Source organism: Gymnoscopelus braueri (genome assembly GCF_963280865.1).
Source record: "Gymnoscopelus braueri genome assembly, chromosome: 15".
Taxonomy (NCBI): Eukaryota; Metazoa; Chordata; class Actinopteri; order Myctophiformes; family Myctophidae; genus Gymnoscopelus; species Gymnoscopelus braueri.
In genome coordinates, this window is record NC_137620.1 from 21,812,888 (window position 1) to 21,956,025 (window position 143,138).

Sequence of the window (143,138 nt, forward strand, 5' to 3'; positions counted from 1 at the left end):
AATTGGGTTGGCGGATCTTCCTAAATTAACCATCTTTGACGTTAGTCAGGAGCCTAGCTTGCTCGCCTGCCCTGGTCTGATACACAAATTAGCCACAGGATTGTTTCTCATTTGACCATGACATAACATCTCCCCTTAATTAAATAGTGACATTAGGATTAGAACGTTACAGTACACTACACTACATATTTATCTTAATCTCTGTTGACTGAATTATTGTTTATAGTCAATATTGCTCATCAGCAGATTACACTGAATGTTGACCTGGAGTAGCCCATATTAAACAGCTGATTCAAAAGAAACTGGATAAAACAGTTTAAAAAGCATACATTATCTGATGAATTATTCATGACAAAGTTGGGTACACATCCAAAGTGACTTTTAAGAAAAGTTTTTTTCCCCCCAGTTAGAGCATCAGTGAATTTAATATCAGTTGGCCAAATTGATTTTAGGCCTTTCCCCCTCCTTACAATGCATTATAAGCAATATCAGAAAGTGTTGATTCAGCAGATCCGTGAAGTGGTACCGCAGCCACCTGCCTTGAACAGTGGAAATAGACCCCCGCCCCCTGCTCTGCGTTACCCTGCCACTCAGGGATAATCCACTGGGAGTCAGTCAGTTATGAAAAAATAAGTGGGGTGCTACAGCCCTCGGTTTTGTGCGAGTGACTTTGCTACTTAAGAAACTCCCCATGTCAAACATGCGAATGGCTTCGTATTGGGTCAGCTGAGGAGACACTGGCGTTCATCAAAGAAGCCAAAACACAGCCTGTGTTCATTCATTTAATATGTATGTACTCTCTCCGTCTCTCATAGAGGCAAGTTGTCGCATCATGCAAAAATAGAGTAGATCTACAAGCTATCAACCTACGTCAACAGAGATAATTTTTAGCTTGCAGATCAGTTCTTTTTAGCACGCAGCCTGCGCACAGTTATGACAGCCAGGAAAACTGTATACTAACAAAGGCGAGGCGAGCCAGCAACACACCTTGTTCTGAGCCAACTCTCTCCTCACACTGTTGAAAAATCCAAGAAGAACTATACCATTTAATTCACTTGGGCAGTTCTGTGTGAGTAGTGTTGAAATATTTTGTCAAAGTGTTGACAAATGCTATTTTCTCATTGTCACTGTGAATAATTAAGGCTATGGTGGGTACAGTATGTGATACGCAAATGCCCAGGTGGTAAACAGACTCTCTCTCCCTCTCTCTCTCTCTCTCTCTCTCTCTACACGCAAGCTGTTGGAAAATCTAAGAAGGACTATACCATTTAATTCACTTGGGCAGTTCTTTGTGAACAGTGTTGAAATATTTTGTCAAAGTGTTGATCAAATGCTATTTTCTGTGAATAATTAAGGCTATAGTGGTAACACTCTCTCTCTATGCACACACACACACACACACACACACACACACACACACACACACACACACACACACACACACACACACACACACACACACACACACACACACACACACACACACACACACACACACACACACACACACACACACACACACACACACACACACACACACACACACACACTAAAGACACCACCAGGTGCAGGAGCTCAGTTTATTATGGGATTGAATGCCAGTCTTAGTCACGATCAAAGGTACAAAACCTCCACCACTGCCCTCACACTGTCTGCCTGAGTAGGGTCCTGGGGCATCTATTCTTGTTCAATTTCCCCCCACTGAGAATAAGCCCATGTCTGCTACGCTCTCTCCCACTTGATGCCTGATAAATTGCACCCGGCTGCCACAAAGGACAGAGGAGTATAGCCCTAAAAGGCTCAGAATGCCCTCAAAGAGGGTGATTGGACACACTTTCACATGGCTTGGCTTTATTTTAAAGCTGATTTTAGAGGCAAAGCTTTTTTACTTGGAATAAGGACGTGTTCTTTTAGACCTTTTTGAGAATGTGCGAGGTATCTTTATGACAGTCAGTCTTTCAGGGACAGCTTTCTTCCACATAAACGGTCTGTCTGACATTGTTAATGCATTTTCAAATGCTGTTTGAGGTGTTTTTGTTTATAAGCTCCATACTGGTACATGAACGATTTATTTGTGCCGCTCTCTTTTTTCATGCTAGATCTAAATTTTTTATTGTTGCGAAAGTATGATATAAAAAACAACCACTCTGTAACATTCAGCCTTTTGGCTTGATCTTTGCATGCCTGTCTATTTTTGGGAAGAATTAGGACATGCCAACCCAGGCCCAGCGCCAGGATGAAGTGACTGAGGGGCTGTTAAAAATGGCGTGGGGGGCAAATCTTTATATAGTAAAACATAGGTAGGTTGTCTACCTACCCACATATAAGTAGGTTATTATCCTGATTTGTTTCATCCTGCAGGGGGAAATATAGTTGACACATTTTCATAACCTGTTGGTTCCTTTGTTCCGTCCAGCTTCAAGGTGTACGAGATATCCCCCATTTCAACTATTCCTGGTATTTGTGATCAAAACTGTATCATCAGTAAACCTGACGATGGAGTTCGATGCCTGAGAGGCTACACAGTCATGTGTATACAGGGAATATAGCAGTGGGCTCAGTACACAGCCTCGTGGCGGTCCTGTGTCGAGGATGGTGGTTGATGAGGTGTGACTTCCGACTTTCACCGCCTGTGGTCTGCCCGTCAGGAAGTCATGAATCTGCCTGCACAGTGCACTGCTGAGTCCAAAGTCCTTGAGTTTACTGATGAGCCTGGATGGGATTGTTGTATTGAAAACAGAACTGTAGTCAATGAAAAGTAGCCTCACATAGCTCACTTCCGAGTAGGGTAGGATTGTAGAGGCACCTGGGCTGGCTCCTCTGTCCCAAGATCGATAGAAGCAGTCAGAACCAGGGGGGAGGGGAGGGGGTGGGCCCATTCTGACCTTGCTTGCCGCGGGGGTAATTTTGGGCCCAGCGATATCATTACTGCTGCTGGGGCTACTGGCCTGGCCTTGGCTCGGGTCTCAAAGATGTTTTGTTTTTATGGTGTGGCACCGAAGGGGCCAGCTGTCTAGATCATGTTTGCCTGTATTTTTTCATCTCTGTCCGCGCAAAAATAGACCAAGTACAGAGCAGCCCACGCTGACAACATGCATACAGCTTACCAATTACAGCTCAGCTCACCCATTAACACACAAAGGTCACCTATTATTGGTGATGTGTAGGCATGGTTCAAGATGTATGCATATCAATGTAGTGAATGTACACCAATGTACATTGGATGAATTAAAAGCAATTCTCCTACTCCAGTAAGACTGAAGAAATTGTTTTCCTACAAAGCCACGTTCTGATATCCATCCTTATTCCTGAACTGCCTTTTGGCTAAGCAAACAGACCAAGTAAAACAATGGCAAAATTTGAACTAAGTGTTTAGTAAGTAAACTAGCTCAAGTGTGAACGGTTTAAAACTTTCACATCACATACAGCACTGTGAGGTTCAAATATAATAAATATATCTGTTGACATCACGTAACAAATTATGCTGTCCATGGTTCTGAAATAACAGCTCTATGTTTCTCAGAACCATGTTTGAATGCTGTTTATACAGTGGGAAACGAGACTGGAGTCGAGAACAGGCTTCAAAGAAGGGGGAAAACTTCAAAGAAGGTGTATCATTACGGTCGTCTCTGTGGCAGCCAATATTTCCGTTGCTTTTGCAATTTACTAGGTACTATATACAAATAGTAATCCAACTTAAACTGGAGAGGGGCAGAAAACTCCTCTTTCCAACTTGTGGTGCTGTGCACCTTAGATTAAGACAGTCAGTGTAAGCATAGGCATGTAATTATCTACCTTGCCTGCAGCCTCCTCCATTTTACAGGGCCTTGATTCAGTGTACCATGTACTGTATCTCTACGTTCTATTAAAAATGCAATCTCCCTTTATGATTTGGTGGGTTGGACATCATTGACCACTGGCTGACACATCAGAACTGGTTTATTTTGATCTATAAAGTGACCCTCTCACACATTCTAATTAGCCTGTCTATTTCCAGGTTTGCATTCTCGCATTAATCCATCCTCTCTGACACAGAGGTAAACAGAGACCTCAGCCACACAAGACATGCACAACAGAACGTCCCATTGAGATTTTAACAAAAAAGAAGAGAGACCTGGCCAAGGTAGCAGCTGTATAAAGTCATAACATATGAAAATACAACATATATACTGTACAAAAATCCACAATAAAACAAGAGCAGCTATTTAAACACAATCATAAAAAAAGTGTGACTCCTTACTCTCCTTCAAAACCGCTCTAAAAGAGCACTTACAGGTGGCTGCAATTCGGAACTGGCCCAGTGAAAAGTCTAAACATATCACCAGAAATGACCCCCGCCCAAACTGTTTACTGTACATATTTTTATTTTGGATTACTACTCGTTACTAATCATATGATGTTTTTGCATAGTATTGAATATTATTGTTTGTCATGTGTTTCGATGAATTGAATACACAATGCGCTTTGGGTTTAATCCTTTTTAGCATCCTTTTGTACAGAACTGTACTTTCTGTGCTTTATTTGCAAACTGTTAATACAGTATTCAATCAAGAAAAACATCCATCACCACATCCCATCCCAGTACTATAATCAAAAAGGCGCTCTGTGTGTGTGTGTGTGTGTGTGTGTGTGTGTTTGGATCCCCACAGCAGAACAGTGGTCCAACTGCCTCCAAACTTAGCACACATATTGCTCAGGGCTCTGGCCTTTGGACAGGCTACCTTCCCGCTTTCAATTTGCATACACTTTGCATAAACAGTCACGATTTTGGCCACTAGCGCAGCCGCCCTACTGCGTGCATGCATATAAATGATATTTATATAAAAATATTATATGAGAAATAATGTAAGTACGAAAGGAATGTGCCCAAGTTACAAAAAAACGAATACAAAACATGAAATCCACAATAAAAAATAGCATACAATTACAATCCACGGTCCATAAAATAAACGAAGAGTTAAGCTAGTCATGGCTGATAAAGCAATCTTAGCTGTTAGTGAGGAAGGGAGTAAACGGGTACAAACCATAGAGTTATATATTTCTAGAGAGGTAACCGGAAATCCCGCCAATTCGCTTTTATGGAGTTGCTCACCCAGCGCATAATCCCTTTTTACCCCTTCTTCCGGGTTGGGGAAGATGACGGGCGGGGCCTATATGAGGCCTTTACATTGTCTTGCATGCGCTTTAGTGTAACCTCCGTGAGAAACCCTGTGCGCAAGCTCGTGAGTTGAGCCCATTGGTCGAAACCGTTTTTGCTCGTTCATGTGTGTGGTCACAGCTGTAGTAAGCTGCAGTACCAGAATCGGCCACCTTGACTGTGGCGCTTCACTTCTCCCTCTCGGTTCTGGGGGCTTGGTACAAACCCAAGGGTTATTACACAATAGAGTTGCTCCTAATATACAGACTCAATCAGGTTCCGAGGGGGTCTGGAGCACAAGATTGTCAACGTGCGATAGAAAAGGCTGCCCGGCTTTATAGAATTTTGAGTGGGAACCACACTAGGTGTATTTCATTTTCTCAAACTTCAGAAGGTATAATATATTACTAATCCATCTGGAATGGGACGGTGTACGTTTTCTTCCAATATACTAGTATAAGGCCTCTCGCCAGAAGAGTCACAAAAGCAACAAAATCGGATTCATATTTAGGTCGAGAAATTGTCACAAGGAGAACGCCAAAGAGAGGGGGAGGGATCTATATGGACACCTGCGGCACATCTGAAATAGTGTCAAATATGGATGGCCAATAACACCGTAAGCAAGGAGAGGTCCAAAACGTATGAAAAAGAGTAACTTTTCAGGCCATTACAGTTGAGGCATTACATTTTGGTTCCACAGATAAATAGTGAAAATAGTCGAACTACAAGCTGACGCCTTGCATTGTGAGGCCTTGTGTGCTTGTACTGTATATCGGCCATTTTCAGTATAGTATAGTTTGTTGATTTTAGAGGCATTAAAAAGGTCTTAAATTGTGACTTTAGAAAGGTGCAGATATCCTGTATACACTTATACTGTATGTTGGTTTGTCTACTGTTGAGTGAGAAAACAATGTTGTACATTAAGCAAATCATCTGGGGACCCCCCACAATAATTTGGGGACCCCCCCTGGAACCATTGGTCTACAGAGGGTGGTTAAAACAGCACAGCATATCACCAGGACTGAGCTGACAACCATGCAGGACCTTTACACTCAGACGGTGTGAACAATTTAGGTATTTAGTCTACGCTCTTACCCAGAGCGACTTAATAAGCAAGATAATCACATACATAGATAAGAATGCAGAGAGACAGCGTAGTGCTTCAAGAAACTAGGATCCCAGGTAAACCAAGAACCTACAATAGCATCTGTCTAAACAATATGCTATCAAAACAACAATCTGTACATTGAAATTATGTACAGATTGTGAAGATTGTGTTATGCTGGTGTTCTTAATCACCATCAACAAAAGGTCATAGGCTTTGAGGTAAGAACGGGGAAAACACCTGACGGGTGCTTTTCTCTAGTCCTTCATGATGGTCATAAATTCATCAATCTAATTTTAGATTGTAGATTATTCCATGGCAAAGTGCATAGTAGGAAAATTGTTTCCCCCAGATCTGTCAAAAAAAAACAGGGTACGTTAAAAGCATCCACTTGGTGGATTGTAGCTGGTAAATACCAGAGCTGGGACAGTAGAAGGTATAGTGCATGCACATGCAAATGCACACAAAAAGAGAGAAAACACACACATGGACCAAACTCTAAAAGTGCATGCATCAGCACTCTTATATAGGCCTACATGCATTGAAATACGAAAGGCTTGAGAAGTTGTAAAGAGCGATGACGGCGGGAGGGAGGAGGCGAGAGCGGAGATGCAGTGTGTTCACATGAGAACACGTGAGGCGGCGGGTTGGATGGCGAGGTGCCCGTAGAAAAAGCACACTCCAAAAAGAGAGAGAAGAGAGAGGTGAAAAGAGACAGACGTGAAGGAGTGGGAGGGGGTGAAAATCGTGCTTTCACGCCATTAAAAGACTGCCAGCATACAGAGATAGCAGGACGAGAGGAGATGGGAAAGGGAAGGAGGATGAGAACTATAAGCTAGCTTCTACAATAGCCGGAAACATAGAGGATGGAGGGAGAGAGAGAAAAGAGGAAAAGATAAGAGACAGAGGGAGAGAGCAGTGGTGGAAGAAGTGCTCTCATTTTTTACTTGAGTAAAAGTATCAATACCACAATGTAGAAATACTCCATTACAAGTAAAAGTCTGGTATTCAGAATTTACATGAGTAAAAGTACAAAAGTATTCACATTAAAATATACTTAAGTACTGAAAGTAAAAGTACTCATTGGGCAAAATGTCCCATTTGACAAGTTTCCAAATGCATAAAATGCTTTTTGAAGCTTGCAGATCGGCTATTTTCAAATATTCCAAGTATACATAGGGCTGAAGTGGTTAATGTATATGTTTTGTAATAATAATCAAAATCTACAAAGTAACTAGTAACTAATGTTTTCCCATAACTGTAGTGGAGTAAAAAGTACCAGTACAGTAAAAGTACCTGAAAAGTGTACTTAAGTACAGTACTTGAGTATATGCACTTAAGTTACTTTACACCACTGGGAGAGAGTGGGTAATAACAGCTAAACGGACAACAAGAAAGAGAGTGTGTGTGTGTGTGTGTGTGTGTGTGTGTGGGGGGGGGGGGGGGGGGTTGTAAAGCAGAGCAAAGTGCTGCTGCAAGCAGACTGCGTACTCCCAACACATTACGGCTGCTATTATTAGAGAGACAGATCGGAGAGGCCTGATGAAGGAGTGTAGGGGAGAAGAAAGTAGCGGAGGGGGGAGAGAGAGAGAGGGAGAGATATAATAGAATTGGATAGAGAGGGGAGAAAGGGGGGGGGGGCTGGCTCCAACCTAGGGAGGGATAGGAGATGAGAGAGAGAGAGAGAAGGGGGGGGGGGGGGGTGCAACGATGGCGGTAAGTGACAAAGGCGGGGTGACAAAGCAAAGGGGGGTGGGATTCCTGTAAGTCACAGGATAGGTAGACATATGGGTAAAAGGGGAGAGAGAGGGAGAGAGAGAGCGAGAGCGAGCAAGAAACTCGACTGTGTCGTTTTAGAGGAATACAGTCATGTATTTTCAGATGCTACAGTATATGTATTCCTCTCCTCACTCCATATGATCATTCGCTCCATTGCCTTTAGCCTGAAGCAGTAAGACCTCAACATGCTACTCGTGTGTGTGTGTGTGTGTGTGTGTGTGTGTGTGTGTGTGTGTGTGTGTGTGTGTGTGTGTGTGTGTGTGTGTGTGTGTGTGTGTGTGTGTGTGTGTGTGTGTGAGCGTGTCTTCCTCCACATCGGCATTCACCTTCTTTCCCATGATACCTTGATCCCATGATTTCCTTCATCTTTTCCCTCTCCAGGTTTATCCATTCGGCTCCAACAAGGTGCTTCACTGCAACTTAAAAGTTGCAATTTCAAGGTAACAATATGCCAGGATTTGATGACGACAAACTGAATACAGTCAGGGACAAATGTAACAAAAATAAGTAAATATCCCAAGAAGTCAAATCTGTATATTGTACTGCAATGACATGTTACTCGTTGGACTCAAGGCACTCTATAGCTCCCAATCCAATGGTTTCAACAGGACAGTATAAGCAGGATGCTCTCGATATTGAATGATCTTTTCTTAAATTAATGCCCTAATTCAGGGGTCTTCAGCGTTTTTCAGGCCAAGGACCCCTTAGCGGAGAGTGAGATGAAGCAGGGACCCCCACTTCATAGACTTGTTTGACAGCACTAGCATCAGTGTACAGTATGTTGTTGGATTTATGTTAATGTGCATTTTCAGACATTTAACCACTTAAACCCTCAATACTTAGTATAATTGACCATTCACAGTCTGTACTTGGTCTGCTCTTTTTTCCCCTCTACACAAAACATCTTTGCCGAAAATAGCCGATCTACAAGCTAGATCAGCTATTTTTGGCTAAAAGTTCTCCTCAAAATAGGGGTACTATGAGCACCGAGTGCCGCGCTATGAGCTTGTAGATCTGCTATTTTAAAAAAAATCTTAGAATATATATTCTACAAATGTCTTCTAAAACTGTTTTTTTTTTTTTAAACGTATGTTGCTACTTGCTATATCAGTGGTGCTCCAACTTCTCCACGTCAAGGACCCCCAAAATTATTTGGCCGGAGATTTGGATCCCCATCTCAAAATATGTTGTTCCAGGGACCCCCGAGAAGCACATATCGGAGTTAACATTTTTCGCTTTAAAACATACATATATTTGAAAGATTTGCACACATTTTCAAGATTAAAAAAAAAAAGCAGATCTACAAGCTCATAGCGTGACACTCGGTGCCGCGCTATGAGCTTGCATATCTTCTATTTTTGAATAGACAAAGAAATCTAAAATGACAAAGATGTGTTCCCGCCCGGTCTTAAAGGGTTAATGAAATGCCCAAAATACAGACACCAGGTTGAAAGTGGTTAAGTCTGTCTGAGAGTTGTACTGTATAACCAATGGAAAGTATTAACAAGAGCTTGAGGCTAAATAATAACTACATTGGATCCAATTAATGGAAGACTGATTATTTTTTCCATTTACTGAAAAGTACAACATATTAGGTTTCTGCCTGACAGTGACATATGCTTCTCAAACTCATTCATGTCAAGGACCCCCAAAATGATATGCATTTCGCTGCGGACCCCCTTCTCAAAAAATATCCAAAAGCATTGGAGTTAAAAATGTTCGCTTAAAATAATTATATTCAAAGATTTGCAAATATTTAAGATTTTTCTAAAACAGCAGATCTACAAGCTCATAGCGCTGCACAAAGTGACGCGCTCTATCAATTGATATCAGTTTTGTTCCCCCTAGAAAATCGTAAAACATGTACTACAGAACTGTGAATTTAAATTGCTGTCTGAGGTTCCGCATTGAGTTTCAATGTAGCTAATAATCTCACACACACACACACACACACACACACACACACACACACACACACACACACACACACACACACACACACACACACACACACACACACACACACACACACACAATTCTATTCTCCCAAGCCCTGTCTAATGCTATAAATTATAGCCTACTTATGACAGACATACAGTGTAGCTCAAGGGTTTCACACACTTCCTCCCTGTCTCATGCACTCAGTAAGTGGTGCTAAGGAACCCAAGTCTGTAAAAGAGGCTTAATTTTCTTCCAAATACCAATTATAAGTGAGCATCATTCAAACTAACTTACAGATTTCTGCTCATATGTTTTGTCTTGTGGGGATATCTGAGAGGGGCTAGATTGTTGCTCCATTATGCTCCATTCAAAGTCTTTGGTGTTGCCAGACTTTAGTTTAATGTTGCAGGATCATGGCGCCACCAAGTGGCATTGCTAGACAAAGACATGTTCACACAAGCTACTGTAGGAAGACTTCAGAAAGGAAAATGACAACTATAATGGAATATAGAAGTCCATACATTATGCTGTAGTAAGCCAATACAAAGTATAAGCATGACCTTGGTGAAGCCACACAGATAGTTAGCTTATTTATAAGCACAGCAAATTATTAACTGAAACAATAGGCACTTAAAGGATGACTTTACCCATTTTCAACCTATCTTCAAATAATTGGTCCTCATTAATGCTCATGATAATATGGAACCATTTTTGTCTACCGCGTCTGTGTCTCAGAGCTTTCACCCACCGTTTTACACCTACAAACCGGTGATGTGACGATAAAGTTGATTCTGATTATAGTGTGAAACTTTAATGTATGTAGGACATTCAAGTATGAAAGCATAGTACATTCAAAAGTGTTTTTTAGTTGTGTGCCTGGTGGCTTGGCTGGTTGGTGCACTGACCTTATGCTCCTTGGCTTTTGCTGCGCTGCAGTCCATCCATGCCAGCGTGATCCTTGGACCCAGCACAGGGACAGGGACAGCGGTGATAATGCAGCATGAGCTCCACCACTGAATGGTACAGCTGCTGGTACTCTGCCACACTGCCTGCAGCCATGGAAGAGCAGGGGCTGTTCTGCACATTCTGAGCCAACAGGCGTCAAGTGTCGCTGGTCCTAGGGATGAGAGCCAGGGGTCAGGGGTGCTTCTGGCATGACAGAAGCATTCTGGACAAATCGGTTGTCCAGGGGCTCCGGCTGGAAGGCCCTCTGGCTCTCCTGCTCTGCCCCGCTCTTGCTCTTTTCCTGCTGTCAACCTACCCTGTATAAATGGGTTTAAAGGTTAAAAAAAAAAAAAGCAGGTGGAAGATGAAGACAGGTCAACAGTAGTAGGATAAAAGTGGCTAGTTGAAGTCTGGACAAGCTAGATGGCCATAACTGTACCTCAGCCCTGCAGCTGAAGTCTTCCAGGTCGAGGAAGAACATGGAAGCTCTCCAGGCTCTCCGTTCTCTCCAGGGGGTTTTCTCAGGAGCTTGGAGGGAGCCAGCATGGTGACCAGCAGCACTTTCACAATGTCCTGAAGGGAGGCCAGGGGATCCAATCATAACCAAGTGTATTGTATGTTTTATTGCTATTTTATTATTTAACTTAATTGTATTTGTGTTGTGGAGTGTCTCTATGGGGCCGCTCTGACCAGCGTCATGTAGGATGTGTGCTCTGGTTGAGTTACAGCACTGCAGACCACGATTGGCCCTAGGCAGAGTTATTGAGGGGCGGTACCTACCTGCATTCCTCCTCAATCAGATCGAAATGATTACTGCTGAGTCTAATCACTGGTGATTAGACACAGTCAAGTGATGACACCTGGGTTCTGATCAGCCTGGGCCCTACAATCGGAAGATTGGCTTCCAAAGTTTGCAGGAGTGCTTCGTATTGAACAAAATGCCTCAAATCATGAACACACAGCGTGCGATTTCCGTGAAATTTTGCACACACATTTTCACTAGGCAGAGGCAGAAATGCCACTTAACATTTTTCATGGTGGTGCTATAACAGGCCGATTCGTATTTTTACCTATAACTGCACTGATCTGTGTAAAACTTTGTAAGCGCACTCCCTAGAGGCCAAGGAAAAACCTTTGCCCTGCATTTTTCACATCTACCGTTTATAGCACCACCAGGAGGCCGACTTATGTAAAACACATTTTTGGATGTTACTCCTTCAGATTTGATCCAAATTTCACGCACACATGATCTCTATAGTCATGTGATCAAGACGGATCTGTTTGATTTTTCATATTCCATCCTGATTGACAGATTGACATCTAAAGTTTGCAGGAGTGGCCCATTTTGAACAAAAGGACGCAAATCATGAACGCAGCGTCCAATTGCGGTGAAACTTTGCACACACACCTACCTGACCGGGCGGAGACCTGTGCTCCGAGGAGCACTTTTTCTAGTTGCTTCTGCAACCAGCAGGAGGGAAATCATGGGGAAAATAGCGAAACTAGCGGCCATTCATATGAACTGTAAACTATGAACTTCCTCAATTTAGAAAAAGGATGCTAGAAGCCCCTTGCTCAGCACAGAGAAGGCTCACTCTTCCTCTGCATGGGACACTGTCGGCGGTAACTCCACTGTTCAAGTTTGGTTGATGGAATTGAACTTATTTCTAATGGAATGTTTTTTCTGTTTTTAAGCAACATATGGGGAGTTCTACTAAAAGACTGTATTGAAAATACCCCCAGGGAAGACAATGTATGTTTGTCTGCATTAATTTCCCCATCCCTAATTTGTAGGGATACAACAATTCACACCCCACAAAGTGGACCATGGATGATGGTCAAATTGATCTGGTAAATGCAAATAAAAAAGTGCAATCCTCAAGCAATTAAAGAGTACAGTGATTTTACACATGTTGTATATGGTGCTAAGAAACCTGACAGGATATGGGGGTAGCAATACTCGCAAAAGGAGATGGATGTCAGTAAAACTTTCTGTGGGTTCCAGGGGGAATGAGAGTGTGGATGAGTTGGCAAAGAGGCCGTTAGAGAAAGGAAATATAGGAATGTTAACTAGTATCAGTAAAGCAGGGGATAGACTAGTAATTTGGGGGGGGGGGGGACAATTGTGCCAAGAAAGGTGGAACAGGGAGGGAAAAGGAAGCATCTTTATCAAATTCAAAAGATTATCAAAGTCACTGAAAATGGTAAGGTAAAACCACACCGGGCTGTGTGAGGGGTGTCAGGAAGAGGAGTTAGTGGAGCAGGTTGTGTAGACGGTATGGGACAGAGAGAGAGAGAGACCATGAGGAATAATCTGAGGGAAATATACAAATGCAGGATTACTGAGCATGATGGTAAGAAAGCCCAGGTCAGGGTACCGTTACATTTCTTAATTGATCTGTTTTTCTTTCTTATAGTATATCATTATATATAGGGTGTGTGAGTCAAAGTGATTTACAATGTAAGTTTTGTCTGATCCACACTCCGGAGCAGAAGATAGCAGTAAAGCATCAATAATCTGGATGATAGATGCTGTTTATATGCTATGATACAGTTGGATTGGTTGCTATGATACGGCGGTATCATACACGCTATGATATGTTAGTATCATAGCAACCAAAGTGTCTTAGCATGAAAAAACTTGGTGCCTCCAAAGCACATGTTAGTATCATAGCAACCAAAGTGTCTTAGCATGAAAAAACTTGGTGCCTCCAAAGCACCCCAAGGCGCTCTCAGATGGGTGCCTGAGGGACAACCAGGAAACCACACTGCTTTTCTCTCCAGTCTCTTCAGAGAAAACATAACAGTTGTGTCTTTTCTCTGCCAGTGTGAGAGTGGTGCTCAGTATGCATGGCACAGCATGCAGGTAGCAGGCAGTTGTTCTGTCTAGACTTTCTAAAATATCCTTTGGCTCTATACCTGGTGGATACAGTCAATGTAGAAGCTGTATTGAGGGTTGCTGGGACCAGTATGAGGAGACTGGAGTCTAGAGACTGTCCACAGTGTCGCTTCAGTCCAAGACCTGTTCTGAGGAACAACAACATGCTGGCTGAGGTACGGGATTCAAATGAATAAGAACAATATAGTATTGAAGGTGGTTTACTTTCAACAGCTACATGTGTGATTTCAGAGCAAAGCTTTTAATTTACTTTAAAAAGCAAATAAATAAACAAACAAATGAAACGCAGAACCACCGATGGAGCATCTCTACTCTCAAATGGACAGGCGGAAAAGACTTTGACACTGAGAAGCTGAGAAAAGAAACCTGTGACTGTAAAAGAACAAATAGGCTACCAAAGATAAAGGACAGAAATCACCACATCATCGCAACAGCAATTCCTGATATAATCAAGCAGAGATTTTATTGATATCCGTTATGACAACCATCACCACCACCATTTTTTTGTATAACCACTGCCACCATCTTTATAAACGTCAATACAATCATTATCGTTACCATCAACCATCATCAGCTGTAAAGATAAAATGACATTATCTTTCACAGATCAATGGCCACAGAGCTATTCTTCCGTAATGCATGTGGCAATAACATCCTGTGTAACTTAACACTGTGGAGATTTTGTGTGACCATGGCTGAACAGAAAACCCATTCCCGGCTTTGGTGTAAATCAATGAATGACACATTGCATGGATATATAGTGCAGTGGTTCTCAACCCTTTTAGTTTCAAAGACCCCCATAACTTTGAGTGTACAAATGGAACCAAATAGTAACATAAGGGTCCATTTGGTTCCATTTGCACACTCTCGGAGATACAGACCTGTAAGGGTGCATTTGGAACCCCCTCAAGGAACCCTTGAGGGTCCCTGGACCCCACTTTGAGAACGACTGATGTGGGCTTATCATTTATAACTTCACATGTAGGCTACATAATAACTACATTGTACTGACATTTCATTGGTTCTGAAAGCTCACTAGTAATCCAGCTTCAGTGAATGAATAATTTAAAGGGAGATTCCAGTGTAAAATAAAATTAACAAGCAAGGCCTAAAATGTTTGATGAATGTTTGAACTTCATACGCTCTCCTGCAAAGCTGGAATTCAGAGCACCACAGCTCTAAGGATGTCACAACAAGGAGGAGACACTTCATGGACATTGTTGCCAGGACATAGAGGTTTGTGTATTCATCATAGTTAAAGGCATAGTGCCCTGTGTTTACCTAACAAAACAATATATACTACATGTTTTAGCCATCATTTTCCTCCATACCAGCAGCCATCAGCCACTGGAGTAGTGGGGTGGTGTTTACCCGCAGAAAGACATTGCCTTCTCGTTGTTATTTTTGGTGTTTTCAATGTTGTTTTGGTAGACTGGACGTTTTTGGGCAATACCAAACTATTCCAGTGGCTGATAACTGCTGGTGTAGAGGGAAATGATTGGCAAAAAAGAAAAGAAAAGAAGAAAAAGGTACTTATTGTTTTGTTATGTAAACTAAACACAGCAAAGTTACATACTATGCCTTTGACATTACAACTAATATAGAGTTCTAATATAACTATGGTAAATAGAGTTGTTTGACTGACAAAATGTGAACTTAATTTGTTAATAGTGCTTAACTGCTCTGAACCAGAATAAGTATTCATATTCCAGAAAACTGCAAGTATGGCGACACTTTCCACAAAGTGGGACTCTTATTTTTTGGGCTCAATGAAATCTGCTTAATATAAGTGTCTGTTTATGACAGGACAAAGACAATAATCTTGTTTCTTTTGCTGCCAAGAAACTTGGCAGTATGAGGATTAGTGTTCATGCACACAAATCTACACGGTTCACTTGGATAACAGATGAAGTTCCCTGGAAACTGAAGTTTAAATTGAATAATAAAACAAACAACTGGAGCTTATGTGATAAGCCAAACCAATTCTATATACAGTATATTTTTACTGTGCCACAATCTTGCTATGATGAGTAAACCCATCCACACTATTGTGCCATCACTGAGTGATCATGAGGGTAGCAATATCAGTATTGATAACAATACATCAATCATAAACAATAGATACATTTTTTAAAACATATACAGTACAGTATTGACAAGATGATAATCTATTGAAGAATGTAGTGTTGATGACAGGGTTAGTTTTGCTTTAAACAAAAAGAAAAGCTACAGCATGTATATACAGTATGTGGCAATGTAATAGATATATGAAAGTTCTCTCAGTATTTGAGTGCTATATTTCAAAAATATAAAATTGTTGATCTCAAAAGCCAAACATTGCTTTCCTGCATCTAATTAACCCAGTTTATACTGAGAATTTACAGACCCCACGGAACACGATAGTTATTCCAAAACAGAATGCCACGAGAAGCCATTGATAAAAGTCCTTCCACGTTTGTATGAGGTCTGTCCCTGAAACCACTAAAGATGTCATAGCTCCCAATTTTTCAATTTGGAATGTAAAATAAGCTAATCTTGCTTAGTGACAATTAGAATTAGTGCCAGTAATGAAAACGTATGGGTAATATTGCTTAATAACTTCCAGCTTCCAAGAAGTAACAAACAGATCTGTGGTGAATTTCAAGTATTCCTGTGCCTCATTGCCACAACTCTTTCTTATACAAGACCCTGCTTTCATCTTGTCAATGCCGCAACTCTGTGAATATAAGGCTTTGCTGCCACCTACTGCGTGAAAATCCCTATTGCCAAACTAAACAATCGACAGATGGGACTTACACAAAGAACAATCCATCACTTCATAAATCATGAAAAATGAGATGCAACAAAATTCTCTCATCATTTATAGACCTGCTTCACAATGAATCAAGTATAATTATACTTTGTTTCTACAGTTAATCATAGAAGAATATGGCATATTAACAATGCTAAAGCATTTCATTTAAAAGCTTGCTGCCCTTGGAAATGTTTACTTCGATGATATAAGACACCAAAAGTGCAGTAAAAGTTCACCAATTAAATCAAGACTTTTTTTTTTATACCAATATAATCTGGCTCATCGTTTCTTTTAGTCGCATGTCCTGCGTTCAAATAACTTTGTTCTTGAGAAAATCCACCACTGTTGTATCTCTTGGAACAATTTCTGAATGCACGCACATGCTAGTCACTAGCGAGTGCGTGCAATAAAGTACTTGTTCATTCGTGTGCGTGTGTGTGTGTGTACTTGTATTACTATACTTGTGAGGGCCAAATGTCCCCAGATGTATACCGGTAGTTTTTTATAGAATTTGAGAATTTAACATTGTGAGGACTACTTTCCTGGTCCTCACAAGAGAAATGGCATACAAATATGAAATCATTCATAGATTCAGGTTAGGTTTAGGATTAGGCATTTAGAGAGGGTAGGTTTAGGGGTTGGGATTAGAGTTATGCCTGATTCATACTTAGTTACGTGCCGGTGCAGCTTGTAGATCTGCTATTTTCAGGTTTAAGGGTTAAGATAAAGAAAATGGCGAAATAAATGTGCATTCATAAAATCATCGTCCTAAAATGTGGATGTCCTCATATGTATAGTAATACAAACGTGTGTGTGTGTGTGTGTGTGTGTGTGTGTGTGTGTGTGTGTGTGTGTGTGTGTGTGTGTGTGTGTGTGTGTGTGTGCGTGTGCGTGTGCGTGTGTGTGTGTGTGTGTGCGTGTGCGTGTGCGTGTGCGCGTATGAGTGTGGTGGTGAGTGGCTTTGAATGATTATACTTATTCCTTTTTTTGCTTTGGCATGTCAATGGCTGTTGTTCAGCATATTTCTCTATGTTTGTGTGTGAGTGAGACAGAGACAGTATGCTGATACACAAATGCAGCATCAACTAAAATCCTGAGTAAAAAAAGTTGGCAACATCAGATCGCAAAGGCAATATAGCGGAATTGTAGCGCGTTAGTGTGTGTGTGTGTGTGTGTGTGTGTGCGTGCGTGTGCGCGTGTGTGGCTATATGAGTTTGTACTGTATGGGGGAGGCTATTGCATGCATTGGATTAATGATTATGTCACTAAGTTAAGCCGTTGTAATGTCTGCCATAATGCTGCGACTAAACATGCAAAGCGTGTGTTGTGATTATTATGTGTGCGTGTAAATGTACTGTGTGTGTGGGTGTGAGAGATAAGGTGTGACATCGCTGGCACAAAGCGGTGTTTCTCTGGGCACTCCCAAAGAGGCTGAGGTGATGAGAGACACGCACGTGGAAAATATAATAGCGTAAAAAACACACACATTTATCACAAATACCTCCAGGGTTGGGAAGGAACACCCATCTTGATTGTGAGTTCATAATAAATAATAATTCATATCTAGAATAATGAACGGTTAATCATTATGGGCAGGTAAAAAAAATAACGCATCAGAATGCAACGCGTTGTGAAACCTTCCAGATCGGCTATCTTCAGCACACAACACCATCGTATGACAAAGTATAAATCAAACCTAAAGGAGGCCGACACCCATTTTCAACCTTAACTCTTCAATTGGTACTCAATGATGCTCATTATAAGATGGCACCATTTCCGACTACTCACTCAGTGATGGGCTATGGACAGTTCAGGAACCTGCCTACCAATGACATCATCGACGGGGGTTTCCAAGCCAACAGAAATTACAGCCTTTTCTCTTCCTGGAAAGTTAACACGCTGAAATAGAAGCCATTGTTCTTGCATTAATAGAAAATAAAGGTTGAAATCCTGTTTGAGATGACCAAACCTGCCTACCGATGCTGTGACTGGTACGCTCTAAGACACAGAGTGACTAAACAGAAATGGCGGCATCTTATAATGAGCATTGGAGAGGAACAATTACCTTTATATGAAAATAGTTTGAAAATGGGTGGAGAGGTGCTTTGAAGTGGTTAAACGTTTCCCAGATTTTCTGTACCGTTTGTGGGCAAAGTAATAGAAGTAAAAAAAATAACGAAGTAATGAGATTATTATTGCAGATTACAAATAGACGCAGTCTGTATTCTCTCAGCCCTCCCAACCCTGTCAACCAGACAACCAACAACCAAAAACGAATTGTTGGGACCACATGTGAAACCAACATGATAGTGCAAAAAACCGACACAGAAGTGTGTTCAGTGCTTTTGAGTCGAAGGGGCAGGTCAAAGGTTCAGTCGTCAGTCAGGAGGTTGTGATAATGATGATGTCCTTATTGTTCTCAAGATTAATATGAACTGTCCTTCTGTCCATTCTCTCTCATTTGGTTCTCCTTGCTTTCTTTTTTCTTTTTTTCACTCATTAATTATTTTGTCCAACAGTCTGTGTCTTACTCCGTCGCCCCTTTTCCAAGTAGTGGATTATGATGTAGTTGATGTTGTTCAAGTCATGAGTTGTATCAGGATATTTATTCACTGCTGCTGCCTAATAGAAGCATAATGTCCCCCAAAGCTACCGAAGGTCACAATGTCACAGTACTGTCTCTGTGCATGTGTGTGTTCATTTGTGTGTGTCACACACACACACACACATCACTTGTGTTAGTATTCCTTTTCCAGAATGTTCCGTAGGGAGAATTTGCCCACCATCTCTCTGTCAAATGCTGATTGGACGACGTCCTTAAAAGCATATCCGAGTGTGTACTTTCTCATTGTGTGCATGCTCATTTAATCACTGATTAATTATATGAAGCCATGTTGTTTTCTCCTCACGTTTCCAGAAGGCTTCTCCTGTGTGAGATCGGGGGAGAATCTGAGGAGAACCTGTTCTTTGTTCTGTGCTTTAATCTTCAACACTGCGTCCAAAGTGATCGGACAGAGAGAGAGGGAGTCACCGTTGCGCTAAACAAAAATCTGCCACAGAGGGGGGGGTGGGTCTGTGAAGGGCAATACTTGAGGGGCTATAGCTTAAGAATTCTCACCAAGCTACGATAACTGGCTTCTAAGTAGCAGATAAGTGTGCTTTCTAAAGTTCTATAATATGCGTCAAGAAGAAGCACTGGCATTTGTCTTACAGTAGATGTGCCAGCTCTCTGTGCAGGGATTCCATTAAAATACACCCAGTCACATAACGTAGGGCATCATAGGCGTAGTCCCTTCTGATTGAAAAAACAACGAGAGAGCCATTTTCCAACCCTTGTCTGCAAGGAGCTATAAATTCTAAGTCTGAGTGGGATGACTTTGAATCGTAATGTTCCTGCCATAGCAGTTGGTTATCGGTTACTGTATCAGTGCCAGCCAAGTTTGCTCTATACTGTGATCCTGATCCGTAGGTGTTACTAGGTGACATGCATGCCAGCTGACTTTTCTTTTATTTATTTTTTTATTGTGTATACAGTATGTTGTAGAGGGCTGTGTTACTAATCCTCAAGCATAATTATGTTCCATCCATAGTACAACCTGGCCAACGTCCTTCCATGAGTGGTTCTGCTACAGTAAACAGACTAAATGAGGTTACACCTGATCAGCTTCTACTCTTGGGAGTGTATTCGATACCCTCCAGGCAAGTGCTGGGCTATTTTATGATCTTAATGTGATATTTATGGACCAAACTTATATTATTGGATGTCTCCGAATTGTGTTGTTTCTGTCACTAATCATGCAACTCAGCAAAGGACCTCCATTGTGTGACTTAACACATTGATTGCCAAGATCGCATTGATGCGTTCTTGAATTTTTTGGGGAAAATTCCACAAGGGGCGACCTAACACAGCTTTGGAATGATCGATCGTCACTCAGAGAAGTAGAATGTGTATGTGACGTCGTTCCAAAAAAACAGGAAGCCGTCCGCTTCCTGTTTGGGATTTTCAGAAAAACAGCTGTAACTCAGTTTCTTTTTTTTTTGCATTGAAAACCACTAGTTTTCAGCGGGCCGAAGCCCCAAAATGGCGGATCGCGGTTGGAACGTGTTCCTATGGACACACAGATCCCTCCGCTAACCCACGGGGACTATTTTGTTTGTGTTTTTGGAACACAATGTCGGTTCCACGGCGTTTCAAATATCATCGGATTGAGGTAATTATACGCTGGCAAGGGGATAGAAAACTATGTTTAATATCTTGGCAATCAATGTGTTAAGTTACAGAGATGAGACCTCTGATTCACACAGGTTAAAGAGGAAGAGGTGGGGAATTTGTCCCCCTCACATTGCTTAATATATCAGAGAATATATGAGAGAAATTGGTATATTGCCCAGAAAAAGGCTACCACTGCTCTCTCAGTTGGGGGGGGGGGGGGTGTGTCTGCTCAGAAAATGTCAGCTACCTCAGCCAGAAGTCATCATGTAGGATAATGGGGATAATGGAGCATATATATCACTCACTGTATTCATGTGAGATCTTGAGCCAAAAGATGTTTTCTGTGTCGACCCTAACACGAGTCACGAGGCATCCCAAATGCTCGGACGGTTTGAAAATAAATGGACAGAAAAACGGACATCGGTTGGAAAAAAAAAGGTAGCGAGGGCCGTTTTCATTATGGAGCCGTGTTAATTACTTGATTGGATTTGTGATTATGTTGAAATCTGCCTTGAGAGTCGCGAGAGGTGAAACCTGATTCCGAGGCCAGCGTTTCCAGGAGCAGGGAGAGAGGGAGGGTGTATCAGATAACCACCACCCACTTCTATCTGTCTGGTTACAGAGGGGGATTCAAAGGGAGGAGGAGGAGGAGGAGGTACTGGAGGAGAAGAGGAGAGATGAGAGAGATGGAGGATGGATTCAAGTGTATTTTGGTGCGACGCCCCTCGCTTTGCGTTGCGGCAGCACGACCTCCACTAGAAGAGCATCGCGTATGAGCATGTTTCTGGTGATGAGATGAGATGCCTGCATTCAAAATCACAGTCACTGACCACGACATGCACCAGGAGTTTACAGAGACACCGGGGAGGAAGCGGAGATGATGGAGAAGGAGAGACAGTAGTAGGGAGGGATAGAAAGATGGGGAGGTGAGAGGTGGGGAAAGCAATCACTCTCTTCTATCGAAGTTCTTATCATGTGCTTATCACCGATGACAGAGTGGAATAAATGGTGAGGGGAGGGGTTGGGGGGGGGGGGGGGGCTTTGATTTGAAAATGTAGGGAACAAAAACGAAGGGAAACATTTCTCATGCGACTGCATGGCATTAGTTGCACGAATATGAATTCAGAAGCAAGTGGAGAGGGGAGCTGGGGCGTAAATCAAGCTGGGCTCATCTCAGGTGGTGACTGGCGGGTGGAACCATTTGGAAAATGTGATTTGAGGCTCTAAAAAGAAAACGGCTTTTTTGAAATTAGATTTGATAGATCTCAAGCGAGGTTTGGCTCCGATGACTTCCACGTCTGTTGTTCAACGTCCTACTGAGCTGAAGGTGTGGCATCACAATCCCCAGCTCAAAGGAAGACATTGAGCAAATGATTCAGGGCGATCTTGTCTTGTCCTTCATTGTGTTAGTGCGTTCTTCCCCCTCGGCCCCCTCTTCGTCCCCATTGCATCTGGAGAATCATTGACTTTGAGGACAACCTGTTATTAATAGCCCTCTATAGACTATTTTAGTCTCCCTTTCCTCCACCCTTTATGAGTTTTAGAGTCACTGATCTGAGTTGTACTATCCTCCCCCATCAGTTTTATTTTCTGTTTTTAACAAGACACCTGTTTTGTTTTTTAGTTTTTTGTTTCAAAAGTATCACCATTTCCACTCCTCCACTGCTTCCTCTCCATCTTGATCAGTGTGACTTGAAAGAAATCCAATATCGCTGCCGCATCAGCGTCTCTTTGCCGCTTGAAGAGCTCGCCAAATGGCTATCTTTAGACCCGTCTCTCCTCCCTCGCCTGTTCTTGCATAGATAGATATCTGGAACTAAGACATTCCTGGCTTGTCAGTCTTCTGGCCTCCCGCTAGCATCCTATCCTCTCTCTCTCTTTTCTTCTTTAACTCTCCCTTGTTATCTCTCACTCTCTCTCAGGGACACGCCTGGAAAAAGAGAGATACTTCTAAGTTCTTCAGGATTCCTATTTCTGCGTTCCCATCTTTTAAGTCACATTCCCCCATTCTCTCACACACACACACTGGCCCTCCCTCACTCACGTACCCACACATACTTTCTCTTTGACATCTGTTTATTATTTTTTCGTACGTTTTTGATCAATCGTCTTTTAATGTTAGTGTTGCTCAGCTCTTTATTTAAACACAGACTCCAGTCACTTTTCATTTCACTACCAGCGCTCTCTCTCTCTCTCCCTTTCTTCTACACTCTTATATCAGTCTTGTTGCTCTCCTGTTTCACTCCTCCACTCGCTGTCCTTTCCTTCCCCCCTCTCTTCCTTGTTTACTTGCTTCTCATCCTCTCTTCTCTTTCCCCGCTCCACACTTCTATACTTGTTCTGCATGATCCCACCACCTTGTTTTCTTCCTCTCTCTCAACCACATCCACTGTTTTTGTTTTTAAGTCACACTGTTCCAGTTCTTTTTTTTTTCTTTTTTTGCCTATTGTCTCTTTTCTTTTTTTTCCCATCATCAGTGACGTTCTCTCCTGTGATCCTGCTCTGTCCTTTCTCTCCATTCTCCCTTCCATCCTCTGTACACACTTTGTTCCCTTCTTGTCCTTTTTACTTGTTTTTTATGTTGGTTTATCTTTTGTAACTGTCCATCACATGTCGTCTCCGCCGTGGCAGCTCTCCTCTCCGTGCACGATCAACACAGGGAAGAAGAAGGCGTCCTGGTAGGGCGGAGGCCTCTCTACGTCCCTCCCCTCGCTGGTGTCCCCACTCCCACCCCCTCCGTCCTGCTCAGAAGCCTCGTCCCTCTCCTCCCGCCCTCCTCCTCCTCCACTGTCGTCCCTCCTCCTCGCCCCCTCCTCCTCCTGTCCGTCCTCGTCCTCGTCTCCGTCTCCCTCCAGCACTCCTCTGCTCTCCTCATCGTCCGCTCTCGACCCTAACCCTAGGAACCCGCCCCCGCCTCCTCCACCGCCACTACCTCCACTTCCGCCGCCTCCCGTGCCGCCGCCTCCCGTGCCGCCGCCTCCTCCGTCCTCTGCTCTCCCTCCCAGCCCTCCCCCCATGCTCCGGGAGTGAAATAGGCTAGTGGGGCGCCCGCCTCCGAGCCTCCCCAGTGAGAACCCGCTTCGGCTCAGCACCAGCCGTCCGCCTCCTACTACCCCTACCCCTCCTCCTCCTGCTCCTCCTCCCCCCGTTACGGGTCCTACACCTCCATGCCCCGCCGCCACTGCCGCCGCCCGCATCCCGGCCACGGTGGCGTTCAGCAGCGCCGTGGTCCCGGATGGCGCCCGCAGCCTGGTGGGCAGGCTGGAGCTCGACGTGGTCCTCCGGCACCGCGGGCAGCTCTGGAGGAGGTACGCCGAGTTGAAGACCACGGGCAGGGTCAGCGAAGGCACGGGGTTGCCGACACCCGTGCCGGGGGGTCCGGAGATGGGGGTGGTGGTGGCGGTGGCGTTGGACCCCACGCCGCCGTTCGAATCCAAGTCCATGAGGAGCGCCTCCGAGTAGCTGGGGACCATCTGCTGGTTGCAGCGGATGTGCCACTCCAGCTCCGTCATGTCCACCGTGTTGACCCGCGAGATGGCGCGGTAGCTCGTCGACCCGTTCGCTCCGACCCCGACGCTGTGGAGCCCGTTCTCCGTACCTCCGTCCGTCCCGCTTCCTCTCCCTCCTCCTCCTGTCCCCCCGCCACCTCCGCCGCCTCCGCCGCCGCCGCTCTCCTCGTCCTCCCCGAACAGCTTCTCCACGTGGTAGTGGACGTAGGCCGTGCGGTACTCCGCCACGACACGCAGCGGCCAGGACAGCAGGAAGGCAGAGGCCAGCCAGAACACCCTGTGCCGGGAATACCAGGGCTGGCGGGCGGGGTCTGGGAATGCCAGGATGTGCTCCCGGAAGTCCACGTTCTTCAGGTGCATGCCTTCCCGCGCCTCCATGTAGTCGTCCAGCCCCTCGTTCTCGCCAAAGAAACGCGCCCGCTGTGGGGGAGAGAGAGAGAGAGAGAGCACAAATAGCAGAAGTGAGTAAAACAACAAGTCATCTGATGAGAGGACAGGAGAGGGAAGAGGAGGGGAAGGGAGAAGAAGTTGCAGAAATAATAGAGTAGAACAAAGTTACAGACTTTGTCTACATGTTACACTTTGCATGTGCCAGCACTTTTGTTGTTATTGTTGAAGTATTTATTAACGTCACATACAGTACCTATAATATAGTTACTGTATTACTAACGATAGCTAACCCATTAAAGAGTCAGTAAGACTATGTCTGAGCCTTATTTTGGGGAAACGAGTGCAATGGGGAAACATTGACTGAGCTTCTTAGGCTAAATATATTATCAGTGGGTGTGTTTCAAGTGGATTCAATCATGATCGATCAAATGGCCACTGAAACTGATAGCTCCAGTCCTTGATTATGATTGGCTGGGCCACATTCGAAGCTGTTGACTATAAACACACTGACCATGTCATCAAATTACTGCGGCAAAAACGTTTTTTTTTTTTTTGCTTTTACTTTTATGTGGATTTTTATTTACAAAAACATTTTCGGATAACATTTTCGGCAGGAAATCAGCCATGCAGTTGCTTAATATTGATTTACAGCAGCTAGTTTGAGTCTGTCTGAATGTAAACATTGCATAGCAACTTCCTTGTTTGTGCAGGCAGTCAGGGACTACTTTCTTGTCAAATGTATCCCTGTAGTGAAATAGTTTAGGATATGTCTATTCCATGTTTGGTAACCATTTTATAAAAGCAATATAAGCCACACAAGGCTGTGGTTTACACTGATTTTAGAATAGCTAAGGGGGTTTTAGAGTGGCCACACTCTAGCCTGCATCTAATATCACAAGACATGCCCTGTTCTAGAATCCACAAGGGTAAGGGCTGACCAAGAAACACCTGCCAGCGTGACCTGGATGCAGATGACGAGATCCAGCCACACAGAAACTGGCCCAGGACCGGGATGCCTGGAGAGCACTTGTTCGTGGCCTTGAGCTACAGGCGTAAGTAAGTTAAGTAAGTAAGGGGGCTTAGGCACTGCATGTTGTGTCTAACAAGACCCTTAGCAGTTCTAAATTCACTGTAAACCAAGGCCTCTTGGGCAGTGTTGCCATGTCTGCTTATTATAAGCGACTTTGGGCTTGTTTTTCTGTAAAGTTGCTTGTAAATATTGGTAGTAATATTGGGCTCGTTTCTAAAGTGTAGTTGCTTAATTGGACTTCCTTCCAAATGTTTTAAATATTGTTTAAGCAATAATTAATTAACCCCAAAATGAATATGTATTTGTTCATAGCGCAGACCCCCCATCTGAAAATAATGTGTGCCTTTTTTCCTTTTTTTTTTTGTAAAAATGAGTTTTAAATATCTCTATATTCTGATAGCAATCATTGCTAGTGTTTGTTAAGTAACAGGAGTCTCTCCATCTCTCCACCTCTTTAGCGAACAGAAAATACATTTTCATGTTGGGACACCCATGTTATTCGATCAGAAGAGAGAACTCATACAGGATACTACTCAGCTGCTCCTCGGCTGTGGAATGCCCTCCCTGACCATCTGAGAGCACCACAGTCCCGTTGACGGGACTAAAAACCTTTCCCTTTTGTCTCCACCAGGCCGTAGGCATGGGGAGACTGTGTGTGTGTGTGTGTGTGTGTGTGTGTGTGTGTGTGTGTGTGTGTGTGTGTGTGTGTGTGTGTGCGTGTGTGTGTGTGTGTGTGTGAGAACAGCTAATCTCACCATTGGCTTGATCAAAGCGAAACTCACTGGATACCAGAGCAGAACCTCTTTCCCAAATGTTTCACATGGACCTGTTATAGCGCCATCAGGAGGCTGTTTTTTGCAAAATACATTTTTTAACAGTACTCCTACAGATTTTGTGCAAACATCATGTAAATCGGTACACAGTATCTCTATAGTCATTAAACGAAACAGGTCTTTCCGATTTTTCATATTCCATCCTGATTGGCTAAGATTGGCTTCCAAAGTTTGCAGGAGTGCTCCGTTTTGAACAAAATGCCTCAAATCATGAACGCAGCGTGTGATTTCCGTGAAATTTGGCGCACACATTCCCACTAGGCCAAAGAAGAAATGCCACTTGAAAATGTTCTAATCAGCCTCATGGTGGTGCTATAACAGGACGATTCTCATTTTTACCTATAACTGCACGTGTAAAACTTTGTATTCGCACTCCCTAGAGGCCAAAGAAGAACATTTGCCCTGCATTTTTCACATCTGCATTTTATAGCGCCATATAAAACACAGTTTTTGATATTACTCCTTCAGATGTTATCCAAATTTCATGCAAATCGGTACACATTATCTCTATAGTCAAGTGATCAAGTCGGATCCGTCCGATTTTTCATATTCCATTCTGATTGGTGAATTCCGAACATTGCTGGCCCACAATAACCTACCTGACCTGGCGGAGACCTGTGCTCCGAGGGGCACTTTTTCTAGTTAACAAGGCATTTGCCTTTGACCATTGATCTGAATTTTATTCATTTCATTGTTTTCAATCTTTTTTTTCTTGACTTTAATGCAATGTAGCACTTTAAGATTTGTGTCAAATATAAAGTGTGTTACAAATAAGATGTATTATTATTAGTATTATTATTATACAGGATAAAAAAGTGAAATTCGAAGTGATGACATGAAATGAGCACTATACAATTGAAGCTCATAAATGGGTACGCTCTCCTGATTAGTTGAAATTGGCAACCCACCGGAAAATGTATTTTCTGATTATTAAAGACCTGGAGAGACAGGGAGACCCCTAGAAACACTCTGTAGCAAGGATTGATATGAGAGTATAGTATACAACCTTTTGTTTTAACCCAAAAATACACTTCCAGGTCCAGGTTAATAAACTGCATTGCATAGCTGATTTGTAAACAATACACTTCACTATACCTCTTCCTCCCACACCGGCACATGACGAATTCCCCAAAATAACAAACAGCATGCAGGCGGTGAAAATCACGCCACTTTGCATCTGGAAATTGTCAAAAAGAATAATAATAATACTAATAATGGAACTTGTCCTTATGTCTTACCTGGGTGAGGTATGCAGCCTCAGCACGTGCACTGGAAAAGCTGAAGAAGAGAGAACATCAATTATTAACGTATTATTATTATTATTATTAATAACTATTTTATACTCCCTTGTCTTGCTGTGCACTCACTAACTACACACATGCATGCACGTCAGTGGTGGAAAGTAACTAAGTACATGTACTCAAGTACTGTACTAAAGTAGGTATTTTTACTTTCTTCAGTATTTACAATTTTCAATACTTTTACTTCTATTCCACTACATCTCAGAGGCAAATATTGCACTTTTACTCTACTACAATTACATGAAAACTTTAGTTACTAGTTATTTTGTAGATTTTGATTATCAATGCAAAACATACATTAACCATTTCAGCCCTATATATATTTCGGCCATTTGAAAATAGCCGATCTACAAGCTCACAATGCTTGTAGATCTGCTATTTCCAAAAGATTTTCATGCATTTTGAACTTGTGAAATGGGACATTCTGCAGCAGTACATTTACTTAATTAAAACTTTTACTTAATTAAAACATATAAGTACTTCTTCCATCACTGCACGTACTTACGTACGTACGTACTTACGTGCGCGTGCACTCACTCACGCACGCATGCACGCACGCACGCACGCACGCTAACTGGACATCCACAGAGGCTGAACTGTCATCTACATTACAACATTTATATCGTTAACTACATTCTGAGGACGAGGTCCCTAATCATCATCATCATCATCATCATCATAGAGGTCCAGTGGGTGCAGTTTTCCATTGCAGCCTATCTGATCTCACTATTCCCCACACCTTCTGCTGGAAGGCAAATTAATTCTGATGGAGACCTCTCCTACAAGCAAAGCAACAGCACAGACAGCAAACAAGGCAGCAGCAGAAACAGCAAGCAAGGCATGAACAAGAACAATGCAAACTTCTAAATAGGATGCTCTAATAGTAGAGAATTGTCACAATTATTACAAAATGGCCTAATAATAATAATATAATAATAATGGATTTTATTTATAACGCACTTTACAGTACTCAAAATTATTTGAGATAATCACAATTGTTTTTGCATAATCGACATATGCATGTGTGACAATTAATCGTCATGTAAAATGTCACAATCGTGACAGCCCTAATGAGAATGTGATTGGCTGAGAACAGAAGCATAGAGCCGACAACTGCACTGAGTGTCCTGACTGAACTCATTTCTCTAACCTGAAACACTTGGTGAAGCGGAGGCGCACAGCGGGGTGCCGCTGCAGGTCCAGCAGCTCCTTGGACACGTCTTTGACACCGTAACGGGCGTAGTCGAACTCTGAGCTGGAGGCGTGGGTGTTGACCCGCTCGTGGTAGACCTGTGGACCAAACGGGGAAGGAAGGGGGGTACAACAATGAAAGAGGGGTAAAGAAACAGAGAGGTAAAGTTAAAGAGATCCGTGCGAACAATCGACTTCAAACTCGGCATGAGTGTTGCCAAGGACTTGAGGGAGTGCAGGTGAGCAACTTCATTGAAAAGAATGGAAGGGGATTCCCGGTCCCCACTCTAGATAATATGCAACTATATGGTATGCACAAAGTACTCTGGTACAATGACTATTGCATAACTGAGGTTCTGGTGTGACCAATGGGTATTGCCCATGCATTTCTAATTTTGGAGACATTGACAATGCCTCTCTGCCAATCACAATGCGAGGTGACGTCACTGCCAATAGAGTATAAGAGTGAGCGAAAGAGTTTCAGTATTGCAGTTTGTAGAGTTTGTTGCAGGTACCAGTATCTCAGTAGAAGAATATACAGATACTTTTGAAGAATACTGATATTTTTACTGTTTACAGTAGCAACTCAAAGTACGCAAACATGCAGATTTTTGTCAAGACCCTCACTGGCAAGACCATCACCCTTGAGGTTGAGCCAAGTGACAACATTGAGAATGTCAAAGCCAAGATCCAAGACAAGGAAGGCATTCCCCCTGACCAGCAGAGACTGATCTTTGCTGGCAAGCAACTGGAAGATGGACGCACCCTTTCTGACTACAACATCCAGAAAGAATCCACCCTCCATCTTGTGCTGCGTCTGAGGGGAGGAATGCAGATCTTCGTCAAGACCCTCACTGGCAAGACCATCACCCTTGAGGTTGAGCCAAGTGACAACATTGAGAATGTCAAAGCCAAGATCCAAGACAAGGAAGGCATTCCCCCTGACCAGCAGAGACTGATCTTTGCTGGCAAGCAACTGGAAGATGGACGCACCCTTTCTGACTACAACATCCAGAAAGAATCCACCCTCCATCTTGTGCTGCGTCTGAGGGGAGGAATGCAGATCTTCGTCAAGACCCTCACTGGCAAGACCATCACCCTGGAAGTTGAGCCAAGTGACAACATTGAGAATGTCAAAGCCAAGATCCAAGACAAGGAAGGCATTCCCCCGGACCAGCAGAGGCTGATCTTCGCTGGCAAGCAACTGGAAGATGGACGCACCCTTTCTGACTACAACATCCAGAAAGAATCCACCCTCCATCTTGTGCTGCGTCTGAGGGGAGGAATGCAGATCTTCGTCAAGACCCTCACTGGCAAGACCATCACCCTGGAGGTTGAGCCAAGTGACAACATTGAGAATGTCAAAGCCAAGATCCAAGACAAGGAAGGCATTCCCCCGGACCAGCAGAGGCTGATCTTCGCTGGCAAGCAACTGGAAGATGGACGCACCCTTTCTGACTACAACATCCAGAAAGAATCCACCCTCCATCTCGTCCTGCGTCTGAGGGGAGGAATGCAGATCTTCGTCAAGACCCTCACTGGCAAGACCATCACCCTGGAGGTTGAGCCAAGTGACAACATTGAGAATGTCAAAGCCAAGATCCAAGACAAGGAAGGCATTCCCCCTGACCAGCAGAGGCTGATCTTCGCTGGCAAGCAACTGGAAGATGGACGCACCCTTTCTGACTACAACATCCAGAAAGAATCCACCCTCCATCTTGTTCTGCGTCTGAGGGGAGGGCAGTAAATGATTCCATAATTTTAAAGTTTGTCCATTCTCCAACTTGTCCTGCGTCTGAGCAGAGGACAATCTTATGATTCCAAGATTTCTTCCCCTTTTATTTTCTGTAGCTTACTCAAAGGTTTAATAATGCACATGACATGAGGTGTTATGAATCCAACATGACAGGAGGGCCTGGGGAAAGATGTCAGGACAAACCTGATAATCAATTACAATAACAAAAATAAATGTAAGTTTACAGTCATTGGCTAAATAACTTTTTAAATTTTTAAACAGCTGGCCAGATTTATAAAAAAATATTAATAATATAAAAAGAGGTGGGTGGGGTGGCTCACCAAGTAAGAGTGCATACCATGATGACATACAGTAACATGTCTTGGGTCTGATTCAAACTGAGGTCAGCTTCAGGAATAAGAAAGGACTAGAGGCTGGTATATCCGCTCTTACTTTGTGACTCATGAGGCGCCCGCCAAAAAAACAATGTGTGCCTCTCAAAATCCAACCCTACGTCCTCGTCGTGAGAGGTGGAAGCAGGTAATGCTGACTAACAGGGCTCTGGTAGAACTGCATAGACACTAATCACCTGTGCAGTGGAGACAAATGAAGATTACAAAGACATTGACAACAAGACCAGATCTAATGGACATGAACAACAAGACGGAAGACAAGACAACATTATCTAATAGATAATGACAATGTCCAATAATGGACCTGGATGTGGATCTCAGACTTGTGTCAGTCTTTGTCGTTGGTCATCTATGACAGTGGGTCGGGATCCATTTGTGGGTATGAGTAAATACCCCTTGTCTTCGTTTCCAACAATTGTTTTAATGATTTCAAAAGAAAAAAGAAAAACACAAAAATCTATCAGAAATAAAAACAAATTAATTCTAATATTTAATATTAAATATTAATACTAAATACTAAAAATACAATTAAATACTAAATAATCAAAGGAATTCCATAACAAAAATATAAATAAACTTGTAAGAAGTAGTGAAAATAGTAGATCTACAAGCTCGTGTAGCTTGTAGATCTGCTATTTTCACTATTTTGGGTCTCGGGGGGCATCTAATTTCTCTTTTGGGTCTCAAGCTAAAAAGTCTGGGAATCACTGATCTATGATGTATTTGTATATTACGTTTGGCTTCAACTTTGGGCAAGGTTTCAGCACGATCCGAGCCCATTGACTTTCAATATTATGACTTGAAGCCCATTGGGAACCGGCCCACTAGGGAACAATACAAGTTTCTAATGCATGCCCCAACCGCTTATGCAATACCTGTTGTACCCATTGTCAGAGTAGCTGTTGTGCTCGTCTGTCTGTGTCCCTTTGATGCCCATATATGGACATCTCTGTATCTGTCTGGCCTTGTCACTTTTATGTCCTATTTATGTTATCAGTATACTAGACGGTCGGTGAAGTGTGCAGGCGAAAGTAGTTGGGGTTATTGCGCTTCCTGTCGTGCGTCCCCCCCCCTCGCGTCCTGTCGGGTCTTTCAAATTAAAAAGTTTGAGCGAGTCTAACGTAACAATGTGTTGTTGTGCTTTCACCACAAATAAAGTTACTGCTCTCTGGCACTCTTCTTACTGGAGGTGCTAGCAAAATTCTAACGTTGCTAGCACTGGCACAAGACATCACACTCATCTTTCAGATTGACACAGTGCCCCCCCCCCCCCCCCCATTATTCTAACCACCATCGAGGGTGTTGAAAGGTGCAGTAATGTGTAAATAAGTAAGCCCTAAAAGCATTGTTCCCCATCCTGGTGAAATCCTGATGGGGGACTTCATAACCTTCGAATAATCAAATAATCAAAATAATCATATTTGAATTTAGTTTGACTCGGTTCCACAGATAAATATTGTGAAAATAGCAGATCTACAAGCTCACAACGCCTCGCGTTGCAAGGCGTTGTGAGCTTGTAGATTGGCTATTTTCAAAATGTCTGCCTCTTATATTATTTGACATATGGCCAATGTTTGACCAGTTTATATAGTATAGTTTGTTGATTACTTTTGATGCAGTAATGGTCTTTTTTCTTTTCTTTCTTTTTTAAATGAAATTGTCACTTCACTGTCATCTGGGTGTCCCCCCAAAATCATGTAGGGAACCCCTAGGGGGTCCCGGCCCACAGGCTGAGAACCACTGTCATAGACTGGCCTCCAAGTACTCTGACAATGGGTACTGATGTCATACAGCAGAAAACTGATGTCATCATAGACTGGTCTCCAAGCACGCTGACAACGGGCACTGCACTATCTATCTAATTTATCTATAAATTATGCAAGTATCTGCTTCTGTACTGTAGGTGTGTGTGCTTATCTATCTTGAATATCTCGATAACCGTTCGAACAATCGACTTCAAACTCGGCATGAGTGTTGCCAAGGACTTGAGGGAGTGCAGGTGAGCAACTTCATTGAAAAGAATGGAAGGGGATTCCCGGTCCCCACTCTAGATAATATGCAACTATATGGTATGCACAAAGTACTCTGGTACAATGACTATTGCATAACTGAGGTTCTGGTGTGACCAATGGGTATTGCCCATGCATTTCTAATTTTGGAGACATTGACAATGCCTCTCTGCCAATCACAATGCGAGGTGACGTCACTGCCAATAGAGTATAAGAGTGAGCGAAAGAGTTTCAGTATTGCAGTTTGTAGAGTTTGTTGCAGGTACCAGTATCTCAGTAGAAGAATATACAGATACTTTTGAAGAATACTGATATTTTTACTGTTTACAGTAGCAACTCAAAGTACGCAAACATGCAGATTTTTGTCAAGACCCTCACTGGCAAGACCATCACCCTTGAGGTTGAGCCAAGTGACAACATTGAGAATGTCAAAGCCAAGATCCAAGACAAGGAAGGCATTCCCCCTGACCAGCAGAGACTGATCTTTGCTGGCAAGCAACTGGAAGATGGACGCACCCTTTCTGACTACAACATCCAGAAAGAATCCACCCTCCATCTTGTGCTGCGTCTGAGAGGAGGAATGCAGATCTTCGTCAAGACCCTCACTGGCAAGACCATCACCCTGGAAGTTGAGCCAAGTGACAACATTGAGAATGTCAAAGCCAAGATCCAAGACAAGGAAGGCATTCCCCCGGACCAGCAGAGGCTGATCTTCGCTGGCAAGCAACTGGAAGATGGACGCACCCTTTCTGACTACAACATCCAGAAAGAATCCACCCTCCATCTTGTGCTGCGTCTGAGGGGAGGAATGCAGATCTTCGTCAAGACCCTCACTGGCAAGACCATCACCCTGGAGGTTGAGCCAAGTGACAACATTGAGAATGTCAAAGCCAAGATCCAAGACAAGGAAGGCATTCCCCCGGACCAGCAGAGGCTGATCTTCGCTGGCAAGCAACTGGAAGATGGACGCACCCTTTCTGACTACAACATCCAGAAAGAATCCACCCTCCATCTTGTTCTGCGTCTGAGGGGAGGGCAGTAAATGATTCCATAATTTTAAAGTTTGTCCATTCTCCAACTTGTCCTGCGTCTGAGCAGAGGACAATCTTATGATTCCAAGATTTCTTCCCCTTTTATTTTCTGTAGCTTACTCAAAGGTTTAATAATGCACATGACATGAGGTGTTATGAATCCAACATGACAGGAGGGCCTGGGGAAAGATGTCAGGACAAACCTGATAATCAATTACAATAACAAAAATAAATGTAAGTTTACAGTCATTGGCTAAATAACTTTTTTAATTTTTAAACAGCTGGCCAGATTTATAAAAAAATATTAATAATATAAAAAGAGGTGGGTGGGGTGGCTCACCAAGTAAGAGTGCATACCATGATGACATACAGTAACATTGGGTCTGATTCAAACTGAGGTCAGCTTCAGGAATAAGAAAGGACTAGAGGCTGGTATATCCGCTCTTACTTTGTGACTCATGAGGCGCCCGCCAAAAAAACAATGTGTGCCTCTCAAAATCCAACCCTACGTCCTCGTCGTGAGAGGTGGAAGCAGGTAATGCTGACTAACAGGGCTCTGGTAGAACTGCATAGACACTAATCACCTGTGCAGTGGAGACAAATGAAGATTACAAAGACATTGACAACAAGACCAGATCTAATGGACATGAACAACAAGACGGAAGACAAGACAACATTATCTAATAGATAATGACAATGTCCAATAATGGACCTGGATGTGGATCTCAGACTTGTGTCAGTCTTTGTCGTTGGTCATCTATGACAGTGGGTCGGGATCCATTTGTGGGTATGAGTAAATACCCCTTGTCTTCGTTTCCAACAATTGTTTTAATGATTTCAAAAGAAAAAAGAAAAACACAAAAATCTTTCAGAAATAAAAACAAATTAATTCTAATAATTAATATTAAATATTAATACTAAATACTAAAAATACAATTAAATACTAAATAATCAAAGGAATTCCATAACAAAAATATAAATAAACTTGTAAGAAGTAGTGAAAATAGTAGATCTACAAGCTCGTGTAGCTTGTAGATCTGCTATTTTCACTATTTTGGGTCTCGGGGGGCATCTAATTTCTCTTTTGGGTCTCAAGCTAAAAAGTCTGGGAATCACTGATCTATGATGTATTTGTATATTACGTTTGGCTTCAACTTTGGGCAAGGTTTCAGCACGATCCGAGCCCATTGACTTTCAATATTATGACTTGAAGCCCATTGGGAACCGGCCCACTAGGGAACAATACAAGTTTCTAATGCATGCCCCAACCGCTTATGCAATACCTGTTGTACCCATTGTCAGAGTAGCTGTTGTGCTCGTCTGTCTGTGTCCCTTTGATGCCCATATATGGACATCTCTGTATCTGTCTGGCCTTGTCACTTTTATGTCCTATTTATGTTATCAGTATACTAGACGGTCGGTGAAGTGTGCAGGCGAAAGTAGTTGGGGTTATTGCGCTTCCTGTCGTGCGTCCCCCCCCGCGCGTCCTGTCGCGGCGCACCCCCCGCCCCCCACTTCCGTCCTGTCCCCCCCACGCACGCACATACGCAGAGATTTATTATTTCAGAAAATAATAAAACGTGAGACAATAGTTCACATACTGGTCTCTATGAAATCGGGTCTTTCAAATTTAGTTTGTGAGTTTGAGTTTGCTAGCACTCTTTACTGGAGGTGCAAGCAATATTCTAACTAGCATTGCTAGTGCTGGCTGATGTGTTTTGCTCTCTAAGACCACAAGACACCACACTCATCTTTCAGATTGACGCAGTGCCCACTCATTATTCTAACCAGCATCAAGGGTGTTGAAAGGTGCAGTAAGGTGTAAAGAAGTAAGCCCTGAAAGAATTATCCCCCATCCTGATGCAGGGACTTCATAACCTTAGACCCTCCAGGCTATGGGGTCAGATCAGAATATTGTCCGTCTGTGTCCCTGACTAATCAATGATCAGCATCACATTTCTTGTGCATTCTACCAGTAGGCCAAGAAAATCAATCCCTGTATATATTTCACATTTTGTGAATATCTTTACGGTGTACCTTCTAGGGGGCTGAGGTGGCTAGAAGAGGGTCTGTGTGTGTGTGTGTGTGTGTGTGTGTGTGTGTGTGTGTGTGTGTGTGTGTGTGTGTGTGTGTGTGTGTGTGTGTGTGTGTGTGTGTGTGTGTGTGTGTGTGTGTGTGTGTGTGTGTGTCTGAGACTAATCTTTCAAACTACTGGATCAATCAGCGCCAAATGTGTTGTGCACACCACCAGTAAGATCATGGAAGTAAATCCCAGAATACTTTTCACGTGTTGCAAATATCATTTTTTGTATGCGTGAATATTCTTCACATTTTGTGAATTAATAATCTCAGATCTATGGTCCCTCCATACACGCAAATGAATTTAACGAAAACACTGATTTAGGAAGCCTGATCGTTCCAGAGCTGAGGGGCGCTGCCGCTGACACCAAAGGCAATATGAGTTTCTCGCATCCACTAGGGTAGACTAAGGCCCCGTTTAGACGACAACGGTCTCTAAAGAAAACGGCAAATTAAAATATCAGATGTGCCTTCCGTTTAGACGGCAACAGCGTTATCGGGGGTCAAAACAACAACAACGCAACAAACGGAAACCCCCTTCCAGAGTGGAAATCTTTGAAAACTCTCCGCCTCGCGTCACGGGGGAATCCGCAAAATGGCTCACGTCGGCTCACGCCACGTATGCTATTACATTGGTGCAGAGCCATAGAACCACACTGCATTGGTGTAAACAAACAGCTGTGATAGGAAGTAGAACAGAAGTGGTTCTACGCATGCGTGACTGGTCTATCTAGCGTGTCTCACCGCCACCTGGCATGCACACTACAGTGCTTTCAATCACTGTTGCATCTCTGTGTAATCGCAAAATAAAAAGTGAGAACGCAACAGCACTTCGTCGTTTTCTATTCTGATCGTTGCTGTGTAAACGTGTTCTAAAGACATAGGTACCGTAACTCCTTACCTGTGTGGTGGTGTATGCATCTCCATTGCGGTATCTGGTCACCTGTCTGGTCCTCCTCACATAGTGATAGCTGATGGCCTTCCACCAGATACAGGGCGTTGCCTGCTGGAGCCTCTGCACACGCTCCAACACTTCCTGTGTCAAACATTTAGTCAATCAGTCAGTCAGTATGTACTGTATATCTTTCTCTGACGCCTGGAGGCAGGCTTTATGTTGCGAAGGTGCACACTGTGTTATGATTTCTACCTTATATACATGTAATACGGGGGAAATATGGATCCTTGCGCACTTCAGGAAGTTGAAAAGCCATGATGGATGTGACAGTGATGGTATTTTCATTTCAAAACATTGTCTTTTTGCAGAATCTCCATGCAGCTATAACCAGGTGTCTTCTCCTCTTTACAAGTACTACAGGCATGTGCACACATACAGTAGACATGAAAGGGGGCTTGAGCCCCTGCCCTTAAAACGCAAATGCCCCCTCTCCATGCTGTACTACTCGAAGGCAGCATTCAAGACTACGAGAATTGCCCCTTTCTTACTCCTCGAACTTGAATGCAGCATTTTATGTTGAAAGAATTGCCCTCTGTAGAAATCCATGCCGTAGGCCGCATTATACTTAATTGAGCGCGATATCGCACACAGAATTATAGCCGATCTACAAGCGCACAGCTTGTGAGCTTGTAGGTCGGCTATTTTCGGTACGCGATACCGCGCAAAGACGGGCAGACGTCTTAAATTGAGACAGATAGGTATGTGTGGAGAAAAAAAAAATAGTATTATACTTATACTGTTTTCCTCTCTCTCTCCCTCCCTCCATTCCTCCCTCTCTCTCTCGCTCTCTGTCAGTAAATTCACAATTTGCTAATTGCATTTAGATCGATCACAAAATTGCTGACTGACAGACACTTCTAGTCAAGCAAATGCTTAAAATACTTAATAACTGCAAATGATAATTTTACTTTGATAACCAGTAATTCAAGGCTACTGGATTGTTAGGGCAGGCTGGGTAGTTGTTGTGGCTCTTCTTGCAAAGATTGTTTTTGTTTATGTTCCTCATGATCAGGGCTGTTGTGACCCACTTGTAGAGTAATACATGCTGAATTGCTATATAGATAATCAGTGACAGTAACTTTTGTATGAATATTGTTCATGTTTGTGGAGTTATTTTTTCAGTATAATCCTAGATTCCTAGTGTTAATTTAAAATGAGATAATCTTGGTAGAAATGCCCTTTTTAAATTCCTCTGCACGTCCCTGAAGTACAATGGAGGATGGCAATCTCTCCCCAGAGCATGAACGAAATGTATTCTTCCTAAAGTGCCGGATGGTCTCCATAATTCACCCAAAGACTACATTTGCTCGCATTTGGCTAGACTGGGTTCCTGTAACACTTTCATAACTGCAAATGCATTCCTGGCCGGTGTTAATTTGGGACCCTGAGTGAGTCACAGAAACTATCTGTACCATTCTAAATTATACATTCTAATCTTAGTCACTTGAACACCCAAAAATAGCAGATCGACAAGCTCACAATGCGGGAGCAAGTACAAACCTTAGAATGCCTCTCTTGCAACTGGCTGGTCAGACAAAGGCCTGAATTACGTTAGAGGTCATATAATGTGTGTGTAAGTAGTTTATTTGGCATTTGGTTTTAGTGCATACAAATGCACATCACATTAAATTAAAAAATGATTATCCCATACCCCCACCTCCAAGGGAATCTGCAGTGCAGTCATCTCATTTCAAGCTGAAATCTCTGTTTACACACATATACAGTATAAACACACACACACACACACACACACACACACACACACCCATGTACTTCTATCCTTGCAACTTAAGTACTTTTGGCTGATTTCCATCCAAAAAGTCTTGACTGGACTACATTAATTCCTTAATGCAAAAAAAAAAAACTCCAAATTATTTGGCAACCCCTCGGGGGGGGGGGGGGGGGGGGGTCGCGGCCCCCATGGTTGAGATCCAGTGATGTCACAGCCGAACCGACGTTAAACGGTGATCTTTCACAGCGGTTCAGAAAAATCCTTACCGCCCCAGGCCTACATGTGACAATGGCCGTCAAACTGGGTTTTGATCTCCAAAAGCATGTTCACTTCTGCCCATAGGGGGCACCACAAATGCACCGTATCTCGTAGAGATGTTATTCCTTCCCACAGCTTCCTCTTGTCCTGACAGCTGTGTCCCACAACTAAGCCTGGTGGAGATTTGCGCTTTATCTTCTGAAGTGTTTTTTTTTGTACCTGTACTATTGGCAACTAAATTTTTTATTGTTATTCTTTAAAAAATAATTATTATTTAGCATTACATCCAGTGTTATCATCGTTATTCATCATCTTGTTGTTATATTGTATTGTTACTTGTAGACTTGCGGAACATGCCGCACCAACATTTTGCTGCTTCTACCTGTATGAGTGAGTGAAATAAAACTCTCGAATCTTTTATCACGCATTCAGCAAACTGTTCATTTAGCCGAGTGTAAAAATGGACCATGGGTCAATTGTTCACACCTGGAACTCGGCGTTGGCCAGAGTGGCGGTCTTGGAAAAGCAGTGCCAGCACTCCACCAGGTAGACGACGTACAGCATGGCGAGGAAGGCCAGCGGGATGTAGACGTAGCCGCTGGAGCACGGACTCTCAAAGTGCAGGATGTCCCTGTAGAACGCCGCCGAGGTGGCGCCGTCGTCGTCGCCGATGCCGAGGGCGACGGAGGAGGCGGCGCCGAGGACGGGCACGCGGCAGAGCGCGCACCAGGCCAGCGTGGCGAAGCAGCCGTACATCAGCAGCGTCAGCAGCAGGCACTTCCAGTGGGACTCCCGACACAGAGAGGAGGCCAGGGACTGCTGCACCGGACGCTGCTATTGGTGGAGATTTGGGAAGGATAGGATAGGAGGGAGGAAAGGCAAAGATGGGAGACGAGAGGAAGAGGAGAAAGTTTGAGTAAGGAGAGAGAGCGAAGGGTGCAAGAGGATTGGGGTAGGAGACAGAGAAAGATGGGTGACAAGGCGGAGGGGACAGAGTAAAAAGAGGAAAGGGTGGAGGAGAAAGACAGGGGGAAATGGGAGAGGGGGAGGAGATAGAGTAAAACAAGGAGAGGAGAGAGGGAGGAAAGAGAGTGGAAGATGAAGAGCAAAGAGAAGAGATGAAAGGGGGGAGTTGAATGAAAGAGAAGAACAGAGGGAGAACGGGGAACAAAGTACAGGTCAAGACACTGGGTTGATATTAGTTAGGGAAGTCAACACCAAATATTGCTATTGGACAGAATAGGATGGGGAGAGAGACAGAGTACGATGAAGAGATGAGGAACGGAGGAGAGGAGAGGAGAGGAGAGGAGAGGAGAGGAGAGGAGAGGAGAGGAGAGGAGAGGAGAGGAGAGGAGAGGACGGCTGAGAAAGAGAGGGGAAAAGAGGTGATCTATGACAGAGAGAAAGGAGAAGAGATGATAGCAGAGAGGAGACGAAGTAGTGAATTAGAGATCGAGATAATGTGAATGGCCTTGGAGGTAATGACCATTAAAAACAGACGTTGGCCCTTAAAAACCTTTTTAATTAAACCTGCTGCTCAGTAAGTTACAACAAGAAATAAATGACTAAAGGGAGCAGACAAAACAAATTACATGAGTACGTAAACTTGAATTAAAACTATTCAAACGAATGACAATCATAAGCTGATGCAAGATAAGGAGAGAGAGAGCAAGAGAGAGAGCAAGAGAGAGAGCGAGAGCGAGGGTAAAAGGAGGAAAGAGGTAGGCAGTGAGAAATGGTGTTATAGAGAGATATCAACACCGGCAGGGCTTCCACTTTCATCTCCTTAGGTATAAGGTGTTCCATAATTTGGGAGCATAATTGAAGAAAGCTTCGTTCATCTCAAATGTTCTTTTGGGTGGGGTTATACATATCTAGCAAGCCTGCAGTAGAGGATCTAATGGCTCATGAAGGGCAACATAAAAACAACAGGGAGTCTGTGATAAAGGCCGGCCCTAACCCGCTGAGAGCTTGGTAAACAAGAAGAAGGACTTTAAAACCCAATTCTGGAAGACACAGGGAGCCAGCGTAGACTAGCTAAAACCTGGAGTGATGATGTGATGTGTTCTCTCTCTCTTTCTGGTTTGTTTTTGTTAGCGGCCTAGCTAGCAGCATCACAGTAAACAGAGGAAAGGAAAGGAGAGTAGGAGATTAGGACACAAAGATGAGAGTCAGGAGAGAATGCAGCACTGGTTAGTTCATGTTGGAAGGCACTGTTGCATGATTCTGCAAGAGAAATAAGCAGCAGGTCTATGAAAACAATCCCTGATACGGGGGTCCCTGGTAGGGCACATTAACAGAATAATCGAATATTCGACTATCAAACCACTATTCGACCACTGTACATCAAAGTCGATTATTTAAGAGGCTTTTTCTACAGCTTTTTCCTAATCCATTCATGGTTGAATGTTGTCAAATCATGTCATACTGGCCCTCATTTATCAACGAGGTGCAGCCCAAATAATGGGCGTAGGGCGAGATCACCGCACCTTTCGGCATTTATCAATATATCCTGACGTGGGCTTCATCCTACCATACGCTGAGATCTCACGTCTGGTCGAGACCAGTTGTTGACGTTGGCTGCGCCCGTTTATTCCATTCTAGACCTGCGGAGCAGCATTGTCTGACTGTCTGACAGGCATCTGGACACATAATCCACTCCTAAATGTATATCTACACACTAATAATTAATCCCTGTGAAAATATAACATTTAATAAAGTAATTTAAACAAACTGCTTTAACAGTCATTCAGTTGCATTGGCTATTTTAAAATAGCAGATCTGCAAGCTCAAAAACGGGTCGCATCGCGACACGTTCTGAGCTTGTAGATCTGCTATTTTCAAAATATACGAGCGCTTTTGCGTCGGGACTCGGGAGTCCCGCGGTCGGGACTGCCGACGATCTTTTCATGGACAGTGAGGTGTACAAACTTACAGTAGCTTGTCCTATGTTATGGAGTTATGTCATAGAGAGTTTTGAAAACTACAACCTGGCTGGGTTAAGGATATAAACCCAATCTCTTATTAACGTGGCGGACCGAAACCACTGCCGCCCGTCCGAGTCTCACGGGGAATATCCTACATGACTGCTTGTGCACTGCTCGGTATGGGTTAAATAAATTAATATACAAACGTATTCCATTCATGGCGATGTGATTGGTATCATAATATGTCATTCATGTAGGCTACAAGCCTACGTGACAAAGATTGTACCGCTACGGTACGGATTACAATACATGAAAAACACAGCTGGGCGGGCGTGTGTGTGTGTGTGTGTGTGTGTGTGTGTGAGAGAGAGAGAGAGAGAGAGAGAGGGGGGGGGCGTGTGCGTGTGTGGCGAGGCAGGCGGGGGAAACACTTTCTCATTGGCTTTTGATGTCTTTGGTCGTATTCTGGTCCTTCTTCATGTCGTAAAATCGGGGCGTTTTGAGAATATTTAAGGGCGTGTTATTTAAATGACGCTAGGTTCCAGCCGTGACATTTATCAAGCCTGGGACCAAATGTAGGCTCGGATCAGCTGTGTAGGATTCGTTGATAAATGTGACTTCGACGTTGGTGTACGGCCGAATATATGGAAAAATATACGCCGGTTTATACGCTGCGTTGATAAATGAGGGCCACTGTATGTGAGGTTGTGCCTAGGGCTTTCGCCTAAAAGTCGACGCGTCTGGCGAGGAGCCTGACGTCGACTTGCATTCCTTGAGTCGACTCGTCAATGGCATTTTTATTTTTTATTTTTTTAATAATCAAATCGATTAATCGAATATTCGAATACTTATAGGTCGAATAAGTCGAATGCTAAAAATCACTATTCGTGAATGCCCTAGTCCCGAGCACAAATTATAATTTCCGAATGGGTCCGTGGACAAATATACATTCATTTGGGGCTCCTTAATTCATGAAACAGTTTGAGAACCACTGGTTTTAAACAATAACCAACAAACAAAGCAACCAACAAAATAAGCAACTGCACTTTAGAAACAAGCCCCAAAAAAATGCAAAACGCAACCACCAATATTTACAACAAGCAACTTTACAGAAAAACTAGCCCAAAGTCGCAGATCTGGCAACACTGTTGGAAGGTGATGTTTGAGCATTATGACAGGATGATTGTGTGACTGCACACCGGCTTCGAATGCTATCAATGCATTGAATGGGAAATTATCACGTTTTATCAGACCATTGAATGGGTGAGTAGGCGACGAGTAGGCGATATACTGACCTACCCGCGATTTGTCAGACCATTCATTGGGCGTAATCAGGAGCTACTGACCTACTTGGAGGCGGAGCAGTCCCCACAACAAGATTTACGATTCTGTGCCTATCGGTACATAACTCCAACGGCGCTGAGTAGGCTCAGGCGAACGTCACACCGTTCAGGACGGCAACTCGGTCGCTTTAGCTCCCTTGTGGTCCTTCACAGGGTTCCAGTTCGCCTGAGACTGAGCGCCTCCGTCATGGTCCGAAACCAAAACCAAAACCGAAACTGAACTATTTAAGTCATCTCCGTTGGTAGGTCAGTATGTCTTGATAACACCCAATGAATGGTCTGATAAATTGCGGGTAGGTCAGTATGTCGCCTACTTCGCCCATTCAATGGTCTAATAAAAGGTGATAATGTCCTAGCCCTGAACTGTCATACCATGACAGTCATGTTTCAGGAGTCCAGGAGTCCCCCTGGTCTAAAGTTGTGTTCGATTTTTTCACATTGCCATCTCTCACATAAACATAAACGTTCAGATTTCAAATATAAAGTGCTTACCACCGAGCCACGGATTTTACAAGGCGATGCGGACCGCGATGAGTACCCGTATCTCCCGTATTGTTCAATAAAAAGCATTTTAATCCCATCACCGGCCATTTTCTTTTTTTGTTTTTTTTTGTTTTGTAATGTATCAGAGTGCAATACACCTCCCAACCATTAGTGTTGCATGGTTGAAAGTATCGGAGACAATTTGGAGAAAATGGCCGGCGATGGGATTAAAATGCTTTTTATTGAACAATACGGGAGATACGGGTACTCATCGCGGTCCGCATCGCCTTGTAACATCCGTGGCTTGGTGGTAAGCACTTTATATTTGAAATCTGAACGTTTATGTTTATGTGAGAGATGGCAATGTGAAAAAATCGAACACAACTTTAGACCAGGGGGACTCGGCACCATGACGCTTGTATACAAGCGTCATGTGAACCATGGCTAATAATGTCCCATTCAATGCATTGATAGCATCCGAATCAGGTGGACTTCATGTTGATGGTGTCAACGTAAGGCAAAGCTTTCATATGCCAGGACCCCCTGTGAAGGTGATTGTTGTTCTCTATCATCATAATCATCATCATCATCATCAACATCATCCTGTTTTGTAAAGGGTGTCGTATTTCCATGCTGTCTAAGTGTGTATGCAGAGGGCTTGACCATAGGAATGCATTACCATCCTACCACTCATCACGCCATCATAGGATAAGTGCAGCACACAACACACACAACACACACACACACACACACACACACACACACACACACACACACACACACACACACACACACACACACACACACACACACACACACACACACACACACACACACACACAAACACACACACACACACACACACACACACAGTCTCTCTCTCTCTCTCATCACCTTCTGTCTCTCCCTCTCCCCCTAAGTGCATCATTTGAGAGAGCCTTGCGTTCATAATGAAGACATCACAGAACAATACACATGTGCACACATACACACACATAAGCTCATTCTTCAAACAATCCTGTACTCTGTCTTCAACAAACGTTTCACGTATGTCAGACAATGACATAAGCACGTTCTAATAATACACAGTCTTCAAGAACAAACGTGCACGCAGAAACATCAGACATGTGTTAAGCACATTCTTCACTGTGTCTCTGCCAAATATGCACTCACACACACACACACTCACACACACACACACACACACACACACACACACACACACACACACACACACACACACACACACACACACACACACACACACAGAGTTGACGGCGTCGTGACGCTTGCAAGCAGTGTCTGTGTGTGAATAATTTAGATGAGAACGATGCTTCCAGACCATTCAACCCAGAGCCATCAGTTGCATACAGGATCACTACTGCTGCTGCAGTGACGTTGTGTGTGTGTGTGTGTGTGTGTGTGTGTGTATATGTGTGTGTGTGTGTGTGTGTGTGTGTGTGTGTGTGTGTGTGTGTGTGTGTGTGTGTGTGTGTGTGTGTGTGTGTGTGTGTGTGTGTGTGTGTGTGTGTGTGTGTATGTGTGTGTGTGTGTGTGTGTGTGTGTGCGCTTGCGTTTGCGTCTATGCAGGTGTGTCAGGTAAAGGGTAAGAAAGAGAGACACTGACAGAACCTTGTATATGTCTTGTGTGTGTACGTACATGTGTGGCTGTGCATGCTATAGAGAGAGAGAGAGAGAGAGAGAGAGAGAGAGAGAGAGAGAGAGAGCTTAAGGTGCACGTGTACAGTGTGTATGTACGTTTCTGCATGTGAGACAGAAATGCAGAGAGGGAAAGAGTGTTTAAGGTATGCGTGTGTGTACGTCTCTGCTTGTGGGAAAGAAATACATGAGCATGAGCTGGAATCTCATGATTGCACGTACTGTACGCGTATCCAGTAAGTATGGGTGTATATGAGAGAGAGAGAGAGAGAGAGAGAGACACAGACAGATTCAGAGAAAGACAGGGCATATGCCGAACATTCTTTTGACTAATGGGTGTGTGTGTCCATGTACTGTGTGTGTGTGTGTGTGTGTGTGTGTGTGTGTGTGTGTGTGTGTGTGTGTGTGTGTGTGTGTGTGTGTGTGTGTGTGTGACTGAGAAACATAATAGTCGGATGGATTGACAATGTGTGTATATGTGTGTGTAATGCAGGACGGGAAAGAAAGGTGAGGCTGTTCATATTCATGCATGCTGAATGCAGAGAGAGAGAGAGAGAGAGGACAAGATGGGATGACACCGCTCGAGGACGCGTCCTCTCTTCCTCCCGGCCAAGTCCCCCTGTCCTGTCAGCACATCGCTATCTCCCTCCATCTCTCCATCCTTCCCTCCCTCCATCTCTCTCTTTCTCTCGATAATTCTGTCCATTTTGACCCCCGCCGCACATCTCTTTTTCACCCGCTCACGCTCCTCTATCCATCTCTATCTCTCCCCTTTCCGTCGTTTTCAAGTTCATGCACCCTTCTCCCTCCCTCCCGTCGTCCGTCCATCTGTCCGTCTGCATCCTTCTCTCCTTTTCACTCACGACCTGTCTCTCTCTCTCTCTCTCTCTCTCTCTCTCTCTCTCTCTCTCTCTCTCTCTCTCTCACCCTTCTGTCGCTCTTGCTCCCTCCATCCCTGTCGGACACAGCCATACATTTAGAACACAAGCAAGAACACAAGAATCCCCTCTTCTCTCACTCTCTCTCTCTCTTTCTCTTTCTCTCCCTCATGCACACACACTCCTCTCTCTTCATCCCTCTCTTTCTATCGAGCAGAAGGGAGCCACCATTTGCAATTACCCCTGGCACGCACGTGCGCAGCCGTGCACACACATTCACACACACGTAACACACGCACAGATGCACTCACGTGCGCGCAGACACATACTTTAGGTCCCTGTTTAATAAATGAACTAGTTTGAAGGGCATTTCTACAAGCATTGCCAATCCAGCCAGTGGTGGACTATCTACAACATCACAGAAGGGAAGGGATGTTAAAAATGTAACTATCACACCGATACAGTATGTCTCCCTTTTGGATTTTCATGTAGTACTGCTTGTAAACAAGCTTTGTCTGACTGACTTTATCTGTCAGACGCAGAGAGAGGGCGAGAGTGAGTGAGTGAGTGAGTGAGTGAGTGATTGAGTGAGTGAGAGAGATAGGAATAGAGCGAGAGAAAGAGATAATATACGTACGTAAAATCATGAGATTCCAGCTCATGTATTTCTTTCCCACAAGCAGAGACGTACATACGTGCATACCTTAAACTCTTGACTATTTCCCTCTCTGCATTTCTGTCTCACATGCAGAAACGTACTGAACATATTGTACACGTGCACCTTAAACACTCTCTCTCTCCCTCTCTCTCTCTCATGCACAGCCACACATGTATGTACGTACATACACACACACATTAGACACAAGTAAGAGAGAGCGAGAGAGAGAGAGAGAGATAGGAAGGTAAAGTAGGAACAGAGAGTGAGTGAGTGAGTGAGAGAGAGATAAGAAGGTAGGAATAGAGAGAGAGAGAGAGAGAGAGAGAGAGAGAGAGAGAGAGAGAGAGAGAGAGAGAGAGAGAGAGAGAAAGAGAGAAAGTGAGAGAGAGAGATGGGGTAGGTAGGGAGGTAGGGAAAGGGAGAGAGAGAGAGGAGGGAGGGAAAAGAAGGCGCAGAGAGAGAGAAAGGGAGGGAGGGAAAAGGAGGGGTAGAGAGAGAGAGAGAGAGGGAAATGGACAGAGAGAGAGAGGAGGGCTGTTTATAGATGGAATACAGTATGTGTGTAACGTGTACTGAATATACTCAGTACCCTACCCTGTTTGTCCTGAGCAGACAAATACAGAGCAAACCATTAGAGCATCAAAGTGACCTTGCCTTACCTTTCTGCCCAACCCCTTCTCTCTCTCTCTCTCTCTCTCTCTCTCTCTCTCTCTCTCTCTCTCTCTCTCTCTCTCTCTCTCTCTCTCTCTCTCATCTCTCTCTCTCTCTCTCTCTCTCTCTCTCTCCTCCAATACTCAAATGTCTGCCTCCTCGCTTCCTCCATCATCTGTCCTCCAGCATGGCAGTGTTACGGGGAAATTGGTGACCTGCAAAAATATGTGACCATCTCGTGGACTTCACACAACTTACATCGAGGTCTTTAAATACGTGGCCTAAATACCGCTAGGTTGAACTCTGCAAGTAAACAAACCGCAATGATTTACCTTCGGACTATGACGTTATGTGATGTCTACACGATTGTCACATATTTCGGCAGGTCACCAATTTCACCATAACACCGCCATGCTGGAGGACAGATGAAGGAGGAAGAGAGGAAGCAGAAATTTGAGTATAGGAATTCAGCTCCAGTCTCCACTCTATCACTCTATCCACTCTTTCACCTGCAATGACGACCAAGTCTTCCTTTTGTCCCCCAAATGTGGTTGTAGCATGGCATTGAGCATGGCATTTTTTTTATTTTTATTTTTTTCAAGTTCTGTTTCAAAGGCTATAGTTTATTTCACCACGTCTTTAATAGTTTAGTTACAATAATGTAAAAGATGTACATGCTACCCGTCTTTGTTAATTTCTGAAAATCAGTTTATAGGCCAATGCAATGCTGTTATTGTAACCTATGAGTCATTTGTTGAAAATCCCCAGAACAATTTCACCCTAACAAATCCCAGTTAAAAAAAGAAACAAAAAAATGATATATTTTTTTAAATAAAAACAAATTTGAAAAAGGGGCGAGGTCGAATATTTGAATAATCAGTAAGAATAGAATTATAGTAACCGATTTTCATTTTGGTCACTTTTACACATCCCTATCTCATCTTCAAAACAGAAAATAAGGTAAGTACGAAATACACAAAACAAGTGCAAGAACCAAAGAAGTGCATGTATTGCGACCTTGCCTTATCCTTCTTCCATACGTCTACTATACATCCACTCCTCTGCATCTCTCTGGAGTCACTCGTCTGAAGGGTGCTGCTGTAGCACCAATGGCTTGCTAACCATGAAGGCATCTGCCAGCCTGCCACATTTTTTCTGATAAACCATTAATACAAGGAAAGCAGGCCCTGGGGACGCTGTGGGCGCTGGGGGCGTGTCTTCTCCTCCACGTCATCAGCGCCCATACCCTAGGTGGGGTTGGCGAAAGGGCCTACTCTGTGTGGAGTTTGCTTGTTCTCCCCGTGTCTCCTAGGGTAGTTAATACCCTCACAAAAACATGTAGTAATCCTGGTCACTATACTGCCTCCCCTGGTCAGTCGGGGCGCCTAATGGTGGGAAGGGAACTGGTTGGAATAACGTGTTCCTTCCACGCGCTACGTCCAACCAGGGAAACTCCCCCCTGTCAGGTGACAAGAAGGTCAGTTGGCTCTCATTGCATTGAAGGAGGCATGAGCTCGGCCCTGGCCTCCCTAGGCTGGTGGGGGGAGTGTAGTGCCCAGGATCACTTAGCAAATTGGCACCGGGTGAAAAAGGGTTACAAAATCGAGGGATACAAATTATAAAAAAAGGAAAGCAGGCCCGGACAGCTGGCGTAGCGGTCCGGGCACCTAGGCTGCTAATTCTGCCCGACAGCGTGTCGCAGGTTCAAAATCCCGTTCCCGACGACCTTGGCTGCGTGTCACTCCCATCTCCTCTCTCCCCATGTTCCTGTCAGTCTACTGCATTCTAGCAAATAAAGGCAGAAAAAGCCCCAAAAATATCAACAACAAAAGAAAAAACTTCTGCATCTGTGTCATTTTAGCTATATACATAGCACATTGGTTGGCTATTCAAAAATAGCAGATATACAAGCTCATAGCGCATCACTTCGTGCCGCACTATGAGCTGCTATTTTTGAAAAGAAATTGCAAATCTTTGAATAAATATTTTTCAAAGTGAACATTTTTAACTTAAATCTTTGCCTTTGGGGGTCCCTGGAACAGAATATTTTCAGATGGGGGTCCGCGGCCAAATATATATAATTTTGGGTTGTCCTTGACGTGAAAAAGTTTGAGAACCACTTAAATAGCAACATACGTTTTTTTTCAGAAAACGGTTAGGATTTAGAAGACATTTGTGGAATCGACCTCAGGTCTTAATGGGTTAAAAGGTTGTTTGTGAGACGCAGTTGTTGTTGTTGTTGTTGTTGTTGTTGTTGTTGTTCCACCGCTAGTGGTTTGCCAGGAGGCTGGCTAGGTCACGAAATGTGCATCTAGCTTTGTCAGCTCTGATCGCTTCTTGTTGGATGCACACATGGGGAATGAAAGGATGGGAGAAGGGAGAGAGAGAAAGGTAAGGGGAGGGAGAGAGAGAGAGACAGAGATGAGAAGAGCAAAGAGAGTCTGCCAAAAGAGATGGCAGGTAAGCGCCAGACTGCACCTCTCTGGGGAGCCCTGGTGCCCAAAAAAAATAAACTGCCTTCTCCTCTTTCTCCTCCCCCCATCTTACTCATCCATTTTTTTCCCTGCCACAGATCAATGTTGCAATGATCCAAAAAAAACAACACGGGAGGATTTGGATGTTCGTGGGTCTGTGTTCTCTTCCAGGACCTCAGAGGAGGAAGCAGACGTTTTAACAGGAGGGTCTTTATCTCCGCCAGGCATGTGTGAAGATATTGAAAGTAACTGCCGCCGTCTTGTGTGCGTGCGTGCGTGTGTGCGTGCGTGCGTGCGTGCGTGCGTGCGTGCGTGCGTGCGTGCGTGTTTTGTCTGTCTACAGCTAATCTCATGAACTACTGAGCCAGTCAGCATCGTATTTCTTGTGCATGCTGCCATCAGGCCAATTAACTCAATTCCTGAATATTTGTCACATCACACGACGATAACTATGTAATTTTTTGGATGGAATACCCTCAATGCCCACATACCTGACTAACTACTTCAACAAAGTGAGGTTTGACAAACCTCTGTGATCGACCGTCGTGTCAGCAAAACTGTGTGCGGTTCTCCTCACTGGCTGGAGCAATTGATCTGAATTTGCACACAGCCATTGACCATTACGATCTACGAACGCAACTGCGAAGCCCGTTTCTCAATTTCATCAAATCTCAGCTGTTTATTAGCGTTTTAAAAAACAACGTGAGATCAAACTGCGCATGCGTCGAATCCACACACCCACTCTGTTACAGTGTTGAGACCGCCTGCCTCGCCTGCCTCAAGCGCACACACGCACGCACGCGCGGGACGGGACGCGCGACAGGACGCGCAATAACCCCACTTTTGCAACTACTTTCGCCTGCACACTTCACCGGGTATGGTCTAGTAGAACAAACTTGGGAAAATTCTACTAGTTCTACTACTCTGCCACCAAAATGTGGAATGCCCTGACAGCTGACACCATCCCTTAAAACATGTGGATCACTGGCTACCTTCAAAACAGGGTTAGGGTTAGGGTCAGGGTTACAATTTTTCAGGAGACCACAAGGGGCGGTAAACTCACCTTTCCCATAGAAAGGAGATGGCATTCACTGCTGAAATCTTTTCTCCTTTCCCTTTTTCTAGTGTTTTATTCACCTGTTTCCTAGGCTGTGTGTTTTCCACTTCCTGTCGATTTGATCCAATGAAATCCAATGAAACTGGTCAGATGACCAATGATATCCAATGAAATCGACAAGAAGTGGCAAACACACAGCCTAGGAAACAGGTGAATATTTGTTGATGATATTGTATTTTGGTGTTATTTTTATGCTATGTTGATGAATTGAATACATAGGACCACAATGGACTTTTTTGTGTTATCCTTTTAGCCCAAATGTCTGACTGTACCTCGTGCTGTTTACAAATATCTGTGACTTCATAAGTCACAGATATTTGAGTCTTGTTCCTAAATCAATGTTTTCTCCCGGGACTATTTTGCTAGTCCCTTTAAAATGCTACAATAATGTATATAACTCTGACAAAATTATGACGTAGTGTCATTTTATCTATCTCAAGCTAGTTTCAAGTCTCTGCAAGTAATTTTTCTTACTATGGTTCTGCTGATGATATGGCCGATGGCAACGCACATCGCAATGGACCCTTAGCCTAACCCCACCCCAAAAGCGATTGTCCAATGCCAGCTTAGCAACCGTTGTTAGCCTGGCATAGGTCTGGCAAGCTTTCGTCACCTGCCATAGCTGTCAATGTTATTTCGCCCGCACACACACAATCATTTGCAACATAATAGCAAGAATAGGAATACCAAAATAACGCAATGGTGACTATGAACCAGCAACAGATTCCACGTACCCAAAACTGTTGGAGGGTTCTTTTCCTAAGCTGAAGTCTGCGCTTAAACTGCAAGGCTGCCTGGCTGTGTTGTTGAACACACACACAGTTTAACGTCGGGAAAGTTACACGACTCACTTACCCAGGTGGTGTCAATAATACTAATCACCGTAATCGTAACAAAATTCAGAATCACAGCGCTGCCCGTTTCGGATTCCGCACGTTAAAGTATATTCATTCATTTGTTCGTCTATTTATTAACTGCTACTGTAGTCTTACCCTGCGGTACATGACAACTCCTGTTACAGTCATGGATGAACTTCAACCTGGTATGAACGTTTCTGTAGATGTACGGGCCGTAAATGGAGAAAGTGCAAACACCAGGTTGAAGTTCATCCATGATGGTCGAGACAGACGACCGTCGTGTATCCATGGCTAACTCCCTCTAACATTTCCTGTGTTTTTAGTTTATTGAAATAATGTCATGCACATTTTTCCAGCGCATAGCCTACTGCAGGCCTTGTTGACTAGATTTAGAAGGGATTTTGAAGCTCTTGCTGCTGAAATGATCGATTATTTTTAAGGGGAAAAGCCGTCATTTAACATGCAAGTCAATGGGTGAGAAGCAGAATTTGCCAGGCCTGGGTGTGACTAACTCGCACCACCAGTCACAGAGTGGAGTGGGTGGGGCTTAGCAAAGGGTCCATTGTACGGATAAAAGACAATGTTGTTTTTTTCCCCAGCCGAAGCTATCGCCCATGCAGACCCCTCCCAAGTTCAGGTTATGCTCAATGTAAACTTAATCGTACGACACGTGTCACACATTGAAAAAAGCAGATCTACAAGCTCACAACTCATTGCATCGCAACGCGAATATGATTGCTCAACTTTGTTTGCTAATTGCTTATAAGATATTGAGAAACATCAGACCTTAATAGTCAACATTAGACACGCGTTCATGGACCCAGAGCACCAGGACTCTAATCTGCACTGTCATCATCAGCAACCTGGCGCTACTCCATTGATAATTAATTGGGGACTGACCTTGGGGACTCATAAAGAAATGTTTAACCTTTTACAACCAGATGAGCGTTTCTTTGTCTCTGCAGAGCCAACAGTAATGGACCTGTGAGGCCAGTGGCCTGCACAAAGCACAGACTAGTAGACAAGATTGATTGCTGCATGTTCCCAGTGATGGTGCATTGGAGTGAAAATACATAGGGGAGGGCCCAGCCCACCAACTATGTTTAAAAAAAGAAAGACAATCCATATTGGTGGCCACTGTTATGCATATTTTATAATTTGCTGAGCAATAGTGCATGAATAAGAAACAATGAGTTCAAACTTAAAATGCAACTTAGTAAGCACAATTGCAAATATGACGATGAGATGATGTGCCGTTTTAAATTGAGTCAAACGGTACAGTAATTTCTTTTTTTCCACTGTCTTGAGTAGGCTTATTATAGCATTTCTACAAGCAGAGGTTATGACTAATGCCATTTCCAAATATCATGAGGCTATACAATTTCTTTACGTCAAACGTGAAAGCCAAGGTGTTCCAGATGGCCTCCTTAACAAGTTTTCATGTGGCGTGCAGAAACCAAATGAAGTTACACATGGCAGGGAAAACGGAAATAAAATCTTTGTTCACGTTAAAATTGACCTGAAGCCAAACATTAGCTTTCTCCTTATTCGTTTTTATAAGATAAAAGGAGGATCCTTCCCCGCATATCAACAATTTGATTTAGTTATTAAAGTGCTCTATCGAAATGCACTCAAAAGATGTGGTGGAAGTGACAAATCTTTTAGTTTGGTATTTGTTCTGTTTTACGATTGCACGCTGCATGCATACGTATATCCAGCACATTCCTCTCTCTCCTTAATGTCATCTCTTCTCTTCATTCACCACCCACACACTAGGCTTGCTAATTATAGCAACTCTAATCACACCTCACCAGCTGAACGGAGACAGAGAGAAACGACATCTTGACTGTACCAGACAGTAAAAGAGCAGGGTTATTTTACATCTTCTGCCCGGGGAAGCTTCTGCTTTAATTAGAAAGTATTATGTACTTTACTTTATTATACTTTTTACAGGTAGGAAAAGTAGCTAGAAAAGAGAAGAGAAATTGATTGTGAGCTGAACACTGTATGAAGCCATAATATGTACTGTATGTGGTGGAAATCAAATTAGAAACAATCATTCATTCATTCATTCATTCATTCTTTCTTTCTTTCATTAATTCTTTAATTCTTTAATTCTTTCATTCCTAATCAAAATAAAACTGGAGAAAAGAGGGGATTTCACATTGCTGCTTCATCAGATTCACTGATAATACACAGTATGGTGGATGCCCTAGCCTGCTGAGCCCCTCACACAGCAAAATATGAGAAAGTATGAGAACGTTCGCTGGGACTCAAGCTAATGGATTCATATTGTTGTCCTTGGACCCACCAGAAAGATCCTAAAAGCCTATCCACAAAACAGCTGCATGCTGTTAACAAACAAGATGCCATTGTACTGTATTGTCTTAGGCTTGATGCAACTAATACTCCATCACAGTGCATCGTACATATAGTTTGGAAGTGACTCAAAGCAAAAGAAAAACATAGGAAGAGTCCAAGGGTTCTAAGATGCCATTGTTAAGAGATTTAACCATCCATGTATGTATTTGTTAACCCATTAAAACCGGGAAAGCATCTTCTGTGTCATTTTAGATTTTTGTGTTGGCTATTCAAAATAGCAAACATACAAGCTCACAGCATGTCACTTCGTGCCGCGCAGCGAGCTTGTAAATCTGTTATTTTTTATTTTTTTTAGAAAAATCTGAGAACTACTGCTTTAGAAGGCATTTGTAGAGTTGGCTCAGGTCTTATTAAAAGAGGGGATAGCGTGCTCATCTTACACCTGTATTTAGCACATGGTGCAGCTGGATAAAGAGGCATAATCAAAGAGAAACAAAAATATCCGCACACTCAGAGTTGAAGCTCCCCAAAATATGTATAACAAGGGAAACGTTTCATCAAATCAATTTGCCTGATGAAGACCTATATGGTTGAAACTTTGCCCTTGTGATAAATTTTTTGGGGAGCCAGTGTGCGGATATTTTTCCTCTGGAAAAATGTAGTTTTATATTAACCGCACAATATGTGCCTTCAATAAGTACATTGAAGGCGGGAAAAGAAGCCTATATTATAGCCAGAGCTCTGATCAACAGTCTGGGGCAAGTTTCGGGGCAAGTGGAGTGTTCGTGTGTTGACCAACCCCTGACACATTTTGGAGGTCATTGTGGGATCGCTAAAGCGATCACACTACTGTTATCTTCACCACCGTTTTTTGACGGCTAACTAGTCCTTCATACTTTTAGCTACAAACTCCGTTCCAACTCTTCAACGTTCGGCCTACTCAGGACATGTCGGCTACCATTTGAATTTTTGAAATAATTTGTACTTTTAGAGATATTTCACTTTTTACTTCTAAAAAACTCCCATTCATTTCAATGGAGAAATTCATACTTTTAGATAGAAACTCCGTTCCAACTCTATAACGTTCAGCCTACTTAGGACATATTGGCTACCATTAGAATTTTTTGAAATAATTTGTACTTTTAGAGATATTTCACTTTTTAAATAGTAAAAATACTTAAAAGTTGATAAAAAGAGTAAAAATACTTAAAAGTTGTAAAAATTAGTAAAAGCTACTTTAAAGTAAATAAAGTGACTAAAAATACTTTAAAGTAAATACCTTGAGTAAAAATACTTAAGAGTACTTATATTGAGTAAAAATACTTAAAAGTACTCAAAATGAGTAAAAATACTTAAAAGTTGAAAAAAATAGTAAAAATACTTAAAAGTTGATAAAAAGAGTAAAAATACTTAAAAGTTGTAAAAATTAGAAAAAGCTACTTTAAAGTAAATAAAGTGACTAAAAATACTTTAAAGTAAGTACCTTGATTAAAAATACTTAAGAGTACTTATACTGAGTAAAAATACTTAAAAGTACTCAACATGAGTAAAAATACTTAAAAGTTGAAAAAAATAGTAAAAATACTTAAAAGTTGTAAAAATTTGTAAAAAATACTTTAAAGTAAATAAAGTGACTAAAAATAATTTAAAGTAAATACCCTTTAGAACCTTTCAAACCTTTAGAACCTCTTAAACCTTTAGAACCTCTTAAACCTTTCAAACCTTTCAAACCTTTCAAACCTTTAGAACCTTTCAAACCTTTAGAACCTCTTAAACCTTTCAAACCTTTAGAACCTCTTAAACCTTTCAAACCTTTCAAACCTTTAGAACCATTCAAAGCTTTAGAACCTTTAGAACCTTTCAAACCTTTAGAACCTCTTAAACCTTTCAAACCTTTCAAACCTCTTAAACCTTTCAAACCTTTAGAACCTTTCAAAACTTTAGAACCTTTAAAACCTTTAAAACCTTTAAACCTTTCAAACCTTTAACTCTACTAACACTATCAATACTCAATACCATCAACATTCTTAGCGATCCCACACTGTTTCTTCAGGAACAGTACCTTCTAGTTTCAATTAAAGTAGTAGGATAGGATAGGATTAACTGCTGCAGCTCTACTGGCTATGGAAAACTATTCAATTCCTGAAGAATGTTGAGGTCTTAGTCAAACAATAATTTGCCAATTATTTTAGGGTATTTTGTATTTTTTTCTGTATTGGATTAGTACATACAGTAGTAAAATTTAAAGAGGTTCCTTTCATCATTGTGTTTGTTTAGGCAAACCCCAAATCTGGCATATTTACAGTCCTACGATCTATTGAGCCTAAATAAGCCTTTAGCATATTAGGATAAACCAAGGTGCACTTCAGCCTTTATCAGCCTTTATTGGACTGTGAAAAGAAGATTATGGCACTAATCTTTTCACACTGTGAAAATAAGTAATGTAAAAAATAAAATAAAACTTTTGTGGCAGCCAATAGAGCAATGTTGTCAATCCCAGAGCTTCAGGTTCAAGAGTACATGACCACCATACCATAAACAACAGCAGAAGATGCTGACTCCTTCTTGTTCTATCCATTCCCTTGACACTCCCACTCCTCTTTTACTATCAGCTGACCCATTTATTCCATCAACACACCCATTAACAACATGCATGTGTGTGTGTGTGTGTGTGTGTGTGTACGTGCATTCGTGCAAGCATGCATATGGAATTGTGTGTGTGTGTGTGTGTGTGTGTGTGTGTGTGTGTGTGTGTGTGTGTGTGTGTGTGTGTGTGTGTGCGTGCGTGCGTGCGTGCGTGCGTGCGTGCGTGCGTGCGTGCGTGCGTGCGTGCGTGCGTGCGTGCGTGCGTGCGTGCGTGCGTGCGTGCGTGCGTGTGTAAAGAGAAAGTGGAGGTAGGTACAGTAGTCGAGGCTATGTGAGTGAGTGCATGTGAGGAGGAATGAGAGGGAGAGCTGAGGGAGAGTGATTGGTGGATGATGTTACATTCTCCAGGAAAGGCAGAGCAAGACAGAACAACAGACCAAAAGGGGAAGTAGAGAGAGAGAGTAATGGAGTCAGAGAACGAGAACGGACGCAGACAGAAATGCATTGCATTATATTCGCCCCGTCTGCACTGCAGACACTGACTGAACTCAACTCAGTGTGAAAGGCTAAAGACGGCAGGAGATTGAAAGAGGGAGGGAGGGAGGGATGGTAGTAGACAGTGAGACAATGAACTACTTTAATAGCCATTTTAAAGGCACAGATATTGAGCTTTAAAATGTCAACGGTCTCCAATCCGCCAGACAAAATGCTGGTAAATGTGTCTGTTAGTCTCTGTCAATTCCACTTGCCACTTTGGCAGCCAGCCAGACCATTGTGTCTTTATCTTTTCTTTAAAGTGACTTTTGGTTCGTTAATTAGGAGTGGTGGACAAAGTATACACACACGTAAATAATGAAGTATTCAAGAGTACAAATTACGAAGTACATTTTCAGAGATGGTCCGAAATGTATTTTTAAATAGTGAAAATAGCAGATCTACAAGCTCACAACGTGTCGCACTGCAACCCGTTGTGAGCTTATATATCAGCTATTTTCACTGTATTTGAAATAAGGCTTAAAGGGATGGTTCAACCAAAAAACAAACTTGAATTCATGGATTTTTTTATTTTTTTGTAGCATTCCTAAGCCAATAATTTGATAACCAGCGAACTGGTAGGCAGTGGTTCCGGTAGGAGACACAAAGGAGACTCTTTGTGTACTTTTGGGTCCCAAGAGTCCCAAGAGCCTTCCAAGAAATGTAATGGAGTCAAAATTACAATATTTCTATTTAAAATGTAGCCCAGTGAAAGTCATCAGCTTTCAATAAACAGCAACAAAAAATAAATACTTTTTTTAATATGGGGATCACATCTGGCAACACGAGTTGCCAGGTTCTGGAAAGAAACAAGCATCCAGTGTTAAATCGTTCGCCATTAACGGTGGCCTCGCAGGAAATTTCAACGCATGTTTGACTATCATGAGACTCCACAATGACTAGGAGTAGAGAGAAAAACAACTTTGCCTCGGTTATAATAGACGAATCTCCCTAACCCACGCGCTCCCATTCTGACAACGGAGGGGGTTTAAAAAATGACGACACGGGAATCTATGGAAAAAAAGAACGCCACTTTTCACGTCGGTCGGTGAGTAACGAGACATCAAAGACAACACTTAATTTGTCCGGTATTCTCCTTTAAGAAGATCACAGCGAGAGCCGAACACTTGTCCACTTTCCATATTGGCTTGTAAACTTTACTTTAACTCTACTTTAATTTGTTTATTTACGGGACAGTGCACGTTCATGAACATTTAATACATGTACAAGAAGTGAATCAATTGAACATGATGTTATGTAAACATGCCGGATTTAGCTAGAAGCTCATTTACATCCGTAGTCCCACATTATAAGAAAAGAATCACAACATGACAAAAAAACTAAAACACAACATACAATATACAACTGCCTACAAATACAAATTTAAAATACAATACCTAATTTAAGCCTAAATAACAACACTAAATGGACAAATGCCCCAAATTCACCAGCCACTTTAACTAAACTGCCATACAGTCTTTCACAATAGATTATCACCTTGAAATAATGGTCCATTATCTTACAAACTTTGACCACAAATCACCAGCCAACTAGGAGAGAATACAAAACACCCAATGATGATAACATAATGCTGTAGACTGGTATACAGTGTGGTACTGTATATTACCTGCACTTGGCTGCGGCTCTCTGGTAGTCATTTCTCACCCTGTAGTTACATAAAATCAGCAACTTCCTCAGCAGTAGAGACACCTTTTAGTCATACTCAATGCTCATACATGATTGCACAGGTGTAGTGTGTCTTTATATTAGCCTCGCGTGGCCAGACAATATCACACGACACACTGCGTGGATATTAGTCTGGTCCCTATCAACGACAGATTTTTTTCCAAGGGGCGGTTACAAAAAGATCCAAACGGACTCTATTGGTTAGACCTAAACCAATCAGAGCAGTGCTTCCTTGTATGAACCAATCAGAGCAGTGCTTCCTTGTACGTCATTGCTCCAAATAAGGTGATAAGCCCGCCCACATTTGGATACTGGGCCCTGATTGGTCCCTCACGACTTCGGAGGGAGAGAAATTAAATCTCTATTGAGGGGGGCCAGACCTAATCTGCCGAGGGCTAAAGTGCGATGCAATTTTGCAAAGGCAGATTCGTCTGGAACCAGGCTATCTTTATATACTACACACACACACACACACACACACACACACACACACACACACACACACCACACGTGTGTGTGTGTGTATATATATATATATACACACACACACTTCGGGCCGCTAACACCTACGTGGCGCTGCTGATCCGACCAAAGTACCATTTGTACCCGTCTGTCTGTGTCTCTTTTGTGCCGATATATGGAGATGTCTGTTTCGCTATGCCAGCAGTCAGCTATGCCAGCAGTCCAGGCCAGTCCTTGTCCCTTTTATGCCTATATATGGAGATCTCTGTTTCTGTCAGTCTTTGTCCCTTTTATGCCCATATATGGAGATTCCTGATGTCATCAATATATGCCCATATATGGGTATGCCCACTTTTGTGCCCATATATGGAGCTGACTCGTGGTTTGTTTATGGTTATGTTGTCATAGTGATGTGGCCGACTGGCCGTGGTTTCTTTGAGTTGTCAATCATATAGTGACGTGGTTGTGGTTTGTTTATGTTGTCATAGTGATGTGGCTGAGTCAGAATGACGTCAGAGGTCCCGCCCGCCGGCCGGCCGACTAGCCGGTCCTCCCCTTAGCCAATTTTAATATAGGATATATATATATATCAAAGACATGTGTATAGCTGAGGAGGTGGATATATTGCAACAAGGATAGTGAAGTGATAACATTTCGATATTGAGAAGCTGGGTACAGCATATTGCTGGAGAAGTGAGAGACATACTGTAAGTCTCTGTGACCACTCCAATATTTTTTACAATTAAGACTAAATGGAGTAAGCTGAAGGAATGATATGGTGTACTAACAGTGTACAGAGTCTGTCTGCATACTGTTAGAATTGCTCCCACCATGTTTATTCAATAAACATGGCGGGAGCAAGTCTTAACAGTGTGCAGACTCTCTTATTATTTCATTATGCTGACTTTCTGTTTGTCCTGCACCTGATTACCAGAGTGGATGTGCATGCTCTACTTTTTCCTTATGTATACAGTATTCCCAGATTTCCCACTATCTTGTGCTCCATTTCTCAGTTTGCTCTATTTCTCTAGAAATTAGGCTGCTAGGTGAACATATTGTGGATTAGCCAGATAAATAGGCTGGGTACTGCTGAGGAGAGGTGATTCCAGTAACTAGTTCAGTGGAAATGAGTCTGGCGGTGGCAGGTAATGGTATAGCTACACCCAGGGGAGTAGGTGGGAAGTGTTTTATTGGAGTCTAAACTGGTAGGTGGGTATAGTCTATTACAGGGGTATTACTTAGTTTAGAGAGAGATGAAGCAGGGACCCCCACTATATATTGTATAAGATTGTGTTGCAGAGTATAGATGTCATAGCTTCATAGACTGTATGAGCACTGATGATCAAGCACTGTCATTAGTGCTTGATTCATGTTTGTTCATGTGTATTTTCAGACATTTACCCACTTAAACCATCAATAATTACTTACTAAACCTGACCTTTAGCTCTGTACTCAGTCTGCTCTTTTTTCAACGAACCACAGCAAACCTCTTTGACGATCTGCTATTTTCGACAAAGGTTCCCCCCAGAATAGGGATGCTAGGGTTCCAGTGGTTAATGTAAAAGTTGTAGTTCCTATCAAACAGAAAGATTTGGCGGACCCCCTGTAGTAACTCTGAGGACCCCCCAGGAGTCCCGGACCCCTTGTTGAAGACCCCTGGTCTATTATTATACCCTAAGTAAGAAATATCCCAAACCACATTGCCCCCTTTACTCATTCTGCATCTTTTCATGAACTGTTTTCTTACCGTGTCCTTTTACTGTTCTTGACCAATACAGTTTACCTGAAGGGGAAAGAAACCTTGAACTATTTCTACTTGAGGATTTCACTTTATTTAGCTTTGCCCTAGATGTTGTGTCTGTATTAAAGCCGGTATAAACAATTCATAACAACATGAGCATCACCCGCTCTCATTCCCTTATCCGTCTCTCTGCCTAGAATTTAGGCTAAATCATAGCATCACAAACATTAACAAGGCCAATATCCTGTCCTGCGTCCTCTCCAATGCTTTAAGCACCAAATGTCAAATAGGCCCATAGCCTACATCTTTTACACCGGCTATGCTATAGCCTGCCTTGTTCTGACATGTAGCATCATCCATGCATTTAACCCTTTCAGACCGAGAACGCATCTGTGTCATTGTAAGATTTCTTTGGCTATATAAAAATAGCAGATATACAAGCTCGTAACGCGGCACCGAGTGCCGCGCTACGAGTTTGTAGATCTGCTATTTTCTTTGAAAAATCGTGAAAATGTGTGCAAATCTTTAGTTTGAATATATATATACTTTTTTTAAAGCTAAAGTTTTTAACTCAGATCTTTGCTTCTAGGGATTTTACAAATGTCTTCTAAATCCTAACAGTTTGTTTTCCTTTTTTTTTTTTTTATATATATATGTTGCTATTATCAATGGTTTAAAAAAAAATCATATCAAGGACCCCCAAAATGGATTTGTCCGCGGACCCCCTCCCCTCTAAAAATAGTAGTTTGTTCCAGGGACCCCCAGAAGCAAAGATTTGAGTTAAAAATGTATATAAAAGATTTGCACAAATGTTTTTTCTAAAAATAGCAGAGCTTGTTTATCTGCTATTTTTTAATAGCCAAAGACATCTTAAAATGGCACATAGATGCGTTCCCTTCCCGGCCTTAAAGGGTTAAAGATGACACAACACAACACACACATGCAGTGTGTGAGGAAGACTGCATGACTGGTGATGATAACTGTAGGGTGTATAGGACAAAAATACGTGTGATGTAATGAAGGCACTTATAGGAGAATGAAGGTATAGTCCATTCAGAAAGGCAAAATAATGCCTATATGTTCATCCCCATTAAGCCTGATTTATACTTGGTTGCATGCTGGTGTTGCATGCAGTAAATAGCATGTAAGATCTGCAGTAAATTGCAGATCTGCTATGTACTGAGCCAGCAGCAGCACGCAACTAAGTATAAATGAGGCTTAAGGTGTATAGGACAGAAATAAGTGTGATGTAATGAAGACACTCAAGGGAGAATGAAGGTATAGGCAAAAAACAGAAAGGCAAAAATAATGCCTATGTTATGTTCATCCCCATTAAGCCCGATTTATACTCGATCTACAAGCTCACAACGCGTCACATTCGTGACATGTTGTGAGCTTGTAGATCTGCTATTTACTTGGGAGAATGAAGGTAGGCTACTACTGTAGGTCCATTCAGAAAGGCAGAATATGCATATGTTCTTCGCCATTAAGCCTGATTTATACTTGGTTGCATGCAGTACATAGCAGATCTACAAGCTCACAACGCATCACGAATGTTGTGAGCTTGTAGATCTGCTATTTACTGAGCCCGACACCGGCACACAACCAAGTATAAATGAAAATGAGGCTTTACCCTCTCTGTTTACAACTGCCAGAGAGAGAGAGAGAGAGAGAGAGAGAGAGAGAGAGAGCGAGCGAGCCCCTTACCTGCTCTCTCCCTGCACCTTCCTCCAAAATGGGCTCTTCTGCGGCCGCCGTCTCCTCTTCCGTCTGCATCTTCCTCTTTGTGTCCTTCCTTCAGAACCAGAACCAGAGCCGGGCCCGGGCAGCAGCTCCTCCAACCAGCCCGGTAAGGGCCGAGGCGGGCAGGGCCAGGGACCTCCTCCCCGGCGGAGCAGGAGGACGCTCGGTCACCCCATCCGCCGCAAGTCGGTATCCAATTTCACAATGATGATGGCGGGGCCTGCGGCAAATAAGCATTCTTATCTATCTAACGCCGAATTCTCAACGTTTTACCCGTCCCCGTCCCGTGACCGTGACTCCCCTCTGTGTCTTAACGGTCTGTCCGCTTCCCCAAAAAAAAATGATGTCAAATTGTCAACCTGCACAACGTCTCCCCTTCATCCTTCAGCTCCCTGCGACAAACGGCCAAACAAACACGCAGCACGGCAGCAGCAAGCCTTAGAGTAGAGAGTCTGGTCCTCCCGGGTCCTCCGCCAATCCGTGTTCAGCTGCCTGCTGCTTGTCCTGATGCTCAAGCGAGGCAGTGAACGTCTGCGCGCGGTAACCGGAAGTCTCGCCCCAAAACACGCTCACCCCCATTTTTTTTTTCGCGGACCGCGCTCGCCCCCAGCGATTTGGTTTAGGCATAGTTTTACTGCAGGTTACGTTTAGGTTTAGGCATAGTTTTACTGCAGGTTACGTTTAGGTTTAGGCATAGTTTTACTGCAGGTTACGTTTAGGTTTAGGCATAGTTTTACTGCAGGTTACGTTTAGGTTTAGGCATAGTTTTACTGCAGGTTACGTTTAGGTTTAGGCATAGTTTTACTGCAGGTTACGTTTAGGTTTAGGCATAGTTTTACTGCAGGTTACGTTTAGGTTTAGGCATAGTTTTACTAAGGTTACGTTTAGGTTTAGGCATAGTTTTACTAAGGTTACGTTTAGCCTATGAATTGAATACCAAGGCCCTCATTGGAAACAAGTCCGCAAGGACTTTTATGAACGGACCTGTTAGACAAAGTATTTTTTAAATGTAACTGTGCTGTTTTACATTTTTTGCCTAATAAAATATTCAATCAATCAAAAAAAGGTTTAAGCTTAGTTAGTTTACTGGGGTTACGTTTAGGAATAAGGTTAGGTTTACATTTACGCGGTTTACCGTTTACTGATACGTTTAGGAATAAGGTTGAGTTTACTTTTAGACATACTGCGGTTAGTTATTATTATACCAGAACAGATGGCGACCGTTCCGAGGTCGCCGGATTTGCCCCGGGGTGACTGTGTTTTGGGGCGAGCGTTCTGGTATTCCTGTGCTCGTTCGTTTGTTCAATGTGCGCTTCTGTGCATGTGAGTGTGAGAGATTGGATTGGGGGGGGGGGGACGCCGAGACAGACCGCAGGAAATGTGTGGGGGGGGGGGGGGGGATAAACACAAAAATACATTAGGAGATAGGACATTGAGAGGTCGTTTATTTTATGATTATTTATTATAACCAGCGTCACGGATTTTGCTCGCGATGTCGTGACGTGATAATGAATTTAGTTGATAATGATTTCGAGGTGAAAAAAAAACAAAACAAAACAACTTTATTTTCGTGCCTGGCTGTCAACTGCTCCGCCTACCTGCCTATCGCAGTCTCCGGCGGTGACGTCATACATGTCCACCTGCGCAGGATTCCCGTGATACTACCCCCCCCCCAGCACGCACGCGCACACACACACACACACGTGCGCGTGCGCGCGCACACACACACACACACACACACACACACACACACACACACACACACACAGTCGTTTTATTTGCAAATAATCATTCAGCCTAAAATAAAAAACTGAGTCATGATGTAACATTATATATATGCAGCTCATTTAGCTGCTGTCATACATTCTTCCCAGCAAAATAAACCAGAGGAAAAGAGCAATAAGTGGTGATCTCATTTATTGTAGCACACTGATTTTACTATATTTTAGTGTAAAAATGCAATTACAATTTGCTTTAAAATATCTTGTTTTTAACATTTCAAATAGCAGGGCTGGTACAGTACCCTATAATGACAATTCAGCCTGGGTGATGGATACTCAGCCTTTATTTAATATTCTCTAGGAAATCATTAAGAGTGACCATCATTTACATTTTACAATGATGCAGAGGTTACAGTGTGGAAACATACAAAACAAAATCAGATGAAATAGTTACCAATACAACCATACAAATCACAAATCAGTTAAAACAGTTAGACGGGTGGACCGTTATTAAGTACATTCGTCCTAAATTGTCCAAGAGGTACAGTATAAGGCTATTCAATTTTAGGTCACATTTATTTAAGAGATTCTGGGCTAGCTGAATGCATTAACCACGTCATTAACGTCATGTCATTAACCATTTTCAACATGGCGTTCCTATTTTGGGCAGGCCCGGCCCATAGGTGAAAAACATCTACAGTATATTCTTCAAAATAGCAGATCGACAAGCTCGTGCCTCATGACACGATGTACCGTAACATGTTGTGAACTTGTAGATCGGATGTTTTCTGGTTAATTGTGGTAGGGTTTCCTATAAGTTTATACTCAAATAAAAAAAGGTTTATCCTCAAATAATTGGCTGAATAGACAGATGCCTAAATGATATCGAATGGATTTGATCCCCTGTACATCAGGCCAGTGATCAGCCTTTATTCCTTTCTTCAGAGCTGATTAACCCACAAAGACCTGAGGCCGAATCTACAAATGCCTTCTAAATCAGTAGTTCTCACACTTTCAAGATTTTTCTAAATTGTAAAAAAAAAAATAGCAGATGTACAAGCTCGTACTGTTCTGAATTGTTTTTACATTTTAAATTTCTCTTTGTGACTACTCGAGATTGTGTTCGGAATATTGTTTCCGGAGCCAGTGATACAATATGGTCTCTCCTTCTTCTGAAATATAAAAACAAATACATAATATCTATCTATCTATCTATCTATCTATCTATAGATATAAATGGCCTATCTATCTAATCTGTATAATTAATGTCATAGAACAAAACTTGAGCTCGCTTATGTTATCCACAGGCAAATTGACAACCCTGTGGGGGAAAAAGCAGTGGAAATCTGGCGAGGGAACCCATACGGGATTTAGGACAACAAACTGTAGCACCCTGTAGTCAGAGGTAGAGCTGCCTGTGGGGCAGCACCACTCCTCGTCTCACAGAAGGGGAGGAGGTGATTATGTTCACTCCAGGCCTTTCTTTGTTGCGTGATGCGGTGCGCTCCTTTGCCCATGAATCATATAACTCCTCAGGTAGGACGGGTGAGAGATTTCATGTTAAGGAGTTCCTTTTCCTGCCACTGTGGCCTGCACATGAAGACCAACCAGTGGATGTCATCTCTTCCAATACACAACATCATTGTAATTTGCTCGATCATCTATTACAACACCTTTTATTCATCATTTCAGCAAATCTATTTTTGGATGTACTGTCTGAGATGTATGCCTAAGGAGGATCATTTCAGATTGTGGAGGGTTGTTTTTAATCAGAGAGTATAATAGTGCTGCCACTTCTTTATTCAGGCCCTTAGGTATTTCTGTCACTTACATTGTATAATATTACATTATATGTGTAATAGATATACATGTTTTGAGCCCTGCTTGTAATTGTTGTACATTTTAATTTTAGTAACATTTCTTTAAATGTTTTCTATCTGGAGTACTTTATTATGTTATGAATACACATGAGTATCGACTGCATTTAACTGTATGTTTAACGTACTTGGCCTATAAAGTGACACTGGTTGATTCTGAACATGCATGACAAAAGTCAAAATGTTCAATTACAGTATATGAAGGATATTTGCAGTGACGGGGAGATAGAGGATTTCTGTCTCTGTGTTGATGACGATGTGCTGGGAGATGTAGTTCTTTGGTTCTGCCTCTTCTTCTTGGACTACACACATGGCGAACAGCTGCACCTGCAGCTCAACATGCAACCCAGCAGCCACCTAGGGTACAGATGGTTCAACAGATACTACAGGTTGCATACAGTATATACATAAAGTACATTTAAGTCAGAGTTTCTCAAACCTTTTCATTTCAAGGACCCCCAGTTTGATTCGCATTAGTCCCATCTGAGAATTTGTTTTAAACGTGTGTGTGTGTGTGTGTGTGTGTGTGTGTGTGTGTGTGTGTGCGTGTGTATATGATATATATATATATATATATATATATATATATATATATATATATATATATATATATATATATATATATATATATATATATATATATATATATATATATGCAGTTAGTCAGTTAGTCAGTTAGTTAGTTAGTTAGTTATTTAACACAGTACTGTATACATCTCAAGCAAATTTGCCAACAGTAGAACTGCACATAGAACCTTAACTATAACAAAGCAAAGAGACAACACACTTGCAAACAAACATGCTCAACACCCACACACACACACACGCAATAACACCCAGAGCGAAGCTTACAGGCCCAGGGTTGTAGATGACTCGGAGCCCTGTAGCTGGAGGAGGCTGTTTCACAGTGAACCTGGAATAGGAACCAAGAACAAACTGTTAGAAGTGAAGGCTGTTACTTTATAAAGCACTTGTAGGTCAACCAGACAGGCCGTTTACTTACCTAAAGGAGTTTCTCTGTGTGTGTGCGTGTGTGCGTGCGTGCGTGCGTGCGTGCGTGCGGGCCTGCGTGTGTGCGTGCGTGCGTGCACTCATAGTCAATTTCCTTGTAAACAAGCATTAATTCAAATGCAATCCTCCCACCAAATCTTTTGTGATGCAGTTGAGTAAGCAAAGTCAATTTCAGCATCATTAAATATAATTGTGACGGCCCTCTGTATCTTCATTCCAGGGAAGAACGACAATAACTTCACTGTGTTTATGCACAGATGAATGGTGATTGATAACTGTGGCATCATGAATATGTTTATAAACAGTACTCCAATCTACACAAGCTGAATGATTTTAGTCTCCATTTGCAATCATTGACCCTTTCAGAGCACCTGAAATTGCGATTCGACGGCCATGTGTTTGATCTGCATCATTACATTTAAGTGGTACTTATGATTGTCCGATTTCTCATGGACATTTTGGTTTTGCTATTACAGAGGTGTAACTCTACTTGTGATTTCTTTGATGGTGTGAACATACAGAGGAGAGCAGCCATCCGAGTCAAATCGATTCGTAACCACTTGAACACTAGCATCCCTATTCTGGGCATGACATAATAGGCCAAAAATAGGCAAACATTCCGTCAAAAATAGCAGATCTACATGATCACAATGCGTCAGGTTGTGACAGTGTCACACAGTTATTTTCAGAAAAGGGATTTGGTGTAGAGGGGAAAAAGAGGGAGCATAGTATAGACCCCTGTGGGACCCCGTTCAATGAAGTAATTTATATAGGGTGCAAGTGGCTCATCTTGTGAATGCAGAAGAAACGGTCTCGGATACTCTTTATGAGCCGTGCATCATACAATACGATATTACTTTATTATCAGCTCTCACTGAAAATTGTCTTGCGACTCAGCAGCCATGTATGCAACACATAATACACACATTTGACAAAACACAGAAACAAAGCAAAATAAAAGACAAGAGCAATATCCACCGCTCAGCTTACCCCAGGCCAGATTCTAAATTAAGCCTCAAAGTCGACTGATGGACAAAGGACTTCTTTAGTCTGACCTTATTGTATTTTGGAACGCTGTAACTGCTTCCTGAAGGCAGCAACCTATATTCCCCATTCAAAACATGGCTATTGTTTGAAGTGATATTCCTTGCCAACCTCAGCATACTGTTAGTATACGTATGTACCTGTAGATGCATAGAGTCTCTCATGCAATCTCTCGTCTCACCTGCAGGTGTCAACGCCAACATTCTTCATCACCATCGTTACGGCATAGGAGCTGCCTTCTCTGAGGGTCCCGAAGTCAGCGCTGGGTGGAAGCAGCTGGAAACCCCTGGCGATGGGATACGTACCCCCCAGAGACACAGTTCGGCACCTCCTCCTCACTGGCTCTTCCATCGACAAGTACTGGAGAGGAGGAAGGTGAGAACATAATGTGGTGTTGGATCAGAAGTTCATATTTCCGCTCTATATCAACTTTGTTAAGGAACTGCGAAAGGATATTTGTTTACGTGTGTGTGTATGTGAGTGTGAATGAATGTATGAATGAATGAATGCATGAACAATACAACAACATATTTTGTTCTATTGTATAAAGTCATCAATCAATAAAAGTCATCAAGTTCATCAACCATGCTAGCATATTTGTAGCTTCATATAGTGGACATGTTTTCCTTCACTTAATCTTAAATCGAGATAATATGGACAGTTCATAACAAAATACATTTCACTTTCAATCTAATTGAGATCACATACTGTAACGGTCATAATGTGGGCAAACAGAGACCTTTTGTCTTTTAAAAGTTATACTGCACATAGTCTTCTTTACCAAAATCATGTTTAATATCACAGTATGTACAAAGCTTTTGGCTGAGCCTACTCCTCTACCCGGAAACCCAACTCTCTCTAACAAATTCTTTACACATATAAGATCAAATCTGACCATAATTAACCACTTAACCCCCCATATATTGTTTTGATCGGAGTATGTTTGTTCCCCTCCTTGTTCCATCCGTTCACCGAAAAGGTACACTAGGACTCAAGTGGTTAATATAAACACCCTCACAAGCTAATCTCACCCACAGCAGCATTTGAGGGTGATGTCCCAGTTGAACACTCCTTTAGTTAATCTGTAATCATCAATCCCCAGCAGCCTATTCCCCAACCTCATTATAAAGATATTCCAGGCACACACAAGCCTGATAAAGTTTAGTATATTATGCAGAGAAACGAGAAATGTTTCGTTTTTTTCCCCACGACTCTGCCAAGAGCTCTACTGGCTGCAGTCCCTTTTCGTTTTGTGTGTGCGTGTGCGTGTGCGTGTGCGTGTGCGTGTGCGTGTGTGTGTGTGTACCTTTTGGTTTGGTGTGCTAAAGGGTTTGGAGCCGAGTATAGAGGATGGTATTTTGACTTTAGTTTTCCTGGGGTTTCCGGTCACATCCAGCTGGATCGATTTATTACGCTCTGGCAAGCCTCTCAGGCTGCTGTCACCTGGAATGAACACACACACACACAGAGACTGTGTTAACTGCTCTAATTGGTTGAGCCTGTAATTAGTTGAAAATTAAGTGGGGTTGTGTAGAACAAACCTGCAGTCTGAGGGGTGGGATTGGTGGGTCTCCCTATGGGCAGCGTTTCACTCACTGCTTCATGACTAAGAGAAGATTGCCAGACAGCCAAGCAGCACATTTAACCCATTCAATCCAGGAACGTGTCATTTTAAGATTTATTTGGCTATTCAAAAATAGCAGATGTACAAGCTCATAGTGCGGCACCGAGTGCCACGCTACGAGCTTGTAGATCTGCTATTTTCTTAGAAGACGTTTTTTTTTTTACTCAAATCTTTGTTTCTGGGGATTCTAGAAAATGTCTTCTAATAAATCCTAACAGTTTGTTTTTGGAGGGACCCCGTGAAGCAAATATTTGAGTTAAAAATGTATACATATATTCAAAGATTTGCACACATTTTCACGATTTCTTGAAAAAAAAATTGCAGATCTACAAGCTCATAGCTCGGTTTAGACATCTAAAGTGACACAGATGCGTTACCGGGTTGAATGGGTTAAATAATGGAAAATAACTCTGCCAATGTGTATTCTAGGAACTGGTGAGTCAAACACAAAGCAGGTGTAGGTGAGTGTCATGCACTACAATTAACTGAGTACTAGCAACAAAGCAATTAAATAGAAGTAACAGGACATTTTATTCAAACTAGCAATTGTACTATTAATAAATAGTCCCATAACTGACAAAAGAAAGAAGAAGAATGTTGTAATGTGTGTTTCTACTAATAACAGTTCAATATCAGCTAAATGAGAAAAAAAATATGTATTTTATGTATATGTATTTTCCATTTTAAAAGGCAGTTTTTGGGCCTTATGACTCTCTAACTCACATTCACTTGGACTGTGAACATATATAAATACAAAATTATGGGATGTACACTACTGTACGTTTTGTTTTACCTTGCCGCATGAGAGGGTGTGGGGTTCAGGGGTCGCTGGGCTGCAGAGCACACGCAACACATATCACATTATATATTTTCTGATCTGTTGTTACCTTCTTCTAATGATTATGAAACCTTTACCAAAGAATGAATCTATTCAAATAAATCTTGAGAGGTGAATAATCACATCACACGCTACTGGTTGACTAGCTTCCAACTAATCGTTTAGTACTGGTAAATGTCTTTACTGTTCTCATGCGGGGCGACTGTCAGGAAGGCCTCTGCGTCGTCTGTCTTTGGAAACGGTGGGAGCTCTATGGACACACTCCTCATGTCTGGAGCTTGGTAGTGAAGCTGACCCTGGAAAATATGTTTCCCTCACACTCATTATGCAGTGACACAATATCATAGGTGGAAATGTACTGCTATTTCCAGATTTGGTGATATTCTAATCTAGATATAATGTCTGTCTGTCTGTAAGATTTCTATTCTATCATTAGCAAAAAAAAACTGTGAGTATACTACATGTGACATTTCTTCAGATTTGTGTGCATCTTTGTTTTTTACATGGTTGACTATACATGAAACCAGTTCCTATGGATTCGATCCGAGGAAATTCATTGCGTTGTTGTTTGTTTATACATAAACATGAGTGGTGGAATATAGTTTTACACTAGATTCTGCAAACCTTTTGTTTATTTGTTTTCTTCATATTAGCCATGAGGGGTCTTTCACCAGAATATCACATTGTGTTCTTACCTGGTATAACGGAGCATTTTCTGGGTGAAAATAAGGAACAACCATTCTGTTCCTCAGAGCTTCTCTACATGCCTTATCCTCCAAGAGCTCTTGTCTGCAATGCACACACAGTATGCACACGCACGCCAACACAAACAGTGATGTTCAGAAAATTGTTGATCAGCAGTTTTAAATCAGTGCCTGAATAAATGTGATTAAAGTGCAAGTCCATTACACGCCGGGTTCAAATTGCTGGAGGGGTTCCATGCCTCTGCCTTTTAAATCCCCTCTGGTCATTCATTTGTATCACTGGGGAGGATATGTTTTATCCCTGCTTCTGGTCAGACTGAATTAAATACATGCATTTCCTTTTGGAGAAATGTAGACTTGATATCTAATATCAAACGTACATTTTATGTTTTATAATCTCACAATTTAACAATGTATGTTAACCACATTTACCGTGGCGTCCCAATTTCGGGCAAATTTGTCAAAATCTTTCAAAGTTTTGTCTTTTTCTTTTTTCTTTCAAAGATAGTGAAAATAGCACATCTATAAGCTCAGCTCACATGTCACATCGTGGTGCATTGTGAGCCTACTGTATAGATCAGCTATTTTTGCTTTTTGTCGTATGAAGTATACAGTATAGGGCTTCAGTGATTACAAAAATGCCCTCCCACCTCAAGACAGAGATCTGTGGTGCCCTGCCCATACTCTCCTATCTAATTCTTTAACCCATTAAGACCTGAGGCCGATTCTACAAACGTTTTCTAAATCCTAACAGTTTTATGAAAAGGTTATGTGGCTAGATCAGTGGTTTTCAAACCTTTTCATGTCAAGGACCCCCAAAATTATGTGTATTTGGCCGCCAACCCCCCATCTCAAATTATTTTGTTCCAGGGACCCCCAGAAGCAAAGATTTGAGTAAAAAATGTTCGCCTTGAAATATATATATACATATATTCAAAGATTTGCAAAAATGTTCACGATTTTTGAATAGCTAAAGTATAAAATATGGATAAAAACTAAAATGACACAGATGCTTTTCCGGTTTTAATGGGTTGAAAGAATATATACTGTATATATATTTTTTTAAACGTTTTTCCCCTGAAAGACGCATAACAAATAAAATAAAAAACGAAGGGAAAAGAATGCAACAAGGTCTACCTGTGTTGTGCAATTCTTTTGGTCCACTGGGATTCATTTCTCTTGGGATTCTCACTTGCAACACTGTAGTGGAGAAGAGTTCACTTTGCATTTATAATTTAGAAATTGAATTAATCTAATCCATATCCTCAGACGATTATGAGAACTTCTCTATGTAATCAATATTTTATTGGGATTGCTAGGCTGGGCTTTTACTTAACTTTTATGTTATTTCTTGGCTGTATTCTAATGTTGTTGTATATGCTGCATTGTACCAGAGTTACATTCTGTAACATTTGAATTACAAAAATAAGAAAATAAATTGCATTTATATTACAATTACTATATATACTCACTCACTCACTCACTCACTCACTCACTCACTCACTCACTCACTCACTCACTCACTCACTCACTCACTCACTCACTCACTCACTCACTCACTCACACACACACACACACACACACACACACACACACACACACACACACACACACACACACACACACACACACACACACACACACACACACACACACACACACACACACACACATCATTATTTATTTATTTATGCCAGTTTTTGCTTTCCTACCTGTCTTCTGATGACATATCTAACTCCAAGACTGGAGCTGAGACTGCTTGGGTATACAGACTGGCTATGTCCACTGTGGATACACACACATGCACACTCACACACATGTGAGAGTCAGCCTACTACCACATAATTGTACCACATAATCCTACCTGCATTACAACATTGGTCTTGATTGTTTGTAATCCCAACCTTAACCTTAATGACTAAATGATAGCGTATCTCACATCATACCAGATCAACTATTTTTGACAAAATTCAGTGTACAATCACTAGCCTGAAGTAAATGGTTACCCACTTGAAGTCCTTTTGTCAGATGAATGACCTTTGCACTCTGCCTCTGGAAGTGACTTTAAAACAAAAAATAATAACATATTACTTTTGTTAGTTATGTGCATTGAAAAATACATTTCTACTTGTCCATTGTGTGTGTGTGTGTGTGTGTGTGTGTGTGTGTGTGTGTGTGTGTGTGTGTGTGTGTGTGTGTGTGTGTGTGTGTGTGTGTGTGTGCGTGCGTGTGCGTGTGCGTGTGCGTGTGCGTGTGTGTGTGTGTGTGTGTGTGCGAGTGTGCGCGCGTGTGTGTGTGCGCGTGCGTGCGTGTCTGTTATGCTGACCAGAACCAGTTTGAGCAGGACGCTAGCATGGACTCTCTCCTCGTCTGTGCGTGGATCTTTGACCTTCCTGTCCTCTGACAGCTGCTCTCTCTGTAGGAAACGCTCCATGCACTCCTACAGACAAAAAACACGGTTTGTTTTGGTTTGGTTTACTATACTTTACAACAGAATGGAAGCTAAATTCATCTGCAAAGTACATTTGGTATTTGTCCTAAGCATTTAACCCATCCTACCTATAAGGAGCAGTTGTCAGTTACTGAGTCTTTAGCTATTCAGTGTCTTTCTCAAGCAAACTTTAACTAACTAGAAGTGTGGGGGTCTACGGGCCCCCACACCTACGTCGCACCACGGATGGAGATTTCTGTATTTGTCAGTCCTTCTCCCTTTAATGCCCATACGTGGAGATCCCTGATCCCAATCGACACACTACAGCTTAGAACATAAATGGTTGTAATTTACCTTTAGCCGTGTATCCAGCTTGTGTCTGAGCTGTGTGGTGACGGATGGGTACTGAATCAGCTCTCTGAGCTCCAGGGCCTCTGGGCAGCTCAGGATGGGATGAAGAGAGGCAGGAGAAACACTGGGCCTCTCTGTCAGCGTCAGGCCCACTCCCAGATCAGAACCCAACGGAGGGCCCGGCGTCTTCCTCTGGGTTAGGAGAGGCATACAGAGATAAGTGGTGTGTGTGTGTGTGTGTGTGTGTGTGTGTGTGTGTGTGTGTGTGTGTGTGTGTGTGTGTGTGTGTGTGTGTGTGTGTGTGTGTGTGTGTGTGTGTGTGTGTGTGTGTGTGTGTGTGTGTGTGTGTGTGTGTGTTAAATCCAGCTTCTATCAGCTGAGGCTTTTAGCCAAGTCTGCTGTAACCCTTTTTGATTTTGAACATCTTATCCATGCTTTTATCTCAACCCGACTCGACTACTGTAATGCACTTCATGTTGCCGTTAGCCAAGCCTGCCTGTACAGTTAGTCCAAAACACTGCCGCTCGCGGCTCGCCTCTTAAGGGGCACGGAAAGTACAATCACATCTCCCCGATTCTTGCCTCCCTCCACTGGCTCCCTGTTCGTTACAGGATTCAGTTTAAGATTTTAATGTTTGTTTTTAAGTCTTAAAATGGGTTGGCACCCATGGATATACAGTATCAGAGCTTCTACCCTACAAAAGTCTTGAGGTCTACTGAGCAGTCACTTCTTCAGGTCCCACAAACAAGGCTGAAGACCCGGGGGGATAGATCGTTTTCCGCTGTAGCGCCCAAACTGTGGAACGATCTTCCACCCCATGATAGAGTGTCTCAAACCATGCTTGTGTTTAAATCACGTTTGAAAACTCACTTGTACTCCTTGGCTTTCGATGATTCAGACTTACCCATTATCCCTAAACAGTTTTTTACTATTTCTAGAAACATTTTCAAATAGTTCAAATAGCCAATCTACAAGCTCACAACGTGTCGATGTAGATCGGCTAGTTGAACTATTTGAAAATGTTTTTAAAAATGGTAGAAAATGGCAAAGAAGTTTAGGGATAATGGGTAAGAGACCGGTGAAAATAGTGCCCTCTATGTGTTTTCCCCTGTTTATTGTGTATATTGGTTTGTTTTACTTGTAGTATTTTTAGTATATGTTACTGAATGTACAGCACTTTGGTTCAATGCTGCTGTTTTAAATGTGCTCTATAAATAAAGGTGATTGGAATGGATCGTGTGTGTATACACATGTGTACCTCTTCTCTTGGGAAGTCATGCCAAGTGCGGTTCCTGAGGTTGGCAGGGATGATTTCGGGGTTCTGTTTCCCTAGCACCCACTGGGACCACACACTCTGGTGACTGGGCTTTAGGATGGTGATATTGAACACGCCTGGGTAACACACACGCATGCGCACACACACACGCACACACACACACACACACACACACACACACACACACACACACACACACACACACACACACACACACACACACACACACAACACCTATGTAAGATGTTAGTTGTTGTAATGAAGATTGAATGTTATATAGATACAGTGATCTGTGACGTAAAGGTTTAGTTCAGAATTTTATATTTGGTTTGAATAACACTTCCCTGAATAGCCTGCTATGGTAAAAATAGATCAAAACCCTTCCGCGGCTAGTAATACATACAGTACAGTATATTGTTGCTGCCAGGTGGAAACCACAAATCAAAAAATGTCAAAAATAGCATCTACAAGCTATGAGCTTGTAAATCTGCTATCTTTGCTACTTTTATGTGACACTGGAGCATGACAAAGTAGGGCATTTCATTTACATAAAAAAGAAAAGAAAAGGAAAAGGAAAAATATGGAGGTAAGAGGGTTTCTGCCTGACAGCAACGATATGTAGACCATTGGTTCTCAAAGTGGGGTCGTGGGTGTAGTTAATATAGCGTCATTTTAACCACTTTAAACATATTTAATACTTTGGCAATTCAAAAATAGCAGATATACAAGCTCATAGCGTGTCACGTTGTGCCGCACTATGAGCTTGTAGATCGGCTATTTTAAACTCAAAACATTGCTTCTGGCGGTACCTGGCACAAAACATTTTCAGATGGGTGTCTGCGGCCAAATATATGTATCAATTTGGGGGTCTTTAATTGGCACGAAATAGTTTGAGAACTACTGATATAGAGAATCCAAAGATTTGTACCGTGTGCATCAGGCAGTGGTTCCTTCAGCAGAGCCACGGTAGGATCAGAGTAGGCCTGGTCCAGAAAATCCTCCACACTGTGAGAACCGAGGAACTCCGTGCCTGAGCCATCCTCATGGACCAGGAACAGCCTGGAAGACAAGGACAAGAATATATCTTCTCTGGTCTGATCTTCTTCACAGTGTTTCTCAAACATTTTCATGTCAAGGTCCCCCAAATTGATATGTATTTGGCTGTGGACCCCCATCTGAAAAGATTTTGTGCCGGAGACACCTACAGTATAAGAGAAGATGTTGTATTGTTAAAATGTTTCTTAAAACAAATGTGCAATTTTTCATGATTTTTCTGTATATAATGTTTTTCAAGTATAAAATAGGGGTATAACAAATTTAGCTGGGGACCTCCTGGAACCCCTCAAGGACCCCTGGTCCTAATGTTCAAAATAATATTCAGTGAGAGGGGATTGCTGCAGTTCCCCAGAGCACCCAGTAGTGGTCAGTGTGACCATTCATGAACTCCTACACCACCTCCATGTAAGTGATGCACAGTACGGAGGCCCACCTGGGACACTGTTCTCCATGTTTCACATGCAGTCGGGCCATCTCTCCATCCTCTTCCTCTTTTTCACTGTCTTCCTCCTCCAGCTCCCATGTGCTTTCAACAGGACTGGAGATCACTGCTGATGTCTGTCCATCTTCACTCACCTACCAGACACACACACACACACACACGCACGCACGCACACGCACACACACACACACACACACACACACACACACACACACACACACACGCATGCACACACACACACACACGCATGCACGCACAGATATAACTTATAAATAACTTATTTGAATTTTCCATTAGCAGTAAAAGCCTTTTAACAGTTGGCTAGTTAAGGGGAGCGATCACTCTGACATTCGTCGCTAGAAATTGGCCGCCGGGCGACCCGATGGTTGGGGCACATAACACATGGGCACAATGCTGTGATGATCAGCGAGTCCCAAGTTTGCTTAATGTCTTCCCCTACTCTTTCTCTGCATTTCCTGTCACTCTCTACTATCACTGTCAAGGCAAAAAATATATAAAAAATATAAAAGAAAAAAAGGAAATATATCGCCAACAAAACTATTGGTTTTAAGACAGAGAAAGGTCGATAATAAAGTATAGATGTTCTCCTGATTTGTCTCTCTGAAAAAAAGCCATTTTAGTATGAAAATCTCGGGAAGATTGTGTGGATTGTGATGATCGGGTCCAATATTTAATTCAGTGACCATGGGGCTAAAGAATCGTTCAGAATATTGACACTTTTGATACTTACTAAATCTACATATTTTTGTATGTACTTCATGTCCTGTTATTATATTGGTATAGCATTTGTATGTCAATATATAATTGCTATGGTCTTCTGTCCATTTCACACAAAATGTAAATATTTAATGTATGCCCTGAAATCCTGATTAAACAAAACTGTGGAGAAAAAAATGAATTGTTCAGAAGTTGTGTTCAAGTTCACTCTTCCATTGGAAATAATAGACTCAACAACCTGCTTCCGGTCTCCTAAAAAGGCTTATGCAGAGCGAGCAACGATCAAAATGATTAACTGACCTGGAAGTGGTTGCCGTCAGGATCTATGACCTCACAGGCCATCAGGCCCGTGTGACTCATGGCGTAGCTTCCTGGTTGGCTCTGTGGGGTTCCACTCTCTGGGCTGGGGGTCAGGGTAGGGTGGGACGAGTACACACTGGTCCCGTTCTCCTGGATCTGAAGCAGGCCCGCACTGGAGGGAAACACCTGCAACACACAATTCAATTTTCAAATTTCGATTCAAATGAGCTTTATTGGCTGTAAACATACGTTTACATTGCCAAAGCAAAGAAATATAATAAAAACAATTTAAGACAATGGGGAAAGTATATACAGTTGGAGGGGGTAGAGCCTGTTAAACAGAGCTATGTCACATTGCGTTGTATACATGTTATATATACAGGGTATACAGCTTTTTGAAACGGATAGCAGCAATCTTTTGCAGTCACTTTTGGGACAATTTAGCAGCATTTTTCTCAAAACTATTTAAATAGTAAACAAAAAAAAGCCTCAGATTTAAAATGTGTTTAGAGGTAGCAGCTCTGTCCATTTACACACACACACACACACACACACACACACACACACACACACACACACACACACACACACACACACACACACACACACACACACACACACACACACACACACACACACACACACACACACACACACACACACACACACACACAGAAACATATCAGTTTCAAGCACCTGGAACACATACAGAAACGTGTGTTTCATTCATTTTTCATGTTGGCAACTAAATAATAGTCCAGACTATGGTGTCTAAAAAATAGGTTGTGTAGGCTCTCTTATTTATCAGAAGTACATGGAAACAAACCAAAACCCGTGAAATACTTTGCATGGCACGACACGGTTCACTTGTAGTTGAAAAGAGCCATTTGTCTGGTCTGGACCCTGTGCCATCCAACCCACCTGATAGGCCCCGTGATGGTTTGCCGTGGCGACTGTCCCATCCACTAGGAAGACGTGCGCCGTGCGTCTCTCCGGGTACATGACCACCGTGGCACAGCCCTCTCTCTCCACCATCAGCACGCGCTCCCTGCCGGTCGCCACGCTCGCCTCGCCGCTTTCACACTCCGTCTCACTGGCAAAGGCGCCCTCCTCCTCATCGTTCCCGCGCACGCTTCGACCAGCGAGCTCCCCTTCTTCCTCGCTGTTCTCACACACGCTCGACTCAGTAGCGCGCGGAGTGCCCTCGGGGCCACGTGCGCTCCTGGCGCTGGTCGTCCTGCCGGTGTCCTCTCCGCTGTCGCACGGCACGCTTACAGCCCTCTCTGCGTCCCATACACTCCCCTTGCCGTCCTCGCACACGCTCTGTGCGCGGCGTGTGACGCACGCTCTCTCGGGGTGCTCATATGTGCACGAATCAGAGTTTGATTTCATGCACCCACTCTCAGGCCACTCCCCTGGGGATAGTATAATAATAGGGAGGAAGGTCAAGTGAGAGAGTTGAAAGTAAGTAAGTAAGTACAGTAAGTACTGTAAGCAATAATAGGGAGGCAGCGTGCATGTACTGTAAGATGTCTCAGAGTGCATCTGTGCATGTGGGTCTATCAATGTGTGTCCCGAGTGTCTGTCAAATCAATAGCACGATTATTTCAAACTTTTGTCTCGATTATGATTAATGAATGATTATGCTAAATATATATATAGTGAAAATAGGTGATCTACAAGCTCATGGGACACGTTGTGAGATTGTAGATCGGCAATTTTCCCAATTATTGTACACCACCAATGTATAACAAAGTATTATACAGGCCACAGGACTTAAGTGGATAATCAGACTAATGGATTTAGTCGATTATAAAAATAATCTATTAGAATTTGTGTTGTTGATTTGTTGATACATAAGAAAAAGAAGAAGAAAATAAAAAAGAGGGGAAGAAAGGCTGCTTCCCGATTATTCGATTACCTACAAGGTTCAAGGTTGCTTAATGAGCAACATTAAGTCAGTTATTGGTTTAAATATCAGTTTAAATATATTTTCGGTTAATTGCCCAGCCCTACGGTGTATGTGATAACAATTTGTCATTCAGATGATATGTGGGACACCGGTGCGTAGCAGAGTGTGCATGTGAGTGTATGGGTGTGCGCAATGCATGTGCCAGTCACCTGTGCGCAGCAGTGTGTGGGAGGGGCGAGGGGGAAGGCTGTCCTGGTAGAGGCTGGTGATTCTGGTTCCGTCTGCATGCTCCACCGTCAGGGTTCCGTCTTTGTCCAAAACGGACACCACTTGATCCTCTCGGGTCAACATCACCTGGCATGATTTGGACACAGGGGTTGGCAAGGTCACTTTCCGATCTTTAAATTCCATTCATTAATACATTATTTAACCCAGGGGTCTGTACTAGTTCCTCTCCCTTTTCCCCCCCATCATAAATTGCATAATGGTCCCTAAGATGGACCAATCAGGTTGAACAGAACAAGATGCATGAAGTGCATTTCACTTGTAATTATTTACTCTTACTTTACTTCCTACACAATCTCTCAAGCAGAATCTGTCAGCACTGCTGCCTTAAACATGTAATGTTGTTGTTTGTTAGTAGGAAGGAATAAACACAGAAGCACCTCGTGGACTAAGAAAGAGGAGGAGCCTCCTTTTTTGTTTCACACGAAAAAGGAGGTTGTGCCCTAAAAAAAAAGCTTTTTCTTCTTCATTTATTTTAACAGAATGGGTTCCCAGATTGCTTCCTACATGTTTTTTGAATAATTCTCTCATCTTCTTGAATTTAACCACTTGAACCCTAGGGTCCCTATTCTGGGCATGACATTATAGCAAACATTCCACCAAAATAGATGAACACAATCGATTGATTGATCATTAAAATAAATGTGCTCGGGAAAATGAACACATACGAAATTGTCAACTGGGCCCTGATCCAGAAAAGGGTTGGGAACCAACTGATGCAGAGGGATAATATGAGGGGGCTCACCGCCTGGGTTAAGGGGTCCGTAGCATGGTAGGTGAGAGCAGGGTCGGTGGGCATGACCTTGTGCGTGTTGCCCACGGTGGAGATGCGTTCTCCGGAGGGCGTGGTGGTTACCCAGCATCCTCTCTGAGGAGTGGGGACCAACTCGGGCTCAGCATCCTTCTTGGTGGCTTTGCCTACACACACACACACACACACACACACACACACACACACACACACACACACACACACACACACACACACACACACACACACACACACACACACACACACACACACACACACACACACACACACACACACACACACACACACACACACACACACACACAGTACATATGCCTTCAGAAACAGAAAAGCATGAACTGCACACACACACATAACCCGACACATTCTAATCTAAACGTACACACTACAGTTTCAAATAAATTGCATCTTGGTTGTTGTATGTGTTGCAGAGACTTTATGGCCTCATCCTGGAACTCTCTCTACGTCACCCTCAGATGCCGGTGCTTTTCGCACCAGCAGGTAAGGTGTGGGACCATGTGGACATAGTTGGACTGCTTAGACAGCAACAGGAGGGATCCATGGAAACAGGGTTCAATTCCATTCAAAACCCTGCCTTAGTCCCTTTTGAGTTTGTTTCTCCTCACCGACCATGCACTCCTTTAAACACTTTATGCAGCACCCTTTACACACACGACACGGTACAGTCATGCGCATATGCATTAATGATTAATGATTCTCATATCCCATCAGTTTAGTTTTTGTTTGTTTGTTTTTGATTAATAAATAATCACTTTTGGTCTTCAACTGCGTCTCCCCTTGTTCCTTCGTTGTGGTTCTGGTACCCCTTTGCCAGGGTCATAACAGTAATTCAGTGTGCTGAAGCAGGGATAAAACATAGCCTCACCAGCGATATAAAAATGAATGACTGGGAGAGCCAAAGCAGAGTCATGGATTCCCCCCACACCCCTCCAGTAAATCTAACCCTAGCATGGCAACCAACATGTGTGAATTCTGTCCCAGTCAGCACAACAGTGGTTGTTCACTTCCAACACAGGTTTCTAAGATCCCTGTACACCAGTAGTTCAGTTCAAAGGTTGTGGAAACAGTGAATTGCATTGGGTAGTGTTGCAGTCTAACCTTTCTTGTTGTCCTGGGTTTCTTTAACGTCTAATATGGATGTCATTTCGTCTTCCACTTCGGAGTCATGCACCCACACCGGACCAGAGTCGGGGCTGAAACTGACAGAGCCATCCGCAAACAGCACCTACACACAGAGGCACTGCTTCAACGATTTTTGTACATGTTTGAGTGTGTCCACATTTGTAGACTCTAAAGGCGGTTATTAAAACAATGACAGTGTCACCTATGGCATGGTGTCAATTGGCTCTTACTGTATGTCACCCACGGTATGGGGTCAATTGGATAACTTGAATGTGTGGTGGTGGTGTGTGTGTGTGTGTGTGTGTCTGTGTGTGTGTGTGTGTGTGTGTGTGTGTGTGTGTGTGTGTGTGTGTGTGTGTGTGTGTGTGTGTGTGTGTGTGTGTGTGTGTGTATGTGTGTGTGTGTGTGTGTGTGTGTGTGTGTGTGTGTGTGTGTGTGTGTGTGTGTGTGTGTGTGTGTGCACGCGTGCGTATACCTCTGTGGATCCGTCCCTCATGTATCTGACCACAGCTCCCTGAATGGTGATGACCCGGGACATTTCTCTAGACAGGGATGGGTCCTGGAGCGCCCCTGTGACCCCAGAACCGTGGGAAGGAAAACTCTGTCTCACCATCACGGCCCCATCGCCTGTAAACACACACGCGCGAGCGCACACGCGCACACACACACACACACACACACACACACACACACACACACACACACACACACACACACACACACACACACACACACACACACACACACACACACACACACACACACACACACACACACACACACACACACACACACACACACACACACACACACACACACACACACACACACACACACACACACACACACACACACACACACACACACACACACACATTCAGAGGTACACAAATGTACATGCAAGAGTTCTAGTTGCACAAAGACAGTTTTGTATAATTATGCTTGTGAAGACAACTCAAGCACTCTGAATTAAACATCCAACCCAGACCAAATCTTGAAATGGCCTCTTTCATGTCCTTCCTTTTGAGATGTTCCAAACCTAGCAAAGACGATAGAAAGATGGAAAGATACATAGTGTGTGTGTGCCACTGACCCTGTGGTTCTTCTGTGAAGAACGTCACCAACAGGCCATTGGGGACAGACAGGTTGAGGCTCTTGAACGGCGATGGCGACACACTCTGCTGAGTGTCACACAAATGAGCCTACACACCCCCCCCCCCCCCCCCACACACACACACACACACACACACACCCACACACACACACACACACACACACACACACACACGTGCACGCCAAAAAACACATATGCCACTGAGCTTTAGAATTAAAAGCAGTATCTGTTACAACAAAGAACCATGGCAGCCTCTTGATTCTTCTTGATCAGTGAGCCCTGTGTACTGCACACACATGCTTTTATTTGTGGTTTGTCTGTTGTTGTCAGCACCTGTGTGTCCTCCTGAGATCTGGTGTGGCCAACTGGGTCCTGGGCCTGGGTGGGAGATGGAGATGGGTCCAGTGCTTTGGGGCAGTGGTTAGAAGAAGGGAGTGGGGCTGGAGGAGAGACTGGAGGATTGCATACAGTCTCTGGTACGTCCTCCTCATCTGGAACCCGAGGACTCCCTGGAATGTCACCACATAGAACCATCACTCACTGTACGGTTACATGAACCCATTAAAAGGAACCCTGGCTAATAAGCCAAATATGCCTTAATAGATTATAATTGCCCTCTATAACTAAAATAAAACATTTAAAACGCCTTAAATCATTTGAAAAAGTAAAAACAACAATTCAGAAATTTAAAAAATAAAAATAAATAAAAACAATTAAAAAGAAAAGGTAGCATAATGTCACGTCTCATGTGGCACCTGTGTATTGTCCGGTGGGTCCGTAGTAACTGTATGAAAGGCGGACTCCATTGTCCAACACAGCTGAGAAGGAACCATGTTTCACGATCTTGGCCACTGTCACAGACACGCACACACACATACACACAAACACGCGCACACGCGCACGCATACACGCACACACACACACACACACACAGGTCATCAAGGTTAATAAATATGTCCTTGTTATTGGTGCCGTATAATTGCATTGATCCATGTGTTTATTAATGTAATTTTGGATCACTATCTATATACTTTCCTATGTTAAAATTGATCCATTATTGTTGTAGTAACAGTAGCCATCATAGCAGTAGTCGTAATAGTACAGCAAGTATTACACAACAAGTAGTAATAGTTAATAATGACAAATGAAAAAAGTCATTCACAGGCATTCATATAGAGCATCGCAGTTCCCACCCACTTCCTGGTTTTTCGTGGTGCCGGAAGGAACAACTCAATGCATTTTTCCCATTGACATTTCCAAAAATATTTATATCTATTAATTTAAGCCTCGAATCAAGCCATCATGACATGACATGAATCATGACCATAAAAGGTTTTTTTCTGTGATTTTATTTTATATTTAATTATATGATATACTATATTTAATAAATACCCTTTGTTTTGCCGTTTTCAACAACAACAAAAATCACAGAATCAAACGTTTTATGGTCATGATTCATGTCATGTAATGATGGCTTGATTCAAGGCTTAAATTAATAGATATACATATTTTTGGAAATGTCAATGGGAAAAATGCATTGAGTTGTTCCTTCCGGCACCACGAAAAACCAGGAAGTGGGCGGGAACTGCGATGCTCTATAGGAGGGAAGTTGGGTCTTTATTTTGAGTACCTTTAGAATCCTTAAGGTCTTTGGTTGGGTCTTTATTTTCCCTGGTGTCAGGCGGGGTAGGAGGAGCTGTCAGCGACTCCACTGGCACACGGTTGACATGCGTGTAGAAGTGATGGCCGTCCTTCCTCACGGCAACCTTCATCAGACGTGAACCTGGAGGGTAAACATGGCTAAGACATTCACCATGGAAAACACCTCCTGTACCACGGCAGCCTCATCTAGGGCTGAAACTATCCATCATCTCCTTCTTATTTTTTTTTCTTTACATTTTTATCCCACTGTGGTATCTCTTCCACTGCCGACAACCCATATGTGGTATCTGAAAACCACAGACTTAAAGGTTCTATTGCACTTTTGTAGTTGCCAACAACGCCATATTGTAGTTAGTTTGTTGTTCCAGAGATGAGAATGAATGGTTGTAGAATGAATTGAGTCATCACTAGTCAGTGAGGTTTCTTTGCTTCCGATTTATTGCATAGTACAGAGTTCCACAGCCAGCTCCACAGCCTAACGGCCTGGAGTGGCACACACCCTAAGTCACATTTCAGTATGGTTTTTATAGCACATTCAGAGAAAGAGGAGGTACAGGTATGGGTGTGTCAGACTTCAAAGGTGAGCCCCCACCCGGCCCAAACATTTGCAACTGTTGGGGCAGGAAGGGGGGATGGGAGACACATGCTCTCTCTCCCAGGTAAGACAAAGAAAATGCTAGTGTACCCCACACCCAGCTCAGACAAACCGGCACCTCTCCCCTCTCCTGTCTGACTGTAGGCTACTTGTAGAGTATGGCTCAAATGTGTATATCATGTTATGAAATATACATCACCACGATTTTGTAACCCTATTTTTTACACCCAGTGCCAATTGTCTATGTAATCCTGGGCACTACCTTCCCTCTGCCAACCTAGGGAGGCCAGGGCCGAGCTCATGCCTCCTTCAATGCATGAGAGCCAACTGACCTTCTTGTCACCTGACAGGGGAGAGTTTCCCTGGTTGGACGTAGCGCGTGGAAGGAACACGTTATTCCAACCATTTCCCTTCCCCTCCATCAGGCGCCCCGGCTGGCCAGGGGGAGGCAGTATAGTGACCAGGATAGCTTGAGTCTACAGAGGTGCAAGTGACTGGAGACAGTCTCCAGCCATGTCTCCAGTCGGTCTCCAGGCGTCGGGGGGGGCCCCCTTGTCTCCAGTCGCCCCCCTCATAGACCTCCATTCACTCTCCAGTCTCCAGAGGCCCCCACCTTCCTGAAAATCTCTCTCGTTTGCCTGTCCCCGCCCCCTTCACTGCTCTCTGAGTTTCTCAACGGCAGCCATCTTTGTTTTCATTTAGATGGACAGGAACACTCTATGCTTTTTAATTCATTATAGACCCCCACAACCAAACAATGATGGTCCCTTGGTGCTGGTTGGGACCCAATAACATTTCGATTTTATGTTTTATATGTTTTTGATGGCCTGGATTTGGACTTCTCTCTCCCAGCCTGCAGCAGCACAGTTGCCAGACTCTGTGAGAGAATCGAGCAACCTGGTCTATGAAAACAAAGCCCAAAAGAAGTGACTATATGGGCCACAGGAGCCCCCACGGATGGTCTCTTTGTGCTGGTTGGAACCCAATGACGTTTATATTTGATGTTTTATATGCTTTTGATGACATCCAGGCGTGGATTTTTACATCTATGTCACAGACTCCTGTCACAGCCAGCGTTGCCAGGTTCTGTGAGAGAAACGAGTGACTGGGTGTGAGCCCTTTTAAACCTACTGTATACATAGTCAATTTGAAAATAGCAGATCTACAAGCTCACAACGTGTCACATTGTGACGGATTGTGAGCTTGTAGATCTGCTATTTTCAAATAAATCTTGGGGGACATAATAAAGCAGACCTGGCTGCAAACATTGGTGAGAGCATATGTCAGACAGCAGCAGCATCAGAAGACAGGTAAGGTGCCTTGTAAACAGATGTTTAATGGCTCTAATTGTGCTAATGGAACATAATCATTGATCATTATACCCCTTAGTCCCTAAGGAAGACCCGATTTTATATTGAATATGATTTTAAATGTGGGCTGAGAGCTGCTTAAAGCTAACAAACAGTCCATGCTAGACACATATCATTATTCATAGAACATCACTGATCAACATTGAAGCCTCGATTTTATATTTCATATTATTTAAAATATTTTTAGCTTTGTTTATTATATAGGAGTTTGAGGGAAAGAGCTCTAGCTCCGTTTTTGTACTGTTATTTAACATGACAGTTTAATGTTTTGTGGTCATGGGTCAAGGTGTGTTGGTCAAGACATGTTTACCTCCATCTGGGGTGTGTGGGTTTTGTAAACTGCTCAGTGTAACATGCATGATATTATACAACCCACATGCTAAATGAGGAGAAATCAAATTAGTGATTGACTGTTTCAGACAATGTAATGTATTGTAGATGTTGATTCTAATCACTGTATCTGATCTGTTTATTTATGTCAATTTTTTTCTGGGGACCCCAGTACAGTTCATCAGTAGGCCTACAGTTATTTTAATAATATGATAGGGCAGTGATTCTCAAAGAGAGGGTGTACAAATGGAACCAAATGGACCCATGAGAGTCCATATGGTTCCATTTATACACTCTTAAAGTAATACTAGGTAACGTTTTCAACAAAACTAAAGTTAAATTGTATATCTTTTGCGAGTGGCAAAAGTTTCACAACACCCACTCCGTGAATTTCACCCCCGGAAGCCTTTTATTTATATATTTTCTATTGAACGTGTACGGGGGGGACTTTCCCGGGAAAATGACGTTCCTGGCCAACGTCATGACGTCGTGGCCGACGTCCTCAGGAACTACCGCAACGGTTTCCTGTTTGGCCAGGAACTACCGCGCTATTAACAAAAAGGAACCTCACGCTGATTTTAAGATAATGTAGGATTGGAAGATCGAAAAAGAACAGAAAAAGAAAGCACAGCTCATGGTAACTAATGCTCCACTGGCTAAGAGAAACGATCCGTAGATAGTATAAAACAATTAAAAGATCGCTTTTTGAAACGCTTCCGGCTTCCGGTGAAAACGAATGGAATTCTGGGTAATCGAGGACTAGGGAAATTGTTAGCCATGGTTCACATGACGCTTGTATACAAGCGTCATGGTGCCGAGTCCCCCTGGTCTAAAGTTGTGTTCGATTTTTTCACATTGCCATCTCTCACATAAACATAAACGTTCAGATTTCAAATACAAAGTGCTTACCACCGAGCCACGGATGTTACAAGGCGATGCGGACCGCGATGAGTACTCGTATCTCCCGTATTGTTCAATAAAAAGCATTTTAATCCCATCGCCGGCCATTTTCTCCAAATTGTCTCCGATACTTTCGACCATGCGACACTAATGGTTGGAAGGTGTGTTGCACTCTGATACATTACAAAACAAAACAAAAAAAACAAACAAAATGGCCGGCGATGGGATTAAAATGCTTTTTATTGAACAATACGGGAGATACGGGTACTCATCGCGGTCCGCATCGCCTTGTAACATCCGTGGCTCGGTGGTAAGCACTTTATATTTGAAATCTGAACGTTTATGTTTATGTGAGAGATGGCAATGTGAAAAAATCGAACACAACTTTAGACCTGGGGGACTCGGCACCATGACTGTCATGGTATGACAGTCATGTTTCAGGGCTAGGGAAATTGTATGCAGTGACGGTAGTGACCAGCAGAGGTTGCTAAAAATCGTTATTTGTGATTCTGCATTGTACAACTTTAAGAGTTAGGATTGTATAGTATAGATTGCGGTCCCAGAGGTAGAAAATGTTCAAATAGGGGTCTCTGTGATAGCGCATACTATGCGTTCATATTATTTGAGATATTTAATTATGTGTAGGCCTTTATGTATAGTCTACATGATTGTGGATGTTGTGTGTTCATTATGCTCCCAACTAGTGTAATAGAGTTGAGGCTTTGGACAGAGAGAGACTCAAAGCTGTTTATGTGAATAAAATGTTCATCCAATATGTGTGTGCTATTACAGTAGTTCTCAAACGTTTTCATGTGAAGGACCCCCAAATTAATATGCATTTGACTATAGGGTTTATTGATGATTTTGATGTTATATTAACACATTTTCCTGGAGACCCCCTGGAACCCCCTTAACTCATTCACTGCCAGAACTTTTTTTTTTTTGCGTTTGCCCACTGCCAGAGATTTTTCATTGAAAAAAAAAAGTACTCAGGAGCCGAGATACAAAATGTTTAAGTTTTAAGTTAACAAGGAAGTGGATGGGAGTCTAGATCTTCAAAAAATCATATCTCCTTGGTCTTTGGGTTAAAAAATAAATAAATAAAAAATATGTATATATATATTTTTTTTTAATTAAAAGTCGTTTTAGTCGTTCTTGGCAGACAGGGCTTAAAGGACAACTTTGTTTTTTTACAACCACGGTTTATATTTTAGCTTGTAATTAACACATTAACTGCCAGAGGTATTTTCATATTTTTTTAGCCAGTGCCAGAGTTTTTCATTGGAAAAAAAAAGTACTCAGGAGCCGAAATACAGCATTTTTAAGTTTTAAGTTAACAAGGAAGTGGATAGGAGTCTAGATCTTCAACTAATCATATCTCCTTGGTTTTGTTTTTTTTTTTTTTTTTTTTTTTCACTTCACGTAGATCTACGCGATTGGCACATGGCGGCTTTAAAGCGGTTCGCGTAGATCTACGTGATTGGCAGTGAAATGGTTAAAGTAAAAAAAAGATGAGTGTTTTTTTCTTTTCATTTACTGCTTTCAATAGTTTTAGCAATTTTCGCGATATTTTTTACAGTGGGCGGGGGCATTCTGTCCGGTGGCTAAATATGCCTTTTTTACACAATAAAAAAGGTCCTGTGGTCTTGGATGGCCAGATGTGAGTTATTGGGGGCTAGAAGAGCTACTGTAAATAATAATAAAGAAAACACCGGGTTATTGTGTAAAAAAATACATATTTAGCCACCGGATAGAATGCCCCCGCCCACTGTAAAAAAGATCGCGAAAATTGCTAAAACTACAGAAAGCAGTAAAAAAAAGTTTAACACTCATCTTTTATTTACTTTAATTACAAGCTAAAACATAAACCTTGGTTGTAAAAAAAACAAAGTTGTCCTTTAAAGGACAGAAGTCGTTTTAGTCGTTCTAGGCAGGGAATGAGTTAAGAACCCCTGGGGGTCCCCTGACCACAGGTCTTTATAATATTTTCTGTATCACATGCAAGTAGGGACATGGTGGTGTCACAAAGCAAACAAGCACTGGTAGTTAGTACTTCTAGCTTATGTTGGTTTCAGGGTGCAAGTCCCTGCAGTGCTGTACCCTGCCGACTGTCTCACCTTTGTCCTGTATGTTTACATGAAATGTTATCACTCAATTAGTTGTCCAGTTAACACATTTGGTTCCATTTGTACACTCTCAGAGTTAGGATTTTATAGTATAGATTGTGGTCCCAGAGATAAAAATCAAATGGGGGTCCGTGGTCTAATGCATATCAAACTGGGGGTCCTTGAAATTAAAAGGTTTGAGAACCACTGTGACAGGGGATACTGTGTGTTCATATTTGAGACAGTTATTTATGCAAATATTCCACATTCACTTTTCACTTCATTAATGTTTTTAAATAGCCGATCTACAAGCTTGTAGATTGGCTATTTTCAAATAGCTGATGTATATAGGGTATATAGTAGCTTGCTGATTTTGATGCTATAGATATTAACACATTTTTCTGGGGACCCCAGTACAGTTCATCAGTACAGTTATTTAACATGACAGTGTGATGATAAAGCTGCAGTCGAAATCCAGCTCTTAGAGAACATGTGATATCCCCTGGTGTGTGTTCATATTATTTTAGATATTAAATGATGTGCATGCCTATTGGCTTTGGACTGACAGAGACAGGCAGAAAGCTGTTCAATACATGTTCATCCTGTGTGCTGTTGCAGTGGTTCTCAAACCTTTTCATGTCAAGGACTCAAAATGAATATATTTTTGGCCATTTTAAGATTTTTTGAAAATAGCCAATCTACAAGCTTGTAGATCGGCTATTTTCAACCAGGTGATGAAAGGTTTAAAGTGGCTAAAATGTGTAACATGGATTATAGGCCAAATGCTACAGCAGAGGAAATGGTGAGAAATCAAATGAGTGATTGACTGTTTTAGACAATATGCATTGCAGATATGTTGATTCTAACCAAATTACTGTATCTGAGATATTTATTTATGTCTAGGCTCCTATGCTCTTGTTTAGTGTACATGATAGGGCAGTGGTTCTCAAACAGAGGGTGTACAAATGGAACCAAATGGACCCTCAAAGGTCCATTTGGTTCCATTTATACACTCTTAGAGTAAATGTATACAATTTAAAATTATTTTAAAGTATAGATTGCTGTCCCAGAGGTAGAAAATGCTCAAATAGGGGTCCTTGAAATGAAAAGGTTTGAGAACCACTGTGATAGGGGATAGTATGCGTTCATTATTGTCTCCGCCAGGCCGAAAGGCATGGCGAGAGAGTATGTTTTGCACCCTGTCTGACCAGCTAATCTCCAGGACTGTTGGCATGATCGCAGCGAAACTATGCACACACACTCCCTGGATGCCAATTCAGAACCTCTGCCCCAAATCTTTCACATGGGCCTGTTATAGCGCCACCAGGAGACCGCTTTTTGCAAAACCCATTTTTGACAGTACTCCTACAGATTCTGTCCAAACGTCACGTAAATCGGTACACAGTGGCCCTCATTTATCAACGGAGCGTATAAACCGGCTTATATTTTTCCATATATTCGGCCGTACACCAACGTCGAAGTCACATTTATCAACGAATCCTACACAGCCAATCCTAGCGTACATTGGGTCAGAGCCTTGATAAATGTCACGGCTGAAACCGAGCGCCATTTAAATAACACGCCCTTAAATATTCTCGAAACGCCCTGATTTTACGACATGGAGAACCAGAATACGACCAAATAAAGCATGGGAAGCCAAAAGAGTTTCGCCGCCTCGCCTCGCTGCCTGTCAAGTCACACACGCACATGCACAAGCCTCTCTCTGTCTCACACACACATACACACACACGCCCAACTGTGTCTTTCATGCAATCCGTAACGGTACTATCTTTGTCACGTAGGCTTGTAGCCTACATGAATTACATAATGATACCAATCACATCGCCATGAATGGGGTTTGTATATTCATTTATTTAACCCATACCGAGCAGTGCACAAGCAGTCATGTAGGATATTCCCCGTGAGACTCGGACGGGCGGCAGTGATCCCGTGCTGCCACGTTAATAAGAGATTCGATCGTCGGGTTGATATCCATAACCCAACCAGGTTGTGTAGCCTACATAACTCTCTATGACATAACTCCATAACATAGGACAAGCTACAGTAAGTTTGTAGACCTCACTGTCCATGAAAAGATGGTCGGGGCTCCCGAAAATGTTCTCGCAGCAGAAGCGCTCGTATATTTTGAAAATAGCAGATCTACAAGCTCACAACGCATCGGGATGGGACCTGTTGTGAGCTTGTAGATCTGCTATTTTCAAATAGCCAATGCAGCCAGATCTGCAAGCTTAACCGAATGACTGTTAAAGCATTTTGTTTAAATTACTTTATAAAATGTTATATTTTCACAGGGATTATTTGTAAGTGTAGATATACATTTAGGAGTGGATTATGTGTCCAGATGCCTGTCAGACAGTCAGACAATGCTTCTCCGCAGGTCTAGAATGGAATAAACGGGCGCAGCCAACGGCAACAACTGCTATCGACCAGACGTGAGATCTCAGCGTACGGTAGGATGAAGCCATCGTCAGGTTATATTGATACATGCCGAAAGTTGCGGTGATCTCGCCGTACGCCCCTTATTTGGTCTGCGCCACGTTGATAAATGAGGGCCAGTATCTCTATAGTCATTAAACAAAACGGGTCTTTCAGATTGAACTTTTTCACTATCATCAGTGTTTCCTTAATTCATGTTTTTTTGTTTACACATGATTTTTTTCTATTGATATATTGCATTCATGTTCATGGGTATTTTCAGACATTTAACCACCTGTGAGGGGTTGTGAGCTTGTAGATCGGCTATTTTCAAATAGATGATGTATATAGGGTTTATAGTGGCTAGCTGATTTTTATACTATATCAAATCTGAGAATCACTGTGCTATTGTATAGTGTGATTACAGGTCAATCAGTAAACACTAAAGGAAAGCTGTGTTGGTAAAGCCAGGTTAATCATATCTTTTCATACATTTTCATGCAAGTAAGGGCATGGTGTGAACATGGCAAAAAAGCACTGGTAGTAGGTACTCCTGGTTTCTGCTGGGAACAGGGTTCGAGTCCCTGCAGCGCTGTGCTTACTGTTTCACCTTTGTCCTGTTGTATGTTTACATACAAAGTTAGCACTCAATTCATAGATTCATAATACCTGAATGCACTTTTAATTATAGTACATCAAGCAGATAGCCCTGTGATAACATCTTTATAGCACATGGTTGCATTACAGTGCAACCACAATGTGATTAAGTTCTTATTCACTATGCAAAGTTTTTGTACTCCTATGTTATGGTGTATTACACAGTGGATTAATATTTCTATCGATCTGGGATGTTAAGGTTGTGCAAAACTGTGGTCAATGAATTGCCTCTTCAGCTAGATTAAACGGCAGTCACTTATAACTGTTGAGACTCCTAGAACATTAAGACGTGTTGACATGGATAGCTTTGTGTCAAATAACATCTCTGTGTTAATGAATGGGGTATGAGCATTATGTCATACAGTGTAGATTGTAGATCGGACCATGTCGTACAGTACATGGTCTACAGACCATGTACTGTAGACCATGTCGGTCTACAGTACAACAAACTATTAAGATGTTTGTAATTACAACATGTACTGCTTGGTGTAATGTTTAAAGCAAAGTAGGCCTTGCACAAGCCCGGGATCGAACCCAGGACCTTTTGACCATGTCATGTGTAAATGACATGCAAATGGTCCAAACAGGGACACACCCTAATGCTAATCTGATCCCTCCCACATTGACTGGAGAAACCTCAGCCAATCGCTGGCCTCACAGAATGCACTACGGTACGGCTCATCCCCCTACCCTAGGAGACACGGGGAGAACATGCAAACTCCACACAGAAAGGCCCTTTCGCCAACCCCACCTAGGGTATGGGCACTGATGACGCGGAGGAGAGAACACACCCCCAGCGCCCACAGCGTCCCCTGCGTGAATCGAACCCAGGACCTTCTAGCTGTGAGGCGACAGCACTACCGACTGTGCCACCGTGCCTCCTGTCATCTCCTTCTTAAATTATTCTATCGATTTTGTTTTCGAATTGAATAACCGAGAATCGTGTTTTAATAATTAAAAACGTTTTATATCAGCAAATCAACGTGAAATAAATAAACAAAATTGTCTGAATAATTTGTCTGATTAACCACTTATGCCCTATTTTATACTATATTCATCCAACAGTGTCACGGCAAGCTCACAGTATCACATCGTAATGTCTTGTAGATTTGCTATTTTCAGTATTTTGGGGTACACTAGCATTTTCTTTGTCTTACCTGGGAGAGAGAGCATGTGTCTCCCATCCCCCCTTCCTGCCCCAACAGTTGCAAATGTTTGGGCCGGGTGGGGGCTCACCTTTGAACATTTTTATTTATTTCATTACTTTAAATCGATTAGTTGAACTCAATGAACTGTTGCACCCTTACATGCGTCTACTGCAACTTGTGTTTGAGAGAGAGAAAGTGTATGTAACCTACTGTATGGAAAACATTGATTGGAGATTAGATTTCTGTATGTTTGTCAATCTTTGTGCATCTTCTCGTGCTAGTTTCTGTGTGGGGTAATCTTTCCAGGCTTTTGTATGCATGAATTAAGAGCAGGGTGCGAAAGAGAGGGGTTCTCAGAGTGGGACTAATCTGCTATGGTGTGCACCGGTGATTCGGGCATGCATACAAAAGTCCCATGGTGTTACCATCTGTAGTACAGACTAAAGGCGGTTACACACCGGCGCATATGCGAATATACGCAAAATTCGGACTCGTTCCGAATAATTAAAAGACACTTTTTTCGCTCCGGGAAACTGATGTGGAAGCTTGCATAGACTTTATAAGGTTTTAAAAAAAAACGTATTATTCGCATGAAAAAAATCGGTGTGTAAGGACCTTAACCCTTCAGATGAGAGGTCTCCTCTGATGACTGTTTCATGTCATTTAATGTGACAAATCTAATCGTTACACACACACACACACACACACACACACACACACACACACACACACACACACACACACACACACACACAAACATGAGCGTCGCGTGTGTGTGTGTGTGTGTGTGTGTGTGTGTGTGTGTGTGTGCGTGTGTGTGTGTGTGTGTGTGAGAGTGAGTGAGAGAATTAGAGAGAGAGAGAGAGAGAGAGAGAGAGAAAGAATTGCTAGGAAGTGTAGTCTGTACCGTGGACGTAGCTGATGGTCTCCACGATTATCTGTCCTCCATCTGAGGGGAAAAGGTATTGCAGCCGCCCTGACACCTGGATCAGCTTACCATCCATTCTGTAACCTAGGAAACCCTATGCAACAGACACACACACCCACGCACACACACACACACACACACACACGCCACGGCTATGTTTGATTGACAACTATGTTGTTTTGGATACATACGGATACACACAAAAAGGTTGTTATGGTCACTTTGTGACCTTATTCCCTTCATAGCACTGGCATGAAATGTAAAAGCTTTACTAGGATCAAATGTGTTATGGATTACAGAGCCAACATGGCCACCACCATACAGGGGTTGTCACGTTCTTTATCAGCCTCTCACATGGAAGGGCTCCTCTGGTGGGTGTAGTTCCTGTCTGTCCTCTATAGAGGGCACTGTGGCGGTGATGACTGATTCTGCAGGGCTCTTGGAGTTGCTGCGTGGCGTCTCTACCCTGCTCTTCCTGCCACTGGACGAGGGTTTCTTATTGTCCTTCTTGTCATCCTTCTTGTCATCCTTCTTGTCATCCTTCTTGTCATCCTTCTTGTCGTCTTTCTTGTCATCTTTCTTGTCATCTTTCTTGTCATCTTTCTTGTCCTTGGCGGAGCCATCCTTCACCTTTGGTGTTTTGTGTCCACCTGTGTTGTCTTTCTTGGACTTCTTGGCCAGCTCCTCTTCTTTCAGCTGCTCCTGCTCCATCTTCCACGCCTTCAAACAACACACACACACACACACACACACACACACACACACACACACACACACACACACACACACACACACACACACACACACACACACACACACACACACACACACACACACACACACACACACAGTATAGATTGTCACAATTGACCTTCACATGGCAGCTATTTTGCTCTGACGTCATACTTCTCAGTATGGTCTACTATTTAACTTTGTCTGGTACAGTGTGTGTGTGTGTGCGTGCGTGCGTGCGTGCGTGCGTGCGTGCGTGCGTGCGTGCGTGCGTGCGTGCGTGCGTGCGTGCGTGCGTGCGTGCGTGCGTGCGTGCGTGCGTGCGTGCGTGTACTGACTTTGAGGGAACCTTTTCTAATGAAAGATTCAAGAGCAGCTTCACGTGTTCCAGCATCATCAGCTGTGGACACACACAGATAAACAGATACACAAAGGCACACACACAGATGTATAGACACAAAAACACACACAAAGACACACATGGGAAGACACACAGACAACAAATTGATAAAGCATTAGTTGTCGGTCTCCTCTGCTAGTGGCTTTGTGTACCTTTTACTGACTCAGATTCACTCATCATTGTAGATTTAGATTATTATTAACATACATGAACCAAATAAGCCCTATTTTATACTTGGTCTATTCGCAAATACAGTAGCAGATCTACGAGCTTACAACGCCATTTGCTATTTTCTAAAGATGTGGACAGAATACAGAATGTTTTACTTGTAGAAAATGTGGTACTTTTTCCACCCCTGAAAGACATGGTCTCCTCCAGTGGGTTTGTGTACCTTTTACTGGCTCAGCGGGGCTGAGCTGTCTGGGTTGCTCAGCCTCTCTCTTTGCTTCCTCCTGCCTCGTCCAATCAGAGATGGCATCTGCAACGTGTTCCAGGTACTTCCTGTCAGTGAATGAAGAGACAGCTTTTCTATATATTCAAAAATAGCAGATCTAAACAAGCTCATATATATTTTTTTTTAAAGTGAACATTTGTCAAATATTTAGTTCCTGGGACCCCCAGAAGCAAAGATTTGAGTTACAAATGTCCGCTTAAAAAAAACTAAAAATTCGAATATTTGCACAGACGTTCATGATTATTCAAAAATAGCAGATTGAGCCAAAGAAATCGAAAGTGACAGAGATGCGTTCCCCGGATTGAATGGGTTAATTTGATTAATGAATGCACATATATTTATATTTCAGATGAATTAAAAATTTCCCTCAGACACGTGTAACTACAACTCAGTGCAACGTTGCAGTTGCCAAAAACAGTCCAGTTTACAAAAGTAAATAAAAAGTACACAAAACAAAACAGAGCTTGTATGGTTGAACCGAATTCCATTCCCTTCAGAGGCCCTGAAGTAAAGGTGCTCACCTGAACCCGACATCAGTGTGAAGGGCCATATCCCAGAATTCCTTGCACTGGCGTTCTTGGCTCATTGGATTGTGGCAGATTATGTAAAGGATGTTGTTATGTTTCCCACGGAAGGTGTCCATGCAACGATAGGCCTCTGAGGCAGACTGGAGAAGCTACAGCAACAAAAAAACGACATCAACGCTGGCATGATGTGAGCCACTGATTCTCTTTTCTTTTTAAGATCATTCGTGTTAAATACTCAGAATGATTTTTTTATAGAAATGATTGTGATATGCCTTTTTAAATATTAAGGAGGAGGGATGGGGTGGTCCTTGATTTAAAATATAGTGCAGTGATCCTCAAAATGCTTAATTTCAAGGATCCCCAGTTTGGTATGGACCAGGCCAAGGACCCCCATAAGTCAGAGAGTCTACAAATGGAACCAAAACGGACCCGTTCCAGTTGCACTCTCTTTGAGTTACATAACGGCAAGGGTCCATTTGGTTCCTAACTATCGATAATTTAGATGGGGACCCCTGGAACCCCCTGAATGACCCATGCAGTTCCCCGGACAACACTTTGAGGAACACCGTGCTAGTGTTCCAGAACTTCAAACCGGTTGAGAACCACTGATGTAAACGCCTCATTGCTTGAATATCAGGGTTTTGTGTTGGTTTTCTTTTTACCTGTGGGAAGACAGTGGCATCGTGATGTTCAGCATAGTGCCAGTCAGACAGATATCTCAGTCTGTTCTTCTGGATGTCAGACAGGTCCAGCACACTCTTAGCAACCTACAATAACATTATTAAAGACAGCATTGAAAATCATTTATATTATCTCTGTACAAGTAGAGTAGTGTATGAGAAGATATCAGTATTACCTCTGAGCTCCTGGGTTCTTCAGTGAGAACTGTCTGACCTGTGGTCAAGAGGATAAATTGAGAAGCAATAGTTGATATAGTACGTATGTATGACATAGATTTACCAAAAGACAAAGCAAATTTAAGAGTTGTATGTTTTTAACCGTGACTGATGTAAAGTTAAACCGTATCCACCCCGTTGGCCCTTCCAAACGAACAACAGAACTTCTAGGCGGGTACAACTATTTATCAAACTAATAAATGTAATAGATTATGAAGAATAATAGATAATCAATGATTTAATTAAATAATCGATAAATAATCAATACCTATTTTGGGCATGCCAATATAGGTGAAAATGTTATACAACGCGTTTGATCGTGACGTGGTGTATAAAATAGCGATTAAGTTTAAAATACCGCTTAAGTGGTGAATCGATTTGTTGATATAGAACTTATTTTAATATATAAAAAATGCACTTCTCGATTAATTAATCGTAACATGACTCAATAGAATAATTGCTAAGTAAATAATTGACAGCCTTAAATGTTTCCTTGCATAACAACCAGTGATATGTACCATTGACTTGCATGTTGCGTAGCCTTTGTTTGACGTAGGTCATTGGATCATCCCAGGGGATGACGGGAGGCGTCTGGCGGCCTGGTTCTGGGTTGGTCCCAGTGATTGCTGTAGCACCACCCTGCAGCAGACCGTACTGGTCCAGTTCAGTCAGCGGCATGCTCTCCAACACGCTCTGATGGAATGCACGCTCTACCTCTGGCCATGACATGGCATCTGACACAAATCATATGGTTGTGTAAAAAGTATACAAATGTTAACTTTCCTGAATTATAATATGTAAGATACAAGATAAGATAAACCTTTCATGGTCGCAACACCAGTAAGAGTGAAACACAGGAACAGGTAAGGGAGTCAAAAGCCAAAAATATAAAGTGCATTTATATAAGTAGTCCAGTTATATACTGACTAAGCCTAAGGCAAGGCAACATATGATTGACATAAATAAACTATATGCTTTCTCAGGCTTTTTTTGGGTGGGCCAGCGGCTCACTGGTCCAGCGGCCCACCGGGCATATGCCCGGTACGTTAACATCTCTTACTGAAAAGTCTATATTAAATACAGTTGGTTTCTGACCGTCAACACAGTGGTGCAGGAGCTGCAGTGTGCGTGTGGCCCTGCAGGGGTCACTGTCTGCCCGGGGAGATGAAGAGTGGATCAGCTCCCACACTGGAGACCGCCTCATCATGGATGACTCCACCTCTACAGGGTCGAACCCCTGACGCACCTAGGACACACACACACACACGCACACACGCACACACACACACACACACACACACACACACACACACACACACACACACACACACACACACACACACACACACACACACACACACACACACACACACACACACACACACACACACACACACACACACACACACACACACACACACACACACACACACACACACACACACACACACACACACACACACACACACACAGTTAAAAGGCTAGTCAGAATCAGTGACACTGTGAACTTTTGTCACAACCGAAAATTCTAATTTTAAGAATGTGTGTGTGTGTGTGTGTGTGTGTGTGTGTGTGTGTGTGTGTGTGTGTGTGTGTGTGTGTGTGTGTGTGTGTGTGTGTGTGTGTGTGTGTGTGTGTGCGTGTGTGCGTGCTCTCACAGTTGCACGCCTCAGGCGAAGTGCCCTCTCATCGTGTTGTTTGAAAACCATGGGGCGCTCTCTCTCAGTCTTCTTTGGGAGTCCTCCAAACTCCTCCTCCAGCCTCTAACACAGCATATACAGTATACCAAATGAGTGAGTGAGTGAGTGAGTGAGTGAGTGAGTGAGTGAGTGAGGTGAAGGTTAATTAATGTATTTATTAGGGAATACTGTAACCAAGTGAGGGCGTGACTCACTCTGACTGACTGACTGACTATGGTAAGGCAATTTTATTTATATTGCACATATACACAAAGGCAATTCAAAATGCTTTACAGTGTACATATTAGGGCTGTCAGTTCTCCTCTATAATCCCATTTGAATTTCAATGCTTTATTATTTTTAATATTCTAATATTTTCGAATATGTTATATAATTTATATTATTTTTTTATTTATTTTTTTATTTTTTAAACGTAACTTTTTAAAACGTAACTTTCTCTGTTACTATAAACAAGTGACGTTTATAGGGAGAAACATGATGAAAGCATTTTTTTTTTATTAAATATATTTTTCTATATTCGAATGGCAATTTTAGCATTCGAATATTATAATTTTTTTTCACATTCGAATCATTTTCGAATAGTGAAATTCGTTCTGACAGCCCTAGTACATATGGAATAAAACGGCATTTAACTACTGCTACAACAGGAAAGTGGACAATGGATTTGCAGCAGGGACGAACAAACTTACGAGCTTGGCATTCCCCTTCTGTCCATTTATCTAACCCTATGCATTCTGTTTCTTCCCCAGGTCAACCCTCATTCTCATGTCCAGACACCTGCTCAGCCTGCAAGCACAACAGCCAGAGCCCCCCCCCCCCCCCCCCCCCCCACACACACACACACCCATCCTTCCATTAAGAACCTAAAAAAAAATCCCTCAAAGTCTCCCTTTTATTCTCCACGGCAAGGTGCCACATTAGCAGTTCATACTGTACTTCACTACTGCTAGCTTGCGTGCTGGTTTGTGTGTGCGTGTGCGTGTGCGTGTGCGTGTGCGTGTGTGTCATACCCCCTTTTCCTGTTGACTCTTCATCATTGCCAGGAGTGTGTCTAACATATGGCTTTTTTCTTCTTCTGTGTGGATCAGAGGCAGGAAGCTGTGGAGAATGTGGCTGGACAGCTGGTAGTCCATCCCAGGACCAACGCTGGGACTGGACTCCTCAGTCACCTGGGGAGGAAGAGACTGATGTGTGGACACCACCTGGACACACACACACACACACACACACACACACACACACACACACACACACACACACACACACACACACACACACACACACACACACACACACACACACACACACACACACACACACACACACACACACACACACACACACACACAGCTGTGTTAATTTCGTAGACTAAAATTATGACGAAAAGTTTTCGTCGACTACCTTTTTTCACTGACCAAAATTAAATAAAAACTAAATAAAAACTAAGCTATGATGACTAAAACTAAGACTAAATATATTGCGCTCTGAAAATTGCAGATCTACAAGCTCACAATGCGCTGCGACACTTTGTGCGCTTGTAGATCGGCTATTTTCAGCATGCAACCAAGTGTAAAATCAGTCATTACGACGCCAGAACACATTTTTGTCGACAAAATCAACTGTAGATTTAGTTGACTAAAATCTGATGATATTTAGTCGACTAAAACTAGACTAAAACTAAAACTTTTCAGATGGCTAAAATATGACTAAAACTCAATGACATTTTATTCAAAAGACTATGACTAAACTAAAAAAAAATTGCTGTCAAAATTAAAACTGACACACAGGCTGTCTCCTGAAACTTAAACACTTGAGTACCGTGGGTGTCTGTTTAGAAACGAAACGAAGCCACAGACCTGTTCCAAGATGCAGTGCAGGATAAGGGGCACAGAGCAGGCCTCTGGGGGCACCAGGTCAAGTAGGCTGCTATAGTAACGCATGTCCACATCCGTGGAGAGAGGAGGAGGTTCCACTTCTGTCAGTAGTGAAGACAGGACCGGAAAGAGAGAGAGAGTTAGGCCAGTGGTTCCCAAACGTTTGAATTTCAAGGACTCCCATAACTCTCAGAGTTACAGACCTGTATGGGTCCGCTTCAAAGAACCCTGAGGGTCCCTGGACCCTATTTTGAGAACCACTGAGTTAGGCCACGGTTATAATCATGGATTGGTGAGGTAATGAGGCCGGCCTGGATTTCATTTTCCTCCAGGAAACCAAGTGCATTGAAGTTGGATCAACACACTCGTTAGTTTCACTTCTAACCACTAACTATGACGTAAACTAAGCTCTAGTCATTCCTCCTCGCATAGCCAGACCTCCGATCTCGTCAAGCTCTCCATCCAGTCTCCATTGATGAGGCAGAGTTCTGGTGAGATTACAGATTACACTACAGTCATTTATCATTTCTGTGGGATGGCAACGGACAGGAATTCAGTAACGTCACAGATGGGAGTGATCAGAATCTCTGTGGGAGCGGGTGGGAGTGGGATGGAACGTCCGTGGAAGTGGTCAGAAATCATGCGGGTGCAGAATTGAAAACAGTTACTCCAGATCTCTACTGATGGTGTTATTGTAATCAGAGTACTGGTCGCAGGTGGGGAGAGAGAGTGGGGAAAGTTGTGTTCTGAAATGTTATTACAAAATGCTAAAGTGACATTAAATATACTAAATGTATAGAAAGCATAACAGAAATCAGTGCGTGTTGTGTGTTAGAACCAACAATCTCATCCTAAAATATTATGACATATAAAGACACATATGTCTGTTTTTGTAATTGTTTCTTTTTCGTTGCACGCACGCACGCACGCACGCACGCGCGCACACGCACACGCACACGCACACAAACACACACACACACACACACACACACACACACACACACACACACACACACACACACACACACACACACACTCACCCACTCACTCAAGGTCATATTGTACCTTGGCTGATAATCGGTGGGGAGGCCTCCTGGGATGTTCTTTTCTTTGAGGTTGGCGTCGTAGGGATGGGGGTCTGGACAAGCTGCCATAAGACACAGACAGACACATGGATGTTTTGTATTATAAACATGTATGAACTGCATTCAAGCACACAAAGATTCTCTCTTGAACATATTTCCCTCATTTGAACATAGCAACTACAAGTACCTCACTCTAGGTGTGTGTGTGTGTGTGTGTGTGTGTGTGTGTGTGTGTGTGTGTGTGTGTGTGTGTGTGTGTGTGTGTGTGTGTGTGTGTGTGTGTGTGTGTGCACACACGTGTGCGTGCATATGCGTGCGTGTGTACCTCAGTGGGTATTGCAGGACGTGGTGCAGACTTTACCACAGTGGGAATGTTGATGAGTTTGGTGTGTTGGCGGTAATGCTGATACTGCCGGCGCCAGTCCAGGCAGTCATAGATCAGACAGGCCACGCCTTCAAAGATACGGCTTCCCAATGCCAGCTACACATAGTCACACACACACACACACACCCACATACAGATAACGTTACACACCCACATACAAAATAAAATGTGATTTGCTACTTAAACCCTATACTTCTTTGACCGGTTTCCCCCAGGGGCCTATACTTAACCTCCTCCTTTTTTCCCTCTACACCTAAACTCTTCTACAAGCTCACAACGTGTCACAATGAGACGCGTTGTGAGCTTGTAGATGTGCTATTTTCGCAGAATGATCGGCTATTACGACAAGCCCAGAATAGGGATGCTAGGGTTCATAATGGTTAGATTGACATTGGAGGGAGAGAGACAGAATTGGGAGTAATAATAATCAATATCGTTACTGGATGACTTGTGCATCAGGCAGTGGTGGAAAAAGTGTATGTATATTTACTTAAGTAAAAGTATCAATACTGCAATGTAGAAATACTCTGTTACAAGTAAAAGCCCGGAATTAAGAATTTACTTGAGTAAAAGTACAAAAATATTGGTATCAAAATGAACTTAAAGTACCAAAAGTAGAAAGTACTCATATATGCAGAATGTCCCATTTCACAAGTTTACAAATGTATAAAATGTATAACGATCTTTTGAAAATAGCAGATCTACAAGCTCAATGCGTTGCATCGCGACACATTGTGAGCTTGTAGATCGGCTATTTTCAAATGGCCGAAATGTATTCGCCTGTTTCCTAGGCTGTGTTTTCCACTTCCTGTCGGATTTCATTGGATATCATTAGTCATCTGACCAGTTTCATTGGATTTCATTGGATCAAATCGACAGGAAGTGGAAAACACACAGGAAGTGGAAAGCCTAGGAAACAGGTGAATATAGGGCTGAAGTGGGTAATGTATGTTTTGTAATAATAATCAAAATCAACAAAGTAACTAGTAACTAGTAAATTTTCAAATAATTGTAGTGGAGTAAAAAATATAATATTTGCCTCTTAGATGTAGTGGAGTAGGAGTAAAAGTACAGAAAATTGGAAATATTCTAGTATAGTAAAAACACCTCAACCTTAGTAATTGCACTTAGTTACTTTACATCACTGAGGATAGGGATGCTAGGGTTCATATGGTTAAATTGACATTGGAGGGAGAGCCAGAATTGGGAGAAATAATCAATATCGTTACTGGATGACTCGTGCATTGGCGAGGCCAAACTCACCGCGGCCGCGGGGTCCTGGGTGTTGAGGGGATGTGGGGGATCTGAGACAGTATAGTTCAGTCGAGCCACATCACGGAACTTGGAAACTGGCGGTCCACCGTCCAACACTGGGCCGAGACCTGACCAAAACATCTGCTGCTGCCTGGCACGACCCCGTGCCAAATCCACGTTCACCTGCACCTCCATCTCTGGCAAAGCCAGGGAGCAGTGTAGTGATTTAACATAATATGGACAAAACTTTTCTAAAAGGTCTTGTATGTCGAAAAAATCATTTAATTTAATTTACAAGAGAAAGAGAATGACATCTGATCACATTAACAGATTGTATTTCATCAAATTCTTAACGTATGATTTCTTCAAAGACTTTCTTTCTCATTATCAATAGTATGACCAAACACCATTAAGTGATCAAAATCAATTAGGACTCATATTGTGTTGGTCACCATAATAATTACTGGAGCACCGAACAGCTTCTGTGAACTCAAATAACAAAAACAGAAATAGCAACAGAATTTAAAAACGTTTTTTTTACCTGCATCTGCAACTGGAGAGGGAGTCTGGCTGTGTTGTTGTCCTTCTGAGGTGTGTGTTGCCTGTCGCTCCTCAACATTTGGTGTGCGCTCTGCACCCAGTTTGATGACATTGGCTACATGCACACCCACGGCATCGAGTGCAACCAGGAGCTGGGGCTGATGGAAGCCCACCAACAGGATGTAGCGTTGTGGGCCATCGTCTGGCTCGTCATCTGTACACACACACACACACACACACACACACACACACACACACACACACACACACACACACACACACACACACACACACACACACACACACACACACACACACACACACACACACACAAAGTTATTTTAGTCAGACAACGGGGGTAGTGGGTATGTTAGTTCAGCTTTTAACACCACAGTATAGTCCCCACCAAGCTGGCTGTTTGACTGTCTGGGAGTCAATTCTTCAAATCCATGTCCTTGAATTACCGGACTGCCAGACCCCGGGTTGTCAGGGTAGGCAGTCACACCTCAACTACCCTCACCTTAAATACCAGAGCCCCCCAGGGTTGCACAGTTGAGTCCTCAACTGTGTGGCCAGGATTAGCTCCAACACTGTGGTTGGTGGGCACGATCACAAACAGTGTTGAAGAAGGCCGGTCGTTGTGGTGCTAGGACAATAGCCTCTTCTTCAATGTCAGTAAAACCAAGGATATGATTGTGGATTTCTATACGCGCCGGCAGAGGACCAGCATCCCCCTGGTTGCCTGTACCTGGTTGTGCACATCACCGACGACTTGTCAGGGAGAATGCACACAGACACCGTGGCGAAGAAGGCTAGGCAGCACCTGTACCACTTCAGACAGCTGAGAACGTCTGTAAAGCTGATGTAAAGCTGAGAAAGTATCACAGAAGCACCTGAAATTCTTCTGCTCAGCTACCACTCAGACAGCATTCTGACAGTGGCTATCACCGTTTGGTATGGGAATAGCTCCACCTGGAATCGTCGAGCCCTGCAAAGGATTGTGCGCTTGGCCGAGCACACAATGAGGACTTCCCTCCCTGAAGGACTCATACACCGGCCGGTGTCTGAGCAGAGTTAAAGGATTTTAAAAGATTCACATCATCCAAGCAATGGACTGTTTGGACCGCTGTGGTCAGGCAAATGCCTGCGTTGCGACAAAGACACTACAGAGAGGAAACAGAAATGTTTTTTTCCCCTCAGGCTTTCAGAGCTCTGGACAAATTTCCATGTGAGGTCAAATGTCTTCAATCTGTAAATACTTGCTCACAACAGAGCACTCAGCACACACATTTTCAAATCTCCTTCACATTACCGTACAGTACTTTTTCACTGTATTGCACTGTACTGTATATAGCACTAGTACTTTTGGCCATCCTGCTGCAGCATATATTCCGTATATCCCAGTTGCTATAATTTATTCTCCCATTATATTCTGTATTATTCTTATAATGCAAATCCAAGTAAATTGATTTCTTTTACAGTTTCACTGTACACACTTTAAACAGCTGGTACATGACTTTGACTTTATTAGTATTCTGTTAAGGTTTTTACTTTCATTATACCTTGTTTTATTATATCTTGTTTTGGTTTTATATATTGTTAGCAGAAGCACTGTCTTTAAATAAACGTTGAAAATGTTGAAATCCTGAACTCACACACACATCACACACAGAAATGCATGTAGTGAAAAAGGGTCAAAGTGCACTAACACAGCTAAATGTAATAATTACCAATATACTTGAGTGGTTCCACATCCTCGCCCCTGCGTTTGAGCTTGGTTTCCTTCTCCCTGGGAGGCCCACCAGACGCCTGGGGTTTCTTGGCCTTGTCGCCAGGGGCCTTGGCCCCGCCCTTGTCTTTGGTAGCTGAGGCAGAGGTTCTACCTTTCACCTTCTCCTCAGCATCCTTCAAATGGAAATACCAACAACTTCACTGAGGAGGAATAACACTTACACATACTTCTTCATCAAACATTATCAACTTCAAAAATAAATTTTAAGTCACACTGAACTTTGATTCTGCCTATATGAGGGCGGATTCTGTCAATGCTTTTCAATGGGAACAGAGCGGTTTGTTGCCATTTGCGGATTCCGCAAAAGAACCCGCTCCGTTCCCATTGAAAAGCATTGTCAGAATCCACCCTCATAGGCAGAATTAATTATAAGTTTGGTGTGACTGCACCCTAACCAAGTTAGATACATTGAAAATACCTGTCCTTGGTTCTGGTGACTGATATTGTCCCTCTAATTTGTGAGGGGCAGAGTTCTTTCAATAACTTTTTTAAATATATTTTTTTCATTTATTTTATAATTTTATCCCCCCCTCCCCCAAAGAAAAAAATAAGTCACAGAAAAAACATGTGTGTTTTCAATGAATCTAACATGGTTAAAATGGAGTTTGAAATTGCAATGGGTTTATATAGGAAGCGTGCGTGTCTGCTAAAATGAATATCAAATATCTAAATACTGAATCAAGCAACTTAAAAACGGTCTTGGGTGCACAGCCACAAAGCCAGAGTAGACGTTACTCTTTGACTGCCAGAGTATTTTCATAAAGTACTCCCCCAGTGCCAGCAATTTTCGTGTTTTTTTATTTTTATATTTTGAAATATGAAATATATATCATGAAAATAATTTGAAGACACATAATTTAAAGACCCAGCACAAATCCGCCACTAGAGAGCAGCACATGACAGCCTGATCAGGTCGTTGGGTCTCTCTCACCCTTCTTGATAGATTAGACAGGGAAAAACATGAAAACGGATGTGACGTCGTCCTAGATTGTTTTGATCGGCCAAAATTACGATGTGATACACGACGGCGATGACTGATCGTCACCCAGACCATAGATTATAGAAGAGAAGCTGTCCGTTTGTCCGTTATACCGTGTGAAAAACCGTTTATTTACCTATTTTGGACGAAAATGACTGGGGAAAAAAATCAAAAACCGGAAACGGAATCCAGGTCATGAAACCGGATGCAGATGTCCGTGAAGTAAGTGGAACTCGAGAATAACATTGAATATTAAGCAGCATAGCGCAATCAGAGATTAAACAATGAACGCGCGTCAAGCGCGTCGAACGCGTCGACGGCCAACTGGACAAAGTAGCACTTGACGGGTTATCGCGTCGTCCGCAGTCAAAGAGTTAAAATGACCCCAAACATATTTGAAAGTAAAATATTCCTTTAAGTACAGTACAGTACTTAAATTATAGTTAATTACTTTCCACCACTGTTGGTCACAATGGTCCAGGCACACAGGAATGTGAGGGCTTAATACATGGCTGCACTTTGTTGTTACTCTGAATTAGAGCATCCGCTAAATTCAAATGTACTTGTATCTATAATATAACTGACAGAAACAGAAACAGACATCAAACTAAAAGCAAGTTGACTGCCATACAGCACTGCAATAAAACTACAGGATAAACACAGATACTGTACAGTATGTAATGAGCATGCACACACCTGTTCAGCAGCCCTCCTTCGCTGATCAATGGCTTTGATCTCCAGCAGCTGGAACTTCAGTATTTTTGCCATCATTTCACAGGGGATCTCCTCCACAGCATCCAGGAGCACCTTGGCAGGCTCTGTCACCTATATAGTGTGTGTGTACACGCGCACACACACACACACACACACACACACACACACACACACACACACACACACACACACACACACACACACACACACACACACACACACACACACACACACACACACACACACACACACACACACACACACACACACACACACACACACAATTGATTAGAATGAAACTATTTTCAGCGAAAGCCTTCCTCAAAATAACAGAAAACATAAAAGACACTAGTATAGAGCCCTCCCTGAGGGACTCCGCTCAACCATGTGGGGTTTAAGTTGGGAACACCAGTGCGAGACCAGCAAGGCAGATTTTTAATTGTTTTCAACAAATACATTTGTTTGGTGTAAAATGGCAGATTTTGACACTGTACAGATGTAGTACATCTACACAAGTAGAATTGATATACACTGATGATAATTCTCTACTGATACGCCACAAATACATTTGCTGTACACCAGTGGTTCTCAAACATTTTCAAGGACCCCACATTCATATGTATTTGGCCATGGACCCCTATCTGAAAAGATTTTGTCCCACAGACCCCCATAAGAGAAGATTTGTGTAAAGAATGTCGAATAATTCATCAACATTTTTCACAACTTTGACTACAAAAAGATAGCAGTTCTACAAGCTCACAATTGTGAGCCTGTAGATCAGCTATGTTTGAATGGTCAAAATATAAAACAGTTTTAAAGTGGTTTAATTTATGTTTACGCTATATTAACTCATTTTGCTGGGGACCCCTTGGAGTCCCTTCACGGACCCCTGGGGGTCCCCGAAACCCACTTTGAGAACCTCTGCTGTAGACAACTCTACCTCATAGAACATGGGGACGTCCTTAGGCTTCTTGCTTTTGGGGTTTCCCAGTTCATGAATCTGTGGGTAAATGAAACATGATCAGGTCGTCCTTTTGACTAAATTAATATGTATAAAACAGTCTTAATATTGTTTTCATTTTACATGCTATACATTAGTTCAGTCATCAAGGTTTACCTCAGCTCCATATATGAGGCTAAAGGTAACACCCACCCTACACACACACACACACACACACACACACACACACACACACACACACACACACACACACACACACACACACACACACACACACACACACACACACACACACACACACACACACACACACACACACAGAACCTTAGCCAGTGTGTCGTCCCGGGTTAGCAGGGTGAAGAGTCTTCGTAGCGGCTGGCGCATAGCCAGCCCCAGTGCTTCTGTTAGGTCCTCATCCTCTGGCCTGTCTCCCACCACCACCGACACACTGGCCCTCCATGAGTCCTGGCAACGCCAAAAACATAATTCTCAACCTTTTTAATCTTAAGGACGATGATGATGATATGCCATCATCATCGGCGATCACTCGGCGTCGAGTATGATGGTCCTCCTGGGGGGGGTCCTCAGTGTGGGTCTTCAGGTGACTAAAGAGGCCAATTACAGATAGACACACTTTGTTGCATTGTGCACAAAGTGTGTCCCAGCTGTGCTGGGAGTGGGATGTGAAAAAGCCTTTTTGGTGGACAGGACACCCCCTCCTTTTGTTTTTGTTTTTATCTCTGGGACATCAATAATAAAAAGAATATGCCTGCACACTGCCGAACTGCACGGCACAGGAGCAGATTTATTTAAAGAAGAAGCAACGTTTCGGTCACTGATGACCTTCTTCAGGCACTTGTTTGCCTACACACCTGCTCTTCTTAGGCGTGTGAAAGTTTTTCTAAACAGTTAATCTCTGGTGTCCCAGTCCCAGGGGTTAATTTAGCTCTAAGAGTGTACACATTTTGGTTGGGCTATCTACCAAGGTGGCTGGAAGTTTAGACGTGTTATCCAGTCAAAATTCAATGTTGATGCCAAAACGTTTGTACTTTTACTCAAGTAACATTTTGAACACAGGCCTTTTACTTGTAACAGAGTATTTTCATATTGTGGTAAGCAAATGGACCAGACCAGAACAGAGTCAACAGACCTCTTCCAACAGTGCAGCAGTGAGAGCAGTCTCCCATGTTCTGGTTGCTGGTGCAGATCCAGCAACAGCAGCCTGGGTAGAGGTGGTGTTGTTATTGCTGCTTTTAATTCTCTTCTTCGAGGGCATTTTCTTCACTTTCTGCTGCTTTGGGCTTGTGGTTACATTCAGAAAAACAAACACTAATGATCATAATAATCAAACGTATCCCGAGTGCAATGTTCTGGCTGCTAGTTTAATAGGACGCTGAAGTATCAAACTATACTTTGCCCACAGCAGTGTCGTTGTTGTCGCCTTGGTTGCCCCTGGCAACAGCACAGGGCACGTTGTACGAGCTTAGAAAGGGAGCTACATAGAAGGAGCTAGCTCTGGTCCATAGTTAGAAGGAGTTCTCCTTAACGCTATGTTACTTTTCAGCCGTTGCCCGGCATGCCCGCACACCCCCGGTAGCGCAGCCTCTCGTCTGTAGTAAAAAATAAAGAATACTCTTTCGCTACTCACCAAAACAAAGACGGGTTTAAGATATTGAAAGCCTGCTTTCCGTAGTGGAAACACTCGGAGCCCCCTCTTCATGTTTTAAATACACTTTTTGGCCAGAAAAGAAAATATTTCACCGGAAGGAAAATACTTTTAGTTACTCCACTGCGTCCCCTACATAACTGGTCAATGGAATTTTTCTATTGACAAGATCTGTAGTGGGCGCAGTGGAATAACGACTGAAAAGTAACATAGCGTTGAGGAGAACTGTTCAATTCTCCTCAACGGCACGCTATGTTACTTTTCAGTCGGGACTCGGGAATTCTGAACTCCTTCTAACACTATGGACCAGAGCTAAGGAGCCAACCCCGTTGAAAGGGAGTGTTACGTTACGACACTCGGTCAGCCATAATAGATATTCTATGTTTACAACAGAAGTGCCTAAGGGGGTCATACCTATGTTCCCCGGGTTCTATGTTCCCCACTAAGGTTATGGTTAGGGTTAGGTTTAGGTTAGGTCCAATAGTTCCTGGAACGTTTGTAAAGCATAGAGACCTTAGCCTGACACTTAATTTTCATTTCGTTTCACTCCAGGGGCTGTTGAGGAGAGAACCTAGGCTGATTATCAAGCAGAATACTGTTGCATTCATCTATTTTGTCAGGCTGTGTGTGTGTGTGTGTGTGTGTGTGTGTGTGTGTGTGTGTGTGTGTGTGCGTGCGTGTGTGCGTGCGTGCTTGAGTGTGAGTGTACTGTGTGGACCATTGAGAAGTCATTTCTAATAGCTGATGCCTGGATGGATGGAACGTTGAGTCATAAACTGTTATGATGCCACATCTCCACAAGATGGCGGTGGATCCCTTGAAATGTGGAACCCCAGGCCTCACAGAAGGTCAGAAGTGGAGGCTACTTCTCATTATATATTTATAATGAGAAGGATATTATATATATATACTTTATATGTCATCATGACATGTGTGTGTGTGTGTGTGTGTGTGTGTGTGTGTGTGTGTGTGTGTGTGTGTGTGTGTGTGTGTGTGTGTGTGTGTGTGTGTGTGTGTGTGTGTGTGTGTGTGTGTGTGTGTGCACGCATGTATACAGATGTGTGAAAATGTTGATATTTTTGGGTCTTTTTCTGCCTTTATTGATAGTACACAGTAGAGAGAGACGGGAAAACATAGAGAGGGAGGAGGGTGACGCGCAGCAAAGGTCATCGGTTCCAGGAATCGAACCCGCAAGTCGCTGTCACGCTGCCACTAGGCCAGCAGCTCCCCAAAAATGAGATAGTTTCAAATAGAAAGCATAAACAACATAAATTATCTTAGTAAGGTGTTGGGCCACCACGAACAACATGAACAGGACTGGTTGGACTTACTAGGTTTCTTGTAAAGGCTTGTTTTCATCCCACCACGGTACCTTTTTAATTGGGGTCCCCCAGGACCTTTCTTCCCTCTACACTAAATCTCTTGGCTCTGTCATCTCTTCTCACAAGCTGATCCTATCAGGCTGATGACTCAACTGTTTTTTTCCCCTTCCCTCCCTCTGACACAGGTTGAAGAGCATATCACTGCATGGCCGGCTCACATGATCTCACAGTGGATGTCGGCCCACCACTTCAAGCTCAGCACAGACCGGGTAGGCTTGCCTCCAGCAGGATCTTATATTTCCATCAACTCCCTGATGGCTACTGTTATAACTACCAAGAACCTGGATGCCACGCTCACAGTGTGTGGCATCAGGACACATTGGGAGCTGGGCAGGCTCCTTGGTGAAGAAGGGTTTGATATTTAAGTTGGTTGTAAAGTGTAAACCTACAGGATCGAGTGATCGCTGCAATGTGTGCCTTGAAGGACAGCTGACTATCCAGGTTCTTGGTAGTTATAACAGTAGCCATCAGGGAGTTGATGGAAATATAAGATCCTGCTGGAGGCAAGCCTACCCGGTCTGTGCTGTAGTAGGCTACAAAATGTTTTTACTTAAGTAAAAGTATCAATACTGCAATGTAGAAATACTACTGTACTTGAGTAAAAGTAAAAAAAAGTATTGGTATCAAAATATATACCAATACTTTTTTTTACTTTTACTCAAGTACAGTAGTATTTCTACATTGCAGTATTGATACTTTTACTTAAAGGTTTAATGACATTCACTTTTACACCACATTCAAAGTCTTTGTCCTGGTCCTTCAAAAGTGTACAAAAAGTTTTAAGTGAAAATTCCATTCCATTGATCCATAGCAGGTGTTTTTCTCTCACATTTCTAAAGCCTTTTCAACTGCAATGAAAAAAGAAATCTTTGCCTGCGGGTGTCGCTGGTGAGGGATTTTGCCTGTCAATCATCGCCTCTGCTCCGCCCCCCCCAAAGGAAAGGATAGGGGAGGGGAGGGGCGAGGAGGAGAGTGGGCGGGATTAATCGACTGTGACCTCACTGTCGAAGGGCCAAGCTCAGATTACTTTTCAGCCTAATTATTCAGAAAACCCCAGACCACAGAAAATCCACTGAATGTTCTAAGTTCAGGTTTTTTGGGTGTAATTGAGGTCATAAAACCCCAAATAAAACATTGAAAATAAAAAAAGTGAAAATGAATGTCATGATACCTTTAAGTAAAAACATTTTGTAGCCTACTTTTTCCACCACTGAGTATAGAGCATTTAAATTAAGGGCATCATCATTGGCCAAGGTTATCCAAACTAGTATCAGTCGGAGCAGTATAGGCAATGATTTGGTTATTTATCCATAGCTTTATTTAGTCACAGCCACAAGCTGTGAGCTTGTAGATCTGCTATTTTCACTACTTCTTAAAAGTTTGTATTATTATTTTGTTTTAAGTACATGTACATCTCGCCTCGTGTGTGTGTGTGTGTGTGTGTGTGTGTGTGTGTGTGTGTGTGTGTGTGTGTGTGTGTGTGTGTGTGTGTGTGTGTGTGTGTGTGTGTGTGTGTGTGTGTGTGTGTGTGTGTGTGTGTGTGTGTGTGTGTGTGTGTGTGTATATTATACTTTTACTCAGGGTTTTATCCAGTCTCCAGGATGTGATGTTCCAGGCTTGATTGATGTAGTTTATTTAGAAAGACATGAGAATAGTACATGACAGTACATAACAGTACATGGAAGTACAAATTCACAATACAAGGTCTACTAAACTGGAAACCCTCATTAAGCATTACGCTTGTTTAAGATGAGAACCCCATGCACACAGATCATGATGAAATATAAGAGGCAGGCAGATATACACACTACTATACAGAATGTCATACAATCAGCTTTCAGGTTACTGGTATGACGAGAGAAAAAAAAGAAAAAAAAAATATATATATATACAAAAGAGGAAAATGAAGGAGGGGGGGGGGGTAGGGAGGGGTAGGTTAAGACTTAGACAGGGGCCATTTTCGAATTGCAGCCTCCTGAAGGTGTATCTTTAGGGCAGTTTTGAAAGTGAGTAGGGTTTTACACTCCTTTACTCCTTTTGGTAGGGCATTCCACATTTTTGATGAATAGCATGAGAACGAGTTCATTCCCTTAGTTGAGCCAAATCTGGGTTGAACATGATCAGTGGAGCTGCCTCTGGTGTTATGATCATGGACTTCATTAACATTTTTGAAGTATTTTGACAAATACAGGGGGATCCCAATGTTGTGGTGTATCTTGAAGACCAGGCCCATAGCAAGTTGCTGTACTCTGTCCTCAACCCTAAGCCATCCAATCCTAGCAAAATGAGCAGGGGTTAGATGGGTTCTGTGATTGAGGCCAAGAAGTAGCCTTACAAGTTTGTTTTGGGATGTTTGGAGCCTTGTTTTTAAGGCCTTGGAGGTGTTGTGATACCATGAAGTGCATGCATAATCATAATGAACCTGAATGAGGGCCCCTGCAAGAATCTTCAGAGTATTCTTACTGACTAGGCGATCAATCCTCCACAAATAGCGTGTTGTTCGGTTGACATTTTTGATCACTTTTTCGGCGTTTTTGTTACCAGAGATGTTTGCCTCCAAGATTGAGCCCAGGTAGGTAATTTCATCCTTTCTTTTGATGACATTATCACCCACTTTGATCGTGAAACTCTCTGCCTTGCTAAGGTTAGGACTGGACCCAAAGAGGATGGATTCAGTTTTACCCAGGTGTAATGAAAGTTTGTTGTCAGAGAGCCAGATGCAGATCTTGTTGAGTTCGGAGCTGAGAGTTTTCTCAACCTGCAGCCTGTCCCTGTCCGAGACTAGCAGGGCCGAGTCATCTGCGAACAGGAACAGCTTGCAGTCGCAGGCCGATGACATGTCATTCACATATATCAGGAACAGTAAAGGTCCTAGTATACTTCCTTGTGGGACACCACAAGTCACAGGGAGGGGGGGGGACTGGGTGCCGTTTACTTCCACCACTTGCTCCCTCCCTTCCAGGTAGGATCTCATCCAGTTCACTGACGTATCATCAAAACCTATTGCTTTGAGCTTATTGATCATAATTGGGTGATTGACGGTGTCAAAGGCCTTCTGGAGGTCCAGCATGACCATGCCGCAATATTTGCCCTTGTCGACATCTTGTTTGATAGAGTCGTTCAAATAGAGAAGGCATGTGTCAGTGGAGTGGTTTGTTCTGAAACCAGATTGGAATTTGTAAATTAGATTTTTTTCGGCAAGATACTTATCGACCTGTTCATAGACTATTTTTTCCATGACTTTCGAGATGGAGCTAAGAATAGAAATAGGGCGGTAGTTGCCAGGGTCTAATTTGTTTCCTTTTTTGTACAGAGGGGTCACCCTTGCTTTTTTGAAATCGTTAGGGACCCGTCCCTGTATGATGGAGAGGTTTATTATGTGGGTAATGATTGGAGCAATGGAGGCGGCCGAGTCTTTTAGAAATTTGGCGGGGATATTGTCGAGGCCTGTGGCTTTGTGTTGATGAAGAGCACTCAATTTTTTAAACACCTCTTCTGTTTTCACAGGGGAGAGTTTAAAATCATCTTTCCGTACACCCTGTTTTTTGTAAAATGAGTCAACATGCTCTTCACCATAGCACCCAGAGTGAGGGGGAAGTTTTTCAACCAAATCTGAGGTTATGGTCGTGAAGAATATGTTGAGGATTTTACTCACTTCATGTTTGGATGTGATGAGAGTGTCATTCACCTTGAGGCTTATGTTTGTAAACCTGGTTTTCAATTTCTTGCTGCAGCCTAGTGGGTTGTTGAATAGCTTCCAAAGCTCTCGTGGTTTGCTTTTATTTTCCTCAATTTTGTCATCGAGGAAGCTTTTTTCTGCTAATTCGAGCATGCGATTAACCTTGTTTCTTAGCTTGTTTCTTTCTTTTACAAGTTTAGCTACGTGGGATTCGAGACCCTTGTTAAAACACCTGGCGAGTTTGATCCTACCTTTATGAAGCTCAGAACACTTTTTGTTTCTGACCTTCATGGCAGTAAGGATGTCCGAATTCATCCATGGTACCGGGCGGGATTTGACCCTGACGGTTTTCATGGAGGCCACACTGTCCAAAATTTGAATGAATTTGGTTTTGAAACCAAGCCAAGATTCGTCTACCTGTGTGCTGTTTAGTACGTCGGACCAGTCCAGTTCCTCTAGCCTGCGATCTAAGTCCTCACTCTTATAGTTTTTGAGGTCTCTGATCGTGACTGATTTTTGGTAACCGTTCTTAGGTTTACGTTTCTTTCTGGTGCAGAAGATCATGTTATGATCAGATATGCCACAGGTAGAAACACCACTATTGAGGATTTTGTCCTTGTCCGTTGCTAGAATGAGATCTATGGTAGTTTGAGTGGAAACACACAGCCTTGTGGGCTGGGTGATTAGCTGGTGGAGTGAGTGCCGATGACAAAACCCCTTGAATGACTTATACACTGACGCTTCCTTACAGAGCATGTCTGTGTTAAAGTCACCAAGAAGTATCGTCTCCGCACACTCCACCTTAGCTAAACACTCCTCAAGTCTTTCATAGAAATCAGTCTGGTTAGGAGGTCTGTATATGGTACCGACTAGCACAGGCTTGGCATTTCTAAAAATGATCTCGACCCACACAGCTTCAATGGCTGCATCCTTCAGGTCTTCGCGAAGGATGCACTCATTGTCAATATGTACATACATGCATACACCACCTCCGTTTCTCCCATTAATGCTCCTATCATTTCTGAAAAGTTTGTAATTTTCAATTTCAATCTCAGAGTCCTTTATCGTATGATCAAGTTTAGTTTCAGAGAAAGTTAAAATGTCAACCTTACCATCATAAAACATCTGCTTGATTTGTGTTAGCTTGTTTCCTACAAGGGAATTCACATTGAGGTGAATCATGTGCAAGCCAACACCAAACGATTTGATCATTTGATCAATGGAGATGTGTTTGTCCACTGATATATCAAGTTGAGGAGCAGTATCGGGGGGGGAGGGGGGTGTTGTGGTGTTAGCGTCCATCAAAGCATCTGTTCCGTCGTAGGCAACTAGCTGTGGGGGTTGGGGGGCGGTGGGGGGCCTTTGTCTGGTTCTCGGAGGTAAGCAACCAGCTGTGGAGCTTGGGGGGTGGGGGGATGGGGGGGGCCTTCGTCTGTGTTCTCGGTGGTCCATCCTGGTCCCTGCGCCGCCTGAAACCACCAGAAGATGTGTCCGTGAATCGGCTTCTTCGGTCGCGCAGCGTCTCTCCGTAGGACGTCGTGGTGCGTCGAGGACGGCTGCGGTGTCGATGTAGTCCGAGGGTGCGTTGGCTTGCTGGGACAGAAAGCTTGCGGTGTTAGCCTGGCGTTGTTGTTGTTCCCCGTTGCCGTTGGTAACGTTAGCAACGTTAGCAACGCTAGCTATGTTGGCAAAGTTTTCCTCCCTCGCCAGACGGGCAGAAGTTTGCCTGGTGGTAACTGGGCCTGGATTAACGTGGATATCACCCGACAGGAGAAGAAATAGGATGATTATATATCTTCGGTCCATGCGTCCTGTCGGGGGCGCGTTCTTCTTTCTAGCCGAATTCATGGCCAGGAGCGTATGGAGAGCTCCAGCTGCGAATCCCAGATGTTTCGTTGATTCTGTCGAGCCGATCAGATAGAAGTCGGAGTGTTTTTCATTTTTCATTTCCCGTGGATTCCCCTTTTCTGTCTCCATCAGGTGTAGATTCTGTGGATATTCGAGGAATGAATCCGTCGTCCACAGAAGGATGAAGATGAGAATTAAATCCAGTGAAAAACTGGCAAAAATGTTGCCGTGAGTGCGAGAGCTCGTTCGCCCGAGAGCTCGTTCGTGGGAGCTAGGTCGGGAGCTAGTTCGCATGCGACCGTCCATCTCGGCGTCTAGATGCTCCTATCTCAATAGCGGGCTACAACTCCTACAGTGAAGCATGCAGCACTTTGATTGCTTTTTGCTCAATGTTCTGGACAGTGCCTCAGGCTTATTACACTGTGTGTGATTTCTGCTCTGCGCTCCTCACACGGCTCACCCTGAGAGCCGGCCTCTGTCAAGATTTGTGTAGAGGTTTTTCTCTCTGGCTTCCTCTCTGGCACTTGCTGAGAAGTGGAGGAATGGCAGCCAGATGCAGGGAAATCCTCACCCTCCGAGTTGATGGCCATAGGCTTGGTACCTGTTAACATACAATGTATGTCATTAGGTGTTATTATGTTATGTGTTTATTTAACTTTTAACTAATCCCTCTTGATGATGGTGGATTCAGGGCTAAGTCCAACATCAAGTTCAAACTGCAGCGTGACGCGTGAACTTGTCGATCTGCTATTCTCTGCTAAAGCTTTCCCCACAATACGGATGCTGGGTTTAAGTGGTTAAAGCTCTGCAGTATTAGATGAGAAAGAAATAATGAGAATAATAAAGTAATCATTATTCGTGAAAACGTTCCTCTCTGAATTGAATGACTTTTTCAGTGTGACCTTTGCCTTCCAGAGGTCCTTGAGTGCTGCGTTAGCTAATTTTTTGGAGGATTGAACTGAAGTGATTTAGCGTGGAAGTAGTATAGGCTTGGTGACACAGAAGAGAAAAGGAGAGCTTGTGGGGTTTTCTTCTTTCATTTTTTCTTCCCTTTTCACTTCCTAGTTGTGAAAGAACCCAAACAGCTCAGACAATTTAAAACAATCCTCAGAGGGACCAGCAGGTTGTAGTGTGAGATCCAACAATACACTTTGTTCCAGTCCTGATCCAATACCAATATATTAATTTAAATAATAACTAAAACTAACTGGAATTTAGAACAAAGCGGCAAAACTACCGGCCGGCGGACGGACCTCTGATGTCACACTCATCTCACCATGACAATAACCACACCACAAGGAGTTTCCAATGCAGCTACGTCCAAATATGGAGTGTGTTGTCTAACCTCAATGTGTCATCATGGCATCAGCGCAAACAACAGTCAGCCATATATATCCATATATGGGCACAACTGGAGAAAAGGGGGCATGCCCATATATGGGCATATACTGACGACATCAGGGATCTCCATATATGGGCATAAAAGGGACATGGACTGATATCCATGTCCCTTTTATGCCCATATATGGAGATCCCTGATGGGCATAAAGGGGACAAGGACTGACATATACAGAGATCTCCATATATGGGCATAAAGGGGACAAGGACTGACATACACAGAGATCTCACATATGGGCATATCAGTCGGATTGAGGTTGCAACGTAGGTGTGAGGGCTGCATAGCAGCCCGACCCTGTAGTCAATGAAAAATGCAAAACTATAATAACCTCGGTCTGGAGCCATGTGGAAGTCCATATTTGGGCAAGACTAATGTCATGTTGATGATGTCATATTGATGATGTCATATTGACGTGGTCAGTATGGAAGCATAGCCTGGTGGCTATAAAAGCTCTGGAAGGTCTGAGGTGGGCAGCAGTTACTGACATAGTTGTTGATTTGTTGTGGACAGAACTGTCAGTAATCAAAGGTCTTCTAGTGCTTTATTTTCTGGGAATCCAGGATGGAGGCAAAGGTCTCTCCTCTGGTCTCAGGGGGCCAGGGTTCCCCGGTATCTACACCCCAGGACATGACCTACAGCAACAATCTCCCACACACCGCAACGTTGGTGCCCAACCAGCTCGGAACATCTGCACCTGCGACCAATTTACCCGTTAGCCAGCCTCATCCAAGTGTGACGAGTGGCATGACTGCCGGTGTGCAGCCAGCAGCGGTCAGCAGAGTTGTTCAGCCCGCAATGACTCTTGCAAATATAATACCTGCTTCAGGCCCTGTTCACAGAACAGGGCCTGTTGCTCCAGGCCATCTACACAGACCAGGGCCTGTGGCTCCAGGCCAGCTACACAGACCAGGGCCCGGTGCGTCAGGCCAACCACAGAGACCTGCAGGGCCTGGGGTGGCGGGCCGTGCCAGGACCGGCGCCGTTGCACCTCAGCTGGCCGTCAGACCACAGCAGGCCACCTACCTGACCTCTGGATCTGCCATACCTACTCATGGCAGGACTCTGATGAGAACAGAGATGGGCCAAATGGTCATGGTACCACACAACTTCCTGGCTCAAATGCAGGCCAAACATCACCAGGGCCAGACGGTCCCCACCATCCACCCCAGACCTGCCACTCCGACACCCAGGCAGTTCCCGGCCATCCGAATGGGCCAGCCTCATCCAAGTGTGACGAGTGGCATGACTGCCGGTGTGCAGCCAGCAGCGGTCAGCAGAGTTGTTCAGCCCGCAATGACTCTTGCAAATATAATGCCTGCTTCAGGCCAACCTCACAGAACAGGGCCTGTTGCTCCAGGCCATCTACACAGACCAGGGCCTGTGGCTCCAGGCCAGCTACACAGACCAGGGCCCGGTGCGTCAGGCCAACCACAGAGACCTGCAGGGCCTGGGGTGGCGGGCCGCGCCAGGACCGGCGCCGTTGCACCTCAGCTGGCCGTCAGACCACAACAGGCCACCTACCTGACCCCTGGATCTGCCATACCTACTCATGGCAGGACTCTGATGAGAACAGAGATGGGCCAAATGGTCATGGTACCACACAACTTCCTGGCTCAAATGCAGGCCAAACATCTCCAGGGCCAGACGGTCCCCACCATCCACCCCAGACCTGCCACTCCGACACCCAGGCAGTTCCCGGCCATCCGAATGGGTGCGCCCATTCTCCCAATGCCCGGAATGACACTGGGTAAGAATCCCATTAGTGTGACCGCCCAAGCCAATCAGAAGCTGAGTGATCCAGGGGGCGGCACCTTCCGAGATGATGACATCAACGATGTGGCGTCCATGGCAGGCGTCAACCTCAACGAGGAGAACGCTCGTATCCATTTACACCACCCATTAAGTCTGTCACCTATCCGGTGAACAGATATGGGAAATGTTCTTATTCACTTAGATTATATTTAAAAAAAAAAGATGAACAAATTAAGCCCTTTTTTAAGCCCTTAACAAAAATATTGAAACTTATATTTTTGTTTTGTTCCATTTTTGCTTTGGCAATGGAGAGAGGGAGAGGGAGAGGGAGAGGGAGAGGGAGAGAGAGACCCCCTCTTTAAACAAAGAGTGAATTTGAATGTCAAAGGAAATGGCCAGTCTCCTGCTGGGTCTTTGTCTGGCAGAGGAACGGTAAATCACTGATTTCCAAATGTATATAGACAAATTTCACAGTAAACATTTTCAACTGTAAATTTCCAATGACGTACAAAAACACCAGCAAACTGCGGGTTTACTGAGCAACTGCAATTGCCCAAAGTTGCCCATTAATGCGTCTTTTCATGCAGTGCAGGCCTGAGTCATCTCTAGGCTTGACCAATGCAACTCCCTTCTTATTGACCTCCTGGCATGCTCACTGAAGGCCCTCCAAATGATCCAGAATGCAGCAGCACATTCGACAACCTCCCTACATTTTCACGTCTCCCCCCTTTTGCGTTCCCTTCAATGGCTTTTGGTTACTGCCCGTACCCAGTATACATAACACTGTAGTGATGGCCTACAAGGCAGCATCTAACCCCACAACCTTTCCCGATCACTTATATCAGCTAGGGAAGTCTGTTCGAACCTTCCCTAAAACACCCTGGTCAACGCTCCTCACATCTTAGACTCGTCACTTGTCTCCCAAGCTATAGAATAAACTCCCACTTGCAGTCAGAACTGCAGATTCACTCCCTATTTCCACTGCAGTCTGAAAACTGAAACTCACCTCTTTAGACTCTACCTCACCCTCTAGTGACTCCTCTCTCACCTTCTCTTGAGGCTACATTAGTTTATAACTCATGAGTGATTGTGGTCTAGTCTGTATAGCTGTTCCATTCTTCAGGGGATTATCATATCAATGATTGAGATAACTACGGAGCTATCTCAGTAGCTATTCCAATTAATCTTGAACCCATAAAATAACCCCATGCTGAGATACACGGGAGAGGGAGAGAGTGAGAGTGAGAGGGAATAAGAGAGAGAGAGAGAGAGAGAGAGAGAGAGATTTCCTCAATGTCAATGTCAATAATTATGAGCCATTAATTTTCTGGGTCCTGGCAATGAAGCGAGCATTGGAGCACTGACATTATGAAGGCTGACAGCTGACTTTTAGTCAGTGCCAGAGAACAGTAGAAGAACAATGCAGAACATTTCAGCATGGAACCCTGAGAGAGAGAGAGAGAGAGAGAGAGAGAGAGAGAGAGAGAGAGAGAGAGAGAGAGAGAGAGAGAGAGAGAGAGAGAGAGACAGACAGACAGACAGACAGAGAGCAAGGAACAGTTTTGTCAGTGGCTTGAATGTTGAAAATCGTTGAACCAGATAAACCAGTAGACTGGATTGTGTGGGGGGTATACTGTAGCAAAAATGGAACCTGCAAGTTTTCCTGCAAGTGTGCAAGGGAGCCTGCAAGTGTGCCTATATCTAAAGTGTATAATACAAATCGGCAAAGTTACTGCTATACCTCTCCTTTTTCCTCTACACCAAACCTCTTTGAAAGTAGCCGGCAAGCTCACAGCTTGTGAACTTTTTCACCGAATGTTTGCGCAGAATAGGGACACTAGGTTTCATGTGGTTAATAGGGCCCATAGCCACTTTACCACCCATGCTCTTTGTCAGGGGTCTTTGAGAAGGCCAGATTAAACAATCACTGTGCATATGTCACCAATCATCTAAAAACATGTCAGCAATAATTTGTTAGTTGACTGTATAGCTCATTTTCCACAGCCTCTGCACATCTATGCTTCAATATTCTTTTGTGCAAATGAAACCCAATGCTTAAAATGAAAATCTATTTTAACATTTGGTTACAGTCTCAAGCATAGTGGAGCCATAGCTATTGTATGACACCTCATTTCTTCAGTCGTGTTTTACTAATAAATAAAGGTACTACTGCGGCAACAAGCACCTGATCATGATCGTGGATCCAAAATTATACTTTGATATTTTTACCCCTTTTTCTCCCCAATTTAGTCATTATGCCAATTGATTCCTCCCGACGCACATTTCTGTGTGTTGTCACTGCTGTTGTATCCTACTGGCTCACCTGCCAGCGAGGACCCCCCACCGGGACGACATATAGCACCTCCGTCCGACTCCTCCCACCCAACACTCCCCGCTGACAGGTGCCCCCCCAGCCAGTAGCGTGTAGTGACAGATATCATCCTCCCCGCCCGGCTTCCCTCCCCCAAACACGGGCCAATTGTGTTTGTATAGAGACGCTCGACAAAGCCGGATGTACCGCTCTGGATTAGAACCCCTAGACTCTGCGGTGTTGGGCAGGTAGGCTATACTACTGCACCACCCGAGCGCCCTATACTTATACCTACAGTATACTTTGAGATTCTTGCTGGGTTTTGGTTTTGTCGTCCAAGAAAACCTGTCAACAACAAACACACACTCGACAAACACACTACTACACACTCAACAAAAGTGTCACAAACACCACCAGGTCTCTCGGGACCAGAAGAAGGCCAGAAGGTGTGTCTGACCTTGGCCAAGGTCCAGGGTCACAGTCTAGACCCTCTGACCAGTGGCAATGATGAAGGGAAGAATTGGCTGGTTTCCCAGGAGATGCACTGTAGTAACCTTGCACTCTCACTAACACACAGTCTACTATCTATTTTGAGCCTTTTGGAAATTGTTCAAACTCTCAGTTGCAAAAGTACTAGTACACATGGGATTATTGCGAACGCAGAAGGAAAGTGCAGCTTACTATGACACCGTGCTCGGGGTGTGTGTGTCTCTGTCTGTGTGTGTGTCTCTCTGTGTGCAGTATGTGTGCAGCCGCGCCCCCATGTGACTCGCGCTCTCATTGGCTGCTGACAGATGCGCCCCCATGTGACTCGCGCTCTCATTGGCTGCTGACAGACGCGCCCCCATGTGACTCACGCTCTCATTGCCTGCTGACAGATGTCAGAGTGGAGCCGTGCATAGATGAGTAGGAACTCTGAAACTCCCTGCATAGGAGAACCATATCCCCCCCATTAACTTCAATACGAGGCGGAGGCAGTCACGTCACTTTCTCTCTACGCTCTCCCCATCACGGTGAAATAACACAGATTATTAACACGGAAGTCCGTAAATACACAACATAACAATTTCAAAAAGACAAAAAAAAAAGAATAGGGCTGCGTTCGCTTCCAGCGTTCGCGCGTCTTACTTGTGTAACAACTATAAACTAATAGCGTAATGAGGACTTCATGTAAACACAGTGGGTAGATATGCTCACTGTAAACGGCCATGGCTGAGTGGTTAGTGAGCCTGCCTGGGAAGCCAGAGGTCCTGGTTGTCCCAGGTTCGGTTCCAGTCCAGGCCAGCAATGTGTCAGTGTGTGTCCCTGAACAAGACTCTTAACCCCTACTTGCTCCCCGAGCGCCGTAGATTGGCTGCAGTGAATCCACAAAAGCTGTGAGCATACTGTGAGGCTATTAAACATAATTATAATTTTGAATGATATTTTGCATAAAGCACACCACCGCTTCAGTTGAAGGCATGGCGTTACAACTGTAAACTGCCCTCCTAGGCCTGTTTTGCACATAAAAGTGGCCATTGCCACAGGGGAGATTTCACAGAGAGCCAAATGATCATCTCTATAGGACTTCGGCCCGCTTTCTTGCTAGCTGGACATTCATTAGGCCTACAGAGATCAGAACGTTCCTCGGCGAGAGTCCCGCGTCATTTGGTCAATGATCAGATAAACAAACAGAGTAGTGGTCCTTTTAATAGCACTCCATTCACGCACATATGCTACAAATAGCATAGCACAAGATGTTTGTCTAACTTTAAAGGAAAACATTTGTGGGCATGCGCAGGCTGTTTTACCGCGAAAGGCCGGCTGTCCAGTAGTTTACCATCTCTGCTTCTCTGAAATGAGAAGGATTGAGTGTCCTCATTTTGCGTCAGATCTACTTTGAGTGTCAAAGAGGATTTTACCCAGCGGCCCTGTCTATATTTTCTTCATACACACAGCTACAAATAGCACAGCAACAACCCATAGATACAAGGCTGTTTAAAGGATGTATCTTGCTATTCATATGTGGTTGTATTTAGGTGTCAAAGAAGATTTGACCAGGCGGCTCTGTTTATATATTTTTCATTCACACACCTACAAATAGTACAGCAACAACCCATAGATACAAGGCTGTTTAAAGGCTGTATCTTGCTATTCATATAATATGTGGTTGTATTTAGGTTTTTCCAAGCAACAGTTTGAATGCTGTCAGAACTGGCTTTTGTTTTCATGGCATGGCAGCTGAAGAGAAAAGATTTGCCCAACAATGGCCATCAAAATGAATACACCATTTATCTTCTCAGGTGAAAAGAAATCCAAAGATCAAACAAGGGAAACCTGCACTCTTGAATAAATATCTAGATTGATTTATATTACATGTTTTAAATAGAGTCAAACTCAAAATAAATCAATCATTTGTTTTGAGTTTTACAATCTGCATTTTCTCAGTTTCTTTATTTGAAACCAGTACCCCAACTAAGCCTACTAATGAACATTTTATCACTGGTGGAAAGTAACTAAGTACATTTACTCAAGTACTGTACTAACAAGTAAAGATTTGCGGTACTTTGACTTCTATACTTTATACTTCTACTCAACTTCATCTCTGAGGTACTTTTTACACCACTCTTTTTTTTGGTGGAAAACTACTAGTTTAGTTAGTAGCTAGATACTTAGTATATTTAGATTATTATTACAAAAGATACATTCACCGATTAAGCCCTATTTTATACTTCAACTGTTCGTAAATAGCTGATCTGCAAGCTCATGTCGTGAGCTTGTAGATATGTTCTATTTGAAAGATTATGACACTATATGAAAACCTTTGATTTGTATTTTGATGTACTTTGACTCAAGTAAAAGTTTGTATACAGGCCTTTTACAGAGTATTTCTACATTGTGGTATCACTATTTTACTTAACCCGTTAAAGGCTATTCAAAAATATTAGATATACAAGCTCATAGCGTGTCACTTTGTGCCGCGCTACGAGCTTGTAGATCTGCTATTTTTGAAAAATCTTTGAATACATACATTTTTTAAAGCAAACATTTTTAACTCAAATCTTTGCCTCTGGGGGTCCCTGGAACAAAACATTCTAAGATGGGGGTCCGCAGCCAAATACATACTTTTGGGGGTGAAAAGGTTTGAGCACACCTGATTTAGCAACATAGGTCTTTCAGAAAACTGTTAGAAGACATTTGTAGAATCGGCCTCAGGTCTTAATGGGTTAAGTAAAAAAACTAAAGAATACTTCTTCCACCACTGCGTATTATTGAACCAGCGTCTCTGGCTATAGTGGCTGAAGTAATATCTATTCAGAGCGTCCTGTTGCTCCATGGGGTCACATGCAATGTGGATTCAAAACAGTCATAAACAGATCAGCTGCAGCACTATGTATTTAGATGTCTGGCTGGGCATATCAGTTAACTAAGCAGATAGGTGACCTTTAGGTGCAACTTGCAGCATGGGAGTTTACACAGTAAAAAGTCAGTGTAAATGAAAGAAAGTGGGTCAATGTTGGTCAATATTTACATTCTCAGTCTGAAAGCCTAAATATTAATTCTGTGAGTCTCGTGGACACTGAGGATTTACTATGTAGAGTGTTACAGTATGAATGATTGACCAGGCTCTATACCATCTTAAAGGAGTAGTACACACATGTCATCAAATTATTGGCTTAGGAATGCAACAACAAAAATAACCCTAACCCTAACCCTAACCCTAGAAAATGTTTTTTTTTTTGGGTGAACTACTCCTTTAAAAGCACTGTGGAATTCAGTCTACTATTCGCATGTTCGCATCGAACATTCGTTAGCTTTTAGTCAATGGCAAACACCACTTGCAGAATCTTCTAATGACTTGTTTTATCCAAGCTCATATTACCCACTGTGTCCAGCACATCATTAGTCATTTCTCTGGGGTCCAGTGCAGTGCTGCTTCACCATGCAAAAGGCCCTGAAATAATCTGCAAACGCATAAAGTTTCCGCTGCCTCAATGGGTGAGAGTAGTAGCTTTCATTCAGGGAATAATTATCATTACATTTAGATTTCCTTAAGCTGCAATCAGTCTTCGACAAACATTCTGGAATAATTGCAGGTGTTTGTTTGCAGATCACTTATTGTCAGTGGTGTAAAGTAACTAAGTACATTTACTCAAGTACTGTACTTAAGTACAATTTAGAGGTACTTTTACTTTACCAGAGTATTTCCAATTGTCTATACTTTTACTTCTACTCCACTACATCTCAGAGGCAAATGTTGTACTTTTACTCCACTACAATTATTTGAAAACTTTAGTTACTAGTTACTTTGCAGATGTAAATTATTACATTATAAAACGTACATGAACCACTTTAGCCCTATTTTATACATAGGTTATTTGAAAATAGCAGATCTACAAGCTCACAACGTGTCGCATGGCGACGCGTTGTGAGCTTGTAGATCTGCTATTTTCAAACATTTTAGAACTTTTACTTTTGGTACTTTAAGTACATTTTGATACCAATACTTTTGTACTTTTACTCAAGTAAATTTTTAATTCCGGACTTTTACTTGTAACAGAGTACTTCTACATTGCAGTATTGATACTTTTACTTAAGTAAAATATTTGAGTACTTTTTCCACCACTGCTTATTGTAACTCACTCATTCATTTCACTTTGTCAATCAGTTTAGCAAGAGTGACAAAGAATGACTACACTCAGTTCTTCCTATCTAAAAAATAAAAGTATTTTCAAAAAGAGAATATATGTAGTTTGTTAATGATAATTGTCCTAATCAAACACTAGGCTTATTCTAATGGAACTGTATACAAAAAATCCTGAACAAAAGTAGGGGGGGGGGGGACTTCTAAAGGCATCCAGAAATATGATTGATGTTTACAGAGCTTATCCGAAAAGCTCCCCGTGCAAATAAACAGTAAATGGTATCTGGATAATTTAATATTCCCAGTGTGAAGTGCATGCAGACAGACATAAGGCTAAGTTCATATTAAGCGTACAGGCTTCCAAGTAAAGGGGGCTGTTTTGTGGGTCAGAAGAAGTAAAACATGGCATTCAGCCAAGCTCATCTCCTGGGGGACCAAACAAGCATATCCAGTGTCCGGGATGTGTGAGGATAGAAGAGCAAAACATACTAGCTGGCATGCAGCTTAGCCTGGTAAACATCTGTAGGTTGTCACGTTGGTGAACCCACGCATGGAAAATAACGGGGCATGTGGGGACTGGGGAGAGGGAGGGACAGAGGGAGGGGACATCATCTGACTTGACTCAAGTATGAAGTTGGCGGTGGGGCTAACAGAAGCCCTGCCTCTTCAGGGGCCTGTTCACAGTGGGGGGGAAAGTACTCACATTTTAATACAGCAATATGGAAATACTCTGTTACAAGTAAAAGTCCAGAATTTACTTGAGTAAAAGTACAAAAGTATTGGTATCAAAATGTACTTGAAGTACCAAAAGTATAGAATGTACTTGTTATGTAGAATGTCCCATTTCACAAGTTTTCACAATGTATGAAATGTATAAAAACTTTTGAAAATAGCAGATCTACAATCTCACAATGCGTCGCAATGTGACACATTGTGAGATTTAGAAATGTATGTAGGGTTGAAGTGTTTAATGTATGTTTTGTAGTATTAATCAAAACCTAACTAGTAACTAAAGTGTTCTATTATTGTAGTGGAGTAAAAAGTACAATATTTGCCTCTGAGATGTAGTGGAGTAGAAGTAAAAGTACTGAAAATTGGAAATACTCCAGTAAAGTAAAAAAAATACCTCAAAAGCGTACTTGAATACATGTGCTTAGTTACTTTACACCACTGGGGAGGGGATATCATCTGACTTGACTCAAGTATGAAGTCTGGGGGTGGGGCTAACAGAAGCCCCACCTCTTCGGGGGGCTGTTCACACTATGGTGCTGACCTTAGCTGTGTGATGGCCTTCATGAATCATGTTCTCGCACTGAGGCTCATATTCACAGGCTGCAAGGAAATGAGCCAAGCCAGTATACGTACACTACAGTTCAAATTCTTATGGGTCATCAGTATAAAAGCTCTTCAGTACTTTTCCATGAGAGGCTAGCTTTATTCACATTAACCAGGGTCATTATGCTGCTATACTGTGCTGTTTACTGAACATAATTACATACTTAATGTGTGTCATGTTGATTTCATCACTAGACACTAGAGCAGTGGTTCCCAAACTGGGGGTCGGGACCCCCCCAAATGATTTTGGGGGGTCCCCAGATCATTAGCTTAATGTGCAACATTCTTTTCTCACTCAACAGTAAAGAAACCAAAGTGTATACAGGGTATCTGCACATTTCTAAAGTGACAATTTAAGGACTTTTAAGACCTTTTTAATACCTCGAAAAGGAAATAATACAAAAGGAAAAAGGCAAAAAACAAACATTACAATAAAAAATGGAAAAAGAGGCAACATGTTTGAAAATAGCCAATCTATCTCACAACTTACAACAATCAAGCTCAGAGCTTGTAAACATAAATTTGATTAGCCGCTTATATTAATGTATTATGTTATGGTGGACACATCATGGCTGCTCTTGTCTCAAAATAAGAGACTTTTTTTTGCAGAAACATTATACTGCTGGTTTCACAGACAAATTATTTTGAAAGTAGAAAGAAATTATAATATCTCTTTAACTGCCAGAGTATATACACAACTAAATAAGGCCCAGAACTTTTTTTTAATAGATATCATAGCCCAATGCCCAGCCAAAGCACTAAAATAATACAAAAACCTGCACAGAACTACTAATACTAACATAGGCATGTACTCTACAAAGCAAATTATGAGAGAAACTACTCAAATAGTGTGTCAATATGTAATTAAAATAATACATGATATTTATTCCTACCCAGGATTCAAACCCTAGTCTCCTGTATGTGAGATCAAATGTCTACCTCACACTGGAAAGTTAATCCCAGGGGAGTTATTGCATTTATGAGCTTCAGGCAGTACTACGTGGTAATAACCAGTAGATGTCCTACATGACACCAGGTCTACTTTCTCAATGGAAGAGTAGGGAGAGAACCATTGAACCAACCACTGCAGATGTGCTTGTAATATTGTATTATCACTCTATCATACAGATTGGTTTAATAACATTGTATTCATTCAAATATGTTTTTGATTGATACAATTACATAAATCATAACCTGAAGTAAGCTTTTTTCTTGTGTTGCATCCAGATCATTAAGTGTTTAATTGAATGAGAATTGGCTTTAAAGGGGGTGTAAGTGACATTATTTATGTATTTGTTTGTTTGATTGTTTCTTTGTTAGTAATCACTGATACAGGGTTTGTTCAGTCACAGGGGTCTGTCCTTTTGTAAACAGAAAATACTTCAGGTTCAGATCGAGTTCCAGGATACCAATTTCATCCAATGAGGAGAGAGAACTCCCAGGATACGGCATAAACAAGTGCAATTGGATGTGATGAAACAAAGAAATGAGCACACAAAATTGGAATTGGAACACTATAACATTGATGCTGATAAATGGGGTCTCTCTCCTGATTGGATGAAATTGGTGACCCACCTGAAAATGTATTTGTTTATTAAAGAGCTGGAGAGACCAGGAGACCGAACAAACACTTATAGAAATTACTATCAGAATATAGAGCTTTGGCCCAGACCGCGGTCCGGGCTCAATGTAGCCTGACAGCGTGCCGTGAGTTTGAGTCCCGAACCCGACGGCCTTTGCAGCGTGTCACTCCCCATCTCTCTCTCCCATTTCCTGTCAGCCATCAATAAAGGGAAGGCATACATTTTTTTTTGAAGAATATAGAGCTTTAACCTTTTAACAAATAACTTGTTGTTTTAACCAAACAATATCACTTACAGCACCTTTAATGATAATCTTTGGCCTGCAACTTGGCCTTTTTATACTATCATTTTAGTCATAGTGAAGCCAAAATAGCTCTGTGTGAATCTTCACAGCTGTTTTCTGTTTCATTCTACCAATGAGATAAACCATGCAAATTTGTGTTAACCTACATGATTAGTGTGCACAGCACTAGCGTGACAACAGGCTTGTGATTGTGACACATGGTAAATGATCACCACGAACTCTCCAACAGGAAAGGTGCATGATGCCTTCACAATAGTAATCCTATTTTTACAACAAATCATGCACTTATTCTCATTAACCTAGTTTCTGCATGTTGGATGCCCCCACGTGACATCGTTAACTTGGTTTTACGTTTTCTTGTGCATTTAAGAGAGGACCGTAAAATGTAATTTCTTTTTATAGGCTATAAGCATTTCAGGCCAGTACGTCATTCAACCTAATCCTTTCGCCTCTAACCATGCAGTGTGAAAGACTGAAGAACAATCGGTCTAAAGTGCAAAATACCGCTTCTCTGAATGTCCCACACAAGTGACAAAAGCTTTAATTCATCAGGGATTCTCATTAGTATTGCACACAGCAGTGGAGCCCCTCAAATTCTCAATACCTCCATTAAACAGAGGGAGAGAAATGTCAAACAAACTCTGTAGAAGGTCATTAGCACACTTCAAGAGTCTTACAGTCACCTGATGTGCAACATAAGCAACCACTGCACTTATGTGCTAGCTGCTCCTTAAATACACCTCTGTATGATCTTTATGCAAAGAATAACTCTCATCTGTACATGTTTACTGTAGGTCTCATGATGAGGCTCATAAGATAAGACTGTCCTGTTTGGACCATGGGGAGTTATGTATTGATGATCCAATACAAATTCATTTTGTTCCATTTATATAGCTCAATGGAAAGTCAAGCATCGCACAAACATGTATAAAATGCCACCATTATAGCTAGGATCAATTCACGGATGAAACTTGTATTTTGCCATGACATTTTTGAAGTTTGTTGTACTGGAACACTAGGATGTTTTAACATTGTTCTACTGAAAGCCATAATGAGAAGCACGAGTCATGTTTTTCAAACTGAAAAACAGTCCCCCTTTTAAAAGCCTGCATTGTGCTGTTGTGGTTGACTGACAGCGCACGTGATTATGCATGGCTCCAGAAAATGCAGGCAGGGTGATAATCATTTTTGCCTGGTTCAACAATGATACAAGAACAACCAACATTTATTTTAATATTTTTATTGTCAAATAGACAAGGTATAATGCTTCCTTTAACAGGAATTTTAAATAGACCCAACAAGTTTTCCCATTGTTTAAACAGCATTGCAACCTGTATGGTATAGTTCACAAAAATGTAAACCGCTCAATTTCCAGTCCTCAAATTTAAGCAGATTATTAAGTTAATCAACTTGTGCCTTGATATTTTTTCATTACTACACCTAAGTTCAAAAGGTACAGAAACAAGTGTGTAATGTTTACATTTGGGTGAACCATCCCTTTGACATCGTAGAAAGGCTTTGCAATGAAAGGGAACGTATAAAAAATTATAACACACTAAAAACATCTACACCTAACTCCTATACAGTTGTGATCTTGCCCGAGTGCAATAACAGAAAAACAATAAAGGAACAGATCATTCAAAACATTTCCAGATGGCAATTAAGGCTTCTTAGTAGCGTGAGATAGGTCACACACACACCAGCTTCTTCACAAGACATCCATTCACCCACCAGAAACATTCTCATACCTTTTGAACACAGCACCATATACAGTACCTAGCTACATACAAGGCCCCCCCCAACACATTCCCCATCACTCTCCAATTCAAGCCTAGGAGTGTTTACTTTTGCTGAACACACTGGATTATCTGGAAACACATAAATGCATCATAAAAGTGCCTAGTGTGGAGTCTTTAACAAAACTGTACCAACAGTAACGGCTATAAAATGCTCATTTTACAAAAATGACCAACCAGTCTCTCATTTTATTTTGTTGTTAAAAACAAAACAACCTGTGCTATAGAGAATAAACCAACCCCAGAATTAACTGCATAACGTTGTGGCTCACCTCAACCCTTCTCATACGTTATAAAGTGAATCAGAATACCACTGAGGAGACTGGATACAAATAGTACTGTAATAGTACTGTATTATAATAGAAAAAAACAGTGGAAAATCTTGACACCTCTGAAGTGTCATTAACATTCACAGTAGAAGTGCATTGAACCATAGAAACCCTTCCTACTCTACTAGCACTCCTCTACCACGGTACCAGCCGAGGCAGAGGAGTAGAGTTTTTTCTTGACGAGCCGGAAGCCCGGGCTGAGTTTGAGCACGTGCTTGAAGCCTGGCGCGAAGCAGGTGCCCATGAACAGGAACTCGCGGAGGCTGGGCCAGGCGCTGCCATCCTGCTTGAACACCACTGTCAGCTCGAAGGTTGGCACCACGTTTGCGTCGTACACAATGCGTTCTAGCCGCTTGCAGCCCTTCTCGCACTCCAGGTTCACGTAGAGGATGCAGCCACGCAGGCCGCATGGCTCACTGGAGGCCAGGCGTAAGACGTCGCGGGCTATCCGCCGGGTCAGCTTCTCCGGTACCAGCACGGAGGAGCAGTTCAGCGTGGTCTTCTTGGCACGCGACAGGCAGTTCTCAAACATTTTGGCCAGCTGCTGACATGTCCGCTCTTCATTGAGGTCCACATTCAAATGAGACTCGGCCAAACAGTGATCCCAGAAATCCAGTTCTATTCCGGAAAAAAAGAAGAAAATTCTTGAGTTCATGGACAACCATCCCCTCCAATAGGCAGATTATGAGACAATGAGCCCCTGGCACAGGCTAGTAATTTTTTCTTGTGACATCTTCTTATGCTATTCCTTCAGTTTTTAGTAGAACTTTCAGGGCTCTGTTATTGACATGAATGACTAAGCCCTTTGACAATAAAGGAAAATGTAATAATCACAAGACAATTCACAGACTTCTTGGGCCCCTGGGCAATACAGTAATAAGTTGACACCATCAGCTACAACATGACAACTCAAGATCATCATAAGACAAAACAAAACACTTGATGGTTTAAAACATTTTAATAAAACCAACTGTTATACACTAAACAAAAAGCACCAATTCAAGTGATTGAAAGACAAACAGGGTTTGCATTATAGGTAGGTAGTACTATTCCACCGTGTTGCAGCTCTAGGCTGAAAGATGACTTCATCCTTTGTTGACTTCATCACCCTCTCCCTCCCTCCAGTGTTGCCATGTCTGGTCATTATAAGCGACTTTGGGCTTGTTTTTCTGTAAAGTTACTTATTTGGGCTCGTTTACCAATGTTGTTTAAGCCAGTGGTTTTCAAACATTTTCATGTCAAGGACCCCCAAATGAATATGCAATTGTCCACGTTATATGGTACCCATCTGAAAATATGTTGTGCCAAATTTCTGTCATTAGAATGTTTTTGGGGAAAAAATATTTTTGAAAATAGCAGATCTACAAGCTCTTGTTTTGTAGTCCTATGATGTTCTTGTCATGTTGTATCTGATGGTGTTAAATTACTGTATTACTACCCAGGGGCCCAAGAACTCAGGGGGCACCCAAGTTAGTCTTTGTGTGAATTGTCTTGATTATAAAATGTACATTCATTGTCAAAAGGCTTAGTCATGCATGTCAATAACAAAGCCCCAAAACTGAAGGAATCTGAAGCGAAATCGTTGTCTTGAATGATGTCACAAGAAACAAATGATCATGATACCAAACTGTTTAGTATGTCCTAAGCCTGATTTATACTTCATGCAGTGGTTTTGCCTTTTTTTCACTTTAATTGTTCTCTCTTCTGTTACTTGTTTTAATTATGTTACCCATTGATTGTATGTATGCCGTTTTAACCTGTATGTTATTATGCTGTGCTATCTGTAAAGCACTTTGTAACCTTGTTCGGAAAAGCGCTATATAAATAAAATTCATCATCATCATCATCATGTATATAGGTTTAAAGTGCTCATGTGGCCCATATTCGTTTATTTTGGGCTTGTTTTCATAGACCTGGTTGCTTTTGGGCTTGTTTTCATAGACGTGGTTGCTTATTTCGCTCTCAATCTGGCAACACCCCCTCCCTCCCTCCCTCCCTCCCTCCCTCCCTCCCTCCCTGTGCTCTCAGTGCTGCAGCCATGCAGAGATGTGGGATAAACAACAACCCAGTCATCTGGAGAAGTGTCCAGCAGCACTATAATACAAACACAAACACACAATCACACACACCCACCTTTATCAATGCAGGCCGTAGTGTCGTACCTCCTCTCATCCGAGATGCATTCGCTGTTTTTGCTCTTTAATGTGCTCGTTGCAACCATGTTGAGACAATAAAGTGGTGCTTTTTTTTTAAAAAGTCCGAGACGACGCTCGTCGTTTAGCTTCGTTACCTGGAAAGTGACGTGAGAGTCAGTGACAGCCTTCAGTACAACATATAATCATTCACAGCGTTTTTAAACTAGTCAATATTCCTCTTGTCATCATTACTAATGTCAACTTATTCGGGTTAATAGATGGAAAATGTGCCCGTTTTGACCGGTTTCGCTCGAGCTCCGTTAAGTTGATAATACAGACAGACAAGTCACACATTCACTTACCTTAAATATGTTTGTTCTTTCTTTGTCTTTAAAAAAAATAACTTGATGTGATTAATTAGTATTTTAAATAAGTTAACAACACATTGAAAGGCTCGGACTGACAGACAAACTCACATTCACACTGCTTGCAGCAGCCACTGTCTGCTCTCTGTGGTATTTATACACTCTGGCCATCAGCTGATCAGGCACTTTGGCCAATCAGCAGTGGCGTAAAAAAAGTACTCATATTTCTTACTTCAGAAAGAAAATTGCAATGTAGAAACACGTACTCTGTACAAGTAAAAGTCTGGAATTAAAAATGAACTTGAGTAAAAAAACTGTGCAAAAGTGTTGGCATCTAAATATACTTAAAGTACCAGAAGTAGAAAGTAATCAGAATGTCCCGTTTCACAAGTTTTCAAATGTATAAAAAATCTTTTGAAAATTGCAGATCTACAAGCTCACAAGCGTTGCATTGTGAGCTTGTAGATTGGCTATTTTCAAATGGCTGAAATTAATATAGGGCTGAAGTGATTAATTTATGTTTTCATAATAATCAAAATCTACAAAGTAACTAGTAACTAAAGTTTTCAAATAATTTTAGAGGAGTAAAAGTACAATATTTGCCTCTGAGATGTAGTAGTTGAGTAGAAGTAAAAGTATTGGAAATTGGAAATACTTCAGTAAAGTTAAAACACCTCAAAATTGTACTTAAGTACAGTACTTGAGTAAATGTACTTAGTTACTTTACACCACTGGCCAATCAGCGTCCTGCCTCTCCTCGGCCAACACTTTTTTTTTTACCAGAGACTGCTGGATTCTACCAGGCAACCAGTCATTGCTCGTTTTGATTGGCTGTTGAGTGGTGTCTTTAACTGAAATTCACCAATAGCTGAGGGATATAATTTTGTTGCTATATGGACTATCCTTGTAAAAAGTACAATTAGTATTTCCCCCCCTACCCCCCCCCCCCCCTTATAAGTTACCTATAAAGTTAATGTATTTGTTAAGAAAGTAGGAGACAAAATTACAATCTGCACGTACTGCAAAATGACCATGGAAAAAGAACCAATGTCATGGCATCAAAGCATTGCTAATGAGAACATCAGTATTCCAAATAACCTAATCATGCACTTGAAAGTAAATGGCTCTTATTTGGAAGTGTAAGCTACTCAGTTTAGAGCAAACCTCGATTTAACCCTGTGAATAACATTTCTGTTACTTATTATCACATATTACTGTTCAGTCAATTCTTTAAAAAAAAACATTATATTATCTTTTCTACAAATGAACTGTAGGTCAATTTATCCCCATTCTCAATCCCAAAGCTTTCCTTAAACTTCAGGATTGGGAATGGGTAGGCTACAAAATGACCTACAGTTCATTTGTAGAAAAGGATTTATTGTTGTTGCTGTGTTTTATGTTTAGTTTAGTTTTTTTTTATGTTGGATTGCTGTGCTGTAATAATAGCACAATTATTAGCCAGGGCAAATTAGCTGTGAATTATTATCATAATGAGTCATGACCATAAATATGAGTTTTCAGTTTTATGTTATGTTCTATCATAGAGCATAGACAAATGTAGTTCTGTGCTCAAATATATCCAACAACAACAATCCTCAGGATCCCATCGAGTCATAATCGGTGGCCATATCCATATTTATATGGGCTTCTTAACATGAAAATGTTTCAATAACATCAATCCCTGAGGCTGTCAACTTGTGCATATGGTTGCCTATGGCTGTGCATGGCTGTGTATGCATGCATACGTACAGTTCACATGCATACACATGCATACGGGACAGATGTTCAGCTCCACAAAAGGTAACCATAATCATTCACTCTCATCATAACTTGACACACTCTCTGTCCCTCATGGCCGCACCCATTACCCTGTTGGCTGATAGTGGTAATGGAAACCAGTAGACTTGTGAGTGCAGTGCTTTCTCTGGGTCACATGGGCAGAACTAGATATCCCTAAGAAAAGAGTCACACGATTCAGGCAGTGTTGCCTGCCTCTGCTGATGCAAGCAAAAGTAAAAGCTACAATGCTGAACAGAGGTAAAAAAACAACAACATTTTGTTAAAATTGCAACAGAAATGTGATGTATGTGCAAGAGCAGACTCAGCTTATTATAATGTGCATGTACAGTTCTGTTTTGGGTCTCTAATGTACATATAGGCTACATGTGAAGAACCATGCTCAAATATTTTATTTGCTCATTCCAACAAGGGCTTACTTGTTGGAATGAGTACAAAGGTAAATAATTATTAAGTGTAATAATAATAATAATAATAATAATAATAATAATAATAATAATAATAATAATAATGATACAAATTAAAAAGGACAAATGTGAAGTATTTTTCTGAAATTTCAAATGACAGATTTAAAATGCACATATAAATGCAAAATGTAAATCGATGATCACAAACAGTGAAATCACCGCCATTGTTTGACAAATCTTTTCTACTACTGCTGTTCTGTACAATTATGTTAAATCCAGAGACAGTGAGTTTGGCAAGCATCATTGTCAAATATTCAGGTTTGTTAAACAGTCATCCAGTGGCACTGGGATTACACGAAAGCCACAGAATTCAATCCAATTTTGTCTTGGTTAGGGAATAGGATACAAGGTAATCTTTGTAGCCTACCTTAACACCACTTTAATTTCAAACATCAGCAAAGTCCATAATCTTTGTCAAGCATTCCTTTGGCCGCAGTATTAGGCCAGAGTATTAGTGAAAATGACGCTATACTGTCAGAAAATTGAAGATGGCTATGATAATCATACTATATTAGCATTAAAAAGCTTGTCTGAGGCCAACATTTGAGTCCACTTGGTTCCCTCCTTGTTTCCCTCTACACCAAATCTCTTTGCTGAAAATAGCTGATCTACAAGCTCACAATACGTCAGAGCCCTTTTCTCTGCTGTTTCTATTTGCAGATGCTCCATTAGTTCTTAACAATACCGATTTCCTTTGGAACCGTGACTCTTTTGGAAACATTTTCAGAGACTGTGATAATGCTGTTTGTCTCTGAATGGTCTCATTCACCTCAAATGTTACCGTAAGACATACTTGGATTAAGGACACGGTGAGCTGTTCGTCCCTAGAGAAACTAACCTATATAACAAGTGGAATCCATATAGGGAGTCAGATTAAGCCATAGATTTTAATCGGACATGTGGAGTTTGTTAATACAAGCATTTGAAATTGTGTGCAGTCCGCACTCACTCATATCACCTTATCAATTAACACACAGGGTCCAGGGACCACCAAGTGTCCAAATGGACCCTTGTGGGTCTGTAACACTGAGAGTTTTATAAACACAGAGTTAAATAAACACTGAGGATTTTATAGTGGAGAATGGGGTGCCTGAGTTTAAAAAAAAAATCACACCCAGTGTGAAGTGGGCGGTGTGGTCATCACAGTGGTCATCACAGTGATGGAAGCTCACTTAAAAAAAAATGTTTTTTTTTAAGTGCATAGTCCTATTTATACAGTATGTTATTAGTTTCATCATGTGTCTCGCTAGCCAATCACAGTGCTGAATAGAGTCAGCCAATAGAGTCAGCCAATCACAGTACAGCTAGGGGTGTACTAATGCTAGGGGTGTACTAATTATGAGCCAATCACAGTACAGCGAAGGGTGTACTAATGAGGTGTCCCAACCCCACTTACAGGGGCGGCTACACCGCCCAATAAATGTATCAACTGAGCTGAGGGTCCTTGAAATGAAAAAGGTAGAGAATCACTTAGTTAACATCATGAGCCTTTCAATGTGCAGCACCACTATCGACCTTCAATCCCAGCTCATGAGGTGAGTTGACCAAAGTCTACTGCCAATGAAGTTGCTCCATCTGCCGACTCCTGTTTCTCCGTAGGAGGCAAAAAATTAAATTCTGGGGCCTCACATTACTAATCGAGCACACTTCAGTTTGACCGGGGGTTATCTCCCGTTGACTGGCCAGCACTATAAGCTGGCACCCATTACCTTTCAGCACAGTGTGCCTCATCATATTGCATTCTCACCCCTCCCCACCCAATGGAATTTAACAGGAGACAAGCCTGCCTATTTTTGCTGAGTTGCATGTCTAGTCTAACGGAAGACTTGATTACACAGTGCAGCAACTGTTGCACGTGTTTAAATTAAATGTAAAAATCGCCATTGTTGAATCTACCGTTTAAACATGATAAAGAAGTTGAAACAAGAAAGAGGTTGTTGATCTGAAGCTGAATGACCACAGGCAACATCAACGGTTAATTCAACCAAGAAGGTTGAATTAACGTTGATGTTGCCTGTGGCCATCGTAAGCTGAGACAGTCTGCAGTTCAGACACAAGTAGATAATGCAAATGGGCAAGGGTCACTTTGAAGACCTCTGAGTCAATTACAGGAGTTGCAGTTGCGGTGAATCATTATAAAGCGAGACATACAGATCAGTGGTGGAAGACTCCAGAGGACATCCGTTTCCTTAGTAAAAATAGCAAAAACACAATATAGAAATACTCTGTCCTGTAATCAAAATTAAGTAAAAGTACATAAGTATTGGCACCAAAATATACTTAAGTACCAAAAGTAGTACTCATTATGAATGACCTGTTTAACAATATTTTAAATAAATGTGTCAAACTTTTTTTTACACTTTTAGCTTGTTTGAATAGCCTAAATATAGTACAGGGCTTAATTCGTTAATGTATGTTTTGTAATAATAATCTAAATCTACAAAGTAACATGTAACACCAAAGTTTTCAAATAATTGTTAATATTTGCCTCTGAGATGTAGTGGGGTAGAAGTATAAAGTATCAAAAAACAGAAGTACAAGTACCTCAAAATTGTACGTAAGTACACTACTTGAGTAAATGTACTTAAGTTACTTTCCACCGCTGCATAGAAATCAGTGATCTTCTGTTCCCCAATTACAGGAACAGTACAGTAGGCCGACTTAATGGAACTGCATGGGGCTAAATTACCACCTACTGTAGACTTCAGCCAAATAGTACCATAATGAGCATATTTTACAGCTCAGAAAGCTACTTATAAAGTTAGAAACTGAAAAGGTGAAGGGTATGGACAATGGAGGAATGGTTCACCCTACAATAGGAGCCTATGAACACCTTTGACGGTGGGTTACACAACATGATATAGTTTGCAGCAATAAACTGGCACAATGCCTAGCGTGCCTGTAACTTAGTCCAGACCACAGCTGGTAGTGTTATACTTGAGTGCAGGTGGCCTTTTGCCAACCTCCTCACTGTCTCATTCCTGGGAAGCAGTCCACGATTATGGCTGTCGTCCTGCATCACCTCCCAAAGGCCTTGGAAAGAGATACACTGTTTATGAATTGCAAATGTAGGTCACCCAGTGTGCAAAATGACAACAATCCACTTCCACAAAAGCCCTCTTTTATAGATTTGTACTGATTTGTATAGTATTAGCAGTATACTGCTGCTAATCCACCCTGCCTAGAGTTTAACCAGATTTTTAACCCAAGACCAGTTTAATCGTGTCCTGCTGTAACCTAGTAAAATGTTTTCTTTACAAATGTATCTTTAACTTTCTGGGCCAACCTAACCCTAACCTAACCTGACTGCCAGACGGAAGAAGTTTGCCTCACATTTGTTTGTGAAGTCAATACCGCCCCCATCTGGCGAAGTCAGGTTAACCCTAACCATAACCTAACACAAATACAATCGTATCCTATTCCTAACACATAAATGCCTAATCTTAACCTGAATCTTTTCTTAACTGTAACTCTTGCTTTAGTGTTTTTTTTTTGGTTCATTTTGTTGAGGACCAGGAAACAGGTTTGTTACTGGTTCTCGTATAGTAAGACCTGGACACACACAGACTCACAGGTACGCACAAGCACAAGCACAAGCACAAGCACTAGTACAAGTACAATTTACCTCTCCTATTTTAAACATCCCCATAAACAATCTCATGGAATCTTGTCTGTAATCAATTCTATGTACTGGCAGGAACCAGATTATAGTTGCTACCATGATTCATGCTAACAATTTGCACCACCAAGTGGTGAAAAATGGAATTGATGATTTTGTCACCATGATGTCCCAAATAGATCATAGGCCTATACTGAAAAGTAATTTATATTATAAGCTATGGTCACTCGCTGTTGCAAGCAACTCGCTGTTGCAAGCAACTACGAGGTTGTTGAATGTTCAGG

At 42.5% G+C, this 143,138-nt stretch overlaps 3 protein-coding genes across 3 annotated transcripts; all 3 read right to left on the bottom strand.

The window, feature by feature from the left end:
• Positions 1-23,187: 23,187 nt before the first annotated feature.
• Positions 23,188-63,433, bottom strand: LOC308101299 (transmembrane protein 151A-like; the record flags this gene model as incomplete). The annotated part of the gene is made up of 6 exons (XM_080450722.1): positions 23,188-24,742; positions 27,814-27,853; positions 29,027-29,166; positions 37,236-37,370; positions 39,766-40,113; positions 63,365-63,433. 6 exons carry the CDS (start codon positions 63,431-63,433, stop codon positions 23,420-23,422), a joined length of 2,055 nt encoding a protein of 684 aa, XP_080306848.1. The 3' UTR covers positions 23,188-23,419.
• Positions 63,434-63,454: 21 nt separating this feature from the next.
• On the bottom strand, positions 63,455-119,344 carry spag17 (sperm associated antigen 17; the record flags this gene model as incomplete). The annotated part of the gene is made up of 50 exons (XM_080450839.1): positions 63,455-63,620; positions 67,192-67,355; positions 67,851-67,911; positions 69,235-69,413; positions 70,360-70,496; positions 70,595-70,659; positions 71,471-71,510; positions 71,700-71,811; positions 72,211-72,304; positions 73,357-73,419; positions 73,932-74,004; positions 74,230-74,281; positions 74,546-74,659; positions 75,005-75,193; positions 76,260-76,393; positions 77,206-77,336; positions 77,767-77,909; positions 78,814-78,999; positions 79,735-80,228; positions 80,935-81,079; positions 81,756-81,878; positions 82,248-82,315; positions 82,902-83,028; positions 83,401-83,552; positions 84,019-84,079; positions 84,373-84,548; positions 84,795-84,890; positions 85,670-85,822; positions 96,150-96,264; positions 96,525-96,890; positions 97,241-97,302; positions 97,694-97,803; positions 98,278-98,432; positions 98,946-99,050; positions 99,140-99,177; positions 99,698-99,913; positions 100,275-100,416; positions 100,838-100,942; positions 101,890-102,048; positions 102,736-102,854; positions 103,819-103,900; positions 104,164-104,319; positions 105,487-105,674; positions 106,019-106,231; positions 107,748-107,922; positions 109,485-109,613; positions 110,443-110,502; positions 110,788-110,928; positions 111,614-111,764; positions 118,617-119,344. 50 exons carry the CDS (start codon positions 119,342-119,344, stop codon positions 63,455-63,457), a joined length of 7,413 nt encoding a protein of 2,470 aa, XP_080306965.1.
• A 14,244-nt stretch (positions 119,345-133,588) lies between these two features.
• Positions 133,589-137,092, bottom strand: LOC308101939 (DNA damage-inducible transcript 4-like protein). The gene is made up of 3 exons (XM_080451490.1): positions 136,969-137,092; positions 136,605-136,761; positions 133,589-135,089 (listed from the first exon to the last, which is right to left on the bottom strand). Exons 2-3 carry the CDS (start codon positions 136,690-136,692, stop codon positions 134,596-134,598), a joined length of 582 nt encoding a protein of 193 aa, XP_080307616.1. The 5' UTR covers positions 136,693-136,761; positions 136,969-137,092; the 3' UTR covers positions 133,589-134,595.
• Between the last annotated feature and the right edge of the window lie 6,046 nt (positions 137,093-143,138).

Bases quoted from the DNA above. Each gene is read 5' to 3' on its own strand.
- LOC308101939 (XM_080451490.1), bottom strand. From the start codon at position 136,692: ATGGTTGCAACGAGCACATTAAAGAGCAAAAACAGCGAATGCATCTCG. The intron at 135,090-136,604 runs GTGGGTGTGTGT...TTTCCGGAATAG, and splicing joins TACGGCCTGCATTGATAAAG to AACTGGATTTCTGGGATCAC.